Genomic DNA, 128,379 nt, shown 5'->3' on the forward strand with positions numbered 1-128,379 from the left:
GGCAGCAGTCTGTAAGATGTGGGAACGTTATTCGAAGGAAAATCTCAAATAAGTCGCACAATGGATTTAGTGATATTTAACGCTAGCCGCAATGTTGCCGTAACCTTAGCCCAGACACTTTGTTAGCTAAATATAAAATGCTGGTATTTTAGAAGGAGCAAGTGGATTTGTTCAAAGAGATCTCAGGCTAACCGGGTCAAGCGGGGTATCACATTTTCACTGCAGCACTTGTGAACAGTGTTGCATTCTGTTAGCATTGTTAGCCGTTGTTGCAGACTTGAATGTGAGGAAGTTGGTTGACACAGATAAGGTGTTTTCAGTTTGTCCCAGACTCAGAAATATTGGTGAAATACAGAGGATAGAATACTTCCAATGTGCATAATAAATATCCATCTTAAAGTTTTACATAATCATGCATTATTCTTAAGGATGTAACAATAACCGAAATATTGTGATATCGTATCGTCAGAGTTCTCACAATAATATCGTGGACCATCACAATATATCGAATCACAAGTCCCTTTGCTTATATTAAGAGTTATAGTGCAGCAATAGCTTAAAAAAAGACAGAGGGAACTACATAGACCATGATCCTTTGCTCCATTTTAGTGAAGACTACAGGAAGAAATAACAGTTCTAAGCACTTTTAAGTCTTAGTTCTTTGGATTAAGTCTTGTCAAGGCTATTATTGTATGATTGGATATTGTTCCTCCTTACTTATATCATGAGCTTTCCCACAATATTGCAATAAATATTGGACTGTGAGGTTCATACTGTGACGTGATCGCATCGTGAGACTTGGATATCGTTACACCCCTAATTATTCTGCATTTTGAAACCATGGTAACTCTGATATTCATGTATTTTGAAATGCATAACACAAATGGCAGTAGAGGGAGCTGGCAATGTTTATGCTGGAGTATTGGGAAAAAGTGCAGAAATGATTGCTAGTATATAGACTTAAAATCTTACATCTAAAGACATACATTAGATATTACATAGACATTCCAGCACACATTCTCCTGCAGTAAGCCACTAATGACCATAGCAAAGTCTAGCAAAACACATCTTTTGTTGTCACTCTACAGTTTACTTACAAAAGCAATGGCCAAATGGAAACAGGACTGAAGGCAAAGCTGTGAAAGAGAACAGAGCTGGTCATGCTCCGGCAGAAGAGCACTGGGAGTGTGAGGTTGACCACAGCTGTGCCGCTGAGCCTGGTGTTTACATGGCAGCACCGCGGCAGGCTCAGCCACAGCCATGGCACAGGCCGCAGTACATGTGCAGCTGCTTCTCACACCAAACCACACGCATTTCTGTGGCCACTCCTCACCAAACCTGGGATTTCAAAACGCAAGCAGTGCACTAAAGAAACTGTGAGGTGAAAGGAATATAAGTATGGGCAACTATATGTCAATACCAATTGGATTTTCATGAGGTTGTAATGAGCCGTTAATAGTTACAGATGTATTTTTCTCATTGCGGTTCATTGGGTTAATGGTTTATGGCAGCGCTGTCCTTGCCGGCCATTCTAATTCTTTTAGCAATTAGTCTGGTTCCTGTCAATTCTCATTTATGTGTCCAGGCTGAAACTAACATGGACAGTAATTAAATAGACATTTAACCAAGAACATTAGAGTCAGCATGGTATATCCAGGGTGATACATTAGTTTGGAAAAAAATCACATAAAGTTTGAAAAATAGCTTCATTTTACAGCTTCAAAGACAAGAATTGGCATGACTTATAATTGCGTCTGGTGTACTACTGGCTGGACCTTTGTTGACAAAATGTGCCCCTGGCCCAAACTGTGGACCCTCCCTCACCCCCGCTGTTTGGTTTTGTTTCCCAGAGAAGGAGCACCGAAGCACAGGACAAGTTCCATTTAACTTTTTTCCATTTGCTTCTTACATTGCTATTGGTCTTTGTTAATGTCTTTCTTTTGGACAGTTTCTTAGACCATAATTTCTTCAATGCAGTGTTATGCATTGAAATATGAGATACATAATTCGCAACAATCTGAGATAGCAGTTGCTGAGGGTGTAAACTGCGTCATTGGTGCAACAGTATACAACAATGCAATTCCAAGAATGCTAGGATCGAACCATCCATAATAATATTGCATACATATGTTGTATGAAATAACTGGCATACTAGAATGTTAAAGTAGGAATATTATGCACTATTTGTGTTATTATTGGCCTTTAAATGTGTTCTTGAGTACCTTTGCTTTGGCTATTCATGATTTAGAACTGTGGCTAAGTAATCAACAGGGTTTGACATCAGAAATGCTTAAAAAGTTTCTGATATCTGGATTTAAAAACACACGGGCTCTCTCAAATTCAAATGGAATGTCTGGTGAGGCTCAGACTTTTTACAGAGGGTTACGGAAACCTAGCCGGGCTGGTGCCACCTAGTATGTCCGCTCAATTTAATTTCTCTCCAGCGATTACGTCAGGAATCGGAATACACTAGACCATTCGCAAAAACCCTGGAAGTGCGAGTTCGGGCACCAGCCAATCAGTGAAGAGCCATATATTCTGTGTTGGCAACGATTCCCGAGATCGAGGATTTAAAGCTGGAACAAAGAGAATGTTTGGTGAATTTTATCAAGGGGAAAAATATTATTGCCCTTCTTTCTATGGGATTTGGGAAAAGCTTAATATACCAGAGAGCCCCGTTAGCAGTGCATTACATACATCATGACCAAATAGCAGTGATTGGTTAAATAAAAGAAGTACCCGCCTACTGTCGAGCAAACAAATTCTAATGCTGCGTGGTCAGACAGTTTCCACAAAGTGAAGCCAGCTGATGAATCGGGCTCACTGAAATCAGCATGAATGAAGCAAAATACATCTCCAAGTATGCTTTAGATGAGAGAACAATGTCATGGTTAAAAGTTCAAAAAAGTCTATTTTGCATGTTATGTGGTCCTCATTAATAATCCAATGCAGCTAAAAGTGGTCAAAATTGTCCAACTTAGAAAGAAAAAACAGTTAATAGTCATAAATTCTGAGAAAATCCAGGTGAAAACTTCTTCGAGATGAAAAGAAAAAAGTGGAGGGAAACTATTCGGGTAAGGTAAGTCATCAGGAAAAGGGTGGAGGAGAGTGGAGAGAGTGAAAGCAGATAGAGAGGAGACAGGAAGGAAAGACTGTTCCACAAAGTTCTGCTGCTCAGAGCTCCATCGGAAAGAGAGGAAACAGCGGACAGTGCTATAAAACAGATAGACAAATTCAACTCAAAAAAAAAAAAAAGCCCATGGAGGGGGGGTTGTCCGGTGCTATGGTGGTGGCTGCTGCGGCTTCTGCTGCTTGCGGGGGTAAGCCAGTTGAAGGTAATTGGTTCCTGATGTGAACCTGAGCTTAGTTCTCCAAATAAAAGGCCTTCTCTGTCAGCTGTAATGGCTTTTCCATGGCGCGCCACGCTGCCCTTCTCTGGTGGGGGCTGCATTAGCATCTTTGCATGGCTCCTGACCTGCTTTCAATTATGGGCTTTGCAACCAGGAATGGAGCTACCAGAGCCGTCTGATTGGCTTTAGCCCACGGACAAATTGAGAGATTCTTGACAAAACTTAAGTTTGAACGTGTCTTTGAATAAAATAGGCTGGTAATTAGCATAATTTTTTAACTTGAACTAACTTTGTGGACCACTATAACAGAACAGTTTTTGAGCTTTGTGCATGCTCAACTGTACACCATTTACAAATACAAAAATATTAATAAATTAAAGGGATAGTCCAGAATTTTGGACTTTGGCTCACTAGGAAATGAAGTCCTGAGTGTTGCAGACATGTGGAAACACTTTTTTAAACATTCCATCCAGTCCTTGTATTTGCAGAGGTCGCTGGTGCTAGGCTAGTGCATGTCAATGGCCATAGTTAGCCTGCTCCTAAAAACAGTCTTACCCACTCCACAAAACACCCGAAGCAAATCTATTATTACACCAGACTGTCGATATGAATGTCTGTGTTGATAGAAGATTTTAGAAATAAAACCAACCTTGCATTTGAAGGATTTATGTCTGAGCAGCACCAGCGAGTTGTACTTCCTGATAGAAAGCTTGGCAGTGACAGACTGATATCGCCTAACATCTATCTTACCCGCAAACTAAAATTCCACTGCTGCTGAAAATAGTCCCTCAACATGCGAAGATTCATGTGATGCAAGGTTAGTTTTATTTCAAACATTATTCTATCAACACAGACATTTGCATCGACAGTCTGGCGTAATAATTGTTTTTCCTCGGATGCTTTGTAGAGTGAGTAAGACTGTTTTTAGTGGCAGGATAACTATGGCCATTGACAAGCACTAGCCTAGCACCAGCGACCTCTGCAAATACAAGTACTGGATGGAATATTTTAAAAAGTGTCTCCACCTGTCTCCAACACTCTGGCTCACTAGGAAATGAGGTCCTATGTCCAAAATTTCAGACTGTCCCTTTTACATGATTTATTTATTTGAATAAGCCTTACACTGAGCTTAACAATCTTTACAAAATCCTGGCAGATTCCCAGAAAAAAAATAAAATAAAATAAATCTCCTTCACCTTCAATGTAACATAGTGTTTAAGGTATACTACACAGTTTTTGCCAGTAGTCAAGTCACTAAATATTGGCACAATATGCATTCAAACCATAAATCTTCTGTGGCCACTTAATGAAACTGCAAATCCATACTCCTTTCACAGGAGAAGTGTCTTGCCCAAGGATACAACAACACTAAACTGGCAGCAAAGATTGAACCTCCAACGTTTGGGTTTGGATTTATGTATTTTACATGAATGAATCTTGCCATTTCTGTTGAATTACTTGTGTACAAATCTTCAAATCCATACAACAGCATTGCCTTTTTTAAACTATTGTCAAAAAGGTACTCGAGCCTCTTCACTTTAACCAGACCAGGCAGTTATGAAACACTCTCAAAGTCTCTCATCCCATGTTATTCTACGGTTATTTGAGCTACGTTCTGTGTGACTGCTTCACTCAGCACTTAGGTAATAGGAGGTGGTGGTCAGTGCTTTGCGGGCAGCAGGAGGTCTACCCCTGCCTGGTCATTATACGTGCTCCCTCCAGTCGAGACAGGAGAGCACAGAGACCCCAGCTCTGCAAATGGGACCAGACAGTGTCTACCATCTGGGTTCAAGGCACGGGAGGGGAGACGTGAGACGACATAGGCCAAAGACAACAAGTGCGACAGCAAAATTGGTGGAATACTCATCTGCTTTTGATGAACGCAATGAGAATATGGTGTTCAAACAAAGTACTGTCTTGATTCGAAATAAACGAGGCTTCGTTTGAGCATTGAAATAATCACAGAGAAGCTTCATAGTACCTGATTTTTACAGTCTTAAAACCATGAAAAATAAACTATTTCTTTTCTCAATGGTCTGCAGTGATCTAAAGTTATTCCTTGTTTACCTTATGCAACTTAATTATAAGTGTTTTTCTCAACTCTCAGAGACCTGTGCAGAGTTTTGCCATGACAGTAAAGCTAACAACAACTAGTAGCTTAACACACACCTCATTATTGGACAATAAAATGCTTTAATTACTGTAATTTACGGACTATTGAGTGCACCTGAATATAAGCCGCATCAACAAAATTTCAACAAAATTTTAAAATTGTACATTTATACAGGCCGTACCTGAATATAAGCCGCAGGTGTCCACATCTTCAAGAACGTTTTCAAGTCCGGGCCAGCTGCTTTTATCTCCTCTGAAAGCTTTTGTCATCTTTTTGGATTGAATCAGTTTGTCATGCTGCCATCGCCAAAATCTCACTATCGACTCAATGATGCCGAGCTCACGTGCAGCAGCTCTAGTTCCTTCTTCCACAGCCACATCAGTTGCCGTTCACGTAAAAGCTGCATCATCTGCATTTTTTCATGTGTTTTCCATGAGGAGGGTGTGTGTATGAAGTGCAAAAACTGTTCAAAACACAATTAAACCAGTATCTTCCTTGGCGTCTCTTCTCGCGCTCTACTGCGCATGACTCCTGCAAGAGCCTATGTCCTGTCTGTATGATGTCAGTGGCTTGCAGGATTTCAGTAGATTCCAGACTCTCTCGGGAGCGGGGCTAGTTTTATCAATCAGGTATGAGTGGATGTTCGGCTACTGAAGTCTGAGATGGTTCTTCTCGTCATTTAAGCATACGGGTAAGACATAATCCCTGTCATTAATGTTAATTTAGCATCATAACTTATTTTATCACATGACGATAAACTATTTGAGTGCACTGACAATATCACTAGCTAGTGTAACAACTTCATGTTAACTCTAGATCCATGTGTTACCCGCACAAACAGCAGCGTTTTCTGCACTCAGGCTGCACGCATCTGCTGTGTTACCAAACCATAGACCATAAATATGAATGGACAATGTGCCAAACAAATAATCCATCCATATATTAGTCGCATCATTTTATTCGCCGCAGGGTTTAAAGTGTGAGAAAAAAGTAGTGGCTTATAGTCTGGAAATTACAGTAAATGCAGACCTAAAAAAACAAACAAAAAAAAACAAAAAAACACTTACATTTGGTACTGGAGCAAGACAAATTTTTCTCAAATACATGAGAAAAAATATCCAGGTATGTTTTTGACAAGGACACAGTATTATTAAATAAGTGATTTCATATATGTGTCACTCTGAATTGAGTTCTACACATGATCAGTCTGGTTTGCCTTTGCCTTTGGCTTCTGCACAAACTCTAACGCTGAATGTCATGTTACAGCGTGTAGTGGAGATGTCATTGCCTTCTCTGGAGCTCTGACCCTGGTGTCTGAGTGAGAGTGTGGTGCACTACAAACACTCGACCTCCTGACCCCATACAGACACTCAATAACAAACAGATGTCCCCAAACATGTCTGGATGTACCCAAGGCTTCCACCCACCCCTCCCCAGTCTACTGCACTGTTTGGGTAAGTACAAGTTCTTTGCTGGGTGGTTGTTAGTACTTCAAATTCATTCCCGTTTTCATCTTTCAGAATAATTTTTTACCATTCTTTTATGAAAAAGTCATGCATGTTGGAGTAACCCTTCGTTATTAGTGTGTCTACATCTCCAAAGCTGAAAATGCTCTGTTCGACCTGATGTCATGAAGATGTTTTCTGTTTGAGAGAAGTGCGTTAAACATGTGTGAATGAAACAAAAGACAACTCCAGGTATATTTTTGATTAGGATACCATATTATAATGTGTATCAGAAAATAGCATAGTTAAGGCCCTATAAATACAAATTGGATGCATTTGCCTCACATGAACCAACATTAAAATGACCTCTAGAAGTCCATTCTCTTGTGTTAGGTTGATTTAATGTCCAATACTAGAAACTCCTGTTCATGTTTTTACTTAACGTAGAGAATGTTTCATTGGTCATCATCGGGACATTTTTGTTACGATCAAGACATTTCAGTTCCCATCCAGAAGACATTTTCAACTGGCTTGAAACACTTGGAATTTATCCTACTCTGAGCTAGCTAAGTCCAAGCCAGGCTGGCGCCACCTAGTGCCTCTGCTCAATTTAATTTCTCCCCAGCGACTAGATCAGGAGCCGGAATACACTAGACTGTTCGCAAAAACCCCGGAAGTGCGAGTTCGGGCACCAGCCAATCAGTGAAGAGCCATACATTCTGTGTTGGCAAGGATTCCCGAGATCGAGGATTTAAAGCTGGAACAAAGAGAATGTCTGGTGAATTTTATCAAGGGGAAAGACGATATTGTCCTTCTTCCTACGGGATTTGGAAAAGCTTAATACACCAGTTAGCTCCGTTAGCGACGCATTACATACGTCACGACCAAATAGCAGTGAACGGTTAAATGAAAAAAAGTACCCGCCTATCGTCGAGTGAACGAATCCTAATGCTGCAAGGTCAGACGGTTTCTACGAAGTGAAACCGGCTGATGAATCAGGCTAGCTAAGTCCAACCCCAAAGTGAAACTGCTCTGCCCTTGTTTGCTGTAAACTGTAAACAAAGGCAGGGCAAGTTTGCTTAGAGTAGAAGAAATTCCCAGTGTTTCAAGCTATTTCCAGATGACCACAAACCCTCTCTACAATGAACCACTCCTGGACGAATGAAGGGTTACACCGTCTCATTTTCACACAGGCCGTTGAAGCAAGATGTCTGTAAATGCAATTGTATTCAGGTATTCCCTAAACCTGGGGGCTGTAATTGTGAAACCATGAATGGAGGAAGTAGGTCATCCCTAGCCCATACAAACCCTTTGACATGTTAGTATTCATTTGTAGGAAATTTTGGATGTGAAGCAAACCAGAAGTGGACAGCCAATGCTCGGCTCTTATCCAAAGCATCATATAGCTACGCATACTATTTCTCTTTCTTCTGACTTTGTGATCAAATGTTTTACACTTAGATGAAGCCAGCATTTATAAGATTATATTTGGATACACACTTTATCCACTAGTTCCTTTTACACTCACATGATGAATGAAATGAAACCCCAAAGTTCTTTTTTACACTCTTTACTTTTTAAACTTGTTCTTGTATACCTATTTCTCTTTCTTCTGACTTTGTGATCAAATGCGCTTTATCCACTAGTTCCTTTTACACTCACATGATGACTGAAATGAAACCCCAAAGTTCTTTTTTTTACACTTTTTGTTACTTTTTAAACTTGTTCCAAAACCCAATTCCTTCTATCCCCTTTGCTCCTGATATATTGCACATACAGAGCTACATTTTCTTCTGATCCTTTAATTCAACCTAAACTAAAAACCTCACGCAGTGGAAGAACTGTGGTAGTAGCTATGCTTAAGATTATGGTATAACGACACCAAAACAAATCAGTGCAATTTCCCCTTGAGTAATGGAAACATGAGTGCTTAAAAGGCTAAGAATTACTGCTGATATTGTACTAAGCCCATGAGTCAATTTGGGGTAAATCTCCTACAATTTAAACATAGTATCTTTAATCACAGAGTTCGAGGGAAACCGTATACCTCGGTCACATGATGAATGACTGGGTGCCATGGCAACTTCCCCTCAACCATAAAGACACATTTGAAAACAACGGAAACTAGCACATGAGTAGGACTTAAGTCATATTTTGGGGGTATTTCTGATGTTTATGTAGCCTTTGTGGCCTTATAAAATTTCAGATGATAAATTATTCATTGCAGAAAATGATTTATGATTAGTTTGGTTTGGAAATGACTCACTTTTCTTCTGATCTGAGATGTATCCTGTATGAATAAATTGACACAAAAATTCATCTATGAAGATTGAATTTATACTCATCTGACAGCCAGTCGCATCCGGCCAAGCACACCCTGTTACCTTTTAAGGCCGCCACACTCTACAGGAGAATTTGCCCGATTTTGGCTGAGATTTGCTTCTCCCTGAGTTTGAGGAGGTGTGACCCGACTTTTTGTCTTCATGTGTGATTATGAATGTGTGTAGTGTCTTTGTGATTCTAATCTGCACTGTCGTAACCACCAAACATCAGCAGAGCGTCAGGAGCAGAGGAGTGATGGACACAGAGGTGCAACATTCAAAGTCAGGAAACAGCAAAAATAATTATTCATCACCTCTCAAAGTTATAACTATAAACTGCAGTGTCTCATCCACATTATCCATAGAATTTGTTGTTCAGAAATAGTAACACCCAGTCCACAAAACATAGCTATTAATCCAGTTTGAGGCATTCTTTGGAAGTAAAAAGGCGAGAGTAGCTCCTTACATGTGTCTGTTTACATCCAAACTCCGCATGGATCGAGGTGAAGCTGCACATTAGCCATAGCGACTCTACTTGCTGTGTACTTTATCACCAGCCTTCTGTGTATTAAAATTGTATCTGAAGTACTGCACCACATTTCACAAATAATAATAACTCAGTTTTGACTTGTATCTAAACTAGAAGTGCAGTGCACTGATCTTTTGAACACTCAAGAGTCTCAAAGCGAGTGGTTTTACTGTAGACAGGAAACAGCTGATGCGAGGTACACTCACAACGTTATAGCCTGTGGTACGCAGACATCTGACATTTTAAACCTCTTAAGATTCTCCTTGTGTTTGTGGTGTGTGCTTTTTGTCACACATTTAAAAATAGTTATAAAGACTGAAAAATCCTGTAGTGTATGGCAGCGTTTACTCTCAACTATAGACCATAGAAGTGGACTAAGGGACTGTGACGTCCCCCATATCGTTCAGGTCTAGTCAAATGAAGCCTGTCAAGGAAGTTCCATATTTGAAATTCCAGGCAACCTCGCTCCGTCAGAAAGCCAGTTTTACACCCTTCACCTTCTGTCGATACTCAAGTCTTCATTTAAAACCAAAATAACTATTAAATTTGAGGATCAGCTCTTCCAAGTCCAAGGCCATGGTTCTCGACCGTCTAAGGTGGCTTGCCCTCTCCGGGTGGGTGGAGAGTCCCCGCCTCAAGTGGAGGAGTTCAAGTATTTCAGGGTCTTGTTCATGAGTGAGGAGAGGATGGAGCATGAGATTGACAGGCGGATCGGTGCAGCATCGGCAATCTACGTTCCTACCCTCATCTACGATCATGAGCTCTGGGTAATGACCGAAAGGACGAGATTGGGGATAATGAAATGAAGCTTGTCAAGGCTGGCAGTTACAGGGGCAAATTTGAAGCAAGTTCCATATTTGTATTCCGGGCAACCTCGCGCTGTCAGAAAACCAGTTTTTTCAAGGTATTTTTGAGCTATAAAACACCTGTAATTGCATAAATGTAAGGTAGAGCTGTTTAATGTCATACGGTTGCGACGTTTCTGTCAGTCCACCTTGGGGCACCTGCTGTAAAGAGTGAACCAGTAATTTCCCTTGTGGATCAATAAAGTTTATGTAAGTCTAATGGCGTACTTGAGAAGCTTGTCATGCTTGTAAAACAATACAGTAAACCCAAGCTATTATTCTAATCCTGTTTGAACTGTGCCTTCTCCTCATTTACAGCGGTAGCCTGGCAACGGGGAAAGCCCTGAGTGTTCTTTGCTATAGCGGGAAGGGGTTGTAAAACGATATATGATAGTCCATTACAAAGAAACACACTTCATCACCAGCATGGTCATTTGTGGTGAAAAGGCTATTAGCGCACATCACAGGAAGCCAGTGGAGGGCCAGTCTGTCATCTCCAGCTCATAGCGTGCTTTCTGCTCGGACAATATCCCGGAGAGGTGGTGTCGGGGTTGCAAACACGCGAAGTCGTGCGGATCGCGGCTGCAAGCATCTGGAACAGGCTCATTCAGTAAGACAGACAGTGATTAGAGCAATAAAGGGAAAGTTATGGGGCAGAGAGAGGGAGGGGAGAGAAACGGAAAAACTTTCATGAAATATCATAAGAAGCTATTTTTATGTTTGTTTGTTCTGATTTTGAGTTTATGTCTAAGAAGAGAATGTACATGTGGTTTGTGTGTTGTTTTGTACATTTTCCTTTTATATTCTGTGCTATATAAAATGGTTTATCCCTAGTTTTGTTTGTTTGTTTGTTTTTTCTTCACTATTCTTTAAAGCAGATCTATTACGCAAATTGACTTTTCAGAATTTTTTCCACCTCAACATTTACTCCCCAAAGTTGTATTTGGAGTAATTCGTGCATGTTTGACCAATCTTTAATTGCTTATCTTTAAGACACCATATTTCCAGTCAACTGCCGTTTTCACCAACACACGCCCACTGGTCTCTACTAACTTTGTTCCCCAGTTTGATCTTCTTTAATCAGTGATACTAAAGACTTTGACAGCATACTCATTTTGTTATAAAGGACATTTACGGCATCACCAGCTCAGACACTGCAGTTTTCTGATTCAAAAGTCAGAGGAATTGTTTTTTTTAATTTGTTATTCGAGATTAATATTGTGGTATAAAATGTGCAAATTATGCCATAATGATCTACGGATGTCATAGATTAAAACTATATAGCAGACAAAAGCACACTAGCTCTTCTTTAATTACTCAATTATATAAAAAAAAATATGTCAGTCTTAAAGGGCATTATTTAAACACTGTGTAACTTTCTGGAAGTGGCATATCATCTGCATGATTCTCTGCAAACAGAGAGTAAAAATAAAAACAATACTTAGAAAATTTCTCCATTGAGATCGATTAGTTTTGTTCCATGCAGTGGAATATCAGACAAAGTAACAAAATATTTCCATGGAGACAATCAGGTAGAGGCCCAAATAAGAGTTAGGTTTGTGGAGATGCAAGCTCGATCACTGTAAAAATGTATGTTTTTCTATTCTTTTTTTCAGTGCAATAAAAACACTGACCATTTTAAAAAAGTTACGCTTTTTCTACTGTATTTTGGCTAAAAGGTTACATGTTGGGGCTTTAATAACTCCACTCTTTTCTGTAGCTGCATCTGCCCTATAAGGTAAATTAACACAGGCAAAACTGTCAATCTACCAGTCAGTCTCTGGGATCATAACAAAGATGCACATTTATATTCATACATAGGCAAGATGAGTGAAGTGTTTTGCCCAGTGACACAATAACAGCTTCACAGCAGTCAAAGCAAAGATGACATTGTTTATCTTTGTCGAACTAGCCAAACAATCTAAATACTAAGCCACTGCCTTCACTCACCTTTTTATACATACTTCTCTAAAGAAAAAAACTAAAGCAGAAGTGGAAAGTTGTAGTAAATGCTAACATAAACTGCTACCATTGTATATTTTCTGTTTAACATTACAACCTGATAGAGCTACTGAGAATCGCTTTCATGTTCTCCACACAATCTGGTTTCCTTTTCCTTCCTTAATTGAATTTAATGTTTTTATGATGAAAGACGGCACTCTGCTTTGGTTTTGCAGCAGTTTTTTTGAGTTATTGAAAATTTGACTTGGATTGGCTATGTAATAGAATAAGGAAACTCCAGTGAGATCTGTTTTCTTGAAGACAAAAAGCCCTGTCTGAATCTATCTATTCGGTCTTTGTGTACTGTAGACACTTCCCTTTGTGCAGCCGCGGTATTGCCTAACCTCATTCTATAAATCCAGTATACCACAATTTCCCTGCCATTGTTCGGTATTTCAAGACAATGTTTTAGGTAAACGTGGTTTTATAGTCATTTTTCATATAGACAAAAATAAAATTGCTACTGGAAAATCAATCCTTCTTGCCTGGGATCCAAAATATACTGTACAATTCTTGAACACGTTATAAAGATGCAACGTCGCTCATCACTCTTTGACTTTGGATAAAGTGATTTTTGTCTCCCTTTTTAAACAGGCATATTTGTTGTAATACAGACAGACCATGCAGGTTTGTGACTGGCTAATCCACCTGTCAATCACACCCATCTGAACTCAGGGAGATTCACCAGTGACCAAAGCATTGAAAAAGTCTGTATTCTGGATCCCAGGCAAAAGAAATGCAAGGTTCGATATGATATTTTCATTCGTGATGCCTTTTATAACAGCCTTTATGGAGGTGTTCTGGTTGATGGTTTGTAATCAGCTGTCTTCGCGCCCCTGCCTGGAGTCCGTGTTGATTTTGTAATGTCATTCACGTCCCTGGCCCTAGCTTGTTTGTCTAGCCTTGTGTGTCTCCTCTAGTGCAGACCTTTTCCTTCCATTTCCTCTCTCTCCCTCACCCCATCTAACCCTCAGGTCTTTGGCCACACCACTGTAATCCAGCTCGTAAAACCCCGGACCTCCTTTTGATGCCTACTACAGTATATCTAAAATACTTAACCTCCTAAGACCCAGACTCTTGCATGGCATACTTTATTGATTTCTCTTTGTTATTTGGACTGATTGGGACCTGATGAGTGCAAAAACAAAGAATTATATTTTTGTAATGTTTTTATATTTTTACATTTATATATCCACATATCATATATATAAAATATTAATTGTATGTTTTAATCATTTTGATGGAACACAGTGCACCTGAACAAGGCCTGAACAACCCAAAATGTGTTGGACATATATGTTCATATATGCAGACGCCAGGTCCTAGGAGGCTATCATTCACTCACACATTCAGTCCAAACAAATGACCCTTTACCAATTTCGGCTGTATTATTTTGATGTCCAGTGTATTTGTCTAATGATATTCTCATGGTCTTGATATATTCTTGTGATTAGAGATAGTTTGATTCTGTCCAGAACTGAAGAAGCAGCTTGGATGAGCTGCAAAACATATTCGGACAAATAAACTTTTGTCCAGTCAACAAACTGAATTTCTCCTTTGCCATGAATTCTACCAAGACAGCTGAGGGATTTTTCACACATACCTGGAGTTGTGTTTTGTTTCATTCACATGGGTTTGAGTAACACTTTAGTATTAGTCTGTCTACATCTCTAAAGCTCAAAATGCTCAGTTCCATCTCGTGATGTCATGAAGCAGTAGATTTCAAGTTAGGAGCTGCCTTTTACCTTTTGTTTAGTATAGATGGTGATCCTAGGGCTGAAATCATCCAAGCCTAACAACACAGGGAAGCACTTTCCGTATTACCGCATGACTTTGCAACGTGGAGAGAGAAGACTCCGTAATATGGGCCCCTTTAATGTTGACTGGGACATTAATTTTACCCTTCTCCTGCAGTCTATACTCAAGTTTTCATTCAAAACCAAAATAACTATTAAGCCTAAAACAGGAGTGCAGAGAGCTGTGTTAAATGAGGCCACTTTTGAGCTCACGTCACACTATTTTACATGTTTTTTTCTTCACGGCCCGTCACTGTTTCACTCTCTACCCTCACCATCAGCATTAACCATCAAAACAATAGCCATTTTATTATTGTTTACACTGAAAAGATTTCCTTTTCACTGTATCTTGATTGAAACCTTTGCTTGCTAACATAATATTTGAATGGGGCCTTCCTTATCTCCATACACAAACATAAATATATGGCTCCATGCAATGATTTGACCTGTGTAAACATCGTGGAGAATAACCAATGGGGCTGCTGGTTCACTGGTTCATCGCCATAAAGATCAAGACATTACAAGCCATTTGAAGAACTGACCTACTAATATACTATTCATAGGTAAATCTTTGTTATATCTTTGTTGTCATCTCCGTAAAGTTTAAAGTCATGATATATTTTTCTCAGTTTGTCAAATCCCCCATAAAACTGCAATACCAAAACACAGTAGAGTCGAGATAAATGCTGATAAATGGTGACATTTATACAGCACTTTTCTACTTTCAAGGCAAGGAATGACTCTTACACGCACATACCAGGGGCTAAGTGTCTTGCCCAAGGACATAGCAACAGTATTCATTTAGGGGAGCTGGGACCAATCCGCCAACTTGTGGACCAGTGGATTTGAATGTTCTATCAGAGCCAGGAATGGGATTTGAACTGTTGAAATTCAGATGCTCATGGTTAAAGTGCCTATATCTTGCTATTTTTCTGATCTTCTGTTGTTTCCTCATCAAAAATATACCTGGAGTCAGTTTGATCTTTGGGACTAAATGTACCCGGGGCATAATCTTATATTAAGTACATTATATTCTACTGACTGTGGGGCCCATGTGGTTAAAGGTGCACTGTGTAACTTTTTGGATGGGGGTTTGTCACATACTTGTTTCTATGGATATGTCACTGCTCTGTCGAATGTTCCACAGCTCTTCCTTACGTGTATTTAATTACAGGTGGTGTTACTGCTCAAAAATTCCTAGAAAAACAACATATATAAGTATAGATAAGTTCTATAAGTATCTTGGAACACTCATTGATTCAAAATTGAGCTTTGATGATAATTGTACTGCAGTGTGTAAAAGAAGCACCAGCGACTTCATTGTCTGAGGAAGTTGTCCTTTTACCATGTAGATAGAATCATGATGACACTGTTCTATAAAACGTTTATGGAATCAGTGTTCACTTTTTCATTGGTCTCATGGTTTGGGAGCGTCTCTGCTAAAAACAAGAACTCCCTGAATCAGTTGGTTAAATGGGCGAGTGAGGTGATTGTTCATCCTCAGAGCGTCTGGACTCTCTGTACTCAAGACAGTTACAGCGGATGTCCCAGAGGATTTTAAAAGATGTGCAACATCCACTAAATTCAGAGTTTCAGCTGCTTCCCCCTGGTCAGAGGCTTTTAGTCCCAAGATCTAGAAAGAAACATTTTACAAGGAGCTTCCAGCTGCGATCATACTCATGAATGAATTGTAATCTATTTATCTACCAATTTTATCAGTAGTTTGTCTTGGAAAAATCGTGTGTTTTTATATACTTCATCTTTATTGTGATTTTAGTCAAGTGTGATGGATGAATTTAACTAAGTGTTTATGGAACAAACCCACTCTGCACTGGAGCTCTGTAACACTTTATTTTGTAATTGTGTTTTTATAGGTGTTTATTTGCATATAATGTGGATGAATGAAATGTGAAATGTGGGACCTGCCTCTCAAATCTGCAAAAAAAATGTAACTACGGATACAAATAACGCAACCTAACCTAACATTCTGACTGTGAGCGGGGTCGCCTCTCCGCACATCTGACCTGTAACTTGGTCTGATTTAGTCTCCATGAAGATAGAAAGGTTTAATACCATACTGTGAAACATTCCAGACAAAGCAATAACATCTCTCTTGTGAAAAGCATTTGACAAACCTTCCACCAGAAAGTTACACAGTATACCTTTAAGATTCACTGGTTTATATCACTCTGCTCATCTTAACTGTTGTGTTAAACTGAAGCCGTTTTTGTTATTTCAAACTGACTGAAAAAGTAGCATCTGAGTTTGTGGCAGAAACTCAAATGAAAGGTAGAAGTACTTGAATATAAGTATTGAGCTCCCAGTCATTATTGCAGTAATTATGTGGGCTTGTTTATTCGAAACACCTCCATAAATGTTCTCAGATGTGGCGCAGGGTTGAGGGTGTAACATTTCAAAGAACACAAGATTTGTATTGAAGTGTTCATCTGTACTCCTTGCTCGGCTCAATTGATGAATGGAAGATAATCAAGGAAATTGGGTTCATTTGATATAGTTAAAATGTCAAAGGAAAAGCATGACTCTTAAAGGGACAGTCTGGAATTTTTGGACATACCTCATTTCCTAGTGAGCCAAAGTGCTGGAAATGTCTGGAGACACTTTTTAAAATATTCCATCCAGTCCTTGTATTTGCAGAGGTCGCTGGTGCTAGGCTAGTGCATGTCAATGGCCATAGTTATCCTGCCACTAAAAACACACTAAACAAAACACCCGAAGCAAATCTATTATTACACCAGACTGTCGATGTAAATGTCTGTGCTCATAGAATAATGTTTGAAATAAAACTAACCTTGCAACGCATGACTCGTCACACGCTGAGGGACTATTTTCTCAGCAGAAGCGGAATTTTACTTTGCCGTTAAGATAGGTGCTAGGTGATATCAGTCCGCTGCTGCCAAGCTTTCTATCAGGGAGTACAACTCGCTGTTGCTGCTCAGACATAAAACCTGCCCTCAAACCTTCAAATGCAAGGTTGGTTTTACTAATAAAATGATTCTATTGACACAGACATTCACATCGACAGTCTGGTGTAATAACAGATTTGCTTTTTGGTTTTTGTGGCAGGCTAACCGGAGCAAATCTATTACACCAGACTATTGATGTAAATGTCTGTGTCGATAGAATCATTTTAGAAGTAAAACCAACCTTGCATTTGAAGGATTTACGTCCAGTGATGTAGTGGGGATTTTTTAAGTGGGGGTACGCGATTCCTGACTGAACCAGGAGGACTAAACCAGAACTAAACCAGGTCTAAACCAGGACCACATCAGGTCTACACCAGGTCTAAATCAAGACTGAACCAGGACTAACATTAGACTTCAAAGAAAGAACCCTGAACCCATAGAGCAGGGGGTCCGCAAAGCATGATTGAGTGACGGCTGCGCGACGGTCTACGTGGGTGCACCTATGGGCCCGACCTGACACTCAGTCCTGGTTTAGTTCTAGTTTAGTCCTGATTTAGATCAGTTTTAGTCCTGGTTCAGTCCTGGTCCCTTCATGTGGCAGGTCACTATAGGACAGTACTGCAGATATCATGAGCCTGTGCAGGTTGTTTTTACCATTGCCAATAGCTCTGGGTTGACATTTTGTTACGGCGTAACCCCACGTACCACACCCACTACACCTCTGTTTATGTCTGAGCAGCAGCAGCAAGTTGTATTTGTTTTGTGGAGTGGGTAAGACTGTTTTCAGTGTCAGGCTAACTATGGCCATTGACATGCACTAGCCTAGCACCAGCGACCTCTGCAAATACAAGGACTGGATGAAATATTTTTTTAAATGTCTCCACGTGTCTCCAACACTCTGGCTCATTAGGAAATAAGGTCCTATGTCCAAAATTCCGGACTATCCCAGTGGTGGACTGTAATTAAATATATGTAACTATTAAATATTAGTAAAGTACAGTACTTAAGTTAATTTTTTAGGTATCTGTACTTCACTTTACTTAAACTTTAAAGTGGATAGTTCACTCCATTTGAGAGCAAGTATCTGTACTTAAACTCCATTACATTTTTGAAATGGACTAAATAGTAAAAGTCTTTAGTTTGAGACCTGCTGAATAGGCTGAGTTTTTTGTTTGTTTGTTTGTTTGTTTTTTATCAACTTAAAAATTTGAGCAAACAAAAAATGCACAAAAAAACTGCTAAAAAAAATCATAGATTCAATAGCTTCTGTTGACCAAAATTCAATACAAATTTGTTTAACAATCTATACATTTGAAGCTTTATATAGATCTCAAAATGTGCAAGAAATTCTTCTGCTTTGTATTCTTTAAGTATATTTTTCAGCAGGTACTTTAATATGTTTACTTAAGTAGACTTTTCATGTGATACTTTTACATTTATTTTCATATTTTTTGCTCTGGCATCTGTACTTTTACTACTTCTTCTTCCTCCACTACAGCTCTTAAGAAACCATGCTATCAAATTCTAGTTACAATAATTGTGAGAAGAAACACTGTGATCACTGACACCAAGACCAAACAACAAATCCCACTATGCAATATGTTACAAATGCTTAAATATGAGAGTTGTTATCTAAAAGAATATATGAAAACCAAAACATCTATCTTGAATATTTTGGATAACTTTTGACATTTTTATTCTATTGCTTCTGTTTTATATCTACTTGCTGTTGGAACGGCACAATCTCTCCATTTGGATAAACAAAGATTCAGTTTCACTCAAAATGCTTGGACTGTGGCTCTCTGCTCGCTCTGATTACAAAAACAAGGAGTTCAGCGTTTCTAACTCACAATTTAGCAAGCTGACGTTAACAGATGGATGGATCATAGTGAATACAATTTAAGCACTGAATCAATCACAGTGACCAATTGCTCAAGCACGGGGCCAACTTTGTGAAATCCAAATTTCTGAATAATAAATTAAATTAATGTGACATAAACAGGCAACTAAAAATCACTTTAGTTTTAGCTTTTTGTTATTAACGAATAAAACTAAACCAGCTAGACTTAAGGCCGTAACACACTACAGGACTTTTAAGCGTGCAACAAAAAGCACACACCACAGACACGAGGAGAATCCTATGAGATTTTAAATCTCCAATCGCGAAGACTGGAGCGGGATAAGGCTGAGTCCTACAGGTTAAAGTTGTGAATACACTTGTCAGATGTTTCCTGTCTAGAGTAAAAAAACATTTTGAGACTCTTAAAGGCCCATTCAAACCAGAGTGTCAAGGCATCCAGTTTATATGCAAAGTTTATGTGGACACACATCTACAGCGTCAATGCCAGAACGCTCAAGACGCGTGTCCAGGGCATTGGTGTCAGAAGTTGAAAATGCTGAACTTTTCGCGTCAGGCATGCCGCGTCAACCAATCAGGGATGAGTATCTAGTGATGTATCAACGTCATTATCCGGAAGAAAGAGGAAAAACGGGAGCGGGAGCCATAAACAGTAGGAGTATAAATATCTACACCGCAATCACCGAGTCGATCGCGAGGACTACACCAGAACCGGACCAGGACTAGACCAATACTAAACCAGGACAAAGCCAGGACTAGACTGGGGCTAAACCAGGTCTAGACCATGACAAGACCAGGACTAAACCAGGACTAAACCAGGACTAGACCAGGACTAAATGAGGAAAAAACCAGGACTAGACCAGGCCCAGACGAGACCAGGACTAGACCAGGACCAGACTAGACCGGGACTAAACCAGGACCGGACCAGGACCAGAACAACACCAGGACTAGACCAGAACTGAACCAGTGTTAGTAGCGGAGTATACATATATAGATGGTTTTATGTAATAAAAACACTAAAGTCACTCTGTCATCCTGGGAAAAGACTGGGACCAGGCACTTGTTTCCAGGGCAGTGGGGGCGTCTAAACTCCAGTGCAAAGGCATCCAAATAGAGGAATCTAGGGAGTTTTTTGCTGCCATGGCCTGAACGGACTACAAGTGTTCAAAAGATCAGAGCACTGCACTTCTACTTTAGATGCAAGACAAACCTGTGTCATTATTATTTGTGAAGATAATTTTTAATGCACAGAGGGATGGTGATAAAGTACACAGGAAGTATAGTCATTAGTGCTAATCTGCAGCTTCACCCCATGGATCTATGCCTCACCCCGATCCACATTCTGTGTAGATATAAACAAACACGTGAGTAACTTCTTGTATTTTTACTGAACGCTTCAAACTAGCTTATGGACTGTTATTATTTGTGGAGGACAAATCATAAGGATAATTTGGAGGAGATGCTGCAGTTTACATGTTCAAATAAATATATACAAAAAAAATTACAACTTCATAAGAGGTGAGTAATAATTATTTTCGTCATTTCAAGTTTATATCTTGTGCATCAGTGTCCGTCACTCCGTCTGCCCCCGACGTTTTGCTTTTTTGGCCGCTGCTGTGGTGATGTTTGGTGGTTATGATCTGACAGAGCAGCTCAGAGTCACACTGACACCACACATGTGAGGGAGCGCAGGGGGTTTCAAAATCGCACAAGGAGACACAAAGTTGGATCGGGGAGGCATGACGAGGAGAAGCAGATCACAGTCAAAATCGGGCAAATTCTCCTCTACTGCGAGGCGGCTTTTGCTTAAATTTTGATGCTGACGTTTCGCTACCGACCAGAAAGCTTCATCAGGACTTGTGTTGGTGACTGTGACTCCCACCAGATGTAGCGGTGGGCGTGATATTTTAGTGACGTCACCAAAAAAGACCCGGGGCACCCTTCGAATGGCTCTGTCCCAGGTGAGAGATTGGAAAAGCGCAGTTCTCCGTGTCTGTTTAGAACTGGTCTCAAAGATCTCTGTAAATATCTTATCCCTGGATGTCTCAAAATTTGCATCAATTAATTTATGTTTTTTTTTTTTTTTATATATATAGTTTTTTGGTTGTTATGATGAACCAGATAAGCAGTTAAGTAACCACATAATCTAGACATCTCTATTTCTCTTAACATAACCCACCAACAGATAACCATTTTTTACAGTCATGAAAAGCGCAATAGTTAGAAAAATCTAACTTCTTATTGGAGACTTTTTTTTATTGCTAAAATAAATTGATTAAGTTAGAGAGGATATTTCAGACACTGGTGAGAAAAAAGACTGTACACTGGTAGTGGAAATGTGTCAGTATGCAGGTTATGCTCAAGGGGCAGTTTGAAATAGCAAAACAAACAGCTCAATCTTCAAGTGGGAGCTAGTTTACATCTTTCACATACAGTCTGGCTGTAGCGTCTATGTTTAAATCCAAACGTGAGTGGGGCAGTGTTAGCCTGACCCCCTCCCTTGTATGTTAACGTGGTAGGTGGGATTCTCCTCTGGCGCACGCTCCGTATTTGCTTTCCATTGTGGCGCACCACAGTTTAAATATGGCCTGTTGGACGTGTGTGAAACAGAGAGGCTTCTATCACAACAAGAGCACAAACCCAGCGTGGTGGTTCCTCCAGCGTTTTAACAAATCGCTTCAGCAAATACAGATCCTCCTCATGGGTTCTGTGGTTCTCTGCTCCAGTCTGACCAATACTGCACTACAAGAAATCTAGTCCAACACTCTTGTCTCGTTAGAATACTTATCTTTTTACCAATATGACCTAATACTGTCAAATTTCACTGAAAAATAATGATGATAATAAATAAATGACCCAAGGATTTTTTGTCAATAATATTAACTTAAAGGCAACATATTGCATGCAATGGCATGCAAACTGTGTACATTTTCTGGTATACTTAAGTGTATATTTTATCATTTTGTATATGCCCCTTGAAAAAAAAAACTTTGATAAAAAAGATTTTCTGCATTTAAAGCAGGCACATCTTAAAAATGTTATTTGGTGCAACGGATATGTTGCTAAAATGTAATTAAATTTAAAATAACTTAGTTTTTGTTTTCATAATTTTCCATAATATAAGATCTACAAATAAACAGTAAGCCATTAAAGATGAAGAATTTCACAATTTGCCCTAATACAGCATTAACTCTCAACTCTGGTATCTTTTTTTTAAATAAAGAGTAAACAAATTTTCACTGTTATGTCAGTGTTTCACCGAATGACATCTGCTGTTTTACTGAATGACACATTTTGTTTTACCAAATGACATGTGTCATACACTAACCCTTTTCACTGAATGATATTCTGATACTTTAAACCTGTAATATTCTTTCAAATTTGGTTTCTTCTTCTAAATATGTACTGGTACAACTAAAGTGATATAAAACAAATACATTTAAGCAGTTGAAACCTTTGATAACTAGAAAAGTTGTGGCTCTTGGACACAAACATACCTACATTATGTCATTGTCTTACTCAGAGTTGTATGTTCATGTATGTTTGAGAAATCCTGTATTGGAAGCTCAGAAAATCTCTGTTTGCACCTACCACCTGTCCTCATCCACAACTCTTGTTACCAGTATGACCGAATATTATCAAATTTCACCCAGAAATAATGTTGAACATAAATAAATGTCCCAAGTTTGTTTTCATTAGAACTAAGACATATTATGCAAAAATGTACTTTTATGAGCTTTTGCCCATGTTACGTCATTGTATTACTCACAGTTGTATGTTTATGTGTGTTTGAGTAATCATGTAGCAGTCCAAGTATAAACATTATAAATGGGAATCCATTGCTTACCATAATGAAATGAGTCGGGGCCAACAGTTCTGAACGTGCATCTAATTAACATGAAACTTTTTTTTAAAAAATGTATTTCTTTTTTCTGAGTCAAAGTTACTTGGTTTTCTGGGGTAACTTAAAACAAGTAGTAAAATGGAAACACATCAGAAACATCTTCAAACAAATGATATATATATATGTACTAGTCTAGGCTATAAAATTACTTTTTTTTTCCAGTGCAGCTTGTGTACTTTTTATTTATCTATCTCTATCTATATCTCTCTATCTCTATCTATATCTCTCTCTCTATCTCTCTATCTCTATATATATATATATATATATATATCTATATATATATCTATATATACACATTTTTTTTAAACTTTTGCACATGGTGTACTTTGAATACTGCGTTCAGAAGGATGTGGTTGGCAGTTGTGGGGGTGTGATAAGTGAAAATGTATGTGTGTGGTAGTGCAACTTGAAAGAAAACACTGTGTTCTTATTGGCCCTTGTGGTGGATCCAGTGTTAGAAGCAGCCACATGTCCAGATACTGCAGCAGGCATGTCAAACTAGGTGGTCGGATGGAGTTGAAATCCTACTGTTCCTTGCCAGCAGACACGTCAATCAACCCCACAAACTCTCCCAGCCATAATTCTGGGGTTCATGGGTTGAATGGGACAAATATCATATTTCCTATACCAGCCTAAGCCAATTTTTCTGTTTATATTAGGAGCATTCAATCAGGTTTAACACTGTTTTGGCTCATAATATGAGGTAATGACACACAGGGCCTTGAAATCCTATAGGAAAGAATAGCGTAGAAGAAAGAAATGTGATGCCATATTGGTGCACTGTGTTTGGGTTGCCTGGAATGTTCCACAGTATAGCATTAAAGGTCCAATATTATGCAGAACTGACTCAGAGTTTTTTTTTTTATGTTGTTACCTGATCAAAAATATATCTGGAGTTGTGTTTTGTTTCATTCAGTAAGTCTGTCTACATCTCCAAATCTCAAAATACTCTGTTTCACCTTGTGATGTCATGTAGTGGTAGTTTTCAAGTTACCTGTTACCTTTTACCTTTTGCTCTGTAGAAATGGTGAATTCCAGAGCTGAAATTACACCAATGGTTTTAGTGAAGGTTTATTTAAACACAGCCATACAAACATAGTCTAAATATGCAGGGTTTGTGAATGAAACTGCACGAATCCAGGTGTGTTTGTGATGAGGAAACAACATTATAACTGAACATTGATCAGAAAATTGCATAATATGGTCCCTTAAACATGTATATCTGCGGAGACAAGCAGGTGACGCCACCAGCAGAGGCGGCGCTACCTTTAGGCAACAGTAGGCGGCTACCTTTGGCCCCCAACCCTGGAGGGACTCCCAATCAATTACCCTCAGTGCCGCTAATGACCGAGGCTTCAGAGCAATTTCATTTTCTCTCAATGAGTGCGTTTACATGCACATCAGTATCCCGGTTATGGCAGTATTTGGTATACTGCATATACATACGCACTGAGCATATCCCTGTGTTCATGATCAAATGGAGTATTCCGGTTTCTTGACATAATCTTTTAAATGCGCAAGCACAAAATTTAACTTTATTTAATTCAGCTTCTGTCGGACTGAAGGACACGACTCAGTGGATTATGTGTGTTCTTTCTGTGACAGAGGATGTGCTGATGATGGTGTGTGTATCGTATAGGAGATGGTTCATGTTTAACTTTTCAGCGATCATACATGTGCAGATTTGTGTGCAGGTTTTGTGCATTCATTTCACTCATGTATGGTCACTTTATTTATGTTGCTACTGTTGTGATGAAAAGACTGAAAAGTGTTTGTCTTTTGGAGGCATGCGCATTCAACTTTATGTTGCAGTAACCAGCATACTGCGTACAGTATGCTGGTTACTATCGGAATATACCAGCTACAGTATCCCAGTTTCTCATAACCGAGACACTGCCTTATTTGGGATACTGAAACCAGGATACTGCATATACATGCACCATGACAAAACTGGGATACTCAAAAAACCCAATCATAACTGGGATACAATCAATATGACTCAATATGACATTAAATGACAGTTTATTTTTAAACAAGAAAACACCATCAAAATAATATATGATTGTCAAATGTATTTTAACTGTCAAAATATACCCCCCTTTCACATTCGAATGCATGAGTCAGCTTGACCCTGATTTGAACATAATCATAGTATAATCATAATCATAATCATAAAGTGATGTGTGTCTCAAGAATAATGGAGAGAAACAGATAATAAATACTAAAAATATACAAAAAATAAAAATTACATTATAGCAAGGGCCCCAAACACAAGTTCACCTAGGGCCCCCAAATTGCTAACTCCACCACTGGCCACCAGGCAAAGTTACAGGTCAGATCACTGTAGAAGTGACCCCACACTGTAAGAATGAATGGTATTTTTCAACAGTAAAATCATCTGTAATTAAATAAATGCATTTTCCCCGTGAATGTAGTCCCAAGTATAGTATTTACATTTTTTTTTGTTTTTGAATAGCCACAATGCCACACAATTTCAAAGCCATCAGTTCGTCCAAGCAAGATTGTTGGCTTACATTTTATGGGAAAAGACTGAATATACAAAACACTGCAACCTTAAGAAACATTACGGGTTTTTTTTCTAATTTTTGTTACTTTGTTATTAGACCCAACTTGGTTTTTCTTGTAACCACCGCTGTAATCTTCATGGCCCTACAAAAACATGCCAGTCTGAGCAGCTACTAATCTTTCCAACCAAAGTCTTCAAGCAACACAAAAGTCAAACCTTCAGATTTCCAAAGGCTATTTTTTAAAATTGTGTAAGCAGAGAAGGTTCCTAATATCATCACTTTGAAGTAATGCCAAAGTGACTGTTTTAGTGTATTACCTTATGTCATTTTTGCAGGATTTGTGGCTTATTTAGAGTTTGGCATCCACATATTAAAGAATCTCCAGCCAAATGGTCCTCAGCAAATGTTTCTATTGCAGCACTGTTTGCATTTGGACCCTCGTCGCTATAAATCTTCTGTTTACTTTGAATAGTGATCTCAGACTGCATTGCAATTTAGAATGGATGGAATGGAAAAAAACATATGGAAACATATGAAAAAACATCTATTTTGGATACATTTTGACATTTTTATTCCACCACTTCTGTTTTATATCCTTGTCCTTGTAACACCACATTCTCTCCATTGGGACAGATGTTTTTCTATATGATTTTCTGAACTAGAACATTCAGTTTCCCTAAAAATGCTCAGATTACATCTTAGTGCTCGCTCTGTGATTACAACAAAGAGGAATCCAGCACTTCCAACTTTATATCCAATTTAGCAATATGTTTTTTGTCAAGTTGGCACTAACAGATGCATGGATCAAAGAGGATAAAAGTTACTGTAAATTCCAGACTATAAGCCCCTACTTTTTTCTCAGTGAATAAAATATCCTCATTAACCTTCAATAATAGTCACACATTTATTTTGTGATTTATGAATAATGTCTGTTGACTTGGGTCATGAAGAATTGTGATTTTAAAATATGGATCCCCATAAAAAAAAAGTTTGGGAAACACTGCTGTAATGCACCTTTTTTCCGGAATCAGCCACCATGCACTTTCTCGCTTAAAGTTAGTCCAAAATTCTGCTGTGCACCTTTTAACTGGAACCAAGAAATGTGAGCACATTACCCAGATTTTAGCGTCGTTGCACTGGATCCGAGTTTGTTTTAGAGTTGATTTTAAGATTTTATTGTTTGTTTTTAAAGCTTTGAATGGACTGGCCCCACAGTACAGCTCAGACAAATTTACACCCCCCTGTGCACGCTTTGAGGTTTAAGGGCCAGCTCCAGCTCGTGGGGCCTAAAACGAGACTTAGGGCCTGTCGACACGACAACGTTTTTTGGTTGAAATGGTGAAGTTTGTATTTGTTTTAGTCTTTCGTCCACACGCAGCCGGCGTTTTGGGTGGGCGAAAACTGAGTTTTTTTTAAGAACGGATTCCAGAGGGGAGAAATCTGAGAATGCCGGCATCGCGTTGTCATGTGGACAAGCGAACCACAGCTTTTGGAAAACGATGACGTCGTGACCCCGTCATCCCCAGGGTCCTCCGAAGCCTGCAGCCCTCGAACTAGCCTCTGCAGTCCGCAAGCGTTTCCGAAATGGGACAGGTGTAGCCCACGGAGCCACACCTGTCGCCCAGCAACCGAGACACACTCTTAGCACAAATGCTAACAACAGAATACACACCCAGATCAATAACAAAGATTACGGACAAGTAATTAAACTGTTGCATTTTGAGACAAAGTCATTTGAATAATTCTCATCCAAATCATATAGCTAAAACCAAAAACCTATGCTTAACTTTTGCAAAACAAAATGGGTATATTTCTGGGATACTTCTAAAATAGGCTAAATTACCTTAAAGTAAAAAAAAATGGTGATGAGATATGCATTATTAAATATTATTATCATTGTTTACAGTGCCACATACAGGTGTGGCATATGTGTCACATCGTTTTCACTCAGTGCTTCGTTGTCATCTGGACGTGAATATTTATCGATCCAACACATGTGTGGACGCAAATTTTTTTCAGCACGTAAAAGAAAAAATCCAGGAGCATTGTTCATGTGCCTTAAAACCAGGGGGGAAAGGGCCTTCACTGTGGCTGGCCCCAAACTTTGGAACACTCTGTGTCCCCACGTCCAAACAGCCCCCACAGTGGACAGTTTTAAGTCTCATCTTAAACACACTTATATTTGATGACAGTCTGAACAGAAGATGCAAAAGTGGCATCGCGTCTTCATTTTTTATTCCGTGTCTAGACAAGCATTTTCAGGAGGAAATCTGCATGCATACGATGATGCAAAAGTGTGTGGAATTCGATTGGGTATGCATGCCAGGATGGCATGGCTAGATGGTGATGCATGTGACAAACATGTACACGACGTGAGCAGATCTGACCAGACTTTTCCGTCTTGGGCGGTGTAGAAAGAAACGCTACAGCGGCGCGTATTCAACTTTTTCACTCTGGAGGTGGTTTCAGATTTTTGCATTTTTAAGCTCCAAAAACGCCGTCATCGTCTAAATGAAAGGCACTTCCGATAAAACATTTTGTCATTTTCATCCGCAAGTGTTCTTGTATAAACAGGGCTTTAAAACCCACTTTTATTCTCTGGCTTTTAACACCGCGTGAGTTGTGCGGTCCTCTGTGTCTTTTATTTATTTACTTTTTTACTGCTATTTTATGATTTTTATGTTTTTTGTTGTCTTCATTTTATGATCTCTGCGCAGCACTTTGGAAACTGTTTTGTTTGTAAAACGTGCTATAGAAATAAAGTGGATTTGGATCGATTAGTATCTGTTTTTCAATTTTCACAATTCAGTACCAATGTCTTGCATAGAAATCTTACACCGACCGAAGTTATGAAACCCCCTGACACGACATGGCATGATTCAATGTGTCACTGCTGCTCCACAGCCTCGCCAGCTGCACACACCTCGATAAGTGTTCGCAGATGGACCCAAAATGGCCGCCCAAAAAGTGTCCCGACCAAATAGTTTCTCATCTCTGGAGAAGGTGAAGGAGGGAGGACAGCGGCGAAGGGCAGACGGGCGGCGCATATTTCCTATGCATTACGAAGGGGTTAATTAGTTAGGAATACAATATGTCTTTGAGTGCGAAGGTGTCAGTCTCACGCCCTCCACCTCCTCCTCTTCCATCCCTCTCTCCACCCCTCTTTCTCAGTCTCTCTTCCTGTCTCTCTCGTAACAAGTCACTGAGAAAAAATGTGTTTCCAATTAGCCACAAGGGCCAACCAAGAGCGGCACACTCCAGGAATGACTAGCTGGTGGACTTTAGGAAACTGTAGCATGCTAAACTTTGTATTTTATCATTCAATTACCAAGAAAAAATGGCAAAGTTTTTTCTTGCTTCTTTATCTTGTTCAAAACCGGTGGTTACATCTTATTTTATACCATCTTCTGCATTTACCAGCATTGGCAATAATCAAATCTGCTGGAATTTAGAGAGAAATTTCATCTTAAAAATCTTGATTTGTAAAAAAAATAATACTGGTCTGTTTGTGTATAGCCGTTCTCTAAGGACCCTTTGTTTCAGTAATTGCCAAACATGTTGAAAAGCATCATTTTGACAATACTTCATTGAGATTATTTTTATGTGATTCTGTGGAATGTTATAGCCAAACGAACAACATTTCCAGGGAAAAGAAACAGGAGGAGGTCATGCTTTAGGCCAAATGAGAGTCAGTTTTGTATAGAGTAAAGACACATGTTTTTGTTGCTTTTCATTGCAGTAAAAATGAGAAAAATGCTTTTATTTTTGTTTATTTTGTGGCTAATAAGGCGGCGAGGCTTTAGAGGGTAAATTTTATGATCTGTGTTATAATTAGGGGTGTCAAATTATTGCGTTAATTGCGATTAATTAATTACAGTCATATTTAGCGCGTTATGTTTTTTAATCGCGTTAATCTCATTTTTAATCTCTAACTTTAGTGTTTCTGTATGTGAGTTTCTTTATTATAAAACCTGTTTTTATGTGTTGTTGGGACAACAACAACACACACACACACAAAACACATTTATAAATTTTTTTTATTTCGGTAATTCCACTCATTGCCGGAAAGCCACACAAAACGCGCGCAGTAACAGCGTAAGTAAACATCATGTTCACATTTGCGGCGTCAGTCACACAATGGACGAGGTCGTAGAGCCAGTAGAACAGAGGCAGCAGTGCACAGGTAAAAACACATTTGTGTCTTGGAAATTATTCTCCCAACGTGAAATATAAAAGAAAATAACAAATATAAAATCGCCTACAACTTAAATGTCACTGGTGAAAACAACCTGCATAGGCTCATGATGTCTGCACTACTGTCCTATAGTGACCTGCCACATGAGGGGACACGCACACAAACACACACAAACACAAACAAACACAAACAAACACACAAACACACACAAACACAAACACACACAAACACAAACACACACACAAACAAACACACACCTTCATCATCGTCATTACCCTGAGAACGCGCGGACCACGTGTTTTCTCGCGTACGCTGCGTAAACCGCGCTTCCTCCTGTGCACCTCTAAACCAGAACTAACACCAAGACTAAAACCAGGACTAATCCAGTCCAGGACTAAACCAGGACTAAACCAGAACTAAAACCAGATTCAATTTTTTTAATCGCATGACAGCACTAGTTATAATGTTGTTTCTTCATCACAAACATACCTAGAGTTGTGTTTTGTTTCATTCACACATGTTTAACACACAAACCTGCATATTTAGACTGAGTTCTTCTCTCAAACAGAAAACACCTTGTGATGTCATGTGGCAATACAGGAAGTGCTCCACGGTGTTTTACACTCCATACACCTTTGCTTCAATCATTTGGATCATTTAGCCCTGGAATTACCAATCTGTTAGCCAGGTTGGCACCACCTAGTGCCTCTGCTCAATTTCATTTGTCTCCACTGACTAGGTCATTAATTGGAATACACTAGACAGTTTGCAAGAACCCCAGAAGTTGTAGACCACGCACCGGCCAAGCAGCATAGAGCTGAACCAACCCGAGTTGTGGTAGCAGACTGCATGCTCTATCCCCCTTTGGGTTTTCTTTTTCAAATACAAACTTCACATTTTTTATTGCACCTTTAATTCACAAGTTAATCTCGCAGAAACAGACAGACATGTTCACTCTGTGTTTTGATTTGCTGTTGTGCCGGCAATTACTTGGACACCACTGAGTGCTCCGGCGCATTACATACGTCACGACCAAACAGCAGCGATTGGTTAAATAAAAAAAGAACTCACCTTCCGTCAAGCGAACAAATCCTTATGCTGCGAGGTCAGACGGTTCCATGAAGTGAAACCGGCTGTACTGATAAAAGGTCAAATGTAGCTATTAACTTGAAAACTAACACTTCATGACCTCAAAACAGAGCATTTTGAGTTTTGGAGTTGAAGACAGATGCCTAATAAAAGGTTCCTCAGACATGTGGAAATGAAACAAAACACAGCTCCAGGTATGTTTTTGCTGAGGTAACAGCATTGTAACATGGCTTAAAGCTCTCAAGAGTCAGCTTTCATAATATACGACCTTTAAACATGTACAATTGATTGAATTGATTTATTAATTCTATAGCTCTATGGACTCCTGATTGTAAAGGTAAGACTTATGTTGTGGAGAAGGTTCTATAGGTGCCGCACTCTGGTCAGCCAGGTCAACCTTAAGTCAGGTTGCCCAGTGCAGAGGATTAAAAGATTAACATGTGTATAGCTCCTTGTTTAGGTGCATTTTATAACTTTTCTGGTGGAGTGTATGTTTGTCTGAAATGTCTCACAGTATAGCGTTAAACCTTTCTATCATCGCGGAAACCAAACCAGGCCAAGTGACAGGTCAGATCTGTAGAGAGGGAATCCCACTCAAAATAAGAATGCAATATTTTAGAGATATATTCTTGAGCTATAAAACCACCTGTAATTGAATAAATGTAATGTAGATCCGTTTAATGTCATACTGTGGAACATTCGACGCAGAGCAGTGACATACCCGTAAAAAAAAGGTGGCGGACCCTCAGCCGAAAAGTTACATAGTGCATCTTTAAGAAAATATAAACTTTTCATAACCTGATTTAAGACAAACAAACAATCAAACAATAAAAGGGCTACTAATATTATGTCATAGTTACATAAATATTAGAGAAATAACGTTTAGCCTCTCACCCCATTCTTAAAAGACAGCAAAGCTTACTTAATCAAATGTTTACGAATGGAGATGGACCATAAACACTCTTCAATGCCACTCTTTGTCACTTTTGCGCAGCGCGAGCAGCCCCGGCCGTTCGTGTGTGCGTGAGAGTGACGTCATGCGCAGACAAAGGTCCTCTCGTGTGCGGAGCGGAGAGGCAGTAGTGAGAGAGAGGGAGAGAGAGCGCGGAGAGCCAGCGCGGAGAGGCACTGACGGGACATCATCTGGACCAGCCAACTAAACAAACCGTTCCAACTCTTCACCAGCGGGGGAAAAAGCGTGAGAGCAGACTGGATTCACGCACGGACCTAAAATGAAAGGCTTACCTGGCTGTGTTTTTGCGGAGTTTTCTATCACATCGATTCGGCTTTGACACTGCGCTTTGCAAAACTTTTCCTTTTAGTTTGTTTTGGAGGAATTTTAGGCACAACAAGTGAAAATCAACGGACATTTTCAATCAAGTTTTGGACTAATCTGCACCGCCTGTCCACCGATATCTTTTCTGGATAAACTCTGTAAGTACTTGCTCTGTTTTAGTTTTGAACCATTTCCATACACTTTGATCCAAAATGCTCATAATCTCACGCGTACTTTTGCAAAATATGCATCTTTACATAATCCAAGTGTATACCTGCCACGTAGACGCACAAGTAGGGCACCGGCTACAGATAAAACACGTTGATGGTATAAGCAGATGCCCGCCTTCTGTGCGTCCCCGTGCCGTTATTTGGCCAGGACGCGCACCGTTGATTGTGCGTAACGAGAGGTTTACGCCTTGGACGCAGTGAAGCCAAGTAAGTTATTGCGCCACGCTTGTGTCTTTTTTCAGGAATTAGGATGTTGACTAATGTTTGTAGAAGCGAGTAGTGGAAAAAAGCAGCGCTGAGCAAGGAGGAAAACTTTCACATGCGTCTTCATTAGAGTTTGAATGGGATTCTCACTCCGGCACACAGCCCCTCAAGCTTGACTGCTGTCCTGCGTAGAAAACGTTTTGACAGCTACGTAGACCTTTTGGGGATTTGGCACGTTCTTAGGAGTTAAGTTCTAGCTCAACGTTAAAGGTCCACTGTGTAACTTTTCTGGTTGAGGGTCCGTCACCTGCTTGTTTCTATGGATACGTCTTTACTTTGCCTGGAATGTCCCAAAATACGATCTTAAACAGCTCTACATTACACCTTATAGCTCAAAAATACTTCAAAACATCCATTCTGACTGCGAGCGGGGTCGCCTCTCCACAGATCTGACCTGTAACTTGGTCTGGTTTGGTCTACAAAGGTTTAATGCCATACTGTGAAACATTCCGGACAAAGCAATAACATCTGGAGAAAAGCATTTGACTAGAAAAGTTACACAATGCACCTTTAAGGGAGATGTTATTGCTTTGTCTGGAATGTTCTATAGTATAAACAGCTCACAGTAAGAACACATGTTTATCAATGTATTTTGGGGCAGTAATAGAAGTAAGATATGTAAGTTTTTTTTTTTAATGTCATACTGTGGAACATTCCAGGCAAAGCAAGCATGCACAGAAGCAGGTAGTGGACCCTCTGTCAGAAAAAAAGGTCACATAGCCAACCCTGCAAGTCTAAGTATTCATAACATTCGTATTAGGGATTCCTCACACATTTAACACACAAATCCTGCATATTTAGGCTGAGTTCTTCTCTCAAACTGAAAACACTCTACTTTGTGATGTCATGTGGTGATACAAGAAGTGCTCCATTGTGTTTTTAAATTTAATGTCGATGACTTCAGATGTGAAATTGCTAATCTCTAACTAAAGGTGAACAAAAGGTAATAGTTAGCAGTTAATTGGAAAATGACTTCATGACATCACAAGGTGGAACAGAGCTTTTTCAGGTTTGGAGATGTAATCAATAATAAGGGGTTACTCAAACATGTGTGCAGGAACCAAAACACAACCCCAGGTATGTTTTTTGTGGAGGTAACAGTATTCCAAAATGGCTTAAAGTTCACGAGAGTTCATTTTGTGTAATATCTTTAATTAACCTCCTGGGACCTGAAGAAAAAAAGTGTATTGCAATAAATATTTTTTGTAATTTTTGATCTATTTGGAGGTAAAAGAAAACCTTAGCATTTAGATTTTGTTCATTTTATTTTTATTTATAATTTTGTAACATGTCCTGTAATGGACACCGGGGTGGTTTTGGTGTTAAATCCAACCTAAAAAAAACATTTTTTTGGTGACCAACATCTTTGACAAGCTTTTACAGTCAAATGTTTTTAGACTCCCTTTTAATTTCTTATTTCTTTTGTTTGTTTGTTTGTTTTTATCATAATGCAGCCACAAACTCCCGTTGATTTTTATTTAATTTTCATCATGGACATGATCCAGGGACTCCCAGACTTCCTTCACCCCTGACCGTCCAGCTCCTGTGGGGGGGATCCCAAGGCGTTCCCAGGCCAGCCTGACATGATAGTACCCTTTAATCCCCATATAAGCCCTGTTTAGGCAGAGTAACCTAGCCCCCCCTATGAAAGTCTATCTCAAAAGACTTAAAAGATAAAATGGTTAACTCAATGTCCACTATAAAGGACACAAATGAATGGGCTAGGTCTCTTTTTTAACTTTTGCTCACTGATAAAATCTTGGTTTGTTTCAGTTGTGGTTTAATTTACACTTTTAACTTGTTCTAGGTTTAGTTCTGACTCTGTATCATTAGTTACCAAAACTACTACAAACACAGCTACTTGATCTATTACATGTATGAGTCAATAGACCTGCCTTGGAACCATTTCTGCTTTTAATTACAACAGTCTTAAGTCATGGATTAGTCCCGGATTAGTCCTGGAATGAGCTCCAGTTTGCACTTGGCCTGTATTTTCCCTGTAAATAAACATATTAATCTTTGTATAAGCACATTTTCTTTTGATTCATTCTCTAGTAGTAGTAGTAGTAGTAGTAGTAGAAGAAGTAGTAGTTGTTGTAGTAGCAGTAGAGTAGTAGTGGTAGTAGAAGTGTAAAAATCCTGCTTCATAGTGCTCAAATATCTCTAGTGGATTTGGACTTGGTCTTGATTCTCCAACTTAATAAACATATCACTTTTTGTTTATGCACTTTTTTTGATTCATTCTCCAACATTAGTAATAGTAGTAGTAGTACTAGTCATAGTATGTGTATTATAGTGAAGAGTAGAAAACCAGCTTCATAGTGCTCAAATATTTCTAGTGGATTTGGACTTGGTCTTTATTTACCCTTCTTAATAAACATATCAACTTTTGTATAAGCAAATTAAACCTCGGCTCATAAAATTGCTGTTGTAGTAGTGCGAGTAGTAGTAGTTGTAGTAGTAGTAGTAGAGTAGTAGTGGTAGTAGAAGTGTAGAAATCCTGCTTTATAGTGCTTAAATATCACTAGTGGATTTGGACTTGGTCTTCATTTTCCAACTTAATAAACATATCACTCTTTGTTTATGCACATTTTTTGATTCAGTCTCCAACATTAGTAATAGTAGTAGTAGTAGTAGTAGTAGTAGTCATTGTATGTGTATTATAGCGAAGAGTAGAAAACCAGCTTCATGGTGCTCAAATATTTCTTGTGGATTTGGACTTGATCTTTATTTACCCCTCTTAATAAACATATCAACCCTAGTATAAGCACATTTTATCTCGACTCATAAAATTGCTGTTGTAGTAGTGCGAGTAGTAGTAGTAGTATATGGTTAAAGAGTAGAAAGCCTGTTTATTAATAGTGTTCAAACATTTCGAGTGGATTTGGACTGGCCCCAAAGTACACGTCTTGACGCTGCTTACTACGACTGGAGTCAATGCCCCGTGCTGAGTTTTGGAAATGCCTGTGAACATTGGACAACTATTTTATGAACTGGTGTAATTTTCCACTGGTTCGGATTTGACACAGCGAGGTCTCGGAATGTGGTAAACAAACTGACATAAGGATACATTATGTTAAAGGTGTACTGTGGAACTTTTCTACCGGAAGGTCTAAATGGAGATGTTAAAAGGTTCTATATTACACTAAACTGATTCCAGTGAGCTTTAAGCGATAATGTTGTTACTTCATCAAATGCAGACCTGGAGTTGCGTTTTGTTTCATTCACACATGTTTGAGTAATCCTTTATTATTAGTCCAAAGCTCAAAATGCTCTGATCCACCTCGTGATGTCACATAGCGGTAGTTTTCAAATTAATAGCTACTTTTTACCTTTTGTCCACGCAATTCCAGAGCTGAAATGATCCAAATGATTCTAGTGAAAGTATGTGAGGATTAAAAACACAGTGAAGCACTTCCTGTATTACCAGATGACATCACAAGGTGGAAAAGAGTACATATTCGAGTCGTTTTCGTTGTGGATGCAGTGCTCGTCCACACTAATCTGATGGAAAACGGCTCCAGAGACAAAACGATCCGGTGCCGCCAGCTCCCACGAATTCATCTGAGCATGGATCTGATCTGGCATTCTGTGGACGCCTGAAAACGTTGATACGCCGACGTAGGAGTTCTACTTGCGTCCTTATTGGATCACGTCACTGTGACTTGCGCCTTTCTGATTCACTGGGTTCGTGACATCGTTCATGTGACGCTATTGTGGGAAACAGTTTAAACAATCCAATCTTAACAATGTAATCTCGTCGTCAGTCTATGAAAAGCATGTTTTCACGCTTGCCATCTTCCTCAGCACGAAATTGGCTGCTGCTCCGCCTCCTTGTTTTTACCACCCACCTGATACCGTGACGACTTTACCTAGCCTAGTCATGTGACTTGCGTTTCAGGCGGTTTCACGTTACTGTGTGGATAGGGAAGGCTTTGATTGCGGACACCAAACCAACGTGTCTGGACGCAAATAATTTCCGATACAGTGATTTGTTTCAGTGTAAATGTGACCTAAAAATGCAGAGTTTGTGTGTTAAACATGTGTGAATGAAACTAAACACAACTTCAAGTATGTTTGTGATGAGGAAACAACATTATAACAAAGTTCAGAAAATAGTGTAGTATAGGCCTTAAATGTTTTGCTTGGAACGTACCACTATTTTTATGACACCAGGCCGAGTTATGTGTCAGGTTTGTGGAGAGGCAAGCCCGATCACAGCAGAATACAGTAGACCCACTGTAATTGAAAAAAAAAAAAAAAAAATCTGCAGAACATTCCAGGCAAAACAATTCGGTTTCCATGGAGACAAACAAGTAAACAAGTGGCAAGAACCTCCCAACATACATGTTACACAGTGCACCTTTAAAGCCATAGTATGTGACTCTTTGCCCCCCAAAAAAGAGAAAGAGAGAAAAAAGACTAAAATAAAAGCATGTTATTTTCATTATGGATGTTTTTATTGAACTGTGTCCTCCTCTGAGCGGTCTCACCTCTCCACAAACCTGACTCTTACTTGGCCTGATATACACTACATCATTCAACAATATGGCATTAAATGTATCTATCTCAATCGAAGAAGTCCCGAAGTATGGCTTTAACTTTCTATTTCCATGGCAATTCACTCTACACCTCCAGGAAGTCCCGTACTATAACTTTAAACGCATGCATCTATGTTCACGGTTTAGATATTGAAATGAATTTAAGCTGATTATGTGTTGAGTAATATTTCTTACAACCTCATAACCACTGGATTACATGTTGAATTATAATATCGTGTGCTCATAAAAGGAGTATTTTGATTGAGCAATGGAGGGAGAATGAAACACTCTGCGGTCAAAGATGGCTGACATCAAAACACACGAGGGAGGTTTTATTTTAGGAATATCAAATGCTTACATGAAACTAAATACAATCTCATTTCTCTATTTTAACCACATGCGGGCAAGGTCATTTTGGTTTAGCGGTTTCACATCATGACACATGACACATCACAATTACGGCACGACGATATAAAAAAGAAAGAGCATCCTGCCTAGTCGTGTGTCCTTGGGCAAGACACTTCCAGTATCTCATGTGAAACTGGCACAAGAAAAGGTTGTACTTCTTAAATTTTACATCTGAAATTCTGGGTATTTTATCAACATGCTGGAAGTTATTTTTGGTTCGTAATAGGTAGAGCATGACAAGAGATCCTTTAGTTGTGTCCTTGGGCAAGACACTTTCCCACCTCACATGAAGCTGGCATGAATGCTATTACATACAATGTTTTATCAACATGCTGGCGAAGGGATTTTGGTTTGTAATCGTGTGAGCGTGGCAAGAAATAGAACAGGCATCCACTTATGAATCCTCCCTTTAGTTGTTTCCTTGGGCAAGACACTTAAAAAAAAAAATTACTTTGTGTTATTTTTGTTGGATTGTGTGGTATAATAGTGGAAGTTCAAGATGAGGGGAGGTCAAGGGTAGTTATTTTCTGTCCGTCTACTCCAGAGCATTTATCTTTTAGTGCGGCAAATCATTATTTATTTATTTATTTTTATTATTATTATTATTGTATTTTTATTTTTTTCTAGTAAACAAGTTAAAACACAATATTTTCAGAATGAGAAAAGTCCCCAAAATAAAGCTGCATATATCCGGAAGTGGAAACCCATGAATGTAGTAATCTTGGTTCAGGTTTCGTTTTTGCGTGAGAATGTTTGCTTGGCATTGTCATTTATTTGATTTCTTGCACTAAACCTCAAAGTCACAAAACCTCAAAGTGCCAAAAGTGGCAAAAATCATTTCCATTTGGTAAAGTTGGTAACTGCTAAATCGGAATCATTAAGTTTTAATGCCATTGTGAGAAAACTAAATTTCCAAACTTAGAATCTGCTTAGGCGATATGATACAACATAAAACATACACTACAAAAACTAAAATCTAGCCAAGTTTTTTATGAAGATGATAAGTTTATTTGGATGTTTCCATAAAAAAAAAATTAAAAAAAATCATTCCAAAAAGGAGTGGGGAGAAGTAAAGCTTATCTACCCCCACCCCCTTTTACAATCCCATTAAAGCAATAATGTGCTTCTGCCAGACTTATAGTAGACTTATAGACTTATAGTATGTCACATTACTCCAGATACAAAAAATAAATATATTGTAGTTTACATTCAGATGACAAATAAACTTAAATTCCTTCTTCTGCATACGTAGCTAGAATCATTTCTTTACATCTGTGTTTAAACATTTTCATATTTGGTCATTTTTTGAGCTCATCACTCACCGAGTTCCAGATTTTAACCCCACAAACTGAGATACAAAAACTTTTTCTTGTTGTACAGACTCTGGCTATTTAAAGAGATGAATTCCCCTTAAATTATAAATACTTTCTCTTTCAAGAAAAAGTTTCTGAATATTTTTGGTAGTTCTTTTAAGTTAAAAATGACTTGAATTAAAAAAGTTATATTGATGTGAGTCAATTTCACACGATGAGTAAAATTATCTACCAAAGGAACAAGTCTTTTTGTGGTTGAAACAGGAAAATACACCTCGTTACAGATCTTACAGAAGATTAGAAAAACAACTGTTTACACTGAAAATAAGGAACTAAATCATATGTTGCTTGAATTAGAAAAAAAAAAAAAAAAACTTATTCCAATAGATAATTTTACTCAAATCAAATTAAATCTTCTTAATCTGAGTAATTAGAATTTACTTAGGTATTACTTTTTGCAGTGTAGTAAATATAAACTTTGATAAAATAAAATGGCAGACAGAAGAACAGTAAATCTTCTTGGTCATCTTTTTCTATCAATTAAAATAAATCCAGTTTAAAGATTTCTCTCCATGTATTTGAACAAATATTATCTTGCACCAGTACAAAAAGTTACCCTGATTCATCAGCCGGTTTCACTTCATATAAACCATCTGACCTCACAGCATGAGGGTTCATTTGCTTGACGGTAGATGGGTACTTTTTTTATTTAGCCAATCACTGCTATTTGGTTGTGACATATGTAATGTGCCACTAACGGAGCTAACTGATATATGAAGCTCTTTTTTTTTTTTTTTTTTTTTTTTTTTTTGAAGCTGTAGGAAGAAGAGCAATAACATCTTTCTCTTTGATAAAATTGACCAAACATTCACTTTATTCCAGCTTTAAATCCTTGATCTTGGGAATTGTTGACAACACAGAATATATGGTGCTTCACTGATTGGCTGGTGCCCAAACTTGCATTTCTGGGGGTTTTGCAAACTGTTTAGTGTATTCTGATTCCTGACCTAGTCGCTGGAGAGAAATGAAATTGAGCGGAGGCACTAGGTGGCGCCAGCCTGACTAACAAAAAGCAGCTTTTGAGGTCAAAATATGTTTGCATCTAATTATAAAGTGGCCTATTGTCAGATAATCGAGAAGTGCTTGTTAGCATGCTAGTTGTTGCCAGCTCTACCATGATGGAAAAAACGCCTCTCTCTGAAAGTTGAAAAGCTCTTATAAACTCATCATGGTGAATGATTAAAATGCATAAAGTAAGTGAGGAATAACTTTGGACCATTACAAACCTTTTAAAATAAAGCAATTCAATTTTAAGACAGTAAAAATCAGGTACAGCGCCTTCTCTGCTTCTCTTTTACAACTCCCAAACAAATTAAGATACAAATCATAACCCCTTTTGTTTTAGCATGACAATGTTGCTTCCATTTCATTAATTCTTTGCGCTAAACCACAAAAGTCACACATAGCTGCTGTAGTTCACTGGTGATCCTTTATAGAGCTTGTGCCTGGGTTTATTTGTGTATTGGGGGCAAAGTGAGCCCAGTGTTTACCTGTGACCTACTGCCTGAGACCGCGGGGGTGCTTTGATGCTGCAGGCCAGTGTGAAAGCCATTTGCACTTCACTGGACCAGGCGCTTTCATGCTGCTTTCATTAGATGCTCCATAATATCTCATGTTTACCTAAGAGACTTGGATGGATTTAGGCCAAGTTTGTTTATGTTTTTTTTTTTTTGTCTTTAATAAATATCCATCAAAGTGTCCAAAATTTCTGGGAACTTCAAAGGTGCTATACATGATTTTACTGGCTTCAAAACGTGAAAAACAGAACATTTTAAAGAGTTTGTGCTGGTCCAAAGTTATTCCTCTCTCACTTGATGCAATTCCAGTGTTTTAATTATTCACCATGTTGAGTTTTAGGTGTTTTTCACAGCTTTCAGAGACCATAGTGGAGTTTTTCACAGTAAATCTTACAACTGGCATGCTATCACAGACTTTGGCCTGTTTAAATCCAGGCTCATTCTTATCTATTCAGACTGGCTTTTAACACTCAGTAATGCAGTTACGCTTTGGACATTTGTTTTATTTCATTGTTGAGTGTTGTAAAGGGCTCTATAAATAAAGTTTTTTGTATCAGTTTCCTGATACTCGAACAGCAAAACATGTTGTTACTGGATGTAGACAGAAAACAGCAGACTTATTTTGTCTTCAAGAGCTGCTTATACAATCTATCTGTACTGGGGCAAGGCACATTTTGCTCAGATTGGGCCTTCAAGTGTAAAAATAGTGATTTATCTTCATGTACGGGTGCTTTCGTCGCTCGTTAGATGGTCCATAATATCTAATGACTTGGACAGATTTAGGCCATGTCCATTTATGAATTGTTTTTTTTTTTTTTTTTTGTCTTTTGTTCAGAATTTCTTGGAACTTCAAAGATGCTGTGTTTGATTTTCACTGTCTTAAGAACGTGAAAAACAAAACAACTCGCATACTAACACGCACTTCCTTGATACTCAGATAACAAAACTTTCATAAATTACATGTAGAGCCATCACAGCTATCCGGAATTTTGGACATTGGCTCACTAAAAAATGAAATCCTAAGTATTGGAGATGTCTGGAGACATTTTTTAAAATATCCCAGCCAGTCCTCGCATTTGCAGAGGTCGCTGGTACTAGGGTAGTGCATGTCAATGGCCATAGTTAGCCTGTCATTGAAAACAATTTTACCCACTCCACAAAGTACCCGAAACAAATCTATTATTATGCCAGACGTCGTTGTAAATGTCTGTGTTGATAGAATTAAGTTTGAAATAAAACTAACCTTGCATCGCATGAACTGTCACATGTTGAGGGACTATTTTCTCTTATATCAGTCCGCTGCTGCCAAGCTTTCTATCAAGAAGTACAACTCGCTGCTGCTGCTCAGACATAAAACCTTCAAATGCAAGGTTGGTTTTACTTCTAAAATGTTTCTATCGACACAGACATCGACAGTCTGGTGTAATAACTGTTTTGCTTCGGGTGTTTTGTGGAGTGGGTAATACTGTTTTGAATAGAAGGCTAACTATGGCCATTGACATGCACTAGCCTAGCACCAGCAACCTCTACAAATACAAGGACTGGTTGAAATATTTAAAAAAGTGTCTCCACACGTCTCCAGCACTCACAGGAAATGAGGTCCTATGTCCAAAATTCCAGACCCTACCAACTAGTATGCTAACGCATACTACCTGATGCATACAGTGGACATATGATCTCAACATCTGCTTATACTATACATCTGTACTGGAGCAAGACATACTGTATTTTTGCTCAAATATATGGAAAAAATCGGGTCCAGGGCCTTTAAGTGTTTAAATGGTGATTTGTCTTCATGTCGAGGCGTTTTTCTCACTCAGTTTTCTCACCTATGAGTATTGTGCAACAGAGAATATCTATGATGATGATGACCGCTGTGATTTGGGATAGTACCTAACACAAAGCAGATCTTTTCAAGTCAAAAGGAAATGGAAACTGGGCGTGCTACAGATAACATGGGTTAAACTTGGAAGACACATAATCTCTTAAACCTGTTCATAAAGGCTGTGTTTTAAAGATGCACTGTTATTGCTTTGGCAGGAATGTTTCACAGTATGGCATTAGCCAAGTTACAGGTCAGGTCTGGATAGAGGTGACAGATCATTTTTGACAGAAACACAGCAGAAACACTGGCCCTTGACCAGAAAAGTTACACAATACACCTTTAAGTCACACTTTAGCAGGGAGAAAATGATACAAATGAAGAGTAACTTAATCCAACATGCTGCGCCTACTCCCTATTCCTCCAAAGCCACACAGTTCAAACATTTACATGTTTAAGGTCACATTCCACATCAGGTCACCCATATTCAAGTACAATGTAAACTCTGCCAGCTATCACATATTATCTTATAAGAATTACATTTGCTCAGATATGGTTAGTCCTCTTCCAAAGTGTGCTTGAACCTCTCAAGGCTAGGACTGAATATGCACTGTAAAAGTAAAAGTGCAATGATGATTATTTGAAACAATAATTTAAAGTAACCCCACATTACTTTCTGGGTTTGTTTTCACTTTCATAAGTTCATGGAAATGGAAAGGTAAAACCATATTTTACATACCAGCCAAAGAAACTGCAATTCCATGGAAAATGCAGGTGGAGATCCTCCTCCAGGCCAAATAAGAGTCAGGTTTATGGAAATGCAAGCCGACTCACTGTGAGCATGTCTTTTCTAATTTAACATATTTTCCAGACTATAAATTGCTCCCGAGTATAAGTCGCAGCAGCCACAAAATGCATAATGAAGAAGAAAAAAACACATATAGAAGTTGTACTGGAGTTACAGTTGGAGAAAAGTAGCACTTTTTGGGGGAAATTTATTTTATAAAATCAGACAGCAAGAACAGACATTTCATCTTGAAAGGCAAATTATAGTAATAACAATAGAACAGAGAACATCAGGCTGAATAGGTATGTTGACGTAACCTATGAACAGTTATTCAGATAACTATAGCATAAACAACAGAACATATACCAAACTCTCCATCTCACTCCAGTTAGAGTATCCTCTGCTTTCTACCAGTCCCTCACAAGTTTCTCGCTCACGCCAAACTTTCTTTCTGCTGCTCGATTACCGTTTTCGGCTGCATATTTCACTACTTGTAGCAGAACTTAATATATAAGTTGCACTGGAGTATAAGTCGCAGGACCACCCAAACCATGAAAGAAAGTGTGACTTATAGTCCAACAATACAGTATAAAAACAACCGGAAAAACAAAAAAAGGCTTGTGTTTTATACTATTATTTGGCTAAAAAAAAAAAAGACCTATCAGGGCTTTATGTATTGCCAAGGCAAAAATGAGCCATTAAACAAAGGATGATATTTGTGATTGACGTTGTGATTGCATTTTGAAAGCCATGATCGATGAGTAGAGCAGTTGTGTTGTGTTTCATTCACACACGTTTGAGTAATCCTTTATTATTAGTCTGTCTACATCTCCAAAGCTCAAAATACTCTGTTCCACATTGTGATGTCATGAAGCAGTAGTTTTCAAGTTAACAGCTACCTTTTACCTTTATTTCAGCAGAGATTGGCAATTCCAGGTCTGAAATCATCCAAATGATTCTAGTGAAAGTGTATAGAATTTAAAAACAGAGTGGAGCACTTCATGTATTACCACATGACATCACAAGGTGGAACACAGAGAGAAGAAATCAGCCCTCAATATGCAGGATTTGTGCGATAAACATAAATGAAACAAAACACAACTCCGAGTATGTTTTGGATGAGGAAATATTATAACAGAGATCAGAAAATAGCGTGACATGGGCCCTTTAATATATTCATTTCTCAGTTATTCTTTATTTATAATTGAAAGAATCAATAATTGTAATCGTGATTCAAATATACTTTATGATTAATTACACAGCCCTACATCCAAACTGTTGATACTTTTCTAGAAACTTCAACACTCTTTGTGATCTCTGGACCGATTTCTGAGTCTCAACACAGATAAAAACATTGACCCACAAAATATGCATGAAATCTCGGGCCACCCTGAAAGCTCTCAAATGCCAGATCACCCATTTGAAAGTGGCCTACACTGTAAATACTCCACCCTTTACGCCTATCTGGACTGCGCAAACATCGCAATAGTGTAATTTAGTGTCCCCGCTAAGAGCACATCGATCTGTCGCCATGGTTATGACGCAGTGCCTCTCCAAATACTGGGATGGTTCTCAGGGTCTTTGCGGTTGCCTCGGTAACCAGGAAGACCAGTGAGCCCAGACTAATAAACACACTTATCCCAGCAGCAGTCACTGTAAGGCTTTGGGCCAGGTTTGAGACATCCATCACGGGATGAAAGTGAAGTTTAAGTGCCTATGACAGCTCCGACTATTCATTTTACTAAAACACAGTTAACACCATTCTATTTAAAGGTGCGTTGTGTAACTTCTGGTGCAGGGTCCGTCAAATACTTTTCTTCATGGAGATGTTATTGCATTGCTTGGAATGTCACAGTATGGCATTTAACCTTTCTATCTTCATGGAGACCAAACCAGACCAAGTCACAGTCAAAATACTTGTTTTTCTGTGCATTTTTTGAGCTATAAAACCACCTCTATTTAACAAATGTAAGGTAGAGCTCTTTAATGTCATACTGTGGAACATTACAGAGCAATGATATCTCCATGGAGACAAGCGGGAACCAGCTGGAAAGTCCCCAAGCTGGAAAGTCCCTCTGTCTGGAAAGTCCACCTGAATTGTTCCCTTTATGAAACTTTGTTAATGTACATACATATTTAAAAAAAAATATATAATATTTATTCTACACATGCAAATTACAATGTATCTCAACTTGTTCCTACATTAAAAAAAAATAAAATAAAAAAAACATGCAAAAATGAAAATGGTCTCAACTGTGCCACAACTATTTCAGAATTTTATCTGACATATTTCAATGAAATAAGACTTTCCTAAAAGTGATTCTGAATGATTTTTGAACAAATTCTGTAGCTTTCTAAGTTTCTTGTGTTTTCTTCTTACACTGCTTACAAATTATGTTCATGGCAAGCAGGTAAGGAAATAATTAATATTTTTTTCCCAAATCAAGAGCACAGGTGCTATAGGACATTGGGAACAAGAAAAAAAAAATGTAAATACAATTTCATAGTTAACTTCTACAAGCCAATGAGGATTATATTGATATTAGATACTGAAAAAATGTGTGCTGCTTCAGGAAGATTGGTAAAATGACATAAACCAGGCCTCGCTACATTCACATTTCATTTTATTATAATATAGAATACAGGGCCTTCTCCTGGGCACAGCAGTTACCCAAGTGCCGCCCAAGAGAAGAGGGCACCTGGAGGGAGGAGGGGCACGTTCAAGCCGAGAGAATGGGACGTTCAAGCTGGCACTTACACCAGGGGGACTTTCTCACCGTTATTCAGACAAGCAGATAGCAGACCCTTCTCCAGAAAAGTTGCGCAGAGCACCTTTAAGATTTTGCTACACATTTTATATTTTTCTTATCCTGGTTTGACCATATTTTTAGGGTTCAAATTGTAGTTCCTAGTTGGAAATCATGACATCACGCTACTCTAATATACAGAACTTATTACTTGACAAATAAAATTAAAAGAAAACACATTTATTTTGCTGAAATAATGTTCAAAGTATCAGAGAAATGTGTAAATTGTGCCGATCTTTTGGATAGATTTTTCCCTAGCGTGACATGGAACTCCAAAATAAACTCTACTGCCTTTAATTTCCAACATATTTTTCAACTTTTCTTTACAAAATTGCTTCTTGATTGGTGTAATAATTAGGGGTGTCAAATTATCGCGTTAATTGTGATTAATTAATTACAGTCATATTTAGCGCGTTATGTTTTTTAATCGCGTTAATCTCATTTTTAATCTTTAACTTTAGTGTTTCTGTATGTGAGTTTCTTTATTATTATTATTATTGGGACAACAACACACACACACATTATTTCGGTAATTCCACTCATTGCCGGAAACCCACACAAAACGCGCGCAGTAACAGCGATGTAAACGTCATGTTAACGCTGGCGGCGTCAGTCGCACAATGGACGAGGTCGAAGAGCCAGTAGAACAGAGGCAGCAGTGCACAGGTAAAAACACATTCGTGTCTTGGAAATTATTCTCCCGACGTGAAATATAAAAGAAAATAACAAATATAATATCGCCTGAAAACAACCTGCATAGGCTCATGATGTCTGCACTACTGTCCTATAGTGACCTGCCACATGAGGGGACACGCACACAAACACACACAAACACAAAACACACAAAACACAAATACACACAACACACACCTTCATCATCGTCATTACCCTGAGAACGCGTGGACCACGTTTCCTTCCGTAGACACTGCGTGGACACCGACGTGCTCCCGTGAGCCGCGTGTGGATCGTGTTTTCTCGCGTACGCTGCGTAAACCGCGCTTCCTCCTGTGCGCCTCTAAACCAGAACTAACACCAAGACTAAAACCAGGACTAAACCAGGTCTAAACCAGGACTAAACCAGGTCTAAACCAGGTCTAAAACCAGAACTAAAACCAGGACTAAACCAGGACTAACACCAGGACTAAAACCAGGATTAATCCATTCCAGGACTAAACTAGGACTAAAGTAGGTCTAAACCAGGTCTAAACCAGGACTAAAACCAGTGATCTCATATATAAAGCATTTCTCTTTCAATAATATTTTTAATATGGTTAAGGAAAGACTGGACTTTTTATTGTCTTTAAGTAGACAAAAGTTATTATGTTCAGATTTCCTCGTCTTTGCTACTTTACAACAAACAGTTTCTTATTCATGGAGACTTGGGCTCAACAGCCAATTTGAAGAGATTTGTTAAACAATAAATTACTTTATAAAGTCACTTTTTTTGTTCTATATCAGTCTTTTGATCTGCCACAATAATGTAATAATGAATTTAAATGAAAATACCTCAAATTGAAGGCTTTTCTCAGCAATTTTTAGGTGAGATTAAAATGAGATTAATTAGATTAATTAATTACAGATCATAATTAATTCATCTCTCAATTTTTTTAATCGCATGACAGCACTAGTAATAATATAATTTATACTTTCATTAGCCACCAAATTAAGTAAAGTTTCTAGAAACCTGTCATACGCGCTTTAAGGGGGAGGTATTTGTTGCTGGCTTTTTGACCTCTGGAGTTAAACCTAAACTAAACGTCGTGGGCTGAGACATACGGGTCTGCCCTGGAGATAGCTGCTTTATGTTGTCCTACTTGAGCTCTGACATCCATCAAAAGGGAAGGGTCCTTGGAACATCTGCATCCCCCCCGCGTCGAGACCCTCCTCCCCCAACTCGACCAGCCATCCGCATTCCTGCCATTCCTGTAGACTGAAGGTCAGGTCTGCGCTCCATCCAGAAGTCAGGGCAGGTAACTGTGCCATTTCTACACAGGCATAGGGTGACCAGATGTGACTGTTTACCCGGGATAGTCCCACTTTTGAGCCCTTTGTCCCAGCAGATTTAGCCAAAACCAGTGATTTGTCTCAGTTTTATGCAAAATGTCCAAGGTGTCCCTATTTTGATCACTTTCATACCCACCACCAGTAAATATCATCATTTGTTAAGTTAAAATAAAGAAAATTAAGCTTCAAGATAACCATAAGCAAAAAAAAATAAATCATGATGACTCCCAAAATACATTTAGAATGGACAATGTTACACGCTTTTCTGTTTTATTTATAAATTACCACCCCAACCTGGAAGCTTTTGGTTCTGAACACTATGCAATGTTGTTTTAGTCGCGTGCCAATTTTAAAAGCAACCTCATTTTGTGTCGTGCAATTCGTAAGAGGTTCATTGCCACACTGCAAATTTCTCTGATCTGGCCAAGATTAGTTGTTTCTTATATATTCATCTTGTTTTCAGATTTATTATCTACTTACTAGTTCTGAGACTGCTTATTTCTAGGCTAGAGGTAGTTTATTTTAAAATAACTTGTCAAGTAAAATGATCTTACTGCATGGACAGATAATTTCACTACTTTTAAGTCAATTTCTGATAAATTTTAGTGTTTATATCTTAAATTTTGGCCATGCTTTTTTTCAGTGCGTTACCTGCTCAGAGTGAACACACGTGATCGCAATATCTAGCCAAGTTATGACTTAAATTAAGAACATTTTGCTTTATTTGAGTAGATTCAAATTGACAAGTAAAATGATCTACCAATGGAATAAGTGTTTTTCTTAATTCAAGCAATTGTTTTTTATTTTAAGTGCAAAGAGTTGTTGTTTTTCTTATCTTAAGTGTAGCGAGATTTTAGAAGTATTTTCATATTTTAAGTACAAAGAGTCTTGTTCCGTTGGTAGATCTTTGAATTTTTGCAGTGTGTGGTCATTGTAATATCAGACATGTTTGTTTTTGTCTTGTATCATTGGATCAGAAATGTTTCATATTTGTTATGAGTCGTCATGAGCTGCTGAAGCCCGGTGAGAGCAGCATGTACAGGTAAAAAAGAGCTGCAGGTGAACTTATGACAGGTGCCTATGACAGGTTAGACTACTTGTTTCACTAAAACACACACCAGATCATTAAATTTCAGATTTTTGCAAAAACATTAACACTTGTTTTAAAAATTTGGCCAATTTTTTAGGTTTAAAATTTGACTTCTTGGTTGGAAACTGTGATGTCACACTAGGGAAATTACCTAAAATTCATCAAATGTACACAGAAATGATTATCTGACAAATACAAATATAAGAAAACACCTTTATCTTGTTGAAATCATGTTTAAAGTATCAGGAAAAAAGTTTCTTACCTGTAAATGTCGTCAGTATCGTCTCTGTCAGTGTCGTCTGAACTCTCCACCTGTAATTTTGAACACATTTTTCAACTTTTCTTTGCAAATTGCTTCATGATTTGTGTAAAACTATCATTTATATTTACATTTACCCACCAAATAAAATCACAGTTAGAGAATCATACAAATTTGACATACGCAGTGGGCTGGAGGCACTGAGGTAATCTGGGGCAATGTAAGTGAACCTCTGATAATTCTCCTGAACAAATCACTGCACACAAAATAGCCTCTGACATAAAATAAAGCAGTTGCTAATGTATTTTTATGATGTTTTTGTTGAAGTTTAAATGCACTGTGTAATAAATATGTCGTATCTGCTTATCATAAAATAAATAAAACATAGAGTACATAGAGCAGGGATGGGCAAACTACGGCCCGGGCCATATGCAGCCCTTAATCTTTTAATTCGGCCCGCTGAACTTGAAAAAATAAAAAATAAATTAATAAATAAATAAAAATAATAATAATAAATAAAAAATAAAAATAAAATAATAATAATAATAATAATAATAATAATAATAATAATAATAATAATTTTCAGTGTTTCAAAAGTTACAATAAAATAGTAAATACCGTGGGGCTTGAAAGACAGATATTTTGTTGAAATGCTTTGTAATGATTTTCAATTATGGGCTATTTCAATAATGTAATATTGTAACATGTCATTTTTATTTTTTTTTTCTCTTATGAGGTGGATTACCAAAAAACTCCATCCATCTGCTCCTGTTCTAGCCCTTCTCTCAAATTTCAGAACCCTTTGTGGCCCACGAGTCAAAAAGTTTGCCCACCCCGGACATAGAGAGTACATAGGTTAATAATCGTGACTATTCAACTATCAAAATAATCATAATGCTGCTTAGATCATTGTTAACTGGATTACAGACACTAAAACACATGCTGAAAGACCTGTTATAACAAAACAGCAACATTATTAACTAAAATACTCAGAGAAAAAAGTAAAATATACACTTTTTAAAATAAAGACGCACAGTATAAGATCTGCTTGTCTCTGTTACTTTGCCTGGACTATTCCTCAGGCTACGTTTATATGATAAAAGGTCTGGCGTCGCGTCTTCACTTTTTACTCCGCGTTTAGACGAGCGTTTTCTGGAGGAAATCTGCGTGCATACGGTGACGCAAAAGTGTGTGGAATTCGACTGGGTATGCATGCCAGGCGGCTATGGCTACATGTTTGTTTCTGTGTACTGTATGTATGCGACGTAAACACGTATGTGACCTGAACAAATATGACCAGAGTTTTGTGGCAGTGTAGACGGACATAGTCAACTTTTCCACTCTGGAGGGTAGTTTCAGATTTTTGCATTTTTAAGCCCCTGAAATGCCGTCACCGTCTAAACGAAAGGCACTTCTGATAAAATAATTTGTTGTTTTTACCTGCAAGTGTTCTCATGGTAACAGGCCCTAAGAAAGGCCAGCGGGGATAGCCGTGCCAAACTACTCGAGAATTATCACCACACATTGAAATAAAGGATATTTTTCTTTTTAACCCACTCGCTTTTGGCTCAAGCCTTAAAAGGAAGTTTCATTACTTCCTAAAGAAATGTTTGGTGCACATTTTGAGTCTTATCTCCAAACAGGAGAAGTGCGTGACAGAATGAACCGCTGAGATGGTCAATGCGACGCTTTTCTTTCGTTTTCTTATCTTATTCTGCTCTGTTGTATTTGCTGGTCTGTGGTTTGGCAGATCAGGAGCTGGTCACGTTGAGCAGTGTGTCCAGTCTCATGCTTCAGGCTGACTGACCATAGTTCTTATGTGTGGGTTTTATAACACTCGGTGAGCGCATGTCAGACTACACAGAATTAAGGAAGCCACATTTTTGGAGTGTATCTGCATATCTATTTTAGGTGGCAAAGAGGTTTCTATGAAAATGTATAGATTAAGTTCGTGGAAAACTCAAGGCTTCTGCTTTTTCTGCATGTTCCTGTGTCTGGGTGGATTTCCTCCAGTTACCCCAGTTAACCTCACCATACTACAATACTGACAATAAAATAAAATGTACAGCTAAACTAATTCCAGAATGAGCCTATATTATTGGATACTTTGTACATTTACCACCCAAAACACATTTTTTCATACTCAATACTGATACCACGATGATAATAAAACACTCTTTTGTTAGGATGTGATTTTCTACAGTAAGTCATAGTACTTCTTTTTATATTACCGTGTGGTGTTATATCTGTGTAATTCCTCAGTGGTCCAGGTAGGCTGCATAGTGGTCCATGGGCGTATACTAGTTTATGTGCTCTTATACTTGTTCTGATACAGCTCAAGATCATTCTAAAGCTACTCAGGAAAGGTTCATTTCTGTCCCGTGAATGTGTCTTTTTTAGTATCGATACCTGCTCAGTTTTAGTATTGATAAGTATAAGATTTTCGATACTTCTGACAACCCTTCTTTATAATACGACTGTGTGTTTTGCTCATTTCAGCATGGGGCTTTGAGCAAGATTAAAGGGACAGGGTGCGGTTCTTTCAGGCACTCTGGTGTTTTCCATTAACTTAACCATGCAAAGTAGGCAATATTTGATCATTCTGACAATCCCTGAATAAGCCAAGTTCAATATCTGGAGATGAGCAAAGCATTTTTTGTAGAAGCTCAGTTGGTAGAGTTGGTTCATCATCTGATAGGTCTAATGTTTCTACAGATACAAGATGAAAGGGCCCGTATTGTGCTGTTTTCTGATCTATAGTGTAATGTTTGGTAAATGGTCACATTTTTATACAGCGCTTTTCTACCTTCAAGCCACTCAAAGCTCTTTACAACAAGGAACCACTCATCCATTCATACACCTGTGTATGCCGACATTGGGGTGAGGTGGGCTAAGTGTCTTGCCCAAGGACACAACGACAGCATTCATGTGGGAGCTGGAATCACAACCTTTGTTGATGATGAATGATGTTTATGCCAAGAGCAGGATTCGAACCACCAACCTTCAGATCAATGGACAAATGCTCTTACCACCTGAGCTACTGTCAGTTCCTCATCAAAAACACACCTGGAGTTGTGTTTGTTTCATTCACACATGTTTAACACACAGAACAATGCAAATTTAAGCTGAGTTCTTCTCCCAAATGGAAACCACTCCACACTGTCTATTTGACAAATCGAATTTCTCCTTTGCCACACAAAGTTTATTTGGTCGAATAAGTTTCGCAGCTCATCCAGGCTGTTTCTTCAGTTCTGGTCAGAATGCAGGTGGGCACTTCCTTATATCTGTCTGCAGGGAGGAGCTAACTAAAGTGAAACTACTCTGTAACTAACACACCTATTTGTTTACAGTGTGGGGTCATATTAGCATAAACTCGGAGGCCAGTAGCGCAGATTGGCAGCCTTGCTTCCGTCAGTCTGCCCCCAGGATAGCTGTGGCTACAATTGTAGCTTACCACCACCAGTTATGGAGTGAAAGAATAATACTCTGTAAAACTGATGCATTATTATTATTATTAACCATTAATGTGCTAATATGACCCCACTCTCAGTGCAGTTCAATAGGCCTAACTAACTAACAGGAACTGTAAACAAATAGGTATGTTAGCTTCAGAGTAGTTTCACTATAGTTAGCTCCTCCCTGCAGACAATATAAGGACGTACCCACCAGCATTTTGACCAGAACTGAAGAAGCAGCTTTGATGAGCTTTGAAACTTATTCAACCAAATAAACTTTTGTCCAATTAACAAATTGAATTTCTCCTTTGTCACGGATTCTACTTGGACGACTGAGGGATTTTTCACACTCAACATTGTGATGTCAAGTGGTAACACAGGACGTGCTCCACTGTGTTTTTAAATTTCATACACCTTCACTAGTGTCATTGGGATGATTTCAGCCGCAGAATTGTCTATCTCTACTGAACGAAATGTAAAAGGTAGTCGTAACTTGAAAACTACCACTACACGGCATCACAAGGTGGAACAGCGCAGTCTGACCTCCCAACACTGCATTACTCAGACGTGTGTGAATGAAAGAAAACACAATTCCGGTCATGTTTCTGATGAGGTAACAACATTATGACATGGCTTAAAGCTCAAAAGAATCCGTTTTGTGTAATACCTGACCTTTAACATCGGTAAATGCTGTTTGAGATATTGATTAATCGATTTGCAGCTAGCACGGAACTCACCGAAAATATGCATTATGTTGAGAACTCCTGGATCGCTCTGAAGAATGTTTGATGAGTCAGATCCCCACGGACCACGCTAACACACTCCCACCCCGGTCTCTGTGCGCTGTGCTGAGGTAATAGGTAATCTGTGTCCAATAATATGATTTCATCTGACTGCAAACAAGACCACACCCTGTAATAAAGAGTGGGGGCCTGACACATGTGGCACAGATGTGAGCTCACTGTCATTGTTAGCGGTGGCGTTTGTGAAAGACTTTTAATGGAACTGTAAACGTCGCAAAGTTAGCGGCACACCCAGCTTTGAGCCAGTGTTGTGGGCAAACGCTACGCAGTATTAGAAAATAAAGTCTTACAACATCGGATAAATGAAAACTTTTTTCGAGAGTGTTTTATTGCCTCATAAGAGGAATGACTGGTGGTGGCCAATGGTGTGTAATGTATTTGAAAACATTTTAAAGGGTGGTACCTAATTTTTACTGTCTTAAAATAATCAAGATCTAGTTTATTTAAGGGTCCTATGTTATGCAAAATTGACTCATGTGCGCTTTTAGTCATGTTGTAATGTTGTTACCTCATCTAAACTAAAACTGGAATTGTGTTTCATTCACACATGTTTGAATAACTGTTTATTATTATTATTATTATTATTATCTGTGTCTCCAGATGTTCAAAATGCTCAAACGTGATGTCATGAAGCGGTAGTTTTCAAGTTAACAGTTACTTTTTTACCTTTAGCTCTGTAGAGATGAGCAATTCCAGCTCTGAAATCATCCAAATGATTCTAGTCAGTTTATGGAGTTGAGTAAATGTATGAGGGTGTGTAGTATGAGTAATAACACAGTGGAGCACTTACTATAGTGTATTACTACTTGACACTTGACAACTGCAGGTATGTTTTTGATGAGGTAACAGCATTATAATATAGATCAGAAAATGGTATAATATGGGCCCTTTAATTGTTTCCAGCAGTTCAGACTCATTTTGTTAACACATCTGCATCCAAAATATTCACTGTTCTGAGTTTATAAGCGTTTTTCAGAGGCCATGGAGAATGGAGTTTTGCAATCACAGTAATGCAAAAAAAAAAAAAAAAAAACTAACATACTAACAGCACACTAGTTTTACTTACTAGTGCGTGGACAATAAAAATGCTTTATAATTATATACAGTACACTCTGGTCTCTTTTTGACCACAAGAGCTGCTGGGTAAGACAAAATGGATTTTATTGCATGAAAAAATAAATAAAAAATAAATAAATAAATAATATTAGTATATTTGCAATAAAAACTAAGTTTGCTTTGTTGTTTGGTTTTGGAAATGTATTTATCAATTTCAGTGGGGGCGGCAGTAGCTCAGTTGGTAGGGCATTTGTCCAGTGATCTGCGCTGGGTGAGCGGTCAGATCCACTGACCCACAGAGGTTGGTGGTGCGATTCCAGCTCCCACTGATGAATGCTGTCACTGTGTCAAGACACTTAACCCAACTCGCCCCCAGTGTCTGCGTACACTGGTGTATGAATGTGTGAATGGGTGAGTGGTTCCTTGTTGTAAAGCGCTTTGAGTGCCTTGAAGGTGGAAAAGTGCTGTATAAAAATGTGATCATTTACCACACATTAGATTGTATCTTCAAAATTTGCTTCACAGTGCTCACATTTTTTATTGTATATTTGCTTTATTGCTATTTATTTGCTTTTGTTACTCATCATAGACAAATATAACCATTCCATCATGCCTCCCCAGTGACAGTGACGTTGTCTTCTTGGTTTATATTTAGAGAAATTATACAGATAATATCCTCCATACATCTAGACTGTCATTGAGGTAATTTCCATGGAAGGAAGGAAAAGAAATAAACTAATTTTCCTGATATAAGTAGGCCCATGGGCCCTAGCCTCATCAACCACAGGAGAGATTATGTCATTTAAGTTGACATGAAACTAAGTAAATGTCCATAACTTGGTGAAGATCTGAAATCCACATATCCTACCCCAATCACATTAACAGGCAACTACGGAAAAGCAGCGTGCTTGAGGTCTACTCTGAGGTTGGTAGTTTGATCCCCATTCCCATCAGTGTTGTGTCCTTAAAAGGGGACATATCATGAGGTTTTAATTGTTGTAATGGTGTTCCCTCCTCATTAACTTCAAGGTTGTGTTTTGATTGATTCATGTTTGTCAAATCTGTATGGTCCTGCATTTGGGATTTGTTTGCATCAGATTTTTTTTTTCCAGCCAACCCCTATCTCAGCCTACTTCCCCGTATTTGTGTTTAATCAAACATTAGTACAATACGAAATACCAGATTAAACCATAACATGTCTTCAACGTTCATGAAGTTTCATCAGGTTCCTGTCAGGGCAGTTGGAGTTTGTAGATAGATAGTTGGATTTCCTTTGAAACAATAAAGTATCTAAGTACAGTGGCAGCAACAGAAACACATATAGCAACATGGAAAAGATATTTAAAGTTAGTAGTCCATCCTCTTGCACTCATCCGTATGGTGTGTGGGACAAACGTCTTCCAGAGACTGTTTGTGGAGCAGGACAGGGCCAAGAGCCTGTTCCCAAAGGTGCTCTCCTGTCCGGTGGTGGTGCTGTGCAGGGGTTTCTGGGGGTTATCCATCATTTACAGGAGCTTGTTTAAGACTCTCTTCTCAGCCACAGATGTCAGTAAGTCAAGCACTGCACCCATTACAGATCTTGCCTTCTTCACCAGCTTACTTCCTCCTAAGGCTTCCTCCCCAGCAGACCACAGCGTTGACGATATTGACAGGAGATAACTGTCTAGAAGAACATCAGCAGGAGTTTCTCAGAACAGTCCAGGATGTGGTCAATCTGCATAGGTCCAAGTACTTGTAATTCTCTAAGTCAATAGTCAGTGGTTGCAGCTGTGGCCTAATCCTTCTACATTATGTGTGGCATAATAAATAATGCACAATATTCTATTCTTTTTGAAGACAATAAGTTGACTATAAAAGGCAAAATGATTCAGTGTTGTCATCCCATATGAGCATCTGATTCATATAGTTCATCAGATTGCACAACAGCATTGGCGTTCTTATATCATTTAGCATGTAAGAGCCACTGCGTCACACATACCAATAGCTTTGGTTATAGAACTCTGCATATGTGCCAGAACTCATTCCTGTTTTGCATTTTTTGAGGATTTGACCGGATTGCGTTCATATTTTTACCTCATAACCTCCTTAAAACCTCTTGGACCCAAACATGTGGAACAGATCATGCATGCTAGTAAAGAAGCTTACCCCACAGACATGTTCTCTAATGAAAGGGCGCGATGTGCCACTTTACGGATAATTACCCAGGAACAGGATTTGGGTTGTCAACAGTCTCACTCGAGCTGTGATCTCTGTGGATTTATAGACAAATTAAAATGTGATTTATGATTGTGGCTCTTATTTGGAAATCAAACATTGCTTTCAGTGGTCAGAGGATAAACCAACGTCACCTTGGAATATGGCTAGTTAATCTATTCATTGGAATAGCTCCAAGTAGGTTTTTTTTTTTTTTTTTTTCAGTTAGTGATGCACCAATACAGCTTTTTTTTCAGTTCCAATATCAATACATTGGCATTAAGTAAACTCGATATTAACCGAAGCCAGTTTAAGGATGGAAAATTGCAATTATTTCCTTAAAACACAGTTAACTTATTACACAAAAGATCCAGTTGTGTTATGCAATTGTTATTTCTCCTTCAACTGAACAGCTTCATGTGAATAGAAGTACTTATTATTTCCAGTTAGACCCAAGTCCCAACCAGGATATTGGCTTAACCAGTATAATGGAGCCAATGTGCTCTTGAAGAATCCATGTATCATTCATTTGTTTTTCAAAATGAAACCAAAAATAAGAAAACGAAAAAACAAATATTTTCTTCATTATTTGTCTCCAAAACCAAAATGACTGAGACCAGGACTGAGACCAGGATTGAGACCGGGAACAGGACCAAGACTGAGACCAAGACCAAACCAGGACTGAGACAGGGACCAGACCAGGATTGAGACCGGGAACAGGACCAAGACTGAGACCGTGATTGAAACCGGGCCCAGATCGGGACCAGACCAGAACTAAGACCAGGACTGAGACTGGGATCAGACCAGGATTGAGACCAGGACCAGACCAGGACTGAGGCTGGGACCAGACCAGGACCAGACCGTGACTGAAACCGGGACTAGCCCGGGACCAGAGCAGGACTGAGACCAGGACTGAGACTGGGACCAGACCAGGACTGAAAACGGTTTAGTCCTGATTTAGTCCCGGTTCAGTCCTGGTTCAGTCTGGCATCGCAGTTTAAGTCATGTAAACGGGAAACGGTTGTTATTTTATTTCCGTTTTTCCATTTAAACACAAAATTGAAAAATGAAAAAACTAATCGTTAACCGTTTTTTTCATTTTGGGTTTGGAGACAAATAATGATGAAAATAGTTGGGGTTTTTTGTGTTCTAACTTGGTTTTATATTAAAAAAGGAATGAATTAATGATACATGGATTTTTGAAGGCTTGAAGGTACTGCTGAAGGCCATATACCTGATATTTACTGTCAAAAATCATAAAAAACAGAACCAGTTATTGCTCACTTCCCTTGTACATTCTGATCACCCTAATTATTCACCGCAACAGGTTTATAAATGCTTTTGTCCTTATAGTTTTGCTGTCACGTGCACTTCCTGATTACACTTTAGATGCAAATAGTTACTTGTTTTGACCTCAAGAACTGCTTCTGCATTACAGTATAAACTCATGTCCAAATACATTTGAAAAAAATACAGGGCCCTTTTAGACCCAAACTCAGTGAAATTATAAAAATGATAGAAAATTAGATGTGCTTCAAAATGCATGAACAGATCTTGTGTGCGGTTGTGTTGTTTTGCTGAAAAAGAACAGTCAAAGGGACCGCAGACTGATTCTTTTCACTTTTTTATGTTTAGTCTGGTGTGTTTTAGGTTGTGGTCACATCATGAAAATATCACCGTAATGCGCAGGCAGTAAATAACTCGTTTCTCATTAGCTTTGAGTTGTTCTGTTTTATCCCTGAACATAACTTACTTTTGTTCGCTTTTGTTTGGTTTCTCTTTGACCTTTGCCAACCTGTTCAGGGCGAGCTTATCTCCAACACAGAGCTTTAGCTAATGACTTGGACATGTTCATTTTCTCTCCATTTGTATTCTAACTATGTTTTGGCCCAACGCTTTTTATATTTAAAGGTTCACCGTGTAACTTTTCTGACAGATGGTCCATGGAGATGTTACGACTTTGCCTGGAATGTGCTACAATATGTTATTAGACTAGGCCATTTCCATTAAAAAAAAGCATGTGTCACCACCAAGGAAAATTACAGGCCAGGTCTATGGAAAGGTGACCCAACTCATGGTAAGAATGCATGTATTTCAAGTACTTTTAAGAAATAAAAATGACAAATTGAAAGGATGCAATTAAACATATTATGTTTAATGGTGTACTGTGGAATATTCCAGATAAAGCAATGACATCACCATGGAGACAAGCCAATGGCAGACCCTCAACCCAGAAAGTTACACAATCTACCTTTAGCATGCAATAAGTAAAAGTCAAAAAGTAAGTCATCTGTTGGGCTCCAGTATAAAGATTGTTAAAGCTTAAGAACTGCTGTCAGCATCTAATTATAAAGCTTTTTTTTTTATCTTCTGCGAACCAGGAAGTCATAAACCAGTAGTAGGTAGATGTTTATAGCATTAGTGTTGTATGTTATTAGGTTCTTTTTTCAGACCAAAAGTTAGTTTTCAGAAGACTGGTGACGAGAGGGCTTTTTTACTCTAACACACCTGGGATACTGTCCTGAGGAAGTAGGCCTGCAGATCATCATCAGGTCATCCTGCCTCCAACGGTGGGAAGACAGCTTCAAAACCTGACCTGACCGGACACGTCGCGTCAGGTATGAAAACAAATTTTTGGTCTTAAAAAAATAACCTAATAACATAAATTATCAGAAGACCAAATGAACCTCATGGGACTAGCATTAGTGTTATGTCAAAACTCCACTCTGACCTCTAAAAGTTATGAAACGTGCCCATAAACTCTTTGAGGTGAATAATTAGGAGGCTAGGAATGTATTAGGAAAGGAAAGGAAACTTTGGACTGCTGAAAAATATTTAAAATTAACTAGTTTTTTTCCCCCACATTTTAAGACAACAAAATCATCAAAAATCTGATTCAGCGCCTTTAAAGATTTGAATTTAACAGTCATAACTAACACATATGTTCTTTGTGGCAACAGTCAACCTTGTCCCCTATACCCGTCATTCTTTTGTGTTATTAGTATCACTTGAACATTTTGCTTTGTTTACACGTAACATTCTGCGCATCCCTTTAGAGAGAGGCACCCATGGTTCAAAAATGTATTCAAAATGAAACTATAATGTAATAAGCAGATCAAATATATCGTGCAGGGTCAGACTGGGTAAAGCTTGCAGTCCACTGAGTTCAAATGGGAACAGAAAGGCCTTCTCTCTTCTATCAGATAAAGGGGTGTGGGGTTGTGTGTGCAGGATGTACTAGAAAGGCAGATAGGTACTGTATATGACAGGAAAACCATAACCTATTTAAAACTGAATACATGATACAAGGTTGGGGTCACTTACAGGTCCCTTAAAAGTTTCCAATCTCTGTTATAATCTTGTTTCCTCATCAAAAACAGACCCGGAGTTGTCTTTTGTTTCATTTGCACATGTTTAACACACAAACCCTGCATATTTAGGTTGAGTTCTTCTCCCACATAGAAAACACACTGTTGCGCCTTGTGATGTAATGTGGTGGGAAGTGCTCCACTGTGTTTTTAAACTCCATGCACCTTTACTAGGACAATTTGGATGATTAAAGTCCTTGAATTGTCAGTCTCTACTGAATAAAAGGTAAAAAGTAGTTGTTAATGTAGCACTTGTGGTCAGATAAAGAGGCAACAGAGAGTGTATATTTACTTCCATTTAATGCCTTATGCACTGAAACACAAGAGATACATTTATGATCACGCTATTCATGTTCAGGCACTTAAAAAGAAAAAAAAAAAAATCCTTTATACAAATCTGGTATAAAATAATAAAAAATAAAATGAGGTGGGTGGTGCTTTCCAATTCATTCATTACTGTGCCTGCTTAATACTATTGGTCCCACATTAAATTCAAAACTACCGCTAGATGACATCACAAGGTGGAAAAGAGCATTTTGAGCCTCGGAGATACAGACACAACTCTAATTTTGTGTAATATAGGTCCTTTAAGTTTGAGTTTTGAACACAGTTATAACATGGTAATAGGATACAACTTGGGAAGTATGTGTAGCCTAATGGTAACCGCATAGTTATTACTCAATGAACAAGTATGGCAATCTAATTGATTAAAAAATCCTCGCTATGCCTGCAGTACATTTCTGTCCACTGTATTTAATAAAGATGAGGTCATATAAGGCACTAGCTTTGGTCATAGTGTGTGGTTGCGCCATAAAAACAGATTGACCACCATACTTCTGACTGTGGGCCCCAGGACAATGTGGCTAAAAGAAAAATAGACACTGTACAATTGTTGAAGCCATTGTGGGTGTACTAGAGTCTGGGTTTGACCCAGTGACCCTTGGTTTCAAAGGCGTGTGGTGTATCCTCAACACCACCACAAACACATGAGATGATGGACTGTTGGAGCTCATGGTTGGTTTTCTCTGTCAAACTGACTGCTGCTGACATATGTCACTCAATAAAGTCATTTTCTGTGATTCATGTAATGCTAGACATGGGTTGTAAAATGTCAGTTATTGAAGAAATTTAGTGCAGAAAATTTGTTTTGTTTTGTTTTTTGGTTAGCGGTTTGATACCAGCTCAGAATGGGTCATACTGTTATTGTTTTCTTGAACAAGACACACAAAACCCATCTATCAGGACTAGGGCAGCTGTGGCTACAATCAGGAACTCAAGCAGTATTTTGACCAGAATTTATCTGTATGTGGCAAAAATGCAGGAGATTGCCAAAAATTTTACTCATAAAAGCACAATTCATTGAAATAAACATTCTCTGTATTCTTTTCCTTTAGCATTATATCAAAGTGTGCATGTGTTGCATGTCTCTTCGTGCATGCGGACAGACTTGTAGCTCATGTGTGGAAGTGCTAGCGTTCTGTTTCAGGGCTGCTGTGTGCTCTGTGCTGTGGCCTGGGAGAGCTGGGGAACAATGGGGGCATTGTGAGGAGCTGGCAGAGTGGAGAGTGAGACCCGGGGATACAGGAGGAGCACAGAAAGGCAGTCTGCAGAGAGAGGGGACCAGCCAAAAGTAAAGGAACGTACAGACAGATGGAAAAAAGAAAAACAAGGGATGAAGAGTGATAGATTCGGGCCAGGTAAAGCAGGCAGGGAGCAGGTTAGATATATGGCTGAAAGTGAAAAAATAATGAAGTGAAAGTTCATACAGAAATACAAAGTCAATCTTGAGGTCCACAAATACATAGACAGACAGCAAAGAAAAATTGAGGGATGGAGAGTGACAGATGTGGGGCAGGTAAAGTAGGTAGAGAAAAGGTTAGATATATGGCTGAAAGTTAAAAGAATAACAGGCCAGAGTTCATATGAAATCAATAAGGAACTTCAGAAAATGCTGTGTTCCAAACATGCTCATGTTTTACAGAGCTTCCTTCTAAAAAAGCTGTTCAAACTGTTCAAGATGCTGCTTGAATGGCTGTGACTGAATTTCATTTCATGCAGTTACAAACAAACTCATTACCAGCCGGTTTCCCATAAGCCACTAACCAAAATGTTGAGACCACTTGCACAGTTGACATGCATCGGCATGTCCACTTTGTCTAAATAAAGGACTTTTATTGTAAGTCAGAGTGCCTTGAATCTCCTTCTAGCCACAGTGTGATTTGATTTCAAGCTCGTAGCTGAATGACATTAATTGAGAGTGCTCAGTCTCATAAGATCTCAGAAGGTAAGCAGGGTTGGACCTGGTAATACTTGGGAGAAAATTGTAAATACTAGGTGGCACAGTGGGACGGTAGGGGCTGTCATTGTGTCCTAGGGCAAGACGTTTCACCCACCCTACTTCCAATGTTAAAGTATGCTGATGTATGAATGAGTGTGAGTGCAGCACTGTGAGCAGAAATGAGCCCCAGACTGCACTCTGGTGTGTTTACAGCATCTGCATCATGTATGTTCATTAACATGTAAAAATCCTCAAGAAAATATACATAATGGATTTAAACAACATACTTTCAAGAGACCTTAACAAATATAGGCATTCGTGGTCATGATGAGGTGATTTTCAAACAAGGTAACAATATAACTTCTCACCTCTTGTAGTTCCAGCTACGTCAGCTCTATCTGGTCAGATTGTGTGAAAACAAAACTCAGATTAAAGTCTAACAAAGCTTCAGACAGAGTAAAACCGACACTTAGTTTCACACCTCCACAGTGTTGATGACAACAGTTGTGTAATAACAATTCTTAGTGCATGCAGAGGGGCTTTTTTGGCCCATAATTCACTCCAGCCACCGGAACTTTACATCGCCTGCAGCTAGATTTTACTTGCACACCCTGCTCTACATTTTGCCTTCTTGGTTATAGATACAAGCGAGTGACAGACCCTCCTTCAGAAATGCACCTTTAAATTATTGTGCTGCTAAAATTGTGTTAAACCCTGCCCAAAAACAGCACAGTGTAAGTCTGCTAGTCTGTAGGTTTTAATTGGAGGCCATCACATCTAAAAGCCCAGTTTAAAGGACCCATATTATCCGCGATTTTCTGATTGCTGTTATCATGTTTTTTCCTCATCAAAAACATACCTGGAGTTGTGTTATGTTGCATTCACTCATGTTTTACACACAAACTCTGCATATTTATGCAATGAGGCCTTCTCTCACCCTGTTCCACCTTGTGATGTCATGTGGTAATACAGCAAGTGCTCCACTGTCTTTTTAAACTCCATAAACCTTCCCTAGAATCATTTGGATGCTTTCAGCCCTGGAGTTGCCAATCTCTTCTGAACAAAAAGTTAAAAGCATTTTGAGCTTTGGAGATGCAGACTGACTAATAAAAAAGAGTTGCTCATACATGTCGGCACGGTGGCCGAGTGGCTAGCACTCATGCCTCACAGCAAGAAGGTTCTGGATTCGATCCCCGGGTCGCCCGGGCCTTTCTGTGTGGAGTTTGCATGTTTCTCCCTGTGTCTGGATGGGTTTCCTCTGGGCGCTTCGGTTTCCCCCATCAACCCAAAACATGCTACATAGGTCTCCATAAACAGTTGATAGTCATGGTCAGTTAAATACAATCAATTCAATCATTGTGTCCTTAGGCAAGACACTTCACCCACATTGCCTAGTATGAAAGTGGTGTGTGTGATGGTTGGATGGGCCGAGTGGCATGCTCTGTCAGTGTGCCCCAGGGCAGCTGTGGCTACAATAGTAGCTTACCATCACCAGGGTGAATGAATGAATGCTGAATAATGCTGTGTAAAGTGTCTTTGGGGACAGAAAATGTCTGTGGAAGCGCTATATAAATAAAGTCTTACTTACATGTGTGAATGAAACACAACTCCAGCTAGGTTTTTGATGAGGTAACAACATTCTAAAAGCTCAGAAGAGTCAATTTTGCATAAACCTTTAAACTGAGTTCTATCCAGCAGGTAACCCAATCAAAACCACAAGCGAACTTTTCCAAATAAACCTGACAGTTGTTTTTAGTTTTGCCATTTCTACTTTTCCCAGAGTTGTTACCAGGTCTTTGTTTAAGTCAGCAATGGAACGCTGAGTTTGGGAAAGTGCTTCTATAACTTTCAGATGTGATGGCCTCCACTCAAAACCTGCAGACTTCAAAGTACGGAGGAGTCTTGCTCAAGAACGCTGCCCTGGTTTAAATATGTCAGAGACGCAGTGAGAATGAGCCAAGCCTACTTACTAATGAAATACAAATACATGTATTGTGCTTTCAGTTTAGGGAGTGATCACTTGCAAACAACAGTCTTTGCATTGGGAATTTCCGCACAATGAATCGTCTTTTGTTGAAATAAAAGTTTAAAAGTCAGCAAGGAAAGGATTGGACCAATGTTATGACTCTGGTTTTGCTTAATAACATATAAACCTTTCTTCCCTATAAAGTATGTTAATGGATACCAAATTGCCAAGAATAAAACTAAGTGCTCCAATACTGAAAGTGCTTTTGTCCAAGACCAGAATGAGTCTAATAAAATATGCATGTAAAGTCGTTTTCAATGTCTAGTCTGTATTTTAGTCATATTTTTTTGCTCTAGCAGTGGCTGGTCAGGTAGTGGAGTGGTGCATATTTGTTATTTGTTATATATCGCTGTATTCTTGGGCAAGACACTTCAGCTATTCTTGCTTTTGTGTGGATTTGATGTGTGGTTGGTGCAGCTGTTGAGATACTGAAGTGCGAATCCGAACTTTTGAGTAATTTCTAAGTTACGTGGTTTCTCGCTCTTTATGGTACTTAGGAAGATCAGATATATTGTGTAAGGATTGTGAGGGCATTTCTTCAGAGGTTACAGGGTTAAGTTGGTTAAGGTATGGTTAGTGCAGTGGGGTAGTGAAAGAGTTTCTTCAGAATCACCTCTTGCTTCCCCGGTAAGCCATGAATACAGGCTTCCCCAAATATTTACAAAGATTCTTGGCACCGGTTTTATTTCCCCAAGTTCAGATGCGTGATTGACAGTGGAATTAGCCAATCAGTGACATGCATGGTCTTTATACAGTATATCAAAACAAACATACTGGCTGTCTGAGTTTGGTCTCAGACGCCAGGAAGGGAGTGCTGACCAGACTGAGATTTGTACTGTATAGAATGCACAAAAAGAACCAGTCTGGATTCCAGGCTTCACGACCTTCAAAATACATATACCATTTAATGCAGATGGGGGACAGCTTAAGTTTATATTGTTTCTGATTTTTAGAGCAATGTAGCAATTTCCTAGCCTGATTCATCAGCCGGTTTCACTTCATGGAAACCGTCTGACCTCGCAGCATTAAGATTCGTTTGCTTGATGGTAGGTGGGTACTTTTATTTTACTTTTATTTAACCAATTCCTGCTATTTGGTTGTGACGTATGTACCACCAAATCCCATAGGAAGAAGGGCAATAACGTCTTTCCCCTTGATAAAATTCCCCAAACATTCTCTTTGTGGCTTTAAATCGATCTCGGGAATCGGGAACCACTTTGTTTACTGTTGTGCTGTACCACAAAAGGGACCCAGACAGGCGCTTGAGTTTGACGTCATGGCTCCACAGCTCTGCGCTGAATTGGCTGGTGCACGGTCTACAACTTCTGGTGTTCTTGTTAACCGTCTAGTGCAGGGGTCTCCAACCTGTAGCTCAAACGCTACCAGTAGCTCTTCACCCCCTTCAGAGTTGCTCACCAAGGAGTTTCTGAATTTGATGTATTGTGCTGAATAAGTAAAATTTGATTAATTACCATTGTAAATGTATAATTTTCATGCCTAATTTTGTGCACTGATAAATGGATAATGTTTTATGTTTTATAGGCATCTAACTGTTCCACATCTAAGGCTTGCCAAGGCTCTTATATTTACCCAGTTTATTTGCAACTGCTAAAATAGGTAGCTCTTTGGCCAATTTTGTTTTATAAAAGTAGCTCACTGGAGGACAAACATTGGAGACCCCTGGTCTAGTGTATTCCGATTCCTGACATAGTCGCTGCAGAGAAATTAAATTGAGCAGAGGCACTAGGTGGCGCCAGCCTGGCTAGCAATTTCCCTCTTATAGAAATAATCCGGTTCAACGTTTGTGCATTTAGATCTTTTATGGCACTTTACAATGTAGTGAATAGGAAAAACTGGCTTCTGCCCCCATCTGGAATTATGACATCACAACGTTATAGAATTAGAAAACCATCAATTATAAACACTGTCACAACATGATGACCATGATATTTGGTATTTGTTACATAACCCTTAACTCATGACTTGTTTAGAGCGTGCAAAGTACTTCTGTATTTAAAAAGTCTCTGCAGTTGCCATTTATGCTGTACACTCACTCTACTACAGTTACTACAGTATCCAAAAAAGCTACTATAAAGCTACTCATAAACTATACTGTGCATTCACATGTCTGATCCACTATCAGTCAAAGGTTTAGACACATCTTTTTCAATGCAGTTTAGCCATAGCCAGAGATTTGATGCCTTCAGTACGAATCTATAATGTAAATAATCATGGGAAAACATTACATAGAGTACATTTGGCACTTAATCCAACATAAGAGTGCATGACATACTCAAATGCATCTCCAGAACCGTAACACTGAGGTCACTCTTCGTTGGAGTGGACTTCACAGCTGTGCAACCTCTCAAACCAGGGAGCAGTCTGACACTTGACAAAATAACAAATGTTCACTCAGCACAGACTAAACGCTACTTTAGTGTAAGAATAACACTCCGAACCCACTGCTGGGATAAGACTAATTCCTGCAGCCACTACAGTCTCTAAGTACCCTTAAAAGTCTAGGTTCCTTAAGTTTTAGCCATAAGTGGAAGTCCTGATGTTAACACTTCTTAATGATGCATTGTGTAACTTCTTGGTTGGGGCTCCATCACTTGCTTGTTTCTATGGATATGGCATTGCTCTGCTTGGAATGTTCCACAGTATGACATTAAACAGCTCGACTTTACATTTATTCAATTACAGGTGGTTTTATTGATCAAACATACTTGGAAAAACAGACATTCTAACAGTGAATGGGGTCGCCTCTACACAGATCTGACCTGTAACTTGGCCTGGTTTGGTCTCCATGAAGATAGACATGTTTAATACCATACTGTGAAACATTCCAGATAAAGCAATAGCTGAAACTTGCTGAAAAGGTGCACTATGTAATTTTTATGGCTGACGATGTTAAGTTTGCTTTTCCTGGAATGTTTCACGGTATGACATTATTTACCTTGCACTTTTTAGGTGTTTTTAATGCTTAAAAATACATAGAAACAGATGAATTTATACTGCAAGCTGGTTCAAGTCTTCACGCTAATTTAATAAATGTCAACTCCTTGGAGACAGATCAAACTAAAGCCATACTGGGTAACATTCCAGACAAAGCAATAAAATATCCCTGACATTCTACTAGCTGAAAAGTTACACATCGTAGCTTTAAATACATCAGAACCTTTCACCACAAGCTGGCAGTTCAATCCTAACTTCTGGCATTGCACATGGTCTTGTGTCTCTGGGCAAGACCCTTCAACCACCTCTTAGCCCTCCTGAATAGTTTGTCTGTGTGACTGGTTGTGGTTGGAGGTTTGTATTTTTGGCACTCGTCATATTTTTGAATAATTTCTCAGTGTATACGCGTGCTATGGGAGTTAAATTAAGCTAATTCAGTAATTGATGAGTTTGAGCAGGTTAACACAATGAAAATATATGTACCGAAGAGCCAGAAAAACACATATTCTAGGTGGAGGCAGCTGACATGTTCAATATTTAACAATCAAACAAGAATACACAGCACACTCAGATGGCCGAAGACCAAATCTTTTCTGAGTTATTGTAGTCAAAATAAAGCAAAACAGAAAACAACAGATCTGATGAAGGATATTGCTGAAAAATGTGTTTCGTAAATGTGCCATCTTGAGTGTTGATATGTTGTTTTTTGTTTTGTTTTTTTTAAGTTGCTGCTCCTTGCATTTGCACCTCTATCACTCTATAAAGACTACGGTTGACTAGTACTGAAAATCAGATACTAATCAATACTAAAACGATTATCAATCCTTTGCTATGAGTCTGTCTACATCTCTAAAGCTCAAAACGCTCTGTTCCACCTTCTGATGTCGTGAAGAGATAATTTTCAAGTTAACAGCTACCTTTTGTTCAGTAGAGACTGGCAATTCCAGGGCTGAAATAATTGATTATAGTGGACATGTATGGAGTTTAAAGACACAGTGGAGCACTTGTGTTACATGACATCACAAGGTGCAACAGAGTGTTTTTTGTTTGAGAGAAGAACTCAGTCTAAATATGCAGGGTTTGTGTGTTAAACCTGGGTGAATGAAACAAAACACAACTCCAGGTATGTTTGTGATGAGGAAAGAACATTATAACATAGATCAGAAAATAACAAAATATGGACTCTTTAAAAGGTGGGGGTCCGTCACCTGCTTGTTTCTATGGATATTGCTCTGCCTGAAATGTTCCACAGTATGATATTAAACAGCTCTACCTTACATTTATTCAATTTTAGATGGTTTTATAGCTCAAAATACCTAGAAAAAACGACATTCTGGCTCTCCATGGATCTGACCTGTAACTTGGTCTGGTTTGGTCTCCATGAAGATAGAAAGATAGATATAAAGGTTTAATTCCGTACTGTGAAACATTCCAGACAAAGCAACAACATTTCCACGGAGAAAAGCTTTTGACGGACCCTCCACAAGAAAAGTTACGACGCACCTTCAAACCATGAACGAATATAGCTTTCATTCTGTTCTAAATAACACACAGACCCAGACCCCAACATTCCCAGTGCGCGCTCATCCTAATTGCACATCGTCCGCGTTAATTAAGCGTGTGTTATGTGTACATTTGGATGCCTCCGTGGTGTTGGTGTTTGCCTATGTGACCTCATTCATGCAGACTGCAGGGTGGTCCTCCCAGAGCCCATTAGAAAAATACACACCCTTTAGTTTGCCCCTTTCACACCAGCTAACTGTATCACACGCTTCTCACTGGCGGTGACTAACAGTGGGCATTTTGTTCCACACGTAAAGGTCCTGTATTACGCAAAACTGACTCTTGTGAGCTTTACTGTAAGTCGCGTTAGAATGTTGTTACCTGATCAAAAGCAGACCTGGAGTTGTGTTTTGTTTCATTCACACATGTTTGAGTAATCCTTTATTATTAGTCTGGCTACATCTCATAAGCTCAAAATGCTCTGTTCCACCTTCAATGCAAAAATCAAAATATCTAAGTAAGTTAAAGACTTAAGACTGAAGTTAAGAACATTTGACTTTATTTGAGTAGTTTTAGCTTGACAAGTAAAATTATCTACCAGTGCATTAGGTGTGTTTTTCTTAATTCGAACAGCATTAGATTTTGTTTCTTATTTTATTTGATCTTATTTGTTTTCTTATCTTAATTGCAGCAGGATGTATTTTCATATTTAGATACAAAAAGTCCAGTTCCATTGGTAGATAATTACTTGTTAAGTGAAATTTATTGAAATCATGATGAAACTTTCTTAATTCAACTAATCTTAAATTGGCTAGATTTCAATTTTTGCCATGTCGTGATGTCATGAAGCGGTAGTTTGCAAATTAACAGCTACCATTTACATTTAGTTCAGACGAGATTGACAATTTCAAGGGCTGAGATGATCCACATTACTCTTGTGAAGGTGTATGGACTTTAAAAATATAGTAGAGCCAGAAGAGCATGTCCTGTGTTACCCCATGACATCATAAGGTGGAGTGAAGTGTTTTAGTTTGAGAGAAGAAGTCAGCCTAAATATACAGGGTTAAACATGTGCGAATGAAACAAAACTAAACATAGCTCCAGGTATGTTTGTGATGAGGAAACAACATTATAACAGATCAGAAAATACAGTAATCTGGACCCTTTAACACTTTGGACGCATAAACTCCAAAAATGTTTTACAGCTCAGTCAGTCCAACTCTTCTTCACAACGCCCAGGTGTGGAAAAGAAGTAGAAATCCCCAGTTTTTGTGTCCAATCTTTCCCCAGTGAAGTCACACCCTTGACTTCTTGCGTAGAATGGCACGCTTTCCCCTGTGCTGGCTCCGATGTGGTGAACAAAGTGTCAAGAATGTGTTGTGTGAGGCCCGTGACACTTCCTCTACTCTCTAGTAATGGCCTGGAAACATCACACTGGAAGAAGTACTGCATTTTAGAAGAAATTGAAACAGATTTTGACAATCATGATATATAATAAACCTCTGCTTATTTCACCAAAACACCAAAAGATGTACTAACTGTTGTAATGGAAGGTAAGGTCCACCACCTTTTCCATAGAGATAGTTTTTCCTTGCTGGCTTTTATGGTTTTAGTTCACTACCCGACTTTACGGCTTTAAACTCAACTATCTCCATGACTCCACCAGGCTATGTTACAGGTTAGGTCTATGGAGAGCGGTCAGTGGTAGCTCAATCTAATCCAGGCAGGGATAGTCCCTAAAGCGCGGTATGGTTCAGATTATGTCCTGGTTGGAGGAGGTGGGCCAAAGCAAGGCACGGTTGCTCATGTACACACACACACACACACGCACAACTTCAGTATTTTAGCCCTCTCAGGGGTGCTGATCTTACTCATTCAAGGAAAACAGTGAATAAACTGTGGTCCAAAACACTGCAAGTCCGTGCATACCTTCAATGAGGAGTGTGTACAGAGACAAAAGTTTGGCAGCCATACTGTGTACTGGAGCACGTATCACAGCAGGACACATATCTGGCTCACTATTTGAGAGATATTTCTTCTGCTGGACTTATTTCTCTGCTAAAGTCATCGCTCTGCTGAATGACACGTAAACAAACAGCGCTGTGTGATGACGTCATCGACCATGGTCTGGTTCGGTTGTGCAGGTGTGAGTGCAGTCCAAAGAAACCAACTGCAATAGTGTTTGTGAACGGCATGGTTTTAAAATCCTAGTGTGAGTGCTCCTTAAGAATGTATGCTTTTCGGTGTATTTTGGGAGCTTTAAAAGTAAGTTATGCCATTAAAGAATTATTCTGACCTCATCACACTTGCTCAAGATAATTTACTGGTCCTGTTGCTGGTGTTTTGCAAGTTAGATTTATATAGGACATTCATAATATAAATGAGATTCTCCACTACGCACCAAATTATGTCCAATGCAAACAAATGTAAAACAAACTGAATCCTCATTAAACAATTCTGTTCTAAATATACTGCTTTTGAAGAAATGGTAAATGGTCACATTTATCTACTGCTATTCTACATTCAAGGCATTCAGAGCACTTTATATCAAGCACTCACCCACTCACACTCGCGCTCATACACCAGAGTGTGCAGAAAATGGACAGTGAGTGTTATCCAGTGTTTACAAATTTGATTATAGCTATTGTGTTTCTGCTCTGGTTGAAAATGAAAGAGCAGTTAAGGACAGCACAACTATTTACACATCTTTCTTAAAGGGCCCATATTACACTAGCCTGATTCATCAACCGGTTTCACTTTGTAGAAACCGTCTGAACTTGCAGCATTAGAATTTGTTCACCCAACAGTATGCAGGTACTTTTTATCATTTAACTAATCTCTGCTATTTGGTCATGATGTATGTAATGCCCTCTAATGGGGCTAACCGATATATTAAGCTTTTCCCAAATCCTGTAGGAAGAAGGGCAATAACGTCTTTCCCCTTGATAAAATTCACCAAACATTCTCTTTATTCTGGCTTTAAATCCTTGATCTCGTGAATCGTTGCCAACACAGAATGTATGGCTCTTCACTGATTGGCTGGTGCCCTAACTAGCACTTCCAGGGTTTTTGCGAACCGTCTAGTGTATTCCCATTCCTGACCTAGTCGCTGGAGAGAAATGAAATTGAGCGAAGGCACTAGGTGGCGCCAGCCTGGCTAATATTACACTATTTTCAGATCTATGTTATAATATAACTTCCTCATCAAAACATACCAGGAGTGGTGTTTTGTTTCATTCACACATCTTTATCTGCATTTTCGAACTTCATATACTATGACTAGAATCAGTTAGAAGATTTCAGAACTTGATTTGCCCATCTCTACTGAACTAAAAGTTTGCTGTTCACTTGAAAACTTCTGCTTCTAACATCAAGAGGTGTAACAGTAGTTTGAGCTTTGTAGATGTAGACAGAGTAATAATAAACAATACTCAAACATGTGTGAATGAAACAGAACACAAAACCCAACCATAGTAACGTGTTTTGTGTGAGTGTGTGTGCGTGCGTGTTTGTGTGTGTGAAATATAGGACCTTTAATAGAGGCATACAACAGTTTTGGAATCTGTTCGAATAAGTTTCAATATTAGTGTTAGTATTGGTTAGTATCTTGTTATCACCTTTTTGTGCAACTCAAATTTCAGTCTTGACCCCTCAAATCATTGCATTGCTTTGTTGATTACAAAATGTTGCTAAATATATAGAAATGAGTAAAAAAGATAAAATAGTACATATTGTAAGAATTGCTTTGACCTCTGCTAAAAGAATCGACCTCTTCTACTATTACTGTCCTGATTCCTCTACATTATGCAACATGTCTTATTTATCCTGTATTCCCGAGCTGAGCCTGACCCCAGCGCTTCCTGCAGCTGGGATGGAGCTAATGTTCTTTGGCAAAGTCTTTTTCGCTTTGAACTCTGACTTGCACTGACAGACTTCCCAGGAGGATCCCTAATTTTTCACATTATTGTTTGAAATAAAAGTTTGGACGACGCTTCCAAGATCATGGTTAGGGCTGAGTATCAAAAGGGCGTAACATTTGCGGGTAATGAAAGGTAGTGATAAGGCCTATACTGAAATATTACAAAAATAAACTTTTAATGACTCAAAAAAGAACAATTTGTCCATTAATTTAAGGGCCCGTATTACGCTATCTTCTGATCTCTGTTATAATGTTGTTTCCTCATCACAAACATATCTGGAGTTGTGTTTTGTTTCATTCACATGTTTAACACACAAACCCTGCATGTTTAAGCTGAGTTCTTCCCTTACCTGAAAACGCTCCAACTTGTGATGTCATGTGGCAATACAGGAGGGGCTCCGCTGTGTTTTTAAACTCCATACACCTAGAATCATACTAGAAACAAAACCAGAATACATACTAGACCAGGGGTGGGCAAACGTTTTGACTCGAGGGCCACAAAGGGTTCTAAAATTTGACGGAAGGGCCGAACCAAGAGCAGATGGATCGAGTTTTTTGGTAATCCACCTCATAAGAGAACAAAATAACATGGGATATGTAGAAACTATGTCCCATGTTATTAAAATATCCCATAATTGAAAATCATTACAAAGCTCTACAACAAAATATCTGTCTTTCAAGTTCCATGGTATTTACTGTTTATTGAAATGACTTTGAAAAACACTGAAAATTATTATTATTATTATTGTTCTTGAAGGTCGGCGGGCCGGATTAAGAAGATTAAAGGGCCGTATATGGCCCCCAGGCTGTAGTTTGCCCACCTCTGTACTAGAATAATTGGAATTGGCCATCTCGACTGAACAAAATGTAAACAGTAGTTGTTAACTGGAAAACTACCTCTTTCATGACATCAGAAGGTGGAACAGAGCATTTTAAGCTTTGGAAATGTAGACAGACTAATACTAAAGAGTTACTCAAACATGTGTGAATGAAACAAAACACAACTCCAGGCATGTTTTTAACAGCATTCTAACATGGCATAAAGCTCACAAGAGTTAATTTTGTGTAATAAAGGACTTTTAATAAAAACAGCGGAGGAACAAAACTATTACAAATTAATATGATTTTCTGAAAATGTTGGAATGGTAAGCTTAAATTATTCCACAAAATAATTGCGGTACTCATGTTTTGTCATATTTATTTCCAAAAAGTTCCAAATTTCAAATCTGTTTTTGCCAGAATCTTCCTTTTGATCCCCAGTCCGCCATCTATTCTTTCTTAAAAACAGGTGCTTGGACTGCTCCCTTTGCATGAGGATCTGAACCGCCATTGAGGATATGAATGACCTGACTGCTAGCGAAATCAAAGGAGAAGCCATGCCCAAAAGACCATTGATCTTTGACCCAGAACTCTAACGCCCCTTTCTTCTCCATATTAGCCCCTCTTTTTGGCGTCTTCCCTTTTAGCCTTTGTTTATCCCACACTACTGCCCCGGGCCCTGTTTCCGGTCTGGTATGGGCGAGACAGACCCGTCAATACATTTACGTCTAGAGCCATTTCACGTGTTCCTGTGTGCATTGTTTTGAAGTGTTTGGGAGTGTGCACAGCTTTAAATACGGCAACCGCTCTAGTCTGGGGTGGTTTGCTAAGTGTACCTTTTCTCCCGCTGGTGCAGTTTTCAGATTGGGACAGGTCATAAAGTCTGACCAGATGGTACAAACATGCTTAGTTTCATATCACACTAGCCTTTATTCGCTCAGGGCTATGTGGATGTGCGCCGCAGCTGTACACGCACAAATACTAGCATATGTCGGAGCATGAAAGACAATATAGTTTTGTGCTGAGTGATACCGCGTAGAGTCTTTGAAGTAACGAAACAACTGGTCCCGTTTCATTGTCGTCACTTTTTAAATACACAGATGATCATTAATCAAGGGAAATCAAAGGGGGTTTTATTTAGTTGCGTTTCAAAAGTCTGGTTCCATCTAGTATTAAATCGTATGCTGATAAATAAACTTAAAGCCACATTATGTAATATTTTAGCCATTTTAATTATTTTGGTTGTGGTTTTTGCCCTGAAAAACGAAGAAAAATATTCACCCTTACCCTGAGCAGGCTTGAGTCTTATTTATCCTGGATGAGGGCCTTCTCCTGCTTGTTTATTTGGAAATGTTGTTCACTTTGCTCTAATCTTCAACAGTAACACATGAAACTTTTCTATCCCTATGGAGAAGGTTCCAAAGTACTTAAAGGGCCCATCTCATGCAAAATCAACTTTTCAGAGCTTTCTACTTTCTAAGAGTGATGTGTGGGCCTTGTATATGTTGCCAAAGTGGTTTTTAGATTGATTCTGTGTTTTTTTTTTAACGAATTGCAGCGTATTTCTGCCACCCTCCCAGGTGACAACGAACTGGCACCTATGACGCGTTTGACGTAGCAGAAAGCGCTTGGCACCCGCCCCCTTCCCGTCCCCCTCAGTGTATTGTTCTACACTGCAGTGTACACGATATTATAAGTTTATCTACTAGCGTTTATTAATACTTTATCCGTAATGTTCAGCTGATGTCGATACGGTGCTTGCGCTTCATGCACCTCAAAATCCTCGTCTGATTTCGGGTCCAGCACATAAGACTGAACTGTATCGCCATGATGAATAAAAGTTTATTCCTACCGCTATCAGACCGTTAAACAGGTTGTGTGGCTGCAGGGCTGTACACTTATGCCACAGGGTGCACGCCTGTCTCCCCCTCCCTTCCTGAGATGGGATGAGCAATAGCTGGCCTTTCACAGTTCCTGGTCTGTGACTGCCTCCAAGAAATCAGTAAGATTTCATAACTATTGTGTAATGGATGTTCCAAAACCCAAATTGAGCCAAAATCTAAGATATAAACTCTTAAATCTATCAGAAAGTGACTTAAAAGTAGTCAAATTATGTGTCCATGCAGCAAGCTAATTTTACTTGACAAGTTATCTTAAAATAAACTACCTCCAGAGTAGAATTAAGCAGTCTCAGAACTAGCGGTGTGCAAAATTATCAAAATATCAATATATTGTATCATTTAATGTGATGATACAGTATCAATATCATGGGCTGATGTATTGATATATAAGAGTATTTTTTGTTATATTTTACTAAATTCTTTTGTTACAGCGCTACAGTTTTGTTGCTTGTTTAGTGAAAGGAAACTGGTTTATGCAACACATTTGACATATTCACTGTTTTGAGGATTGGGTGTGTTTCATAAGAACTTTGCACAAGAAGTGGTTTAACAAAAACTTTTAGGATCCCAGCCATTATTTTTTATTGAACCGTATCGAATCGATTTGAAATATATCGAATCAAAAGCACACTGTATTGAGATATGTATCGTATCATGGCCTGTGTATCGTATTGGCAACGTCTTAATGATACCCAGCCCTGCTCAGAAGTATTTAGTAGATAATAAATCTGAAAACAAGTTGAGTAACACGATATAAGTTTTAAAATCTTGGTCAGATCAGAGAAATTTGCAGTGTATCTTTAATATGATCATGATTTTAACAATCCACAAATTGTTCTAAAATAAGAAAACTGACATTGACACCCAAAAATATTTTCTGACGTAATCTGGAGTCATTAGCATTTTTAAATACTGTAGCTCATTCAGTGATACTATCTGTCGGCCACCATTTAAGTTCTTAATTAGCCCATAAATCTTCAGGATAGTTGGCAGGCTTTACTCAATTTGCATGTAACAACATAATAAACTGTATTTACTGTTGAACTTCAACGTTATATTACACAATCACAGGTTCAGAAAAGTTGTATAGTTGATAGAAATGTGTTTTTTCTAACCTGCAGGGTGGTGGTTCAATCCCCACCACCAGCATTATTGTAAGACAAAGTCAAGACACTTCACCTGCCTTGTCTATCTGAAACAAATGACAGCTGCTGTGACCATTTTTACTCTAAAAAACAATCTAACTTTTATTTCTTTCTAATATCTAACCATAATATTATACAAAATTAACTTATTATTTGTTCTGTTTCACTCAGAACTCAAGTCGGCACCATGGACGAGGACCAGTGCTACTACAACGAGACCATCGCCTTCTTCTACAACCGCAGCGGCAAAACCCTGGCTACGGACTGGAACGCCGTGAGCCGCCTGGTGATGGGCCTGGGTATCACCGTGTGCATCTTCATCATGCTCGCCAACCTCCTCGTCATGATCGCCATCTACGTCAACCGGCGTTTCCACTTCCCCATATACTACCTGATGGCTAACCTAGCTGCTGCCGACTTCTTCGCCGGGCTGGCTTACTTCTACTTGATGTTCAACACGGGACCTAACACGAGGAGGCTAACAGTTTCGACGTGGCTGCTACGGCAAGGTTTGATCGATACTAGCTTGACTGCTTCCGTCGCTAACCTGCTAGCCATCGCCATCGAACGCCACATCACTGTATTCCGGATGCAGCTACACACGCGCATGAGCAATCGGCGAGTGGTGGTTGTCATCGTGATTATTTGGACAATGTCGATCGTCATGGGCGCCATTCCGAGTGTGGGTTGGAATTGTATCTGTAGCTTAAAGTCGTGTTCCAATATGGCGCCCCTGTACAGCAACTCCTACCTGGTGTTTTGGGCGGTGTTCAACCTGGTGACCTTTGTTGTCATGGTAACGCTGTACGCACACATCTTCGTTTATGTGCGCCAGAGGACCATGAGGATGTCGAGGCACAGCTCCGGACCGAGGAGGAACAGGGATACGATGATGTCTCTGCTGAAAACTGTGGCCATTGTGTTAGGTAAGAAACAAAAATACAAGCACACTCAAGTTTTAAGTTAATTTACAGTATTTTTTTTTTCTTTTTTCATTCAAACATGTTGAGTTCTTCTCTCAGAATGAAAACACTCTATAATGTGGTAATACAGGAAGTACTCTACTGTGTCCATACACCTTCACTAGCATCATTTGGATAATTTCAGCCCTGGAATTGCCTATATCTACTAAATAAAGATAAAAAAAGATAGCTGTTTACTCGAAAACTACCACCTTATGACAGAGCAATTTGAGATTTGGAGACGTAGGCAGACTAATAATAGTCAGGCTGGCGCCACCTAGTGCCTCCGCTCAATTTCATTTCAGTGACTAGGTCAGGAATCGAAATATACTAGACGGTTTGCAAAAACCCCGGAAGTTGTACACCATGCACTGGCCAGGAGAGCTGTGAAGCCATGATGTCAAACTCAAGTGCCTGTCTGGGTCCCTTTTGTGGTACAGCACAACAGTAAACAAAGCGGTCGAGATGGATGTAGACGAAGACATACATTCTGTGTTGACAACGATTCCCGAGATCGAGGATTTAAAGCCAGAACAAAGGGAATGTTTGGTGAATTTTATCAAGGGGGAAGACTTTATTGCTCTTCTTCCTACAGGATTTGGCACATGTCATGACCAAACAGCAGCAATTGGTTAAATGACAAAAAGTACCCGCCTACTGTCGAGCGAACAAATCCTAATGCTGCGCGGTCAGACAGTTTCCACAAAGTGAAACCAGCTGATGAATCAGGCTAGACTAATAAAGGGTTACTGAAAAATGTGTGATTGAAACAAAACACAACTCTGAGTATGTTTTTGAGGAGCTAACAACATTCAAACAAGCTCAAAAGAGTCAATTTGTGTAATATTAGGACCTTTTACCATCTTTTGGACTATAAGACGCCCTCTAAATTCTTCCTAAATTGTTGCAATGTCTACTGGTTTACTGCTTCTGATCTTGCAATTGTTAAAAGTTGGACAACGCCACTTAAAAAAATATTTCACTCTCAAAAAAAAAAAAAAAATTTAATTGTACTGCAACAGTTGCTTCATTGATGAATGGACATATGTCATCAGGCATTTTTGATGATCAGATTTCACCTAGACATGTAAACACTGCAGTAATCAGATTAAATTATTGGGTTATGTGAGTATTCTAGTTATCTGATTTTGTGGGCCATGTAAACGTACCCACTGTTACATCATCAAAAGCCATTTTCGCTCTCTTATATGTCAACACACAAACCAAAAACGGAAATACCAAGATATACACTATTCCACACAAGCTTAACACTAGCCTCTTGTTACTGATTCTAACTTTACTTCTTCGAAATGGCTCTTTTGATTACTTCTAAGGAGATCAGTCCAACCTTTGCCCATTGAGTTGGTGTACATGTACTATATAATATTGCAGTATCACAAGGATCTTCTTATCAACCATTGGCAGGCTAAACGTTGGTCCTGTGTGGGCAGAAAGTGGAACAAGATGAGGTCCTCCACAAACAATGGTGCTGTTGACTGGTGGGACTTGAGTGGTCAGTCATTCTAACCACTGGTTTCCCCTCACACTGATAGGGTTCCTTACAGAGATGCCTAGATGTCTCCTGCACAAACCAAAACATTTAACAGAAAGATAGCTTCACAATTGTATTCATAGATTTTTTTTTTTTTTATTTAAGATTTTTTATTTTTTTTATTTTCTTCTAAGTTTTAGACTATGGCATCTCATAAATTTATCCTAAAATTGCCCTAATTCATGACCCACTGTTTTTTGGGTTATTTTTTGATACCACTTAATAACTTTTATATATTTTTTTAAATTTTATTTTATGCATTTATTTTGGGCAAGTTAAGATTAACATTTATATACAGTGGAACATATAACATAAGTGAAATCATAATAGAAATGCAAATAACAAACATTTTTTTACTATCATTATTATTATTATTTAGTCCAAAAAGGAGTGGGAAGGAGAAAATGTATTTAATCCCACCCCTACTCTTCATAACTTAACACAATTTGCTTCTTTTGAGTTTTTCAGACAAAAAAGGTGTGTAACTTTTCTGTTGAGGGTTTGGTGGAGGATCTGCTTGTCTCCATGGTGATGTTATTGCGTGGGACGTTCCATAGTATGGTATCAAACAACTATAACTTGTATTTATTCCATTACAAGTGCTTTTAATTCCCAAAACTACCGCAAAAACATGCATTATTACTGTGAGCGGGCGCTTCTCCACAGATCTGAGCTGTAATTTGGCCTGGTGATGTGGCCTCCATGGAGATAGTTAAATGAAATGCCATACTGTAGAAAGTTTCAGGAAAAAAACAATAACATCTACATCAAGTCAAGCAAGTTGCAGACCCTTTACTAGAAAAGTTACACAGTGTATCTTTAATTAGTTCATTATGAGTTAAATCTATGCTTTTCCAAGGCTACTTAAAATGTATTAATTGTAAGTGTTACCAAAATGTCACATTGAATGAAGTCATAACTGATAAATCTTTATTTTTATTTAATTTTTAGATAGTTTTTAGCTATTATTTCAATATTTTTGTGCTATTCAAATACACTTCCAGGTATTTATATGAAAAAAACACTTAGGTTATAATTCTTGACCAAATTATATCCTCCTGTCACTAAGCCCAAGCAATACCTTTTAATACTGTAACTCCAACTTACAGTTTTTGTCTTAACTCATATTAAGTAATTCTCTTAACATAATTCCAAATAGCTCTGCACTATCTGACAGTTTTACGACTCAGGCTTCAGTGTTGATGTGTTTTCCACAGTTATGTTCCTCAAACTCCCCTCCTCTCATGCAATATATTACACTCTATAGGCTTTAGTATCGACCAGTGGTGGAATGTAAAGTAAAATAGCAATGTACTGTATTTAAGCAAAAAATGTAGGTATTTGTACTTTACTTATGCACATTTTAAAACCTACTTCACAACATTTGAGTGCCTGTATTGATACTTTCTTCTTCACTACTTTTTTAACCGAACTGAAGTATTTTTATTAGTATTTGAGGACTACTGAAAAGACTGAGGATTTATTTTTAACACATTTGGAGTTTCAAAATTCAGACCAAATCTTTATCACAAACAGTACATTTGAAGCTTTACTATACCTCAAAATATGCACGAAATACTTTGGACTTTTTAGTCTTTAAGTACATTTTTGAACAGGTACTCTAATACTTTTTTTCATATGATACTTTTACTTGAGTATTTTTTAGCTCTGGGATCTGTAGTTCTACTTAAGCAACAAAATCGAGTACTTCTTCCACCGCTCAGTTCTTCAAGTACACTTCAGTCACGCCCTAACAAAGTATTAAGTGTGGGAAAGTAACTTGGGTAGTGCCTGAAAGCAGGATGTATCAGCCCTAGACAAAACATACCAGGGGATTGCATGTGATCAGTCTCCTATGTGCACTGTTATCTCATCCCACTGACTCTGTTGTCTTTGCTCCGTGCTTAACAGAAAGCAGCAGACACTTGGAGCCTACATTGTTAATGAATAGAAACAACTGTAAAAGTATGTGCATGTGTCAAGTGGACGGGTGGGAGTCAGACTAGCGCAGGTAGGGCTGGTAAAAATGTAATGCAATTGCAATTTTGGTCATATTATCAGATTGTGATTCACTCTTTTTCTGTTTAATGCAGCTGTCTGCTCACAAACTGCTAATACAAACATTTTTCCCACCCTCTTCTCCTAGCCTTTGTAAGGATATGACTAAATATGTTTTTTTTTTTTCTTAACAGCAGAAAAAGAAACACCAGAATCACAAAGAGCAGGTTAATATGAACATTTTAAGACCAAAATGACAAGGCTCACTGCAGCAGTTAAAGAGAGAGGGCCACAATATTCCAGTGTAAGTCAATGGGTGACAGAGTTAGAAAGAGCTATGGCCATTTATATGAACAGTCTCTCCAACCTTTTTCTTCTGGGGAGCTACCTTTACAAAAAGAAAATCCCAAAGAGCTACTTTTTTTTTAGCAGTTACAAGAAATTGAGCATAAGAAAGCCTTAGATGGGCAACAGTTCAACACCTATAAAACATAAACCTTTATCCATTTATTAGTGCACAAAGTTAAGCATCAAAATTAGATGTTTACAATGGTAGTTCAAATTTGAGCCATTCAGCATAATAAATATATTTCAGAAATCATTTGGCGAGCTACTTAGAAGGGGGTGGAGAGTTAGTGGTAGCAGCTCCCAAGCTACAGGTTGGAGATCCCTGGTCCAGTGTTTCCCGCAGCACTTTATAGTTAAGGTGGCCGCGTTGACAACAAGTGGCCCCCGTCTTGACTACGTTCCTCCAAACCACGTGAATCCTCGCAAAACTACGGTTGTCGCACTGAATTTCAGCGCACCCATCCCCCCTGTTCCTCACTAACCAACCTAACCTAACCAATTTTCTGTGGGAAACACTGTGGTCTATGGCCTGACAAAGACCAGGTGAGTGAAAAACATGAATTAAATATGGTAGCTTTAAGACTACAGAAAAATACAAAGTGTACATGGAGCATAATAAAAATCTAAAATAGTTGATCTGTAGTTTTGATACTTTGCAGTGACATCACACTGGGGGTGTTCTGCATGCATGTCTGTGGCGAAATGTTCAGCACCTATCATGACACAATGCACACATTAGCAAACACTGCCAAAATATTTTAAGATCATCTGGTCTTATTTAGGTGTTTGATTTTCAGGAAAACAGGTGAGTTTGACTAACAGAAAACCACTGACTAATGCTAGCTGTCGTGTAAGTGTAATTTTATGTTTGAGAAACTTGTAGTTGTAATTCCAACTAAGTCAGCTCTTTATGGTCAGATTGTGTTAAACAAATTAAAGTCTAACTTGAGTAACAGAGCTTCACACCCCTAGGCAATGTTGTTTACATGAGTTGCAGTATTAATACTTTTTTTTTTTTGCAATATTATCCACCCCTAGAGCATTATACACCCTGATTTACAGTAATTCCTTTCCAGTACGCCTTTCCAATGTTAAATAGGAAGGTTTTATTCCACTGAATAAATTTCCCTAAAACCTAATATTTGTTGTTACTCACTTAATCAACGTTTGAGGAGGTAATAATGACTCATAGACTAAACAACTATCAAAAGTCTATAAGTTGTAACAGGTGTTTTGGAGCTCGGGATGAAGGATTCGAACCCTCGTCAAAGAAGTTCATTCAAAACAAAATTGTCTCTCTTTCGACTAGCCTAAATATTGGAGTGGCTCTACAAAACATAATTTAGATAATAACTATGATGCCTGCATAATCAAACTTAATCTAGAATCAGTTCACGCAACGCAATTACCCAAAATCAGGGGATATTTCGCCGTTTACGAACACAATGGGCTTTTGGTCCTGCTGCGTAAATGTTTTCCATGTGAAAATCCCAGCATGATGCAAGAGACATTAAAATAGTTCCCCACTGACTTCCATTCAGAACTTTCAGTATTTGTTGACATGTCACGAAAGGGTTTGGCTTGGGCTGTTGCAGTGTCCTCTGCGTTTTACTTGTAGTAATAGTTCACTTAATCCACTAGTGATAATATGATTGTAATTCTAGGTTTCTTCTTAGGGCAGATGTGAATTTAGTTATGCAACTGGACAGAAGTTTTTAACAGTGAATACATTTTGCCTCCCATCAAAAGTAGCTTCTTCGGTTCTGACAGGGTTCTGGTAAGTCATCGCCCTATTTATGTATCTGAAGGGAGGAAGGAGCTCATTAAAATGAAACTGAAATGAAAAATGATTCAAATGAAAACATACCCTAGTTGTTTACATTAAAGGAACTGGAACAGCTGGTGCTTTTACAGTCTAAAGACCTGTTTACACGAGAACGCTTGTGGGTAAAAACGGAAGTGCCTTTCGTTTAGACGGTGATGGCGTTTTTGGGGCTTAAAAACGCAAAAGTCTGAAACCACCCTCCAGAGTGGAAAAGTTGAATATGCTCTGCTGTAGTGTTTGCGCAAAACTCAGGTCAGATCTGCTCACGTCACATACGTGTTTACGTCACATACATACAGTATCACGGGAAAAAAACATGTCAGATCATTTCCATGCAACTTCAAGCTGTTCTGGCAGCTTTAATAAACTTACTTAAGAGGCATCCCAACAAATGTACAGACTATGCAGATATACTATTAGTGAACAGAGAAGGATCTGCAATTACCTCTGTTAAATTCTAGATGTACCAATTTGTTGCAGGCGAGCCAGACAGATATGGACAAGACCTGGGAGAAGCAGTCGATGGTGGGCCAACTTTGTGGAAGGAGTAGCTGATAAAAATGTGTGGTTTGAAAACTTCTGTATGTCTAAAGATGCCCATGTTGCTTTAAGTACAAGCATACCCAGTCGAATTCCAAACACCTTTGCGTCACCGTTTGCACGCAGATTTCCTCCTGAAAACGCTCATCTAAACTTGGAATAAAAAGTGAAGACGCGGCACCTCTTTTGCGTCTTCTGTTCAGAACGTCATCATATAAACATAGCCTTATAAAGTGTACTACAATCACAAACTGAAAGAAACTGGGTTGCTAGTGGTAGTTCTACCTGCAGATAGAAGACAGAAACGTTCCTCATTCTTAGTATACAGACAGTTCAGAACCTCCAGAATTCACTCACTGAGCTGCAGAGGCTGAACTAGCACTGATTCATGATTGGCTGCAGATGTTGGAGTCCATTTAAATCTAAACCAACTGGATTTAGTTGTAGAAACTGGCAACCCAAGAGTCTCATGTGAGGTTATTTTCTGATTGGATCGTCATCTTGAGAATCAAAACACCCAAAATTGTGTCCAGTGTTTTAGTAATGAATGAATGAGCATTATGATTGTTCTCCATAAAAGCTATTTGATGTGAACATGTCTACATCATTTCTGGGGACAGAGTCATTTTTATGGAATTTAAAATAAAACTTACATACCGTTCCTTTATCTGCTATTAATTAAGTCCACTGAACTATGGTGTGAACTGTCACCAAGTCCTATTTTGCAATGTATTCCAGTTGACAGAATTGAATTTTCTTTTGCTATGGACCTGGACAAGGGATTACACAGTTAAGTTCCTCCTCAGAATGTAGTATGTCAATGTTTATAATCATGGTTCACAGCTTCAAGACTGCCATTTTCCAACTTTTCATAGGTGTTAATGAGAGAGTGAAAAGGCCATGATCCATCGACACACGGTGATAGGCAGAGCAGACTTGGAACCATCTCTTGAGTCTCATAATGAAAGACAAACATTGTGCACATTTTGACAAGTGGCTCCGTCCAGAAACAGCAGAGGCTTCTTTCAAACTCAAACAAAGTACGTCACAGATGTACAAAGTGACAACGTGGGTTTATCTCATTTGATTCATGTTTTCTGAAGAAACCGTCTTGTTGAGAAAACAGTGAAAATTAGCGGTAAATGAGCCCGGTTGCGCTCTGTATTCAACAGCTGTAGCTAATTTTGCAGTTGGTTTAATAGAGTATTGCGACATTCACTTTGTGTTGAGGATATGACTGACGTTATATTAACTTAGAAGAAGAAGCACTATGCAACTTTTCTGGTGGTGTTTGTGCCAACTGCTTGTCTTCCCGGAAATGTTTTAGCTTTACATGGAATTTTCCGCAATGTGGCGTAAAATGTATCTGTCACACATTTTATTTTTGGTGTGTCTTGTAGCCCAGAAAGACTTCTACTTTATTAAAATATGAGCTTTAAGCCATGTTATACAGTTGTTACCTCCTCAAAAACATATCTGATAGGGATGTAACAATAACCGAAATATCATGATATAGTATCGTCAAAGTTCTCACAATAGTATGGACCATCGCAATATATCGAATTAAGAGTTATAGTGCAGCAATAGCTAAAAAAAGACAGAGGGACCTACATAGACCATGATCATTTGCTCCATTTCAGTGTAGACTATGTGAAGAAATAACAGTTCTAAGCACTTTTAAGTCTTAACAAAATATTGCATTAAATATCGTACTGTGAGATGTATATCGTGAAAAATGTATCTCGTGAAAATGTCGTACTGAGAGATTTGGATATTGTTACATCCCTAACTGTGAGCCTCCGCACCATATCGCAATAAATATCGTACCGTGAGGTTCACACCGTGACGATATCGTATTGTGAGACTTGGATATCATTACATCTCTAATATCTTGAGTTATGTTTGTTTCATTAACACATGTTTGAGTAATCCTCTATTTTCTTGTTTTTCTTGCTTATTTCTGGCTTTGGCTACATCTCTTAAGCTCAAAATGCTCTGTTCCACCTTGTGATGTCATGTGGCAGTAGTTTTCAAGGTAACAACTACCTTTTTACCTTTTGTTTAGAGAAGTAGTAGAGATTGGCAATTTCAGGTCTGAAAATATCCAAATGATCCTAGTGAAGGTTTATGGAAACATCAATAAAACAGATCAAAATAGTGTAATATGGGCCCTTTAATGGTATACTGTTGAACATTCTAAACAACCCAGAAGTGGTCCATGATAGTTTTGAAGGGTTTCAAAGGTAAGGCAAGATTATTCTAGCTCAGGGCAGTATAAATTATTGCTCATCTGACCATGACCTTAAGACTGACTGACCTTTGAAACCTTTTCTAACATTCAGTTTGGCTGCACTGAACTAGAAAAAAGGATCATGGTCTCTGTAGTCCCCACAACATTTCATGATCTTGTTGAAACAAATCAGAAACAGGAACTTGCAATTCAATATGTTTTGATAGCCCGTGATTATATTGCGAACAATGTAAACCAAACTTCAAAACGATACTTTCTTTTTGAAACCTCACAAAACATTTAGGCCTGACTCTTGTAGTCACATCACAGCTGCTTTCCTGCAACAGAACCAAGTTTGATGGATGCTCAAATCTGGGAACCCTTTGTCTTGTTTTAGCGCTATATCCACAGTTTCATCTGCTTAATCACAAAGCTGAAGGCCTCTTCCTGCCCGTGTGCAGCCCAGATGACAGTGAGTGGTCCTTTGCCGCCTGCCCATCCTTTTCCAGTGTCTCTGAGGACTCTAAATCATCCAAATAATGTATTAAAGGTGTAATGAGTTTAAAAACACAGTCACATGACATCACAAGGTGGAACAGAGTATTGTCTGTTTGAGAGAAGAACTCAGCCTAAATATGCAGAGTTTGTGTGTTAAATATGTGTGAATGAAACAAAGCACAACACCAGGTATGTTTATGATGAGGACACATTATAAGTAATAGTGTAAAATGGCTCTTTTAAACATTTTGGAACATTTTAGGCAACCCAGAAGTGGTCCATGATAGAATGGATTTGAAAGGTATGGCGTGACTATTTTAGCTCTGAGCACTTTAAGTTCTAGCTCCTCTGACCTGTATCCAGATTGAAAATGACTTTCGGATGGCAGTCGAAACTGACCTTTGAAACTTTGTCTTGTTGACTGAACTGAACCAGAACAAGGCATGATGGTCTCTGTAGTCCCCGTAACTTTTCATGATCCTGTTGAAACAAATCAAAAACAGGAACTTGCAATTCATTATGTTTTGTGTAGAGAGTGGTCCCCTGCCGCCTGCCCGTCCTTTTCAACTGTCTCTCTGAGGACACTAAATCATCCAAATGATTCTAGTGAATGTGTAAGGAGTTTAAAAATACAGTGGAGGGCTTCCTGTACTATCAGGCATCACAAGTATTTTCTGTTTGAGTGAAGAACTCAGCCTTAATATGCAGAAGTGGTCCATGATAGAAGGGGTTTGAAAGGTAGGGCTGGACTATTCTAGCTCAGAGCAGTAAGTTCTAGCTCCTCTGACCAGAACCTTCATGATTGAAAATGACTTCCTGATGGCAGTCGGAACTGACCTTTTGAAACTTTGTCTTGTTGACTGAACGGAACCAGAACAAGGCATCACGGTCTCTGTAGTCCCCGCAACTTTTCATGATCGTGTTGAAACAAATCAAAAACAGGAACTTGCAATTCATTATGTTTTGTGTAGAGAGTGGTCCCTTGCCGCCTGCCCGTCCTTTTCAACTGTCTCTCTTGAGGACACTGTAAAACCGCTCACCCGGACGTTATTTATAAGCAGTGGCAGCGATGGAAGAAATAACAGAGGGCTGGTTCCGCACATTTGCACGTACATGTCCACAAGGTTACACATGTGGGCTCGCTCAGACCAGCTCCCAGGACTAGTAAAGAGAGTTTCACATCAACTCTTGACATGATGGTAATTTGGGCTAATGGTGGGAAAGAGAAACCTCAAAATGCTAAAGTGACAACACATGTACTGTATCTTCCTGAAGACCTTTATTGCAAACAAGCAGCTGTTTATTTCTTTAAATGGGTATAACTATGTGCTAACTAGACTTGATTACAACGCATTAAATTCATGCGGAACTATATAACTTTTGGTGGTCTGCTACTAGCCGCTTCCGTCTTCATGTAGATGTTATTGCTTTGGAATGTTCCAAAGCGTGGCATTAAACAGACATCTACATTGCATTTATGCAGTTTCATGTTTTTATTGCTCAAAACATTGAAAAAGATGAATTGGAAAAGGTCTCTTCTCCACAGTTCTGACCTGTAACTTGCCTGTAATCCTGGAAATAGATATATTTTATGCCATACAAAGCAAGAACATCTCCATGTAGACAGACAGGTGACGAAACCTCCAACTGGAAGGTCACATAACCTATGTTTACACTGAAACAAATCCACGTATCACTGTATTGGAAACGATCTGCGTCCAGATACGTTGTTTCTGTGTCTGCAAGCCATCCCTATTCACACAGCTTTGAGCATATTTGTTTACCTTTTACAGTAACGAAACAAAACTTAAAACCATGTGGCTAATTTGCATAAACTGAGAGCTCAAAAAACTGCTCGCTATTGTGCACTGATGCAGTTCAGCTTCTCTCAGACTAAAGGACATGACTCAGTGGTTTATATGTGTTCTTTCTGTGACAGAGGGGTGTTCTGCTAATGGTGAGTTTGTTCTGTGCTTCTATCGTGTTGGAGATGGTTCATGTTAAACTTTTCATAGATTATACGTCTGCAGGTCATACGCATAGACCACATAGACCGATGAAAGGACATATATTCTAGCCTCTTAGTGTTTTGACGGTGAACTATTTCGCGGCGCATAGACCTACATCAGTGTATCAGTGTTTTCAGGCGTCCACACAGTGCTGGATCAGATCCATTCTCAGATGAATTTGTGGGAGCTACCAGATTGTTCCGTCTCTGGAGCCTTTTTCAGTTGGATTAGTGTGGACGAACACTGCATCTGCAACGAAAACAACTCGAATACGTACTAGTGTGGACGGGGCCATAGTCCACCTTCATGTGAATAGTTGCATAATGGAGATGTCAATAAGCCTGCTGAAACATTTGATAATGAAACATGACAACAGGACTGCATAGTTAAAGAGTCAAACAACAAAATAAATAATATTCAATAGGTCTGATTTTTACTAGTAAACTCTCCAGAATTTAAGTCATTATTGAATTTTGTAATCTCATGGCCCCACACTGAAAGATCAGTCCACAGATTTATGCTGGTTCTGGGCATGGCAAGGTGCCTGGTGCAGAGTTTTCATCCCACCTGTTGTGTGTACATTTGTCGGAGCATAGATGAGTGGGGCTGGGATTGTCAGAGCATAGATGAGTGGGGCTGGGTGCAAAGTATGGCATGAAAGAAATTATTGTAAGTGCTCCAGCATCTATAAACACTGTACAGTGAGGCATCTGCTGTTCTGAATATCATCACGTCTTTACATCTGCTACTAGATGCACATGCTTTGGCTTAATCAACTTTCATCTGTCGAAAAATATGTTCCTCTATCTAACAATATGTTGTTTTGAGTATTGGCAAAACTTAAAGCTACAGTATATAACTTTCAGGAGGTGGCACGTCACATGCATGACTCCATGGAAAGTTTAAACCATACTTCTGAACATTCACTACAGAGATAGAAGTGTTATGCTATCGAAAGTTCCACAGAATCACATACAGTTTATCCTTCACTATGGAAACAACATCTAACCTTGAACAGCGAGATGGAATTTTGCAATATTTGTAAGTTTAGAATTCATGACAATCCATCATGGCGAAGGCCCTGCCCACTGGTTGGGGGACCAATAACAGAGCAGCAGTGAGGTTTGAGCAGAAGCCAAAGGCAGCTCCAACCGGCAAAATTATAATTTTAGGTTGTTAGATGCTTCGGTCAGTCAGATTCAAATATTCATTATGACATTCTGCATTTTCCCGATTCAATGTAAATGTGCAGAACTCAATCATAAACCAGGTAGGTAACCAAACCACTTTTTTTTTTAGCAACAAAAACACCTGCAATTTGGAGAAAATCAGGAAGTTTCTGTAGTACACCTCTAAAACAATGCAGCATTATCAAAAACTCAACAAAAGTGAGTTAATCATAATCTTGGGACTTTGAGAATAACATGCAAACATTAAAAGCACTGGCGCCTGGCCCACTGGTTGTAATTGAGAATTGAAACTCGCCTCAAAGTGTTTATAAATCTTTCTGTGCGCTGGTTGCCAATTCTGCCTCTACAGTGGAGCCTTTATATGTCATTTTAAAAGACACAAATCTTCATTAGAGCCATTTGAATAGGCCCACTGTACTCTCACTTAAGAGCTTGTTTCTCTCAAACATTAGATCACAGCGACATTAGCACCACTCCAGCGTGCGATACAAATGTCTCCATCAATAACAGCAAACAGGGCTACTGAATGTAATCTGCAGTGTGAGGCAGAGATGATGTGGGAAATGGGAAAAAAACAATCCCATTTGTGGACAGAGTGAAAGTCTCCAAGGCATTGTGGAATATGGCTAATATCCGATGGCTAATTTCAGCGGGTTCAGCTAATGGTCTGATTGTGGAGAGGAGGGAATTGAAGACAAGGCTGTTGACAAGCTCTTGACAGCTGGGAGAAAGAGTGCAGCCTCAAAGATATATGATATTCCTTCATATAGTTTGCAAAAGTAATTGAAATTCTGCTTTTTTTTTCATAATCTCAAAGCTGTCAGCACCGGCTATATTACAATTTTTATACTGTATACATGGTAATTATATTTGAGAGAGGCATTGAGTTAGCCTGATTTATCAGCCAGTTTCACTTCGTAGAAACCGTCTGACCTCACAGCATTAGAATTTGTTCGCTTGACGGTAGGCAAGTACTTTTTTTATTTAACCAATCGTTGGTCATGATGTATGTAACGCGCCACTAACAAGGCTAACTGGAATATTAAGCTTTTCCTAAATCCCATAGGAAAAGGGCAATAAAGTCTTTCCCCTTGAATTCACCAAACATTCTCTTTGTTCCGGCTTTAAATCTTGGGAACCGTTGCCAACACAGAAGGTATGACTCTTCACTGATTGGCTAGTGCCCGAACTCGCACTTCCGGGGTTCTTGCAAACCGTCTAGTGTCTTCTGATTCCTGACCTAGTTGCTGGAGAGAAATTAAATTAAACAGAGGCACTAGGTGGCGCCAGCCTGGCTAGTATTGAGTGGCATATGTCCCATTACTCTTTAAATGTTCTTTACTATGCATAACCAACATTTGTAATATCAGTTATAATATAATGTATTATCTATTCTAATATATCTGTCTGTACATATAAATGGACATAGCTAACCCGCTAGCCGCCGCATTCCAAACAGGAAATGAACTTGAGGGCGGTTCTGCCTCCATCGACTCCAATTGACTTTACACTGAAAAATTAGCCCTTTCTCTCTGTAACTGCTGCTGTGAGTCTTGTCATTAAGGTCTTCATATTAACCAGCTTTGATCCTGGTGTTTTTATTTCGCTATTTTGTCTGTAAATTAATTCTGATTTCGCCCTTATAACCGCTACAATCGTGACCTTCATTTGTCTGGAGCCAAACGCTATGGCTGACATCACACCCTCTTAGAATCATAGAGTGTATAAAGACGTGGACCAACAGATTATCTTATAACTGATCTGTTTCATACACACATATCTATCTTAGTATGTCTTATTACAAGCATTCAAATGCTCAACCTCACTGGATGATGTCATTGGTAACCAAGGAGGAGCTCTTCCATGTTTTTCAAATCCATTCACTTTTTAACATTTCAGTATTAAAATTCCATATTGTTTGAAGCTAGCCATGTTATCCCAATCCCAAAGTCGAGGTAGCTGAAGAAGTAAGTGTGAATACCGAAATTATGAGAAAACTAAATAAATAAACACATGCGTGATGTATTTATCAATATTATTATTATATATTTTTTTTTTCCAGTATTTCTTCTTTTGTTTAAAGGCGCACTGTGTAACATTTCTAGTGTAGAGTCCACCACCTGCTTGTCTCCATGAAAATGTTATCGCTTTGTCTAGAATGTTCCACCGAGTAGATTTTACCTATTTGTTGCAAGGGAGACAAGCAGGTTACAGCACTACGCTACATTACAGTTCAGATCTGTGGAGAGTCGACTTTAAACGCGTGTAATGATACATGCTAGATGGATGTGTTTAATGTTGTGCCATAGAACGTTCCAGAAAAGGCAATAACATCAGCATGGAAACAAGCACGTAGCGGACCCTCTAGCAAAAAAGTAGTACTATAAAACACAAACTTCCATTTTCTTACAAATGAACCTTAAATAAATTAACAACCTCCCCCTACCCCACCTCTAATCAAACTATATCTATTTGTGGACTGCTTCATCCATCTTGCTTGGAGAATATCGGGAACGCGTCATCTTCTTGGACGCGGTGTTGGAGATGTGTGAGAAAAAATTACAAATAGGGCTGAGGAGTCCAGGAAACAGGCTGCACCAGAAGAGGGAGATGCTTATGGGGAGATTGATAGCGTGTGGGAGTGGGACTTGGATAGAATGAGGAGTCTAATTCAATCACCAGTGTTTACTCCATTCTTCAACCCTGTATGGGAGAACCATGCATTAGAAGAAATATGAACCGCCATTATGATACATGAGAAATATTAATGATTAGTCTATGGGGAGACACGGTGTATAGAGTATAATGTTCCAAGATGTGGTTATGTAAGTTGCACTGTGTAACTTTTCTACTGTACGGCATTTCATTTTACTAGCTCCATGGAGACAAGCAATCACATCACCAAGTCAAGTTGCAGGTTAGATCTGTGGAGAAGTGGGCCCACTCACAGTAATAATACGTGTGTTTGTGGTAGTTCTGAGAAATAAAAGCTCCTATAATTGAATACATGTCAGAAGTATTTGTTTTGTATAATGCCAAACTGTGGAACATCCCACACAGAAAAAAAACTTGAGGATTAAATTTTCAGGGTAAAAGATTTCAGAGTAGTTTTTAACACAAAAACTGTTATTGTAACCATTTGAAAGTTAAATGGGGGTTCGAGTTGGGGTTATTTGCCATAGTTGATATGATTGAAATGAATTCAACTTCCCCTAGTGTTCATTCAGCTTCCATTAGTGTTAATTTGGCACCTCCCACTTCAATCTCCCGCAAGAGAAAACCAGTTTGAACCAGTTTTGTACATAATTTCATTTTAAATTAACTAAAATATAGTGTAAAAATAAACACCATTGTGTGTTAGTTAGCTAAATCAGGATAACCCTACAAAGTGTTATCCATTTGCGCTCAAAACGTTAATATAACTCTTAATTTCGGCCTTAAACAGGACCTCTAGAACAGATTAGACTCATATAAACCCTGAGAAAATTAAAAAATGTATTCTGTGAGAGTCAATTTTAACACTCCACTTTTTGCTGTGCAGGCAAGTAATAGCGTCGCCATGAAAACAAGAAGATGGCAGACCCACCACCAGAAAAGTTACACAGCTGATCTTGTAACGGTGCTAGAAGAATGGTTTTAGGAAGTATTGACTAAAATAATGACAACATAGCTGATTTTTGTATATCGCTATGTTATCTTTTTACTGACGTCATGAAGAGAAACAGTTCATGACCTTCAAGACCAGTTTGTTACCGTTTTATCTTGGCCCAAAGATTAGTTCTGCCGCTGAAGTCAAGTTACAACTCACTTGGCTAGTTTTATCCAGAGATATGGGATATTCACAACTTTAAATGACGTAATGTAAAAAAAACTTGTGTGAAAGAAATTAGTGGTGGTGAAAGAAACACTAGTTTGATAAAACATATTTAATATCTTAAAGGTGCAATTTTCTGGTAGAGGGTCTGCCACTTGCTTGTCTCCATGGAGCTGTTATTATTATCCCTTGATTATTCGACAGTATGGAAATAAACTTGGTAATCACAATGGAGACAGATTAATGGTCAGATCTATAGAGAAGCAAGCCTGCACATGGTAACAATTCATGTTTTTAAGGTACTTCTGAGCCTGTAATTAAACAAATCCTAGGAAGTTATGATTAATGCCCTACTGTGGAACCTTCCAGGCAGAGCAATAACATCTCCATGGAGGCAAGCAAGTAGCGGACCCTCCAACACAAAAGTTAGGCAGTGCACCACTATTAAAAAATTGGATTAGTTCCAATTTCATTTTTGACGCTTGGTCTAGCTGGAGGCCTGAGCAGGAATAGTTAGTGTGGTTGGAGAATGGGGAGTTGGGCAGAGGACTTCCTGGTTACGTAGACTTGTGGGCGGAGCCTTGGACCTGTGGTGTGGTCTCAAATACATAATCACAAGGAGGGTTTGAATAGTGCCCAAGAAAGACCAAAAGATTACACAAACAAGCACGGATGATTCAGGAAACCACTTCAGACACGTTTTTGATGAGGTAACAACATTATAACATGGAAAGAAGCTCCAAAAAGTTTGCATAATACCCCCTCTTTAAGGAGATGGAGTGAAATGACTGCACTAGGTAAAAAAATAAATCAATCAATCAATCTGTACTGTATATCCTTAAAGTGTGTTGATATGTTCCATATTTTGCTTAACTGAAAAAAAAAAAAGTTTGGCCATTTGTTTGAGAAAGTTTGATTCCTTTGAATGATCATAAATGCCCCTTGCTACAGATGTTTGAGATATCAGTTCCTCATTCACATGGGAAATAAATTTGCAAAAAAAGTACATGTGTAAGACAAAATGCCAAGACAAAAATAGAATGTTTTACTTAATCTGAACTTCCATTTGAATTTAATTACAGTTGCAATATTTCTTTTGTACTAAAGTAATAAGCAATAACATCTCCATGGAGACAAGCAGATGGAGGACCTACCACCAGAAAAGATATATTACAACTTTAATCTTTTTGCTTCTGGAACCCATTGTACAAAACCCTTCTTATTTATTCCATTCATCATTTTCATAGTTTCAACCTGTTGCCATCCGTTGACAGCTCTTCTGTGTGGCTGTTATCAGACTCATTTGAATTCATGACTTGTTAAAACAACATAGCAATGTAAACTTTTTCACTATCTTCCCCAAATCACCATTGGCAACAGCACAGTTTGTTCCCATGTCTCACATTCTTTCTGATCCACGCTGTTGTAATACAGTCTTATCCTTAAACATGCCAAGACAATGCTAATGCTAAACATGCGAATGTAAGCCTCTCAACATCATAGTAGTGTTGACATGATACTAAAAAAAATATATTATACTAGGGAATAGACTCGATATCAATTCCGATACCACAACGATAATTAGAAATACTTACTTTAGACAGTATTGTGATTTTCAGCATTACATAGTAGCTAGGGGTGTAATGATATCCAAGTCTCACGATACGATATCGTCACGGTATGAATCTCACGGTACGATATTTATTGCGATATTGTGGGAAAGCTCACAATATGGTGCGGAGGCTCACGATTAAGGATGTAACAATATCCAAATCTCTCTGTACGATATTTTCATGATATACATCTCACGGTACAATATTTATTGCGATATTTTGTGGAGGCTACTTTTTCTGCTTAAAATGCCTTGACAAGACTTAATCCAAAGAACTAAGACTTAAAAGTTCTTAGAACTGTTATTTCTTCATGTAGTCTACACTGAAAGGGAGTAAAGGATCATGGTCTATGTAGTTCACTATGTAGTCTTTTTTGACAATACGATATCACGAATATTGCGGTTATTGGTACATCCCTAGTAGTAGCACTTTCTTTTATATTTCCATGTGGTTTGATGTCTGTGTAATCCGTCAGTCGTCCAGGTCTGTTCCATGGTGGTCCATGGGTGTATACAACTTCTGTGTGGTCTTATACTTGTTCTGATACAGCCCAAGATCATTGTAAAATTATTCAGGGAATGTTCAATTTTTGTCCTGTGAATGTGACTTTTTTAGTAGCACAACCTTCTCAAAGGAATATCTAATTTCAGTTTAGGTTTAGTGTAGATTAGTATCTGATTTTCGATACTTTTCACAACCCTACGTCATATTTCTGTACAGCCAGGATAACAATACTGTAGATACTATGGGAAGTTGAAAGATGTTTGATTGATGACAGATGTATTACTCTGCAGGGACACTAATCCTTTTTTGAACAAAGTCAGTGGATTACAAAGGGGCGACTGTTTGAAAAAGGCCCCCAAGTGAAGCTGCATTCCTACAACTGCAATTCCGTGTCTAGTTTACATTGTGATGACTGTAATGCTAACAATGGGGTAATAGTGCGAAGTGCTTCCTCAACTTAGTCTAAACTTTGAGGTCTTTTTGTCGGCATGTAAGACTATATGCTTTATGTCTTTCTTGGGGCATCTTCTCGTAGCCTGTTCCCAATTATTTTGCCAATTTTGTTCCCATAGCTTGAGGTTTCTCTAGAGTATTTGTGGCTAATTCCAACAGGAAACAAGAATGACTTTTTTTGGATGGTTTGGGGGTTGAAAGAATATTGCGTTTTTGACAATCCTCCTATCTATACCATTTCCCAAGAAAAATATGGAAGCCATATGGAAGGCATCAAGAGTTACAGTATTGGCATATTGGGATAACAAAGCTGGTACGTATTATTCCTTGAGAGTTTCGTTTGTGATTTGAGGTAGGTTTTATTATTTGTTGTCTGTAGTAGGGACCCCTCTCGAACGTCCAGGATTTGGACAATTACCCCACTGTGCTTGTTGAAGTTTGACAGGGAAAAAATACTACCCTGAGGAAACCTACTCAGACATGATGAGAACCAGTAAACCCCACACAGTCTTGGATCAAACTGGAGACCCTCTAGGTATGAGGCAAGATTGCAAACCACTAGCAATGGTGCCACCAAGACTAGGTTTCAGATGACATCACGACATAGCTAAAATAAATGTTGTTAAAATGCAGATTTGTTTTTTTGTTTTGTTTTTTCCAGTACAGTGATTTGTAGGGACTACAAACAGAAATTATCAGCTTCATTTGTGAATTCGCCATTTGGATATATTAGGTCTGTCACAATAATTACTATATGGACTTACATAACTCTGCCTGATGTAACAAATAACCCCATGTCCTGTCAATCATTATGTCATCTTTGCACTGTTTTTCCTTACAACGCTTGTATATAGCTGAGATATATTTGTATTACAATATATTTTATTTTTATTTGCACATATACCACTCCACAGAACCAATACCAAGCGTGGACAAATCGCACTCTCGCCTTCAGTAGCCTACACACTAAGGGTGTAATGATATCCAAGTCTCACCATACAGTACGTTACGGTATGAGCCTCACGGTATGATATTTATTGTAATATCATGGGTAGGCTCACAATTAGGGATGTAATAATCTCCAAATCTCTCTATACGTTATTTTCACAATGTACATCAACACGGTATGATATTTATTGCGATATTTTGTGGAGGCTAAACAGCTAAAACTGTTAATATGCTACTTTTTCCTCTTAAAATGCCTTGACAAGACTTAATCCAAAGAACTAAGACTTAAAACTGCTTAGAACTGTTATTTCTTCTTGCAGTTTGCACTGAAATGGAGCCAAGGATCATGTTCTGTGTAGTTCCGTCAATCTTTTTTTTAGCTAATGCTGCACTATAAGTATTAATTTAAGCAAAGATACTTGTAATTCAAGATATTCTGATGGTCTATGACACAGGTATCAAACATAAGGCCCGGGGGCCGGATCCGGCCCTCCAAGACCTTTAATCTGGCCCTCAGCTGATTTTCTACTAAAATATTTAAATCATATTTTCTATTAAAACATTGGTAATTTTCTGGGGTGCTGAGCATAGCAGCGTCTCCAGCGTCTCTGTGTGTGGCCCCTCCCACCAGAGCAGCACAAATGAAGACTTGTCTCTTTCCAAACACTCTTAAAGGATCATATTGACTGTTGACCGTGACACCCTCATCAGCAAAATGTCAAAAATGAGAAAAGTGGACGCCGAGTGCAGGATTTTCCAAGAAAAATTTACTTATTCCTATTTGCAAACAAGTTAATGTTAAAACATTGTGTTGAAATTGCATTTTTTTTCATTATAATATTTTGTAAAAGAAAGAGTTCATCATTTAAAAAAGATTTCTGTAATAGATTTGCATTTCTCTGCACAAATATTTGAACTTATTGTTATTTTTGGGGTTTATATGCCATGAGTTTTCTGTTCCGGCCCCTTTAGGATCAAAGTAGGTTGGATACGGCCCCGGACCAAAATGAGTTTGACACCCCTGGTCTATGATATTACTGTGAGAACTTTAAGTCGCGTCTCCAAAACGACACCTGGGACACACGCAATATGTTCAGCCGTATTGGGCGCTGCGCTCACCTGTGTCAGGAGGCGGTCTGCTCTTGTGTCCTCCTCGTCTAATGGTGTTGTCTGTTATAGTTCGAGGCACTTGTGTCATCCAGCATGACAGAAACCATGTCTAATGCTGCAGGCAGTATTAGCTCCTCTGTTAGTTGGTATGCCACCTTCTATGATGCTAACAGTGCTCACTGGTTTATTGAAGTAGCATTCACAAAGCGGGATGATTGTTGGCAATATTTGGCACGTTTTCGCTCAACAAACTCAAGCGGTTTATCAGTGTGATTGGGGTACAATGTCTTAAAGTGACGGCGTGATTTATTTGGCTTCATGCTGTCCACTGCCAACATTTTAAGACAGTAAACACAGCGGTCTTTCCTCATTTCCCACCGTAGTCACAGAGCCAAGTGCTACATACGCTTTACATACAGTTTGTTCTCTGCACTCTCCTGCTCTGCGCTGTGTGTGCGTTTGCTCAGTGCAAAAAAACCGACACTACAGCACTAATACTCCCTTTGTACACTCCGACTATGAGAGTGTCACTGCCAACTATTGTAGTGGATGTGCAATTATCGCAAAATAGCACCCCACTTTTTGACATTCATGTACATATATACAGGCCTACTGACAACAATCTCTTACTACTTTTGGTACTTATTTGGAATTTATTATTACGGTTTCTTAGTATTATACTACATTGTGATGTGTGAGTTACTGTGTCCAAATAATTTCCCTCGTGAATCAATAAAGTCTAAATACAATGTAATCAATTGGATCATCTGGCTCTTGTCCTAAATCTGATAGTTTGATATAATCACGTTCTAACATCTGACCTAACTAGCAATATATGAAGGTCTGGCTTTATATTTCCAACCATAGTAGTTATTTTCAACAACTGCAAAAACCACCCAAGCAGTTACAGTAGGCTCCACACTACTTAGCATAGCCTATCATGAATGTCAAGAGGGACATTCACTTCCACTTTTTCACGACCCTCTAAGGAGATGCAAACTGTTTATTTTCTTTTCCTTTGACATTTTCCTTAGTTTTCTTTAGTACATTTTCCACTTGCCTTTTCCTTATGTGGGATTTATGAGTAGTGACAAGGCACACTCACTTACTACTGTTGCCCAAAATAACTGCATGTCCCTTCCTCAAACCTAAACAGTAGAGGTCCTGTTTCTCAATGTATGTTCGTGTGAAGGGAGGTTAACTTGGTAATGTCGTTCGAAATGAAAGGGGTTGCTAGTTAAAAGCCGCTGTTGTCTTGGTGCCACTGAACAATAATTACACGATGGAGCATATTTTAAGGATGCAAATGAAAATAGTAGCCAAACTGGTGCCACCTAATGCCTCCGCTTAATTTAATTTGTCTCCAGCGGCTAGGTCGGGAATCAGAATACACTAGATGGTTCGCAAAACCCCAGAAGTGCAAGTTCGGGCACCGGCTAATCAGCAAAGAGCCGTACATTCTGTGCTGGAAATGATTCCCAGAGATCGAGGAGTTAAAGCCAGAACAAAGAGAATGTTTGGTGAATTTTATCAAGGGGAAAGACGTTATTGCCCTTCTTCCTACGAGATTTGGGAAAAGCTTAATATACCCTTACTTATTACATATGTTATGACCAAATAGCAGTGACTAGTTAAATTAAAAAGTACCTGAATATCGTCAAGCAAACAGATTCTAATGCTGCGAGGTCAGACGGTTTCTACGAAGTGAAACCGGCTGATGAGTCAGACCATGAAAACAGGTCCTTTCAAGCTGTTTTCCAGTGTCATACCAGTGTAATATGGGCTAGAAAATGTGGAGTCTTATAGAAAAATATAACTATAGGACTGTTGGGTTAGGCAGGATTCAAACCACAAACCCTTCAATAAATGGGGAACTTGCTCACTTCCGCCACATTGTAGTTGTGTAGTAGTATGTGCATATTTTACCAATACTTAGGCGACAGTATTTATAATTAGATGTCCACTCGAGGTTGTATGTCGGCTCTCCTCTATTATAAATGCTTAATACTTTCTATAAAATTGTCTAAAAATAATGTCTGAAATATTTCCAAAAATGCGGCTTTACATAAGTAGAAAATCCATTATGCTGAGAGACGGAATACATCCGGAAAACACGCTCCAGCTGAAATGAGATGTCCGATTGAGAGACAAATTCTTGGGATAGTTTCTCTGCTGGGTTGCAATCCTTTCGAAATCTATCCAACTCTGAAGGGTCTGGCTCACATTTTTGGCTAGTGAGGTCAAGCATATGCTGCAGCTGCCGCCCGCTAAACACTAACAGATAACAGGCCCTCATGTCAATATGGCGTCTCTCATCACCACGCCGGACAAATACCCGAGCCTGGACTGTGCAGAAGGCGGCTCCACTGTCTCCTAGTTAATACAAATAGCATCTGTTGAGTGAAATCATGGTGCTTGAATGTGACTTTCGTGACTAATGACGTATTGGCCGGGACAGTGTGCTTGACTTGTTCTAATCAGAGAAATGATGATTCACTGGACTGCAGTGGAGGAAGGTTGGACGGAGTTCTGGAGATGACAGAACATCGTGGATAGAGTTGCAACGGAAGGTCAAGGTCAGTTCAGTTCGGTTCAAGGAAGTCATTTTGAAAACGAAAGTAAATGGTGCACTTCCTTCTAGGGCAGGCGTCTCCAAACTATAGCTCAAATGTGCTCTCCTGGCCAGTTTTTCTTGGCCTTCAGCCTTTTAAGTGATTTGGTACTTATTACCTTTAAGCTGTACTTTTGAATGTTTTTCTACCTTGATTAGTGGGTCCTATTGAAGATCTAAGCGTGAATAAAGGTCTGGTGACTCATTCTAACCTGTTATTAATGCATATATTTAATTACTTACTGTACTGACCACCAGTCTATGACCTTCAATCTGCCCATCACTGTGTCTGTGTTTTACTCTCTGGTCCTTGATGAAAAAAGGTTGCTCCTATTTTAGGGCTAAATTATTTGGGAAGAATATCTCATTGTGATGTTGTAAACTTGAGGGTTTATTGTAACAAAATATGTAAGCAACATAAAATATAAATGAGACTCATCTCCATGCCAAAAATAAAGGGCCAATATTACACTATCTTCTGATCTTTGCATGTTTCTTCATCAAAAACATACCTGGAGTTTTGTTTTATTTCATTCACACATGTTTAACCCATAAATCTGCGTATTTAAGATATTCTTTCAAACCAAAAAACACACTCTGTATTACATTGTGATGTCATGTGGTAACACAGGAAGCACTCCACAATGTTTTTAAACTCAATACACCTTCATTTGAATCTTTTGGATAATTTCAGCTTCAACTACTGAATCACAAGGTGGAACAGAGCATTTGGAGTTTTGGAGATAGATTTGGAGATGTACTAATAATAAATGGTTACTCAAACATATGTGAATGAAACAAAACACTGGCTATGTTTTTGACAACATTATAAACATGGCTAAAAGCTAACAGTAGTCAATTTGATCTAATATAGAACCTTTAAAAAATAATAATTTAAAACATTTCTTAACATTTTTTTTTTTTTTCTTACAAAACAGTTGCAAGTTCAGCAGCTGTAGATTCTAAGAAATGTCCTGAAAAGTAAGTTAAGAGTCAGTATACATCACAAATGTTAAACCCTTATTTTGTAATTGGGAATAGGTAAACAATAGGGGTGTGCAAAAGTATTGAAATATTGAAATATTGAAATATTGATATATCGTATCGTTTAATGTGATGATACAGTATCGATGTCATGGGCTGCTCGATATATTGCCAAGAGTATTTTTTGGTGTATTTTCCTAAATTATTTTGCTACAGCTCTTCAATTTTGTTGCTTGTTTAGAGGAAGGAAACTCGTTTATGCAACACATTTGACATAGCCATTGTTTTGATGATTCAAACGGGCGTGTTTCATATGAACTTTGCACAAGAAGTGGTTTAACAAAGACTTTTAATATCACAGCCATGATTTAGTCATTATTTTTTATTGAACTGTATCAAATCAATTTGAAATATATCATATCCAATCAAAAGCACACTGTATATGTATCGTATTGTGGCCTATGTATCAAGGTATGTATCGTATCGGCAACTTCTTAATGATACCCAGCCTTAGTAAACAATTAGTATTAAAAATTGTTCATCAAAAATCATCGGCTTGCGTTCTGCATTCATTTATCGCTGGAGCAGACAATATGAGTCAGATGTTTTGCCCGTCCAACTTGTGACCTTCAATTGTAGCATTTAGTTCACAGGTATCAAACAGTTATATTCAATCAAGGCATATTCCATCCATCTTTCCATTCATCTTGCTTTCCTCACTGAAAATCTCTGCATCCTAGAGACCAACGAACATAACAAGGTTTATTAAGGACCAGTAGCATATTGAGACCTATTGGACACCACACATTCTCTGTCTTGTCAGTCTTTTGTAACCAATTGCAAGTGAGGTTTTCCACACATGTTCACTGATTAACACATTTCTCAACGCAGAAACCTTTTACTTACCTCTCCTTCTTAGAAAATCTTCTATTCTGTTCATCTGTTGACCATAATATGAAATTGATTGTTGACAGCCATTGATTTCAACTGACAGTATTATTTATTCATGTTCAATATAGCACTTTACAGGATTTCTAAGAGGTATTTTGGAGACTTTACTGCTTCTGTCCACCCATGATGGTTTGTCTGTGGCGGCCTCAACCAAAGTTAATACTGAACGAGGATAGAACTTGTGTATTAAAGAGTTTCAGAAGTGGTTGGGAGGGTTGAGTGATGTGTTTTTTCCTGTTGACACATGGTGGTGTGGTCAAGGACTGATGGCCATGTGGTTGTCAAGTATTTTTTTTTTCCTTTCATCATATAGACGGACCTCAAGCAGATCAAACTTGTAATGTTGTACAACTGTTAAAGGTCCACTAAGTAACTTTTTTGGACGTCCCTTACCTGCTTGTTTCTGTGTTTCTGTCGTTGCTCTACCTGGTATGTTTCATAATATGACATTAAACAGCTCTACCTTACCTTTATTCAGTTACAGGTGGTTTTATAGTTCAAAAATACCTAGAAAAATCCATAGATCTGACCTGTAAATTGATCTGGTTTGGTCTCCATGGAGATTGATAGGTTTAATACCATACTGTGAAACATTCCAACCAAAGCAATAACATTTCCATGGAGAAAAGCATTTGATGGGCCATCCACCAGAAAAAAATAAATAAAAATACACAATGCACTTTTGAAGAAAGATTCCAAGCATGGGTAATCAAAATTTGACTCACCGGAGCCTCCTTATCACTAGATTTGATTCTATTTTTTTTTTAAATCCTATACCTTTTTTATGTTGAGTGATTTTTCCCTGTGCCCACCAGATTGTTATGGAAACTTCTTCCTGTATTGGGTTGTTTTTGAGTGAAAAGTGCTTATTATAGCTATCTGTATGATCCTGGCTTTCCTGCTATTGTTCAAGTATAGTCTGTCAATCAAACAGGCCATTTCTGTGCAAGCAAGTACAGAAACAAGTCCAAACAGAGAATATGGAAAAACTGTGCTGCTATCATTGCTTTAAGGCTGCATTTACACTTGGGCCCAGTTTGAGTGTGGATTTGTTTTGGATGCAGTTCTAGTCCTGCCTTAGTCCACGTTTCGCTTTGGGTTTAGTCTCTTTTCATGATGAGACTTTTGGCTCTTTTATGGGATCTGAATCTTTTGGATTTGTTCATTTCAAAAGAGACGTTCAAAAGACTGGCTCTTTTTATATTTATCTATATAATTAGCGCCGATGTGATTTGAGAACTAAGTTTATCTCCAAACTAATAAAAGAGAGAAATGACCAAGGCTTAAATTGGTTTAAAATGGTTCAAACGGTTGTGTTACCCACTCTGCTGATTTTTGTGTTGGTTAAATGTAAATCCGTGTAAAATGCATGAATATGAGAAAGAAAAATATTCAGCTCTTTTAAAAAAATCTGATCCGGTTCCTTAACTTGAAAGGTTCAAAAGAAATGTCACATCACTACACTACAATTTTGATGTGGTGGAAAGTCTGGCTACAGCTTAACTGCAGAGCTTTTGTGCCGGCCGCAGCCTTGGGCTTGTCCAGAATTGTTGCAAATCAAGATCAAGGGGTGTCGGAAGTGGTTCAAATTGTAACGGAACAAATTTACTAGAAACAACATTCTTATCCTTGAATCAAATCAAAACAAAATGCTCAAATTGATTTAAAAAAATGTAAACAAAGCCTCCCTTCATTGCTTTTACAGTCTGATTAGATTACATGGTGGTATTAAATAATTTGGTACAGTGTCTGGGTTCGGGTTGTTTCCATGTTGGCTTATTCTGAAACAACCAATCAGTCAAGTCAAAATAGTCAACAACCTCAAAATGAAGAAATAGATCAAACAAATTACAAATTGAATCAGTGAAAGGCTTTCAGAGTGATAATAAATAATTGTATGGTTGCCATAGCAATTAGCAAATCCAAACAAAATATAGCTTTTGAATGAGTAAAAGTCCTCCAAATGTCACCTTGCAATAAAATCACACTGGGGGTGTTCTACATGTATCTCTATGATGGAATCTTTTGAACACAAACCACATATTAGCAAGCACTATCAAGTTTGAAGATAAACTAAAGAAATATACTAAATAGATTTAAGCAACTAATTGTCAAGCGCCTGTGATCAATACAAGTTTTCATGTTTAAATGTTTGATTTCCAACAAAAATGTGAAAGACACTGAAAAACTGTTGGCTAAAGCTAACTTGAAGCTTGTAACTGTTATTTCATGTGTGTGAGATTTGTTTAAGTCCACAAATTTTGCACCTTGTAGTTCCAACTAAGTCAGCTCCATCTGGTCTGATTGGTCAGATCAAAGTCTAACAAAGCCTCAAACAGAGCAGTGCCTCTAGTTGGCATAATATATCCAAGGGATATTGATAACATCAGCTGCAAAGTATCAATAAACATGAAGCTGACACTCATGTATATGTGTAATACGTTGTTGTCAACAGAAATTTGGGGGCTCAGGGAAAGAAGCCTCACATGGGCCCCCTTCTAATATTAATTAATAGGGAGAGGTTCCAATTCTGGGCCTCAAAGACCTAGCCAGGCTGGAGCCACCTACTGCCTCCACTCAATTTCAATTCTCTCCAGCGACTAGGTCAGGAATTGGTAAACACTAGAGGGTTCGGAAGTGCGAATCCGGGCACCACCCAATCAGCAAAAGCCATACATTCTGTGTTGGCAACGATTCCCGAGATCGAGGATTTAAAGCTGGAACAAAGAGAATGTTTGGTGAATTTTAAAGACGTTATTGGCCTTTTTCCTACTGGATTTGAGAAAAGCTTAATATATAAGTTACCCTCGTTAGCGGTGTATTACATACGTCACGACCAAATAGCAGCAATTGGTTAAAAAAAAAAATAAAAAAAGTTCCCTGCCTACAGTCGAGTGAACAAATTCTAATGCTGCGAAGTCAGACGGTTTCCACGAAGTGAAAGCGGCCGATGAATCAGGCTACCAAAGACCCTGAGAGAAACAGAATTTGCCCCCCTCTACCAACTCCTCTGGTCATTATAATATAGCCTGCATATTAACCCTTTCCCTCTCTCTTCCAGGTGCCTTCATCATCTGCTGGACCCCGGGCCTGGTCATCCTCCTCTTGGACGTCTTCTGCGCCAAATGCGACGTCCTGGCCTACGAGAAGTTCTTCCTGCTCCTGGCCGAATTCAACTCCGCCATGAACCCCATCATCTACTCCTACCGCGACAAGGAGATGAGCGCCACCTTCAGGCAGATCCTGTGCTGCCAGCGCCAAGAGAACGCCAACGGTACGGTGGCGGAGGGCTCGGACCGGTCGGCATCTTCCATCAATCACACGGTTCTGAGCGGGGGAGCGCATCACCACAACAATCACAACAATGAACATTCGGTGGTATAGGCTAAACGAAGTTACCAAACGGACTGTGAACAGATTATAAACTAAATTGCAGTATCTTGATGAAGAGAAAGACCAATGAAGAATATACAACACTACATGGATTTGAGATTTAAGGACTCCAGTAGGCTCTTAGTGTTTCGTGTTGTGTGTTACTGAACTATTTAAGAGTTATCTGTGAAGTGATGGTTATGCCAGTATTGTAACTTCTAATATCGTGTTTCTTATTATTCAGGTTAACTTTCAATAGGGTAACATTGCATTCGTATACGTGATTTTAAGCATCTGCCTCGTCTTAGAAAAGAACATTTTAATGACTAGGAAAGCTATTAAAATCGTCACATTTTTTTGTTGCTCGAAGTGAATTTGATAGATTTGGGGTGGTACATTTGTTAATTTGCTTTCATTTCAATAGGTGTCTACATTCAAACTCTAGGTTTACTACATAAGTTGGTTTTATGGTGCACTGTGTAACTTTTTGGTAGAGGGTCCGCCACCTGCTTGTTTTTATGGATATGCTATTGCTCTGCCTGGAATATTACACAGTATGGCATTAAACAGCTTTTTTTTAACGTTTATTAAATTACAGTTGGTTTTATGGCACAAAGAAATAGGCATTCTGACTGTGAGCGAAGTTGCTTCTCCACAGATCTGACCTATAACTTGGTCTAGTTTGACAGAATGATTTAATGCCATACTTTGAAACATTCCATTGGGAAACACATTTGACAGACCCTCCACCGGAAAAGTTACACGATGCACCTAACGCAAAATTCTGTGAAGTAAGTGCACTTTTTTTCTACCAATTTAACTGCAGTTATCGTTTTGAGCCTGATTTTTTTTCCCCATTACAATCAGCATCAATGTTATGACCAACAGTTTTGCCTTGAAACTGTCCCCAGTGGTAATGCAAGTCTTAAAATCATGGCTCTGTACTAAGCTAAGTTAGTTGAAATCATGCACGATTGATATCAAGGTGCTGTACCTGATTTTTACTGTCTTAAAAACATGGAAAAAAAAAAAAAAAAAAAAAAAAAGAACTAGTTCATTTTCAAACAGTTTGTAGTCGCCCAAACTTATTCCCCATTCCAAGCATCCTAATTATTCACCGAGATGAGTTCATAAGCGCTTTTCACAACCCTCAGAGACTATAGTAGAGTTTTGCTGCATCAATAAAGTGAACAGCAACTAGCATGCTAACCCACACTTCCTGATTAAAAGCTTTATAATTAGACAGCACACAGGGGACATATTTCAAGCTCTGTACTGGGACAGTTTAGCTCAAATACATAGAAAAAAAAAAAAAAAAAATCAAATACAGGCTTTTTTCTGATCTGCGTTATGTTGTTTCCTCATCACAAACATACCAGGAGTTGTGTTTTGTTTCATTCACATGTTTTACACTGACAGACTGATAATAAGAGGTTACTCAAACATGTGTGAATGAAACAAAACAAAACTCCAGGTATGTTTTTGATGAAGGAACAACATTCTAACACGGCTAAAAGCTCACAAGAGTCAGTTTTGTGTAATATAGGACCTTTAAGTCTGGATAAGTGGTATCATGAGGTGGACATTGTTCTAAATAGATCCATATTGGGTCAAATAAAAAAATATAATGTTTAAAAAAGCAATAATAAAGCAACTAAGTATGGATTTGCTAGATCAACAAACAGCATTGTGACGTATCTGCCATTGCCTTGTTCGGGGTTGTTGCTTGGTCAGTGGGTGCTACTATCTTCCCATTTAAGATCACATGAGACACCATGACTGTGTGAACCCAGTGTGAACCTTGCTAACCTAATTTAGAAGTGAGGAACATTGGTAGAAAAGGAAAATGGACACGAGTCCTCACTTAGCAACAGTATAAAAACATTACTTCCCAGTGTAATATGATGATTGGATGATTTCAACCCTGGAACTGCCAATCTCTACTCAAGAAAAGGTAAAAGGCAGCTGTTAACTTGAAAACTACCGCTACATGACATCACAAGGAGAAACTCCAGGTATGTTTTTGATGAGGTAACAACATTATAACATGACTTAAAGCTCACAAGAGTCAATTTCGTGTAATATAGGAACTTAAAATCATTCTTAGAGCAGCCTTCTTTTTCATCAGTCATCAGTGCAAAACAAAATACAGGGAGAATCTGGAATTGTTTATTTGCCCGAGGGAATTAGAGACAGGCTGTCCCAGAGCGCACCAAGACACGGAGGAGGATGTTTGTAGCCTTTAAATGGAAGGTCTTATGCCACAGTGTCACGCTATGATAAGGTTAGGGTCATATCTGGTGAATGTTAGCGGGTTTAAGAGATCCTGACTCTGAGCTTGTGTCCTCGGCCGGAGTAAGGTGAAAGGGCACGGTTGAGAAAGAGCAGAGAATTGTGTGAGAAGGACAACTGATGTAAAAATGCCTCCCGGTGACTAGAACGTAGTTGTGTAAACAGAAAATGCGAGACGGCTTGGCTTTCAGTTGTCGGGGTATTGTAGATTTGTTACGTCATGTTTGCCGAAATGAAGAAGGTCTGGTAGGTTTATTTACAAAAGATGTTAGGATGCGAGCTCGATTGACAATTTTTAAGGTTTGCGAAGAATACGAGAAGCTAACTTAGGGGGTTTGCGTATTTTGGCAGTAAACTGTTTTTCTGATTGGCCGAACGATGGGGCCAATGACACCAACAGATGTCGCGGGATCTGGAGAGTACGATGAAACATAAAACTCAATTTCAGCAAGTTAACTGGACCAGTTTTATGGGAACAAATATACCGTTTATAATTTTACATCAACGCACATTTTCATTTGGTCCATATACTGCAAAAAGCAATCTAGGTAAGGAAAAAACTAAAAATGTGGCTGTTTGATGCAGGTGTTCCAATCAGTGGGAGCTGGTAGAGGGTATTCTTTGGAAAAAGGATCAAAACTTTAAACTCAACAGAATCCAGGCACTCCAAAGAAGTAAAAATTGCATGAGTAAAAATATAGTTAAAAGGGCTTTATTTAAATGGCCAAAGCCAACATGTTTCAACCAACCTGGTCTTCATCAGGGCTTATAAAGGCCTTTTAACTATTTTTCCTCTTGTGATTTTTACTTCTTTGGAGTGCCTGGAGTCCGCAGTGTTAAAGCAATCTAGGTAAGTTAAAATGACTTAAATTCAACTTGACAAGTGAAAGGATCCACCAGTGGAACAAGTGCGTTTTTCTTAATTCAAGTAACATTCAATTTTGTTTCTTATTTTAAGTGCAAATAGTTGCTTTGTAGCAAGATGTATTTTCATATTCTAAGTACAAATTCATTTTTACTTGTCAAGTGAAATTTACTCAAATCATGATGAAACTTTCTTCATTCGAGTAATTTTAACTTGGCTAGATTTTAGTTTTTCCAGTTGTAGAAGTTGTGTTTTTTGCTCATAAATGGTTCAACTCCTAGAAACTTTTTTTTTTAAAGAATAACCCAAAACTACTCAATCAGTTGTAACCGTTACAGAATCAAACCATGAATTTACAAATTTTTTTTTCAAGTCACCCCAAGAGACAAGGGCAGTCTCAGGGCAAAAAATGGCTATAAAGTTTTACCGACAAGTTTGATCCGGTGTTTGTTTTTAAGAAGCCTTCTGTTATCACTGATCCAGACTGCATGTCTTGAAAGCATTGTACAAAACACCAAATATGGGAAGTAAAGTAAAAGCAATGTTCCGTGGTGATTGATGACCTGCTAGGAACTAAAATTAAGCTTTAGAAGGTTTGAACTACGGGCGAAGAAAACGTGTTGTAGCTTCGATTGGTAGTCCATTTAATCACTTTCGTCACTCTTTTATGTTTAAGGATTATAGTACGTTACAGTCACATACAACAACAAAAATAGTGTCCCTGTTTGTTGCTTCTACTGTATATGGTTCTCATTCAACAAATTAATTCCTCTTAAAATACATCAGTCATATCTTTCTAATTTTCTTGCTCAATAGCTCAAAGGATGGAGAACCTGATAGAAATAAGAAATACAATTCTATTCACCCAAATACACAAACATCTCATATATGTTATAGTCACACACAACAACAAAAATACTCTAGTGTTCCTGATTGTTGCTTCTATATGGTTATTATCCAACAAAATAATCCCTCAATCTAATTACGTTCAGTTTAGTTTGCTTGTTCAATAGTTGCTTTTACAGTCGCCTGATAGGAATAAGAAATACAATTCCATTCACCCAAATACACAAACATCTCATATATTTTAGGATTCCTGATAATTTGTTCCTCTTGGTAATATTACGTTGGGTGAGAGAAGTTATGGTAGAGTCCAAGAAAAACAAACCTGATTTATGAAGTGGTGCGCGCGCTGGGCCTGGCTTCCTCAGCGACTGTAAAGAGTGAAGAGCAGCGAGAGGGTTAGGATGTGTAGTGTCTGGTTGGGTAAGTTCCAGAGAACTTTTCAGGAACTGGGCCAGTGGAATGGTTTATGAGCGGAGTAGAGTAACAATAGACCCATTTCCCATATTCATTCTCAATCTAGACATTTCATGGCAAACTGTAGCAAAAGTTCACCAAAAATATGAAATGTGCTGAACTTAACTGCGCAACTTTTCCAGTGAAGGCTGCTCTACCTGCTTGTCTCCGTGGAAATGTTATTGCTTTGTCTAGAATGTTCCACAGTACACTGGAAAAAAGCAATACCAAGTTAAATTAAAATGACTTAAACTAAGAACATATTTATTTGAAGAGATTCAACTTGACAAGTACAATGATCTACCAATGGAATAAGTGTGTTTTTCTTAAATCAAGCAATAATATATTAGATTTTGTTTCTTATTTTAAGAGCAAAAAGTTGTTGCTTTTTCTTATTTTAAGTGTAGCGAGATGTATTTTCATATTTTAATTTGTTTTTTTGTCGAGATTAAACCTATCACGAGGGAGACAAGCAGGTTACAGCACTATGCTACTTTACAATTCAGATCTGTAGAGAGTCGCCCCTTTTCACAGAAGGAATTATTGCATTTTTGACACCCGTATATAAGATTACGGATGTAACTCTGGACTTTTACTAGCCCAGGAAAGCCGTAGCACCCAAGGGGTCAACATAAACGAAGAAAAGAAAATAAGTTCTTCACCTTTTTTTTTGGCCACACCAAGGGCAGATCTGACAGCATGTCCCCATGACAGACAACAGGCAACCAACAGTGACAAAAAAAATTCCCATTATATAGCCTGGAATAAACCACTAAGCTGCAGACAGGTAAATTTGAACATTTAAAAATTATGAAATATATAATTATACTATTTACATTTCATAAACTAATATTGCACTTTGTTACATTAGGATTATCAGTTTTTTAAATATTATTTCATGTATAGATAGATAGTTAAAACCATTTTGGCAATTAAACCTCCCCTCCCCCAGCAGCACTTGGCAGAGTCCAAATCAGGGCTATGGGATGCACCTGGCCTGCACTTATAAGGATACGCCTCCAAATCAGTGCCTCCACCAATCACCTCAAAGGAAAGGAAAAAAGGAGTGAAACAGGAAAAATAGGTGGGTTTCACGTGACGTCACAGGGCTACGTTTGTCCGCACGCAAAATCAGATGGAGGGCAGGAAGTGAACTGACTGGAGGAAAATGCCGATGTGTTGTGTAATTTACAGCTGTGCCAATCGTTCTAACCGAGAGAAGGAAAAGCAATTTTTTTAGAGTACCGAATATAGTCGTCCACAAAGGTCAGAAATGGGAAAAGCCGACAGAACAATGCCGTAAAAAGTGGATTACAAACCTGTTTGCGGTCAGGAGGAGCAGAATTCGCTAATGCTCGTGTCTGCAGTGACCACTTCGTCAAAGGTTTGTTACAAAGCAAAATTGTTTTTTGTGTTTTACCTAAACATAAACGAATCATTAAGGACTAACGGCTAACGATGTTTGTTGATATTAAATAGTTCAGATAGAGGTTACTGCCGATACACTGCAGTTTTTTCCATAATAATATAATAATAATAATAATATCTATACACATAAAATAAGAGAAACACTCCAGCGAAGACCAAACGATAATCATCATTTAGGTGTTTTGCCCCAAGATTGAGGACCCTTCCACTGACAAAAAAAGTTATATGCCTCCAAACTGTTGTACGCCTTCATCTGTTGTCTGGTGTAGAACGATGTCTGAAGAGCTAAATAGTTCGTGATATCCTCTGCCTCGATTGTCAGCAAATCTTTTGAAAATTCTCTCATCTTCAATAAGATGGGATCACGCCCAATATATTTGTCGACTAACTGCCGTACTTTTGTCTTGCTACTGGCTCTAAATCCTTACAATAAGAACTCTTCTCCATATCTGTGTTCTCCAGAGCCGTGTTTGTCGTGTTTGTCTTCACTTCCTGCCCTCCACCTGAAATTCGCGCATCATTGTGATCATGTGACTGAAACCCTCCTATTAACATGGCATCAAATGAATATATCTGAAAACATGAAGGTATACACCTGATTGGTGAGGGTGTGGTCTATAGCTCCCTCACACCGTAATAAATAAATGCTAGATGGAAATGTGTAATGTCATACCATGGAACATTCTAGACAAAGCAATAACATCTTCATGGAGACAAGCATAGGGTGACCAGTATTTTAAAATTAAAAACTGGGACATCCCTGTTTTTTTTGGTGGTTGGTAATAATAAAATTGTGAAACGGGTGTGTAATTAAGGAAAATTGTTATGCAGACCATTCATGACTAACGTGTGAGTCAGTAGTCAGTGTCAGTATAGTCACATTTTCTTTGTGGTTTGGTCATTTTTAAGCAGATTTTTTGTATTTTGCCCAAGTAAATTACTCTGTATGCCTCACTTTACTGTTGGAAGGTATCAAATTGGTCAAAAATAAGGACACCTGGGACGTTTCTTATATAAAACTGGGACAAATCAATGGTTTTGGATAAATCTGCAGCGACAGGGGACACAGGGTTCAAAACCGGGACGTCTGGTCACCCTAGACAAGCAAATAGCAGACCCTCCACCAGAAAAGTGACGCATGGCAAGCTGAACTAGTTCGTTTTAGACTGTAGAGTTCAAAAATATTCTTTACTTATCCAACAAATGTCTAGAGTAGTAATATTCACCACCATGAGTTTATAAGCATGTTTCACAACTTTCAGAGGCCAGAACAGTGTTTCTATAGCTCATCGAAAACAGCCAAAGCATACCAAAGTGTGCATACAGTAAGCAAAAGCAACAGTGCACTTCCTAATTCCAAAGTAATAAAAAATAAGTGTAATGATAATGCATTTCAGACAGTGCGTAGTGGCCTCATTTTGACCCTAAGAGCTTTTTCAATATTTCCGAACCTATGCAAGACAAATTTTACTCTACTACTCGGAAAAAAAGAATCGGTACAGCCAACAGTTTTCAAACCATTGTAAGACTAGTACTTGTGGTTAATACGATGGAGCAATGTCTCATTTTTGCATTACGTCATCTCATCTGCCTGACTCATTGAGAATCACGCTAAAAATAGTCCAACTAGTGTATCTTAAATTCACTTCTTTTGCGTTTACGATTCTTTTCCGTACTCACTCAGCTGAAGTATATCTTAAATGTCCAAACCAGTATTATTACTCTTATGTTTTTTTGTTTTTTGTGCACTCTTAAAGCCTCTGGTGTTCATTATTGATTTGAAAGTCATTGTGCTGTGACGTACACTGTTAAAAATGCCAGTTGAGTGCTTTGTCGTGACTTGAATCAAAACACATGTTGGGCTGAATACATGGACATGGCCTGTAACAGCTGACAGCACAGTACAGAGCAGGGCCAGGGTACAGTGAAGTCAGTCTCTGCAGTGTGTCCAGAAAAATGACTTCTAGCAGATTCTGGATTAGCCCCATATGTCATCTCGCTTGACAGGCAACATGACTTCTTTGATCTGGAGAAGGCCTGTCAGAATCAACAAAACCATTTCTTTTATATACGAAGGGAATTTGCACGAGTCACTGTGCAAGAATGAGCGGTATTTGGAAACTTTGACGTCGTATGTGTATGAAATTAGACGACAAAAATGCAGCAATCTGTGTGTACACATTGTATTTGAGGTTAATTGCAACAAAACTGTAAAGTGTGTAATTTAAAGGTGCACTTTGTAACTTTTTGGTTGGGGGTCCGTCACCTGCTTGTTTCTATCAATGTCTATCTATGTCATTGCTTTGCTTGGAATTTACTCAATTACAAGTGGTTTTATGGCTCAAAATTATCTAGAAAAACTGGCATTTTGACTGAACGGGGTTGCCTCTTCTAACAATTAGTAGTAGTTGTTTTTTATTCGGTCATTTCGCAGTACTACAAAACAAAACAAATAAAAAAACATAGACTACAACACCATGGATCTTGACCGGAAGGGTTTAGGCTGAAGTAAAAAGCACTTATAATGCCAAACCCTTTTAAACAATGACATAATTCCAAGAAAGAAAACAGCGTATGAACAGCAAGTTTGCATTTACAATTTCACTTATGACTTACTGTACATATAAGAGACAAACTATAAATTGAAATAAACTAAATTTAATGCATAATTCGTTCATTCCAGAGCTTTGTATCTTTCAAAACATAATGCTTTATACTTGTTTTTAAAGGCGTATACAGTGTTAGACTTTCAATCCCTTTTTTTTTTTTTTATTATTAAGTTTTTTTAAAGTTCTTATCTTCATTTTTTATGGTCATACAAACTAAAAGTAATGATAAAGAAGGCCCTAAATATATCGCTTATGATCGTATCAAAATAAAAGGTAATGTTAAAGAAAAGAAAAGCATGTATTTAGTTAATAGTCTTGGTTTACTTGTGAAGGCCATATTTAATCTTCTAGGAATATCTGACCTGTAACTTGGTCCGGTTTGGTCTCCATGAAGATAGAAAGGTTTAATGTCATACTGTGAAACATTCCAGACAAAGCAATAACATCTCCATAGAGAAAAACACACAGGCCCTCCACCAAAAAAGTTAGAGGACGTTGAATTGATAACTATTATAATTTATTGGCGCCCGTTAAGGCTTGCACTGGGAGGGCTTTGATAAAGGCTCACTATGTATCTTTTCTGCTGGTCTCTACGGCGATGTTATTGCGTTGTGCATCTTGATGGAGGCGGGCAGGTGACGCCATCAGGTTACAAGTCAGATCTGTGGAGAAGTGACCTGGATCAATGATGAAGGATGAATTTCAAGGCACTTTTGAGTAGTAAAAACATCTCTAATTGAATAAATGAGAGATAGATACAGTACGTTTAATGCCGTACTGTGGAACATTCCCTACAAAGCAATAACATCTCCATGGAAACAAACAACTTTCCACCAAAGAAGCTACAAAGTGCATCTTTAAGTAGATCAAAATGCATTTCAATTTAGCAATTTTCTACCAAATAATGTGGAGTATACATGTAACCTCTTTTCAGTGTCTTTTTTTTTTTTTTTGAACCATGATATTGTCATTTTAAAACAGCAAAATAGTCTTTTCAAATCCTGTTTTTAATTACATTCACTGTTATCGTGCATTCAGGTGACGTCAACTTAACTAAATGTCATTCAGTGTATACCAATGTAAGTATATGTACAGTGTGTGTATATAAATATGTATTATTCAATTATAATCACCAAAGGGAAGTGTTACGGCCTTGTAAATGTGTGTTGGATGTACTGTAGTGTTGTCCATTTTGCTATTGTGAGCTCTTTTTGTATTGTGAGCTTGTAAAGAAGAAACTAAAACAAAGTATTCATGTGTGCAGTGCCTTATAAGTACCTGCCTTAAATGTGTTTACTAACCGTGTATTTAATATCAGATGCCTTAAAGTAGAGGTCAAATTTGTCTCAAAAAACAGTACAATTGTGCAGTTTTATCAATAAAGATGTAACAATAAAAATCACGAGAATGTCCCAATATAAACCTTTTCCATGCTGTGCCTATTTTTATAAAACAAAAGATTAAAAATCATTTGTCACATGTTTATCTAAATGCGTTCTTGAGTTACTGAGGTAAACGTTTTGAGGAAAAATAAAATCAATCCAGGACAAAAGTTTGGAATTTTGGACATACAGCCACATTTCCTAGGGAGCCAGAGTGTTGGAGACGTGTGGAGACGCTTTTAAAAAAAAATTCCATCTAGTCCTTGTATTTGCAGAGGTCGCTGGTGCTAGGCTAGTGTCAATGGCCATAGTTAGCCTGTCACTAAAAGCAGTCTTACCCACTCTACAAAACACCCAAAGCAAATTAGTTATTATACCAGACTGTTGATGTAAATGTCTGTTTTGATAGAATAATGTTTGAAATAAAACTAACCTTGCATTCCATGAATCGTCACATGTTGAGGGACTATTTTTTCATATATCGGTCCGCCGCTGCCAAGCTTTCTATCAGGAAGTACAACTCATTGCGGCTGCTCAGACTTAAATCCATCAAATGCAAGTTTGTTTTACTTCTAAAATAATTCTATTGACACAGACATTTACATCGACAGTCTGGTGTTATACTTTGTTTTGCTTTGGGTGTTTTGTGGAGTAGGTAAGACTGTTTTTAGTGGCAGGCTAACTATGGCCATTGAAATGCACTAGCCTAGCACCAGCAACCTCTGCAAATACAAGAACTGGATGGGACATTTTTTAAAAAGTGTTTCTACACGTCTCCAACATTCTGGCTAACTGGGAAATGAGGCCCTATGTCCAAAATTCCAAACTGTCCCTTTAAATAAAAGTTGACTCATTAAAGGGACTGTATGTAAGTGCTTTTGTTGCCCATATACTAGGGAAACATATTCAGATCAAATATAGTGTAGCTTTTACTGTTGATGATTATATTGCTGATTCATTCCAAATTATATAAACATTGGACATGATCTCCAACTTATTTATGTTATAATTTGATGTTTTGGTTCTCAAGACAATTGTTCGATCAGAAAGCAGAATGAGCCTCACATGAGTCTCTGATTTCATTTTCAAAGCTGAAATCCAGTTGGTTTAAATCTAAAATGACTCTGATTTGAATCCCTTCTACCTAAACCCCAGAAACTGCAGACAACAACCAATAATACTGTTCATATAGAAAAGCTAACATATGTACCGTATCTGCAGGTATAGGTTCAGTTTTTTGTTTGTTTTGTTTTGTTACAGTAAGAGTGCAGCTACATACAGTTTCTTTAATTTTGTACTATAATTTATCCCATGTTTATCTATGGGGACACCAGGGGGATCTGACCTCCAGTTTGAGAATCAATGGAAAACAACCTTGTTTTAATATAAGCATTTAGAACCAAACTTTGCTACCGAAGCTGACCAAATCTGTTCTAATCGAATTTTGTGTTAAACTTGAATGCCCAGTATCTAATGAAACATGTTGATACTCCAGTACAAATAAAGACACATGTAAAATGTATGAATATGAGAGTTTTGAATCCTTTGCTTAACAGACATTTCAGCACTGATAATGTTATCTCTCAGATGTTTTGGTTGAGGCGACATGAGCAGAGCGGAGTAAGGACAAACAGATGTACACAGAGAGATAGTGTAGTGTGGATGCAGTAATCCTTGGGGAGCCCTAATCATCCACGAGCCTTGATGCTGATGACAATATTTACACAGCCATGACTGTTAGCAGTGAGTGAGTCATTTCATGCATTATCACTTAACGTGTTGATAGGAAAAATGACATACTTTTTCGCTTTGTACATGACCAGCATATAGGATTACTGCCTGAAGGAAGTCCAGAAAGATAGCTGTATTTTTCCCCACTTTCTCCATCAACACGTTATTAATATATTTTTTTAGTGATGCATGTGAAACAAAAAAAGCTCATTTTTTAAACATTTCTTTCACCACAGATTACCAGAGTTTAGGGTTTGGTCATTATTTCTGATTGCAGAAGTGTGTATTCTGGACAGTGGCGGACTGGGACCCAATAATGGCCCTGGACTTTTCCCACGGTAGAAATTTAGGACCAGGGGGTGGGACATTTCCAGAACGCATAGATTGACAGTCTTCCCTTATGGATTCGAACAGAATGTAGAAGAGACTGGCTGGTCAGACAAGGTAAGTGTGAACTCTACAGATGGAAGCATTTGACTTGAATGATTTTACCAGTTGCACGGTAAGATCAAAGCGCTACTAAAAGCATTTAATGGAAATAATGCACACCCAACCCTTATCACTCACTGACAACCGCTCCAAACTAAATGTTTACGTGAAAAAACAACATTACGTGCATTATAATACTCATCTAAAACTGACCTTTTCATCTATTGCTTTTGACCCTGGTTTATTCGGTTTTCTTACCTTACGCGTTAGTGCCTTTCCAGTTGCGCCTGTCATACATGGATCTATTACCATCACATAACGCACCGCACCTGGGAAGGTCACGTGATCAGCTGACGGCGAAGGTGATTGGTTGAGCTTCGTCATACCATTAGACTATCTGCAGGGTTTGTGTGTTAAACATCTGTGAAATGAATGGAAACTCAAGCCCAGGTCTGTTTGTGATGAGGAAACTACATTAAAACAGATCAGAAAATGGAATTATTTATATGAGCTCTTATAACAAAACCTCCCTCATGGCGATTGAAATATACAGACTCAAATTACACAACTTTAGTGCAGCCCATAGACCTGTAAAGTGAATGCTTTGGAAGATTTCTCAAAATGATGTAATGAGACAAAACTACAACTGTTTACACAGAACCCACAGGAAACCAGACAATTTATAAGAGGGAGATCTGCTCATACTTTTCACTTCGAACCAGACCTTGGTGGAAGACACATCGCAGCATGAGACAGCACTTAAGTGAACACTTTTCTCACTTTATTGTAATGGACGCACACAGCTCCCACATGTCAGGCAATGGCTCCATGTCCCCCTTCAAACGGCTGTACAGCCTGGCCCAGGGCTTGACTCTGCCCGTGGACTTCGCAGAGTCCACCACGGCAGCTCACCCCCATCCCATATTCACTGTCCGAGCTTCGGTCGGGCCCTTCAGCGCAGAAGCGCAAGGTCCCAACCGGAGAGAGGTCAAGATTAGGGCCTGTGTCATGGTGACAGACATAGTGGAGACGTATCAGAGGAACAGCTACGCCCACTTCCCGCCCCACTGCCACCCGGACTTTAGTCTGGACAAAGACTCCTGCACTCGTCTGTCCAAGGTGCTCATGGCCTACAAACACCCACCCGCCCAGTACCACCTGCTGGGGGACACAGTGACTGGCACCCACTGGCCCTTCTTCATGTGGTTGGCCGTGGACCAGTATACTGCAGTGGGCAAGGGGCGCTCCAAGAAGGAGGCCAGGAGGAGAGCGGCTGCAGGTGTGCTCCACATGATGGGATACACAGTCCCAGAAGAGGAGCTGCTCTCATCTGATCCTCTGACCACAGCAGAACCTGTTTCTCAGATCACAGCAGAACGGGCTATTCAGGACACAGCAGAACCTCCTCCTGAATCAGAGAACACTCTGGAGATGCACCAGGAGATGCAGTCTGTGAACAGCTCAGGCAGTGCTCATGTTTCTGAGGAGACATCAGGATAGAGCCATAAACACAGCTCTGTGAACCCTGAGCCTGTTTCAAGTGACTGCTCTGAGGGACACCAAACTCTGGGGGAGTTCCACAAAGGCACAGTGGAAACCCCAGAGGATCTGGAAATTCAAATTGAGATCCAGGACAAAGAGGAGTCCAAGACACTAGAGACTCCCGGTCCAATGGAGGCACTAACAGAGACACTAATGGAGGTCCAGAGTCACCTCCAAACTGTAGAGGAGCCAAACCCAGAGTAGGTGCAGCTCCACACTGCAGAGGATGTACGTGCAGAAGAAGAGTGTGAGAAGCTGGAGACAGAAAGCTCGGCCTCAGCTCCAGTGTCTCCTGCAGCTCCTGACATGATATAACACTGTTATTCATTCATTAGCCTATAGTACATGCCGCAATGAAACGAATAAAGTGATATGAGCACATTTAACATGATAAGAATATGTCTATACAGATACATGTTCAATGTAATACAAAATAACAACTTTATACATTTTTTATCTAGGTCAAAGTTAGGGAGTGTGTCGCACTTGCGCCCTCTATTGACCAGCCGCCACTGATGTACTCTTAGCATTATGTGTGACGTGCAATGCCAGCAAAAAAGTGGCAGATGTTGCAGAAATTCATGTTTTGTTTATAGAAAATGTGCATGAGAATTTGTGTGCCTCTCTTGATAAAACTTTTTTCTTCAAGACCTATTGCAAAAGTGGCGCAACTTTTGTATTTACTTTTTAAATGTCAGATTAGTTGTTGCATAAGACCCTGTTTCCGGTAGATGTTCATGTGTCATGTTACTGAAACACAAAGCAGACTTCACCCACTGAAACCCTATTTACTCCAATTGACAACAATTGTGGGTATGTAATTTCACAGAACAATTTCAGAACAGGCTTCAAAAGTACTTAACTAGACAATGTTTTGAAATCAAGACTTTTTCGGCTTCCATCTGGACACTATTTTCAATCTGAAAGTACTTGTCTGAGGAGTTGGAATTTATACTCCTTTATTTATTTAGAATGCATGTATTGTGAACAAAGACAACACATATTAATAGACATTTCTGTTAATGTGGCAGTATTAGCTGAACAGTTAGTTTCCAACTGTATTCTCTAAACAAGGCATAGAACAGTATGACGTTAAACTATTCTACCACCCTGGAAATTGATGCCACCATGTTAAGTTGCAAGCCAGATCTGTGGAGAGGGGAACCATAAAACTGTTGCTATGGCAGGCAACACAAAAGCAGCAAAGAGATGGGAGCTGGATTAGATGTTTACCATGATTGATATATTTTAAAATCTACTTTGTGACAGACACTCACACATACCTAATTTGAAATACTTCTCGAAAATGACACCTCTAATCTTGACCTCCACATTGCTCCTTGTAATGCGTCTTCATTACAGAGTTGAAGGTGAAGCAAAGGTTATGGTATGTGTGTTTAAAGCTACTGTCCGACCTCACCACTGTTTCTGAAAGAGCAGACCTAGCAACAGGGCCAAATGTTTCCTGGAGCTCCAAACGCCTGTGCTTGACTGCAACTATCAGTGTTTTTATAGGAGAGGGAGGCATAAATCAGCTGACTGCAAACCAGACAAAACACAGACCAGGCATGGCCACTGCATAAATCCACTGCGAGTAAAGGTTAGAAGCATTATATCATTTTAAAAGATTGGATTTTAAATAGGCTGGAGTAGACTAGAATGGACTTGCATATATGTGTGTGTGTGTGTGTGTGTGTGTGTGTGTGTGTGTGTGTGTGTTTTGTGAGGTAGCTGGAGAATTTAACACATCAACATCATGGGCAGAATATGCAAACTTGACACAAAAAGGCCCTGGTCTGGGAATTGGTCATGATTCTTGCAGGAATGTTACCGCACAAGTGAAACTGCTTCTTGGACATGACTCTGAAAAAGCAGTTGAATTTTGACCCATTTTTGATTTACATCTGTTACAGTTGTTTGTTTGTTTTTAAAGCAAAAATATAGACTAAGCTAAAAGAATGTTTTTGTTTGTGTTCTAATTTTGGTTGATTTTGTTTTTTTATTACATTAGAAAACAGAAAATATGTGGTTCGGGTTTGCATTGCCACAAACCTGACTCTGAAATAGTGTTCCTTTTGCCATAACATTCCACGCTATATGGAATAAAACGTATCTTTTCTCCATTAAGAATGATTCAAACTGTGGTTTTAACTTTCTATTTCTATAACGATGTGCCACCTCCAGAAAGTTATGCAGTGTTACATTAATATTTAGGTGAATATGATCTTTTATATCTCATTGCCAGCAAGTTTCCTCAAAAGAAAAGGAGCAAGAGTCAAATCTAAACTCCAACAAAAAGTATCTAAACTCTAAATCAGGCATGTCCAAACCATGGCCTGTGGGCCAAATGCGGCCCTCAGACAAATTTTTCTTGGCCCTCAGGCTTCCAGGAGAATTGGTCCAAATTACCTTGCATCAATGACAAATTTACTTTTTATTGCAAGATTTTGGAAAATCTACCTTGATAAAGCTAATATTTAATATTTAGTCTGTGGTTTTAAAGATCTTAGCATGAATAAAGACTGATGACTCATTCTAATGTGTTAAACATGCACATATTTCAGTTATTCACTGTGATGAGCTCCAGTCTATGGCCCTCGATCAGCCCTTTGCTTTGTCTGTGTTTAGGTATGTGGCCCTTGATGAAAAAAGTTTGGACATCCCTGCTCTAAATTATTTCTCTATTGAAGCATTTACACACACAAACACACACAAGCACATGCACACGCACACACACACACACAATAAAAAAAAACATCTCGCATTTTCTAACTTACTTGTATATTTTATTGATTTAATCTCGGTTTCCAATGAGGTATTTGGGCATTAGAGCTCCCTCTGCTGTCTGCAACGAGAATGAACTAAACAAATGAAGTCCTTGTCCCCCATGAATGCTTTGCTAACAGAGAAATGTGTTTGTTGTGAAAATTTACTGCAGAATTAGTCTGGAAATGGTTTATGGTCTTAAAAACTGCGTAGGACAAGTCTGGGGTTTTGTCTATGACGCAACAAAACAAGCAAAGTGCAAACAGTGCATTTTCGAGGATTCAGGGAAAAGTACTTTGGATGAATGGATAAACAAAAGAAAAGTGGATGAAACAAAATAGAACTCCAGGTCCATGTTTTTGGCGTGAGGCCGGTAACACAGCATGGCGTGCGCTGTGTGCATATTGACTGAACCTTGATGCATTCAAGTGCACCCTTGACCTTGTTTGTTGTTCCACAGCTCTGCAGCACCGGCCCCCAGCTGACTGATATATGGTGAGCTGCTTCCTGTCTCTGCCACCATCAGCCTATCACAGCTCAGCACTGGCAAGGCCACACAGGAAGTTCCCCTGGGCCAGTGATGAGTGAGTGGATTGGGACATCTCCATCACTGTGTCAATAAAAACGGTGTAAAAATAATTATGAATGTTGCAGCGAACTCAGAAGGTGTAAATCCTCATTTGTAGAATCGGCTTTTTAGCTTTAAAGGTCTCTGAGCAAAACATGTCTTACTCCAGTATAGATATATTGTATAAGCAGGTACTGATGTCAAAATATGTCCGCTGCATGCTCTAATTATAAAGTGTTGTATTGCCTGATAATTAAGAAGTGCGTGTTGGCATGCTATTTGTTATTTGGCAAACTCCTCTCTGGTCTCTTTAAATTATGAAAAGCTTTTTATCTGAGATGTGGAAATGACTGATCTTTTAATTTCTCATTCTAAAGTAAGATAGCCAGGCTGGCACCACCTAGTGCTGCCGCTCAATTTCATTTATCTCCAGTGATTAGAACTGGAATCAGAATACACTAGACCCCGGAAGTGCAAGTCTGGGCAATGGCCAATCAGCGAAGAGCCATACATTCTGTGTTGGCACCGATTCCTGATATCGAGGATTTTAAGTCAGAACAAAGAGAATGTTTGGTGAATTTTATGAAGCGGAAAGACGTTATTGCCCTTCTTCCTACGGGATTTGGAAAAAAAAATATATATATACCAGTGAACTCCGTTAGCTGCGCATTACATACATCACGAACAAATAGCAATGATTGGTTAAATTCAAAAAGTACCCACCTACTGTCCAGCGAACGTTTTTTTCTCATTTTTGGTTTTATTTTCAAAAATGAATGAACGAATGATACACGGATTCTAGTAACTTTACATAGCAAAATCGAAAACTGAACAAACTAATTGTTATCTGTTCTTTTCTCTTTTCTTTTTTTTAGATTTGGAGACAAATAATGAAGAAATTAGTTTTTTTAATTATTATTTTTGATTTTAGTTTGAAAAACAAATTAACGAATGATTCACAGTAAATTTACACAGCAACAGTTTATTTAAGTGTTTTATTCAGAATCTGGGATAAACAGTGTGTTTCTATCTACTTCATTCAGTTGTGTTTTGTTCAGTTAACCTGTCGCTGCCTGCTGTTGTTTTTTGTGTAGTAAATCAGTGTATCATCCATTCATTCGTTTTCCAAAATAAAACCAAAAATAAGAAAATTCCATTAAGTTTCCATTTTTCATTTAAACACAAAATCGAAAACTAAAAAACAAATCATTATCTATTTTTATATTTTGCTTTTGGAGACAAATAATGACAAAAATAGAAAATTGTTTTTTCGTTTTCTTATTTATTTTATTTTTATTTTGAAAAACTACTGAACTAATGATACACGGATTCTAGTACCTTTACACAGCAAATTTATTATTATTTAAGAGTGTTTTATTCAGAATCTGGGATAAACTGTGTGTTTCTATGTGCTTCATTCAGTTGTGTTTTGTCCAGTTAACCTGTCGCTGTCCACTTTTATTTTTGTAGGAAATCAGTGAGTTGGACATCCAGAAACAACTAAACATGGTGTAACCCCTATATAGTAGAGAACAGCATGGACATAGCCCATATTCATCAGCTTCAGGCTTAAGGTTCCTTCCTGATTTGAAAAATTTTGCAGTTATTATTGTTGTAGCAATAAAGCAGTTCATATCAAAATATTGTATCTTTTGTGTCTATTATGTCTGTTGTCTCCAAATTCTTCAAATCAGGAAGGAATCAATCGTCCATGAACAGGGATTGTGCTTTTGTTTTTGTAATTTTGTGTGTCTTTCTTTTTTTTTCCCCCCTGTAAGCCTATTCATAATGTTGTATTTCCAGATGTTCTGTGGTTTGTTGATACGAAAGCAGTGCGCTGTTGTTTTCACTGAGTCACCGCTGAAATGCCATTCTTAAATATTTAATAATAATTCATTTCTCAATCATAACCTTTCTAGTCAAACTTCTTTAACTTAATTTCAATTCTCCGGAAATACCACATGAAGTCAAATCTGTCTTGTTATATCTGTCCCTGTCTGATGTTGTGAGTGGGTTGTGTAGACAGGCGGGCTGGGAGGAGGAAGTGGGAGGACAGTGCTGGGGTCCGTGCGCAGTTTAGTTTAGAAGAAGACAGATGGAGCACCACAAGCCAACTGAGCTCGCCATTGTCCAAACAGTTTATTCTGGTCATCCCCTGCACACGCACACTCCGACATAAGCACTTTCAACACTGTCCACCAACACAAGTCCGCTGCAGATAGGTTTAAATTGTTTGGGTAATACTGCTATTGTATGTGCCACGGGGACTGACTGAGGAAAGTAAATACAGGATGGTGCACAAGCAAGAAATGCAGAGTGCCCCCCAGAGGGAAGTAGAGGAACTGTGGTGCATTATTTTGGTTACACCATTATGATGGAGTAAGGATGTCAAAAAAAAAAAAATATAGATAGTAATCAATACTAAAAACAGAACTAGAATTTGAAGAGGTAATGACACTAAAAAGTCAAAAGACAGAATTAACTTTTCCTAAGTATTCTTAAGAACAAGTACATGGTTACATAGACTAGTATATGTCCATGGGCCACCTTGGAACCTACCAGGATGAGTGAGAGATTACATAAATAAGAACAATTTAATACAATTTAAAGTTGAATATGTTTAAAGAAAGAGTGTGTTAAATTATTACTGTGATATTAGAATCTGTATTAGAGTGCCAAGTCTAGATTGATATGTGTCATTAGATTTGAGTTCTACACATTATCAACCTGGGATGTCTCTGAAAGCGATTGGAAAACACAGAACGTCATGATGACTATTTTAATCTGATTGATCGAAGAGTCACAACAGCAGGACAAGTTGAAAAATCTGACTTTTGGCACATCCAGGTGAGAGAAAAGTACAGGTATCTTCCCTATCCATAAATGCACAAAGCACTTACCTTCACAAATTAAATGATGTACAAATGATGTAAAGTTGTTATTGTTTAAATCTTATTGTTCACCATTGTACACAGCCCAACTCTGGACTGATTATAAAAAAGCTAGTTTGCAAAGACTACAGGTGGCCTACAATGACGCTTTACGGATGCTTTTGAGGAGCCACGATGGACGAGTGCGACTGAAATGTTTGCTACTGCTCGAGTGAACACTTTGCAAGCTGCACTAAGAATTTTAATGTACAGTTTTATCTGCAGACTGAACAAATCAGACAATGATATAATAATGTCACTCACAAATTTCAGATTCAGTGCAATAAGATATCAGTCCAACATGTGGAGCCACTGGTATGGCTGTCTTTTAAAAACATGAATGTTTATTGTTTTGTATTGTCACTGTCCTTGTCTGTTTTTTTAAATGGACCATGAGTCCGGAATAAAGATGATGATGATAAATAGTCTGTATTGATGCTAAAATGGACCTGAAGTACATCTGTCTGCGTCTCCATATTTGTTTTTTGTTTGTTTCGGTTTGTTTGGGCACTTTACCTTTGGCTTCTGCACAAGCCTCAGTGCTGTTCTGTGATTGGTCCACCAACCACCAGTAGGGGCATGTCAAGATGGATTCTCAAATATTGCAAGAATCCATCTGCTGTGCAAGGTTATATCCTTAAAATTGAAATGTTATGTCACATTGTTGTGTCAAAATATAATACAAACACACAATGTTTATTTGAAGATATGAATGAAATGACAGTACACAAATGATTTCCTCTTTCAACTATTTAGGGGCAATTATTGATATAGTGACAGATCGAGACACTTGATGAATATCATACAAACATATATAATTATGAATTCAGTCTCTTATAAAACAATCAAAGTGAATAAAACAATGCCCAACAATGGAATCAACAATAATAATCCTAAAGTGATTGTGTGCCACTTTGGAATTACAAAATGTAGTTATTATAATTTTATAAAAAACAGTAAAACACGCAATATCACATAATATATTACATATCAAATAAAGAAATCAATGAAACAAAAATTAAGGATGTGCTTTGTTGATCGATGTTAAAGAAAAAGTAGTAGTTTGAACAAAGCCAGACTGTGTTATGTTACATTACTTGTGAAATATGACATTTCATCACCATCCGAAATTTAAAGAGCCAGTACCTGATTTTCAACCATGAGATAAAAATATGGCTCAGAATGAATTGTTAGCCCCTTCTCTCAATCTGATGATAAACCATAACGAGATACAAGTGTCTGTCTGATGTAGTCACAAGCAGTTGTTATTATTTATGGGGTTATTTATGAATATTTTCACTTTCACTTTATATTTTCAAAAAAATCTTTTTTTTTTTTTTTCTTTATGACAATGGCAATAAAAATCTTGAAAACTTTTGATTGGATTATATTGTGTATTATATTTGTATTATATTCCGCTCCAACAAAAAGCCAATGTATAGGCAACATCATTCAATTTTTTTCACAAATAGCTACTTTAACACTGTATGGAGTAAAAAGCATTTTCCCGAACTTCAAGAAATAAGTCGGTACTGGCCCTTTAAGACATTCAGGAATGAATACTTTATAAAGCCATGCAAATGCATTGTATACAACTTTACCTGAACATGCACATGAATGCTGATCACTGTTAAATCAAACCTTATATGGATTTGGTAAGAATCATTGTCATTCTGATATATTTCTGTGAAAATTAAAGGTTTAAATAATTAATCCGTGGTGATGTCTAAAGGCCACCACACACTACAAGATTTTTCAGTCTTCAACAATTTTTAAACGTGCGTCAAAAAGCTCACACCGCAGACACGAGGAGAATCTTATGAGATTTAAAATCTCCGATCGCAAAAACTACTGTGGAACATAACTGCATAACAGGCTAAAAGCTGTGAGAGAATTTCGCGTTTCCTATACAGTAAAATCACTCACTCAAAAGATCAGAGCACTGCACTTCTAATTTAGGTGCAAGACAAAACTGTGTTATTTTTATTTGTGAAATGTGGTGCAGTACTTCAGGTTGAAGGTTCAAGTACACAGGAAGTAGAGTCACTATCTTTAATCTGCAGCTTCACCCCGATTCACGAGCTGAGTGGATGTAAACAAACATACGTGAGGATCTACTCTTGCCTTTTTACATTAAAAAAAAAAACGCCTCAAACTGGATCAACAGCACTGTTTTGTGGACTGGTTGTCATTATTTGTGGAGGACACATTTTAATGAATGATTTCAAAGAGAATGCTGCAGTTTAAATTTACAACTTCACAAGAGGCGAGTAATAAAGTCTTCTCATTATTTTTGCTTTTTCCTGAGTTTGTATCTTGTGCACCTGTG

The 128,379-nt window shown here is 38.5% G+C and overlaps 1 protein-coding gene across 1 annotated transcript; it reads left to right on the forward strand.

The window, feature by feature from the left end:
• The first annotated feature begins 31,996 nt into the window (after positions 1–31,996).
• Positions 31,997–116,124, forward strand: lpar1 (lysophosphatidic acid receptor 1). The gene is made up of 3 exons (XM_020931615.2): positions 31,997–32,332; positions 76,869–77,623; positions 105,899–116,124. The coding sequence occupies exons 2-3, from the start codon at positions 76,885–76,887 to the stop codon at positions 106,219–106,221; spliced, it is 1,062 nt and encodes a 353-aa protein (XP_020787274.1). The 5' UTR covers positions 31,997–32,332; positions 76,869–76,884; the 3' UTR covers positions 106,222–116,124.
• Positions 116,125–128,379: the final 12,255 nt, after the last annotated feature.

The sequence above is a fragment of the Boleophthalmus pectinirostris genome, unplaced genomic scaffold (genome assembly GCF_026225935.1).
Source record: "Boleophthalmus pectinirostris isolate CB_2022bp ecotype Guang Dong unplaced genomic scaffold, ASM2622593v1 HiC_scaffold_18, whole genome shotgun sequence".
NCBI classification, from domain to species: Eukaryota; Metazoa; Chordata; class Actinopteri; order Gobiiformes; family Gobiidae; genus Boleophthalmus; species Boleophthalmus pectinirostris.

What these genes read in the sequence shown, in the direction of transcription:
- lpar1 (XM_020931615.2), top strand. Translation starts at nt 76,885, where the DNA reads ATGGACGAGGACCAGTGCTACTACAACGAGACCATCGCCTTCTTCTAC. An exon ending in AACTGTGGCCATTGTGTTAG is followed by an intron (nt 77,624 to 105,898) that starts GTAAGAAACAAA and finishes TCTCTCTTCCAG; the next exon opens with GTGCCTTCATCATCTGCTGG.